Source organism: Canis lupus, chromosome 1 (assembly GCF_011100685.1).
Source record: "Canis lupus familiaris isolate Mischka breed German Shepherd chromosome 1, alternate assembly UU_Cfam_GSD_1.0, whole genome shotgun sequence".
NCBI classification, from domain to species: Eukaryota; Metazoa; Chordata; class Mammalia; order Carnivora; family Canidae; genus Canis; species Canis lupus.
The window spans coordinates 122632620-122733745 of record NC_049222.1 but is presented as its reverse complement, the minus strand read 5'-3'; the positions used below and the strand labels follow the sequence as shown (position 1 = coordinate 122733745).

The 101126-nt window shown below is 61.1% G+C and overlaps 5 protein-coding genes, 1 long non-coding RNA gene and 1 other non-coding gene across 26 annotated transcripts; 4 read left to right on the top strand and 3 right to left on the bottom strand.

Annotated features, from left to right (window-relative positions):
• Positions 1–13267: 13267 nt before the first annotated feature.
• On the bottom strand, positions 13268–13756 carry LOC119869838 (60S ribosomal protein L29-like; the record flags this gene model as incomplete). The annotated part of the gene is made up of 1 exon (XM_038529553.1): positions 13268–13756. A coding segment is annotated over one exon (483 nt), but the record flags the coding sequence as incomplete, so codon positions are not given.
• Positions 13681–29939, bottom strand: LOC119870993 (protein C19orf12 homolog). 4 transcript variants are annotated; one of them, XR_005354828.1, is made up of 4 exons: positions 29850–29939; positions 23589–23737; positions 16378–16616; positions 15713–15881 (listed from the first exon to the last, which is right to left on the bottom strand). XR_005354828.1 is itself a non-coding variant. In XM_038529551.1 (4 exons), exons 1-3 carry the CDS (start codon positions 27841–27843, stop codon positions 16384–16386), a joined length of 810 nt encoding a protein of 269 aa, XP_038385479.1. In that variant the 5' UTR covers positions 27844–28390; the 3' UTR covers positions 15713–15881; positions 16378–16383. The 4 variants fall into 4 exon arrangements, 3 of the variants coding, with proteins under 3 accessions (XP_038385478.1, XP_038385480.1, XP_038385479.1); XM_038529551.1 differs by lacking the exon at positions 29850–29939 and adding an exon at positions 27416–28390; XM_038529550.1 differs by lacking the exons at positions 16378–16616; positions 29850–29939 and adding an exon at positions 27416–28544 and having other exon boundaries at positions 13681–15881.
• LOC119870992 lies at positions 22129–25476 on the top strand. Its single transcript, XR_005354830.1, has 2 exons — positions 22129–24510; positions 24813–25476. It is a non-coding gene; the product is annotated as a collagen alpha-1(III) chain-like (transcript).
• Positions 29940–36734: 6795 nt separating the features above from the next.
• On the top strand, positions 36735–44238 carry POP4 (POP4 homolog, ribonuclease P/MRP subunit). Its single transcript, XM_038525567.1, has 8 exons — positions 36735–37213; positions 37625–37824; positions 38243–38295; positions 39815–40038; positions 41287–41364; positions 41521–41582; positions 43030–43131; positions 43811–44238. The coding sequence occupies exons 1-8, from the start codon at positions 36735–36737 to the stop codon at positions 43945–43947; spliced, it is 1335 nt and encodes a 444-aa protein (XP_038381495.1). The 3' UTR covers positions 43948–44238.
• A 6564-nt stretch (positions 44239–50802) lies between these two features.
• PLEKHF1 (pleckstrin homology and FYVE domain containing 1) lies at positions 50803–79628 on the top strand. 15 transcript variants are annotated; one of them, XR_005354826.1, is made up of 6 exons: positions 65240–65302; positions 69409–69535; positions 74994–75080; positions 77470–77540; positions 77924–78015; positions 79614–79628. XR_005354826.1 is itself a non-coding variant. In XM_038529541.1 (4 exons), exon 4 carries the CDS (start codon positions 71784–71786, stop codon positions 72633–72635), a length of 852 nt encoding a protein of 283 aa, XP_038385469.1. In that variant the 5' UTR covers positions 62732–62947; positions 63297–63367; positions 69409–69535; positions 71771–71783; the 3' UTR covers positions 72636–73200. The 15 variants fall into 15 exon arrangements, 11 of the variants coding, with proteins under 11 accessions (XP_038385472.1, XP_038385473.1, XP_038385469.1 ...); XR_005354825.1 differs by lacking the exon at positions 79614–79628 and adding an exon at positions 78757–78827; XR_005354824.1 differs by lacking the exon at positions 79614–79628 and having other exon boundaries at positions 77924–78137.
• A 3681-nt stretch (positions 79629–83309) lies between these two features.
• Positions 83310–85389, top strand: LOC119870990. Its single transcript, XR_005354823.1, has 2 exons — positions 83310–84598; positions 85081–85389. It is a non-coding gene; the product is annotated as an uncharacterized LOC119870990 (long non-coding RNA).
• A 1121-nt stretch (positions 85390–86510) lies between these two features.
• On the bottom strand, positions 86511–95092 carry C1H19orf12 (chromosome 1 C19orf12 homolog). 3 transcript variants are annotated; one of them, XM_038529536.1, is made up of 3 exons: positions 94944–95092; positions 89392–89577; positions 86511–87316 (listed from the first exon to the last, which is right to left on the bottom strand). In XM_038529536.1, the coding sequence occupies exons 2-3, from the start codon at positions 89573–89575 to the stop codon at positions 87051–87053; spliced, it is 450 nt and encodes a 149-aa protein (XP_038385464.1). In that variant the 5' UTR covers positions 89576–89577; positions 94944–95092; the 3' UTR covers positions 86511–87050. The 3 variants fall into 3 exon arrangements, with proteins under 3 accessions (XP_038385464.1, XP_038385465.1, XP_038385466.1); XM_038529537.1 differs by lacking the exon at positions 94944–95092 and adding an exon at positions 93067–93124; XM_038529538.1 differs by lacking the exon at positions 94944–95092 and adding an exon at positions 93042–93096.
• Positions 95093–101126: the final 6034 nt, after the last annotated feature.

Here is a 101126-nt window from a genome sequence, read left to right as displayed (position 1 = left end):
CTCAAGCCAGACGAGGCTGACGGGGACGTTCCCGGGATGAGGGTACCTCACGGAACCCCAGGGTGGAAGAGGAGCTTGTGCTTCAGGATGGGGCTGCAACAGAACCCTAAAGGCCGGCGCTATCCATTGCCTAACACATCCACCTGCTCAGGGCCCTGCAGCTGGTTAAAGATGACCCACTCTCAGGTGTGTAAGTTCTACATCTGGTGCCCCAAGGAGAAGGTGTGCACCTCACACACACACACACACACACGCACACACACACACACACACACAGTCCTATCCAAATTCCTAGAGAAGGGCAGTGATTGGCCCAGCTTGGGTCAGATGATTAGCCCCAGTCCCATCAAATGTGACAAGGAGATGGGGTTCAGTTATCCCAGGTAGTTTCCTGCTCCACCTCCTTCTGCTGCTGAGCGAACGGGGAGCCGTTGTGATCCGGGAAGATCCTATAACGTGTCCATTACGTCAGGGCTGCTCACACCAATCACTGGAGGGTCTGGTTAAAGTGCAGGTGCAGAGAGGGGCCTGAGCGTCTGCATTTCTAACAGTGGCGCTGCTGTTGCCGGGCACGCTCCGTACTTTGAGGCCTAGGTACTACGGTATCCGCCAAGGAGGACCCTCTCCAGCCTCACCCAGTAAGCATCCCTCCCTCCCCAAAACCAACCAGAGAGACCACTGGACTACCCAGCAAAGATTATAAGGAGGACTTCTCGATGGCGGAGGGATGATAGGGACGGAGATGTCAGTGACATTTTCAGGGCGCTTTTTTCCCCATAAGGACTTTAACACGGCCTACGAGCCGCACCATTAAACTGTCAGTCCAGTAATTACTTTCACCAAGTGATGATCAAATCAGATGAAATCAGACCCCAGCCCTGCGCCTCACCCTCCCATCATCGGCCAGGGATTGTGACAGGAACATCATTGATTCACTAAAAACAGTGACTCTGCATCTCGTTGCAGCACAGTGGCCTCAACTGGACAAGTGAAACTGTCAGTGGCCTCACTTGCCCACATGGCCCGGCCCCTGGAGTGTCCTCGCCTGTCCTTCCCCTTGTAAATCTCATTGCTCTACAGCTCCCACATCTTCGGGCTTGAACAGTGAGGGCTCCCAGCCGGCAGAGACCAACTCGTGTGCCTTCCACTGTCCCTCCCAAGCCCTGGTCTCCACCTGTGTCACGCCAGTCCAGTCCACAGCCTCAGCAGCTACTTCAGCTACTCCGCATGGCGGTGGTCACGTGGTCCTACACGGGCCCATCTTCCTCCCGGCCAGTCAGGAGATGATCAAGGTCTCAGGCCCCGACACCCATGTGCTGTGGGGCAGTGTCCTATTGGGGGAGCCACCCAATCCCAGTGGAGACCCTCCGAACTGATGCGGCAGAGTCTGTGTATGAGGCTTCAAAGGGACCAGGGGGAGCCACGTGGCACGAAGGTCCAAGGCTGGGCCTGCAGGACGGTGCAACCTTAGTGTCTCATCTCGCCGTGGTGGCCCGCGCTTCTATGCACCTCCACACCTCTCTTCTGGAAAGGGTCACCCAGGGCAGGTTTCCCAATACAGCTGCACCTCCAGTTGGGATCCACAGTGAGATCACAGACCTGATGGAGTTCACACCGACTCATGGGTGTGGCACTGGAGCCAGGAGTTCTCTTCTCAGTAGCCACACTCATGGAAAGCCCACAGCCCCCATTAAGAAGGCAACTGATGGCAAGGGAACTCTGTCCTCTCCAGTTCAGCACTGTGGTCACACTTAACAGGTAATAGGAGGAATAGATCATGTGAGGGGAAGTGCAACAGCTGGACCAAGGGCGCACACCTCATTGCCAGTCCCGATTCTCCCTCCATCACTCAGCTCTGCCCTCCTGGGGGCTGACATAGGGTCCTAGGTAGGCCCCGGTCCGTGTGGTGGCTCCCATGGCTATCGGTTTACCTCCTCTAGTTTAGCACCCAGTGGAAAAGACTCTGTCACTCCCTGGAGCTCCTGGGGTTCCCTCTCAGTGGTCTGCCTTGGGTCATATGCCAAACTGCAAACCCGTCCCAGTGGCCACAGAGGTGTGACGCTCTCATGGGCTGGGGATGTCATAACCTCTCAGTTCCAGAGCTAGGAACTGAGGCAGGACAACTGTGTTCCCCGCCAGGAAGTTGAATGCTGCTAACAGAAGGAACAAATTGCAATTGTCCCAAAACATCTAAATTCTGGGGACAATACATAACTTCTCATAATTTCAGTCACTAACTATAATATAATAACACTAAGCTGTTATCCAACATAAACCTATCTTTCAGATTAATAGGACGGGATCACACAAAGACCATCCCCAGCTCACGGAATGTCGTGCGTTGCCCCAGGTGCAGATCCTGAGAGGAGACAGCAGCAGTCTGTTGGGAGGTCATGAGATCACTGTCGGGGAGGCAGAGAGTGAGACAGACAAACAGGGGGTGTTATCAGGCTCACTGCCACTATGGGGAACAATAGTGGGGGAAATCAATCCCACCAGGAGATGCTGGGACATGGCAAGACACTCCAGAGCATCCCACATGGGGCCGAGGGAGCTGGGGTATTTACGCACCCCCTCCTGCTCGATCCCACAGCTTCTGGCTGGCTGTGCCCCCTGACAATGCAGCCCTGAGGCAGAGATTTGCAGGTGCTGGTTGTGGGATTGGGGCTGGCATACCCGAGGTGGGAAGGGAGAGGAGGGGGGCCGGCACCCAACAGACTCCAAAGACACTAGACCGAGCTATGTGCTCGGGGAGGCCCTAGAGCCATTTGAGACTCTCGTGATTCCTCCGTCTCTATCGCAGCAGAACCACGTACCAGTGTATCGAGCCCTTTACAAGCTACAGTTAATAGAGATTTTTGTAGGTGGAATGTTAAGTCACTTAATGAGGTTCAAAAGTTAGAAATGTCTTCTCGAAGAACGATCCTTTTCCTCTTTGATATAACTCTTACTCGGAATGTCAACACATCTTATAAATACCATGGTCTCTAAGCCACCCTGAGAAAAGAAAACTGAATTCCAAGGTTTTTTTTTTCCTTAAAGTCAATTTCTTTCTTTACAAGATCCAAACGGGGTTGCAAACCGTCCTGGAAACTAACTGATGGATTTCTGCACTTTTAACCCAACTGTTGTGACTGTTGCTGAGATGCCACTAGAGCACACACACGGTGTAGCTTCCCACAAACTGCCTCGTCGCATCCCCAGAGCTGATGCCCAGAAGGGACACGTTGTTCTCAGAGAGCCTAAGGCAAAGGTTTGATGGTCACACACAAGAATCATCCCAACTGCAGACCAGTAACCCCACGTGCACCCGGCTCCTTACCCCTCTAAGAGGTGACTCAATGCCCATCAGCTCATGGGACCCTGGGAGACCTGAAGGACACAGACCACAGGTTCCCCTCCACACATGGCCTGAACTTCATCCAGGTGAGAGGTGCTTCCAAGGTTGATGGAGAAGGTGGAAAGCAAGCTTGACTCTAAACCGCAGCATGAAGACTTCCCACCACACCACTGGGCCCGGATGGCTGGCTTCCCTCGCACCTTGAAACTTAGTTCATGCCACCTGAGATGCCGTTTTCATTGGTCAAAGAGATCAAATTACAGCAAATTTGCCACTTTCGTGTATCAAAGAGGTCAAACCCGAGTATTATCAATTTCACACGGTTCAACCTAACACAAAGCCCTTTGGAGCCTGATTCTAGTGAGCGAGAATATCAGAAATCTGTTGGAACCACCATCTCAAGTAGGAAGACTATTTTAATCAAAAAGGGGGGAGGGTCACAATCTCACAACGGAGACGTAGTGCTTTTGTGAAGCACATGCCCTGCTGTCTGTGCTGTGTCCCCTGGACCCACCCTGGGAGCCAGGGAGTGTGTCAGTCCGCTGTCCCTGTCTGACAGAGAAATGCCAGGGAAGCCCGTCTGGGGCCACTGCCACCGCAATCCTCTGCTCCAAGGATAGAGCTCTGCTCTGAGGGGCCCTCCTACGCTGCGCTGCCTCCCCACCCACACGCGACCCGGGAGGGGGAAGTGAGGAGGGTACGAGGCCGCTGTCACCAGGTCCCCGGGAACCAGCTTGGGAAAGCATCCGAGCGGCTGCCCAAGGTGCGAGGACGTGATCTGCCTGCAGAGCCTGCCCAGCTGCACGGCAGACACGGATCCCAGGGGAAGGCTCCTCTGATGCGTCTCGGCCCGAAAGCGACAGGCTGAGCAGACGTGAGGACTCCTAAAACCCACAACTGCTTTGAGACCAACTCCCTTTTTATGTAAAACAGAAGAAAAGGGGAAAAAAGAAATAGGTCTGTTTACTCTTTCTCCACATTGAGCTTAATGTTGTAGAAGCAGTTTTATGAACAGGCCCCGCAGACCATCATCTCTGCAGGCATTAGTTCCAATCGCATTATTGCCTAATCGCAGAGCACCTGAGTGTGTAACGTGGGAGCTGCCATCAGGCGGGACACGGGGGAAGGAAGGTTTTCTCCAAAGCCCAGGGTTCAGGAAACTGGACCAAGTGTGGGACCCAGGAAATTTAACAACAATCCCCTACCCCTGGGCAAGCAGAGCAGGACTGATTCCATTTTGTGCTACCCCCGGCCACCTCCCCTATGACCCCCACATGACCTGCTTATTGCTTAAGGCGCTGCCCCACCCTAGGCGAGCCTCTGGGCACACCCTAATCGGAAATTGGCTCATAACAATGTAACCCTGCTTTGTGCCCCCCAAAACTGCGCGCCCGATTCTGACCAAAGTAATAGGCCAGCTCAAGTGGATCCTATAGGGGAAGGGGTAATTCAGTCGGCCGCCTGCGTGTGGACCGACACGACCGTGCAACTTTCTGCGTATCCCATGGGCCACTGGCCCCGATAAAGCTGCTACGCCTCTTAGTCTCGGGGTCCAAGTCCCGCTCCGCAATGTGTCGGGTGCACTTGGACCTAAGCCCGAGCTTGTAAATAAACCCTCGGGTGTTTGCATCGGTGTCGGCTCCTCGGTGGTTTCTCGGATTCGCAATCTTGGGCACAACATTTGGGGGCTCGTCCGGGATCCAAGAAACCTCCAGGACCCCATCGGGAGGGTTTCACGCGTGGTAAGTGCACTCAGCTTTTTCCACCTTTTGCACGCATATTTTCTGAGAGCTCTGAACTGTACCGTACCTGTAGGAATTCCGATCTGTATTGGGTCGGCATTGGCTTAGGTGGACGCGCTGGCGGGCCGTCGACCGGGGGTCTTGAGGAGACGTCCCTTGCCCCTGCCTGGAGGACTGAGGCCCTCATCTGTAGGTGACGGAGGTCCTCATCTGTAAGGAGGTCGGCTGCCAGCCCTTCGGGTTGCTTTCTGTTTTGTCTCTGCAGCCGCACTGGAACGTTGGTCTGTGTTACTATGTCCTTGTTAACTTTTTTTGCATTTGTCTGTGTTGTTGTGTCCTTGTTAATCGTCTTTACTGTCTGTGTCTTGGTGTGGATTGGGGACATAATGGGGGAGACAGAAACCACTCCCCTGTCTCTTATGCTCTCCCACCTCTCGGATGTTAGGGAAAGAGCTCGTATTCTGAGCATAGACATACGGAGAGAGAGATTCCAAATTTACTGCATGTCAGAATGGCCAACCTTTGGCGTGGGATGGCCCCGAGAAGGAACTTCCCACCTGCCTATTATCTTACAGGTTAAGACCGTGATCTTCAGGGACAAACCGGACGGCCACTCTGACCAGGTGCCCTACATCCTGATCTGGCAGGACATGATCGAGAATCCCCCTCCTTGGCTAAAACCATTTTTACCCCCCAAAGCAGGACCCACCGAGATTCTAGCCCTGCGGAAAGCGGAGAAGGAGACTGACTCTACGCCCCAAGCGCCCCTTTATCCGGTCTGCCAGGATTCCTCCCCGGAGGACCTGATTCTCCCGCCGCCCTACCGGGCACCCCCTCCCCCTTCCGCCCCTCCATTGGAGACACCGGGGGCTGCAGAAGGGGCGTCCCCCCTCCCTGACGAGGGAGGCCCTGTGCGCGGGCCAGCAGCGGGGACACGCGGTCGGACCCAGCGGAGGGCCCCACCTCTGAATGCGGGGCCAGCTGACTCCACCACCCTTCCTCTCCACGCCATGGGGCCCCCCCGACGAGACTGGCGAGCAGCTAATGTTATATTGGCCATTCTCCACCAGTGATTTATATACTTGGAAAACCCAAAATGCAAAGTTCTCTGATAATCTGAGAGATCTAATCGGGCTTTTAGATACTGTTCTCCTTACCCACCAGCCTACTTGGGATGATGCCGACAGCTCTTGCAGGTTCTCTTCACCACCGAGGAGAGAGAACGAATTCAGGTGGAAGCCCGGAAGTCTGTCCTGGGAGAGGACAGACAGCCGACTCAAAACCCAGACCTCATAAATGCTGCCTTCCCTTTATCCCGCCCCACCTGGGACTACAACTCAGCTGAAGGTAAGGAGAGACTCCGGGTCCACCGCCAGACTCTAGTGGCAGGTCCCAAGGCTGCCGCGCGCAAGCCCACCAATCTGGCCAAGGTCTATGATGTGAGACAGGGCAAGGATGAGAGTCCAGCAGCCTTCTTAGAGGGAGTCATAGAGGCTTTTAGGCAGTGCACCCCTATGAACCCAGAAGCCCCGGAAACAAAGGCCGCAATTATCATGGCTTTTGTTAACCAGGCCGCTCCGGACATTAAAAAGAAATTGCAGGGATCCCTGGGTGGCGCAGCGGTTTGGCGCCTGCCTTTGGCCCAGGGCGCGATCCTGGAGACCCGGGATCGAATCCCACGTCGGGCTCCCGGTGCATGGAGCCTGCTTCTCCTTCTGCCTATGTCTCTGCCTCTCTCTCTCTCTCTCTGTGTGTGACTATCATAAATAAATAAAAATTAAAAAAAAAAAAAAAAAGAAATTGCAAAGGGTAGAGAGACTGGGAGAGAAGAGCTTGCGGGACTTAGTGATAGTGGCAGAACGAGTCTATAATAATAGAGAAAGTCCGGAAGAACAATAAACCAAACTAAGTGACCGGCAGACCCGAAATCTGGCCAAGATCCTGCTGGCCACAACCATGGACGACCCACAGGAAAGACGGAGGCACCTCAAGAAGCTGGCTTCAGGGACCGGTAAGGAGGATGGCCCTGGTCCCCCTTGGGAGTGCCCTAAGATGAACAAAAACCTATTGCAAAGAGGAGGGCCACTGGGTAAAAAGCTGCCCTAACAAAAGATCTAAGGCCCCTGCCAAGATCTTGGAAATGGAGGACCTGGACAATTAGGGGAGTCAGGGTTCGGCACCCCTCCCCGAGCCCAGGGTAACTCTTAAAGTGGAGGGGCAACCTGTTGAATTCCTAGTGGACACTGGGGTACAACATTTGGTTTTATTACAACCCCAAGGGAAATTGGCAAACAAAACTTCATGGGTGCAAGGGGCCACCAGGCACCAGCAAAAGTTTGAAGGGACAGAGGCCATGAACAGAGCCTTTAATGACCTTAAACAGGCCTTACTGTCTGCCCCGGCTCTTGGGTTGCCCGATCTAGCCAAGCCCTTCTACCTGTATGTGGACGAGAAAGACAGGGTGGCAAAAGGGGTCCTTGCCCAGTACTCAGGTCCCTGGAAGAGACCCATAGCCGATCTCTCCAAAAAGCTGGACACAGTGGCTGCTGGATGGCCCCCAGGCTTAAAAATTATTGCTGCGGTGGCCACTATGGTCAAGGATGCAGACAAACTGGCCATGGGGCAAGAACTGCATGTTACCACCCCACACGCTATTAAAGGGGAACTCAAACAGCCCCCAGCCCGCTGGATCAGCAATGCCCGTCTGACCCACTATCAGAGCCTACTGCTAAACCCCACCAGAATCTTATTTAAGCCACCGACAACCCTGAATCCGGCAACGCTACTCCCTAACCCAGACTGGGACCCCCCTCTGCATGACTGTCAAGAAATTTGGGCACAGGTGCACAGAGTCAGAGCTGATCTCCAGGACCAGCCACTGCCAGATGCTGATGCCACCTGGTACACGGATGGCAGCAGTTTTGTCCGAGAAGGAGTCAGGTATGCGGGGGCAGCCGTAACCACAGAAATGGAGACCGTCTGGGTGGGGCCACTGGCAGCCGGACGTCGGCTCAACGGGCAGAACTGATCCCCCTGGCCAAGGCGCTGACCATGGGGGAAGGTAAACGAATCAACATCTACACCGACAGCAGGTACGCCTTTGCCACCACTCGCATCCACGGAGCCCTTTACAGAGAGAGAGAGGGCTCCTGACAGCAGAGGGAAAGACTGTTCCAAACCAAATGGAGATTCCTTGAACTCCTGAGGACCCTCTGGCTGCCCAAGGGCCCTAGCCATCATCCACTGTCCGGGGCACCTAAAGGCAGACACGCCAGTAGCCAGGGGAAACCGGCTAGCCGATTGAAAAGCAAAGGAGGCGGCCCTTTTGGTGACCCAGGTCTTAGCAACCACGCTACCTGATCCGGGGGAGCGGACCCTGCCGGACACCCCCAACTATAGTGATGCTGACTTACACTGGATCAAACGCTTGCCTATGACCCAGTGATTGTGTGGCTGGGGGAGGGCCACAGACTCCAGCATCATCTTGCCAGAGGAACTGGGACGGCGAGTCCTATCCAAAACGCATCCGAATATTCATATGGGAACAAGGAAGATGGAAGACCTCCTACGACATGCAAAGATCACTATTAAAGACTCTCGAGCAGAGATCGAGCAGATCGTGGCAAGCTGCCACTCATGCCAGTTAACTAATGCCTCCGCCATGGATCTAACCCGGGCACCTGGCTCCGGGGGGACCGCCCAGGAGCCTACTGGGAAGTGGACTTCACTGAGGTAAAACCTGGAAAATACAGATACAGGTATTTATTAGTGTTTGTAGATACTTTTTTCAGGATGCACAGAGGCATTTCCCACCAAACCTGAAACGGCACAGACCGTGACCAAGAGACTGCTGGAAGACATCGTACCGAGGTATGGTTTTCCTGTTAAGATTGGGTCAGACAAGGGCCCAGGATTCTTCTCTAAGGTAACACAGGGAGTGGCACTAGTACTTGGGGCAGATTGGAAATTAGATTGTGCATATAGGCCCCAGAGCTCAGGACAGGTAGAGAGGATGGACAGAACATTAAAGGAGACCTGAACTAAATCAGCCCTGGAGACTGGCGGGGACTGGGTGACTCTCCTCCCCTTCGCCCTATATAGGGTGAGGAACTCCCCATGTAAGATGGGACTGACTCCCTACGAGATCATGTTCTGTCTTCCTCCACCTGTCATCCCCATTTTAAAACTTGAGGTGCTTGTGAATTTGATGATCACCAACTTCTTTTCTCCCTCCAAATGTCATGAACCCATGAGCAGGTGTGGCCTAAGCCGAGGGCCCTCTACGAGACTGGGCCACCCCCGGATCCCCATCGATATCGGCCGGGTGACTGGGTGTACGTGTGGAGATACCAACACCGGACACTTCCACCTCGCTGCAAGGGACCTACACCGTGATCCTGACCACTCCCACCGCTCTCAAGGCCGACGGGAGTACTCCCTGGTCCACTGCACCCGTGTCCGGCCAGCTGACCCACACGCCGTTCTCAAGGACTTTGTTCCAGAATGGAAAGGCCACCCGGACAAGGACAATCCCCTGAAGCTTAGACTGCGCCGTTGTCACTAATTTCCCACTCCAAGGCTCCCTAGTCTGAGGTTGTCCTTCAAAATAGAAGGGATTAGACTTAGTCTTCCTACAACAAAGGGTGGGGGGGGGGGGGGGGTATGTGCTGCCTTAACGTAGGATGTTGCTTCTTCGCTGGAATATAAAGGGGAGCGAGACCAGCAGCAAGGTTGGTGAGAATCCTGGTTTAATCATCCCCCGGCTCACTCTGAGAGCAACCTGGACCCTTGATCTGGATCCTGCATAGGAGCCTCTGAAACCGGGGGGAATGTGGGACCCAGGAAACGTAACAAAATCCCCAACCCCTGGACAAGCAGAGCAGGACTGATTCCATTTTGTGCTGCACCTGCCACCGCCCCCATGACCCCCACAGGACCTGCTCAGGGCTTAAGGCGCCCCACGCCCCGCCCCCCGGAGCCCCCCCCGCCAACGCCCCGCCCACCCAGGCCCCGCCCCCTGAGCCCAACGCCCCGCCCCCCGCCCAGGCCCCGCCCCCGGAGCCCCCGCCAACGCCCCGCCCACCAAGGCCCCGCCCCCCAGGCCCCGCCCCCCCGGAGCCCCGCCCACGCCCCGCCTCGACCCGCCCCCCGAGCCCCCGCGCGCAGACCCCGCCTCCGACGCCCTGACCCGCGGGGCCCCTCGGGGGCGGGGCCGGCCTCCTGCGCAGGCGCGGCCGCGGGGTCGCGCGTCAGTGACGTCACAGGCGGCGCGTCAGAGCCCCGCGCCCCGAGCCCGGCTGCCGGCTGGAGCCTGCGGGTGCGGCGTCCGAGGGGCGCGGCGACGGGGACGGGGACGGGGACGGGGACGGGGACGGGGAGGCCCGCGGAGCCCCCGGCGGTCGGAGGGACGCGGAGGCCGAGACGCGGGGCCGCCCCGGCCCGGCCCGGGAGGACCCGAGGATGAAGGGTAAGGGACGTGCTGGCGCGGCGCTGCGGGGGGAGGGGAGGGGCGGGGGAGGGGCGGGGCTGCGCGGGGGGAGGGGCGGGGCTGCGCGGGGGGAGGGGCGGGGGCTGCGCGGGGGGAGGGGCGGGGCTGCGCGGGGCTGCGGCCCCTCCTCCACCCGGCCCCGCCCAGGCGCTGGCGTCAGCATCTCGGACGGGGTCTCGGGGGCGCGCTGGGGTAACGGCGACCCTCGAGGGTTGCTCGGAAGCAGAACGACGTGAAACGCGTAGATGTGGGGGCGCGGGGGGGGAGGGGCGTGACCCCGGGGTCCCGGGATCGAGGCCCGCGTCGGGTCCCCGCGGGGAGCCTCCTACTCCCCCGGCCCGAGTCTGACTGTCAGGGATAAAGCGTCTAAAGCAATGACGCACGTGGAGGCTGGGCCGGGGCGTGGGCCGGGGCAAGTGCTCAAGGACCGTGGGTGCTGACGTTGCGGCACCACTTCCCGGCCTTTGCTCCGCGCCTGGGACCCTCGCAGCGCGTCCTCGCTGGGGTAGCTCTTGAACACAGGCCTCCTTGCCTCCGTCCCGTGGAGGGAGAACCAGGCCCTGCGACCCCTCCAGTACAGCAGCCTCCGTGTGCTGCACCGCAGGAGCTCGGCCTGCTCAGCTCACCGGGGAGCTCGGGGCTAGCGGAGCTCCCGCGGGCCACGTCAGCCGCGTGGGCCAGTGTTGGGCCCTGAAACCGGGCCTCTCCCTTATACGCACTACACTGACACCCACGCTCGTCCCCCGAGCCGTGTTGCTCTTCTTCAGACAAATTACGTAAGACACGGGAGCGTGCAAGCTTTAGGCGTGGAAACCACATTGAGACTAGGTTTTGAGCGTGAACAAAGACCTTCCGTGCTTTATCAGACCGTCTGCTGTATGACATCCCCGAGGTCACTGACCCTGCGCTGTGAAAAGTCCCTTTGTTTCCGAACATCTTACTGTTAACAAAACGTAATACTTCCAGCCCTCCGCGTCCCAGGAAGCTCTAGCACGTGACTTATTTTTTTTTAAGTTTTACGAGTTTATTTCAGAGAGAGAGAAAACGCAAGACCTGGGGGGAGGGAGAAGCAGACCCTCCTCCTCCCCCTCCTCCTATCAGGGAGCCTGATGCAGCGCTCAATCTAAGACACTGGGATCGCGACCTGAGCTGAAAGCAGACGCTGCACCAAGTGGGCCTCCCAGCGACCCCTATCCTACAAGTTTCAACTGAGTTACTTAGATTTCTAGAGCAACCGTTCAAGCTCCTGACTTGCCGTATTCTGCACCAGTCACCTCCTGGTGTCGTCTACTGACCCGAGGTAGCATCTGAACTTGTTGCACGTGCAGGACCCGGGAGTGAGGCCCAAGTATCTACATGTCAGCAGGAACCAGCGATGGTTCCCACGTGAATTAGCGTTTGCGAAACACCATTTTATTTTTATTTCTTCTACCGAATGTCTGCTGGAAAGCACCCAGAAGCCAAACTGGCAAAGTCATTTGAGGAATTGCACTGCACAGGGACAGAGAAATGGAGCAGTGGCTAGAGAGGTAAAAGTTGCTTTTTAAACAGCTGTATTGGGATAAATCTCACATGGCAGGAAATCCATCCATCTGTTAAAGTTTGCCGTTCAGAGATTCCTGGTGTATTCACAGAATCGTGTACCCGTTCCCACTACTTGATTCCAGGGGATTGTTAACACCCCAAAAGAAACCCTACACCCGTGGGCACCCAAGCACATTCTCCCCTGCCCCAGCCCCTGACCCCTATCCATTGGTCTTCAATCTCTGCAGATTGCCTATTCGGACATTGGCTACGCGTGGAATTGTGCTCTGTGTGGTCCTTTATGACGGGCTCACACTTGTGGCTTGTGTCACATCCTGTTGCAGAGACACCAGAGAGAAGACCCCACATCCCAAAGGGCCCCCGGCTCGACAGGCCCTCCTGCCTGGTAGCCTAGGTGCCTGTGCCACCCGCCTGGGGATGAGCGGGACCCGTTCCCGTGCCAGCGGGGCCAGGCCTCCGAGAGGGAGGGCCTCTAGGCCAGTCGGGGCGGCGGTGGATGGTCCCTGGAGGCAGCCCCGGGAGCTGGGGGCCAGGCTAGTTCTTGTTTGGTTTTGGGACAGGTGCATAATCCACGTGTTTACACTCTGGAATCCCCCGGGGCTCGAGGTGCCACACCCGGAGATCCTGGTCCACCTGTGCGGCTTCCTTCAGAGGAACCCGAGCCATCCCCGGCACCAGTTCCCGTTTGTCTTTCTCTTTATTCCCCCCAAGCCTGTAAGTGTGAAGTTGCTGTGGGGCAGATGCGGTGTAGGCGGCCGATCTGAATCCCAGAGGCCGATCCCCATCTCCTCCGCGTTAAAATCAGTGATGAGGCTGCCCAGGAGGCACCTTGACTCCCTCCCTGGTGCTCGGCCCTGGGGCGGCTCCCTCCTCTCCCACAGCCCCAAACAGCAGGGCCCTGGGCATCTTGATCTGTTTCCATTGAGATTCTTGTCTCGTCCTGTCTCCCTGAAGTGCAGTGTGTTGGCTGGAAAGTGTGCAGCTTCCTGGTTCCTGAGCCTTTTCTTCTTCAAGTCGCTCTCCCAGAGGACGGTGTCCCCGCGTGTGGTCGCTCCGTGTGCGTCGTCATCCTACGGCCCTGCCAGTTTGGGTTGGGTCTTTTTTTTTTTTTCTTTTTTCTTTTTTTTTTTTTTTTTTTTGACAGATCCTGCCGCAGGTTTATTTGTACAAACAGCACAGGAGGACACCAGGCCCGTGTACACGGAAGCCCAGCACTGGAGCCTCGGTGGGGGCCTGGGCACCTTTGGGAGCCTGCACTGCTGAGGTAGGAGCAGTAGCCAGAGCTGGGGTCACAGCTGCAGTCTGGGCCTTGGTTTGAGCCTTGGCCTTAGCCTTTGGCCAGCAGAGCCTGAGACCTTTGGCAATGCGGGCATGAACACATTCCCCAAGCTTGGGGTGAGCGGTGTAGGCTATTCGATTGAGCTTGGGGCTGCTGCCCTTTGGGATCTTGGGCTTAATCTCCTTGGACTTCACAAGGGCCTTAGCCTCGGCACGTGCAGTCATGGCTTTGGCACTGTGGGCCTGCATCTTCTCCAGGCCCTTCTTGTTGTTCTTCTTGGCAAAGCGCATGTTCCTCAGGAACTTGGGGTCTACTCCCTTAAGAGATTCGTATCTTTGTGATTGAGGTTTCTTTCCATTCTTTTTTTTTTTTTTTTTTTTTTAATGATTTTATTTATTTACTCACGAAAGACAGAGAGAGAGGCACAGACACAGGCAGAGGGAGAAGCAGGCTCCATGCCGGGAGCCCGAGGCGGGACTCAATCTCAGAACTTCAGGATCACGCCCTGGGCTGAAGGCGGCGCTAAACCGCTGAGCCACCCAGGGATCCCCCGTGACTGGGGTTTCTTGATGCCATTTCTGTGCCATTTTCATGACTGCTTGTGCGTGGTATGGTTCTTGGGGTTGGCCACGTCTGCACCAAAGCCCACGGCTCCCCAAGCACCTCGGACCAGAAGAGAAAAAGAAAGGCGGGTTTGGTCATTTGTATGGACGTTCACTCATTAATTGTTCAGGCTTTTGCTTCGTTGCAAAGGAGAACGGGGAAAGGCCGTCCCTGAGACGCACACGAATGAAAGAAACAGCCACCACGTCAGTACTGGAGAGAAACCCCTTGCGGCTCCCTGTGCCTGCCAGCATCTGGGGTCCCCACAGCTGCCCTGAAGCTGCGAGTCAGGCGGCTGGGCCCCAGCTTCGCCTCCTGACCCGCTGTTAGCAAGTCTTCCGAGAAGCCTCCTCTGGCCAGTAAAGCCATTTACCTCCCCACAGCCCCCTTCCCGGGGTGGTTTAGGCCAGTCCTGGCGGATCTTCACTGCCATATGTTGATTGTTTGGGATCGAGACTCGTTCTGGTTTCTCTGCAGACACGTTGCAGGACATATGGTGACGCTGTGTTCGTGGCTTATTCAAACCTCAGGAAGACCCCAGCCCCCTGCCCAGGGGAAGTCCTAACAGGGCATCCTTGAGGAGCCACCTCCTGGCCTGGCAGGTGACCCAGGGAGGCGGGAGGGAAGAGAGAGGATGCGCCGCCTTGCCCACTGGATGGTTCCTCTCAATAGGTAATGGGGAGAGGACCGTCCAACCCAGACATCTCAGAAGATGGAAAAATAAGACCGTTCATTCCAGCTAAAAATACAACTATCTGCCTCTGAAGAGCCTTGCTCTGCGCTGTCATGTCCACACCCAAAGCAGGTTAATAACTGGCCTGAACAGATGGTTTCTTTCTATAATTACCGGGTCCCCCCCCACCACCAAGGCTCCTCCTCGGCTGCCTCTTTGCCCTGCTGGCAGCCCCCTGCTGTTTCCGGCCACCCCGTTGTCACTGCCCACCTGGCCACCACCCTGCCAGCGTAGGGGCCAGCCCACAGCCAGCCCTCTGCTCAGGCTGGGACCCCCTCACCCCCTGCTGGGAGTCAGCCACTGGGCCTGGGGGGCGTGCGTCAACACCACCTGGGGAGAGGGCCAGCAGGAGGCCACCCCGGCCTTGTCACCCCCACTAGCAAAGAAAACCGAATCCCACCAGGATGTCCATAATCACCCATCTAATGAGGAATTTTGATGCACCATCCTCCTGTGTCTTGGTGCAGATGCAGTGAGATGTGTACCCCAGACCCTGATGGCGGGGAGGGCACCTTATGGACACTCCCTGTCTTGAAAGAACTTTGATTGAACATAAGACCTTCAGAAACACCGCAGACTTTTGGCTCCGGCAGTCTTACTCTGGGGAACGTGTCTGTGCGAGTCCAAGATGTGAAGGAAGGAGGTTAACACAAAATGTTCGCTGCAGCAGGGAAAACCACACCGGGGACCCGGCTCAGTGCCGGGATGCTCCACAGCCATGACGCATATTTACAAAACATTTTAAAGGACGACGTCACATATGTTAGTGTTAATTGGTAACAATGTTCAAAGAAGTCTGAACGGGAAGAATGTGAGTATGTTGGAGATGCCGACACGTGGTATTAGAAGGTGTGCTGAAGCTGGAGGAATGTTTAACACATTCCTTTAAGGATGATTTTCTGGGTGGTAACACTGATAGTGGTCTCCTGATTCTTTTCTGGATTTTTCTAAGCTTTCATCAATAAACACAAACGCAAGGAAATGAATGGTTTCCAAAGACCATTTCAAGGGGAGTAAGGGAATACCCAAGACCGGGGCACAGTGGCTGCCCCTGGGGAGGGGGCTGGGGTAGGCCTGCATGCTGGGGTAAGCCTCGCCTTTCCATCGGTCCTCTCTGGAGTCTTCCGAGTTTTGCACCAGGCTCTTATTACCTGTTAAAAGAATAAATAAAGGAAGATTTTGCAAAGGAGACACAGAAGGAAACACTAAAGCACAGGAAGCGAGGGGAGAGCCGGAGGGAGAGCCAGGAAAGTGTTTTCTCCTCCCGAGTTAGACAGGACTGGAGGTCTGCTCTGCCCTTTTGGGCCCAAAGCCCATCCCAGGGCACCCCAGGACCCCGCTGGTCCCAGGTGACTTCACTCAGGAAGGGCTGCTCCATCTGCTTCAACTCTGGTCAGGAGTTGGGTCAGTGTCTTTCCCAGGAATAAAGGCAGGCAGGCCAGGGGGTGGGAGAGGCTCCCGGGGACATCAGTGTGGGACCTCTGAACCAGGACTCTCATATCTCATGGGTTCAGAGAGTTGAGCCCAACACATGAATAATGAATGGGTGAGGCTTACCCCAACTTCCCAATCACCTTCTATGAATTAGGAGAACCATCTGATTGGCCTACTGTGCTATAGGTCAGGAGAATCATCTAGTCAACGTACTGAAGTTTATTCGTTGAGGTACTTTTTCAGCTTCCACATCAGCTGCTGCTTCAGGTCCTCACTACCCATGACCAGTCTGTTCAGCATCTTGTCATCTGTGTACTTCAGATCCCTGATGATGCCCTTACATTCATTCAAGAGCTTTTGCTTCTTATCAGCTGGCAGCTCCATTAGGGCCTGAGGAACTGACTTCGAGAGTCTGCTAATCCATGCATCTAAAGGACTCCAAGCCTTCTCCTCTAAAAACAAGGAAGGTTGAATAAATTGGGCCTTATCCATACACAAAGGCCTAGGTTCCTCCTGGGAGCACGCCCGCGCCATGACGAGTGGGCACATTCCCGAGCAGGCCAGCACAGCCTCAGCCTTATGTCCCCTCCACCCACAGTCGGCAGAGGTTTATGGGGACTTCGGCCCATTTGGCTCAGACAATTGACAGCCAGCATGCCCATCATTAAGCTCTGCCCTCACAGGTGCAGCACAAGGTGGCTCCTCGCAGCTGCGCCAAATAAAATCTTCTCCAGGGCCTGGAGGTTTCCTGCTTCCCACAGAACCCTCTCATCTGAAAGCAGAGAGCTGAGAAGCAAGTGCATTTTCAAGGAGAATCATCTCAGTGTTGGGGCTGGGTCTTCCCCATCATACGCTCTTTGTCCCTGAACTTTGGAAATGTCTATTGAAATCACGTGGTTAAGGGACTGGGGACAGAGGAGACCTGTATACTGGAGGCAGTGGTTGTCTACGCCAGCCCTCCCGAGTTGTATGGTGATAATCATCCAATGTAGGTTACCCAACTCCTACTCTTCCCGTGACCCCAAAGGGGCATAATCGACATTTTTAAAGGAAAATTTAGGATCCAGTTTCAGGTGCACGACTTTGGGACTCGAGGGCTTGTGTCGAGGGACGGTTGTATCTGGTCGGGTGGGCCGCAGGTTTGCTACAGGAAGGGGCCCTGGAGCAGGGGAATCACACTCGGGTGCCCTCTGGGGCCAGGCAGGAATGAGGGTGGCTCAGGGAGCCTGTGAGTGACCGGGAGCTGGGTCCCTGCCTAAAGGATGGTGGCTACCCCTTGCTGGCCCATGGCTACCACACGGATGCCAGTTTTCTTCATTAAAAAGTGCGGTGAGAGGCCTTTCAAGATGGTAGAGGAATTGGAGACTCATTTTAGACTCAAAGACCAGACCCCTCCAGGTTGAGTGTAAGGTAGTGGAGGACCATCTATCATGGTAATGGACGTCAAAAGAAAGCTCAAGTAGGAACCCTTCTATAGACAAATTAGAATTTAAAGACTCAAGAAATGAAGAAAGACACTATGTCATAATTAAAGTGTTTATGCAGCAAAAGGGTCTAAAAATTGTAAATGATGCCTGTAACATGGGAGCAGACAATTATAGAAACCAATTAATATCAAAATTAAAGAGACATTGATAATACAATAACGGTAGGGTACTCTTAACACCCCACTCACAGCAATGGAGAGATCATCTAAGCAGAATCACCAAAGAAACAACAGCTTTGAATGACACACTGGACCCGGTGGACATTACAGATATACTCAAAGCATGTCATCCTAAAGCAACAGCATACACATTTCTCAACTGCACATGGAAAATTCTCCAGAACAGATCACATACTGGGTCACAATGCAGGTCTCAACTGGTACCACAAGACTGGGAATATTCCCAATCCCAATTTCAGACCATAATGCTCTGAAAACAAATCAATCACCATAGGACATTTGGAAGGAACTCAAATACTTGGAGATTAAAGAGCATCCTACTAAAGAATGAATGAGTCAACCAGAAAAATAAAGAGTTTAAAAAGTTAATGGAAACAAATGAAAATGAAAACACAACTGTTCTACATATCTAGGATAGAGCAAAGATGGTCTGAAGAGGAAGTACACAACAATATAAGCCTTTCTCAAGAAACAAGAAAAGTCTCAAATACACAATCTAACCTTACATCTAAAGGAGCTGGAGAAAGAACAGGAAATACATCAGGAGAAGAGAAATAATAAAGATAAGACCAGAAATCAATGACAGAAACCAAAAGAACAGTGAAACAGATCAGCGCGATTAGAAGCTGGTTCTTGAAGGATTGATAACATGGATGAATCCCTAGGCCTGCTTTCTGAAAATGAAAAAAAGGACCCAAATAGATAAAATCACAAATGAAAGGGATCACTACCAACACCGAGGAAATAGAATTATAAGAACATATCATGAGTAAGTATATGCCAACAAATTATGCAATCTGGAAGAAATGGATGCATTCCTGAAAACTTATAAAGTAATGAAACCGAAACAGGAAGAGCTAGAAAACCTGAACAGACCCATAACCAGCAAGGAAACTGAAGCAGTAATACAAAATCTCCCAACAAACAAGAATCCAGTGCTGGATGGCTTCCTAGGGGAATTGTGCCAAACATTTAAAGAATTAATATGTATTCCTCTAAAGTTTTTCAAAGAGTAAAAATGAAAGGAAAACTTCCAAACTTGTTCTGTGAGGCCAGCAAAACCTGATACCAAACCAAAGACCCCACCAGAAGGGAGACCAATAGACCAATATCCCTGATGAACAATGATGCAAAAATTCTCACCAGGATACTAACCAGTGGGATCCAACAGTACATTGAAAGGATTATTCACCACAACCAAGTGGGATTTATTCCTGAGCTGCAAGGGTGGTTCAACATCTGCCAATCAATCAATGTGCATCACAACATTAATAAAAGAAAGATTCAGAACAATAGGATCCTCTCAATAGATGCAGAAAATTAATTTGACAAAGTACAGCATCCTTTCTTGAAAACTTTCCGTGGTGTGGGGATAGAACATACCTCAATATCATAAATTCCATTTATGAAAACCCCACAGCAGTTGTCATTCGCCTTGGGGGAAAACATAGCTTTACCCCCAAGGTCAGGAACATGACAGGGATGTTCATTCTTATCTATGTTGTTCAACACCGTATTAGAAGTCCTAGCCTCAGCAATGAGACCACAAAGAAATAAAATAAGATAAGATAAATAAAATAAAATAAATAAAATAAAATAAAATAAAATAAAATAAAATAAAAGGCATCCAGCTAGTAATGAAGAAGTCAAGCTCTTATCTCTGCAAACTGACATGATAGTTTGTGAAAAAACGAAAAGACCACCCCAAAATTGCTAGAACTCCTACAGGAATAGCAATGTGGCATTTTACAAAATCAATGCACAGAAATCCTTTGCATTTCTGTACAATCACAATGAGACAGAAGAAAGAGAATTTAGGAAGCTGATCCCTCAAAGAATTGCACCAAAACCATAATATACCTAGGAATAAACCTAACCGAGGAGGCAAAGGATCTGTACTTAGAAAACTATAGAACACTCATGAGGATATTTCCAAATGACCTATTAGATAAAGAGCTAGTATCCAAGATCTATAAAGAACTTACTAAACTCAACACCCAAGAAAGAAAAAATCCAATCATGAAATGGGCAGAAGACATGGACAGAAATTTCACCAAAGAAGACGTAGCCAACAAGCACACGAGAAAATGCTCCGCATCACTGGCCATCAGGGAAATACACATCAAAACCACAATGAGATTCCCACCTCACACCAGTGAGAATGGGGAACATTAACAAGACAGGAAACCACAAATGTTGGAGAGGATGTGGAGAAAAGGGAACCCTCTTACACTGTTGCTGGGAATGTGAACTGGTGCAGTCACCCTGGAAAACTGTGTGGAGGTTCCTCAAAGAGTTAAAAATAGGGCTACATCACCACCCAGCAATTGCACTTCTGGGGATTTACCCCAAAGATACAGATGGAGTGAAACGGCAGGACACCTGCACCCCGAGGTTTCTAGCAGCAATGTCCACAATACCCAGACTGTGGAAGGAGCCTCGGTGTCCATCGACAGATGATGGATAGAGAAGCTGTGGTCTATGGATACAGTGGAATATCACCCAGCCATTAGAAGGGATGAATACTCACCATTTGCTTCAACGTGGATGGAACTGGAGGGTATCATGCTGAGTGAAGTAAGTCACTCAGAGAAGGACCATATCATATGCTTTCACTCATACAGGGATATAAGAAATAGTGAAAGGGATTATAGGGTAAAGGAGGGGAACTAAGTGGGAAAAATTAGAGGGAAGACAAACCATGAGAGACTCCTCTAACTCTGGGAAACAAAAAAGAGGTAACGGAATGGGAGGTGGGCAGGGGGATGGGGTGACTGGGTGATGGTCACTGAGGGGGGCACTTGATGGGATGAGCACTGGGTGTTATATGTTGGCGAACTTCAATTAAAAAAAAAAACACTCATGAAGGATACTGAGGAAGACATGCAGAAGTGGAAAAACATTTCATGCTCATAGATTGGAAGAACAAATACTGTTAACATATCTATGCTGCCCTGAGCAATCGACACATTTAATACAATCCCTATCAAAATACCATCAACTTTTTTCATACACCCGGACAAATAATCCTAAAATTATCATGGAACCAGAAAAGACCCCAGATTACCACAGGAATTTTGAAAAAGAAAAACAAAGGTGGAGACAAGTTTTATTGTCTTGTTTCAAGACTTCAAGCTTTATTACAAAGCCGTCAGTCATCGTGAAGACAGTATGTTCCTGGCATAAGGGCAGACACATGTTGGATCAGAATACAGAACCCAAAAGTGGACGCGCAACTCTATGGTCAACTCATCTTTAACAAAGAATATTAAATGGAAAAAGAACAGTCTCTTCAATAAGTGGTTTTGGAACAATTGGACAGCCACGTGCAGTATAATTAAACTGAACCATTTTCTTACATACAAAAACAAAACAAAACAAAAACTTAAAAATGGATGAAAGATCCAATGTGTGACAGGAACCCATCAAAACCCTAGAGGAGACCACAGGCAGCAACCTCTAACCTCAACCACAGCAAATTCTTCCTTGCCACGTCTCCAAAGACAAGGGAAACAAAAGCAAAAATGAGCTATTGGGACTTCATCAAGATAAAAAGCTTCTGCACAGCAAAGGAAACAGTCAACAAAACCAAAAGAAAGCTTACAGAATGGGAGAAGATATTTGAAAATGTTTATTGATAAAGGGCTAGTATCCAAAATCTATCAAGAACTTACCAAGCTCAACACCCAAGAAAAACAATTCAGTCATGATATGGGCAGAAGAGATGAACAGACATTTCTCCAAAGAAGACCTACACATGAAAAACAGACACATGAAAAAATGCTCCTCATTTCCACATGAGGGAAATACAAATCAAAACTGCAGTGAGATAACACCTCACACCAGTGAGAATAGCAAGCATTAGCAAGTCAGGAAACAGGAAATGTTGGTGAAGATGTGGAGAAAGGGGGTACCCTCAACAATGTTGGTGACAATGCAAGCTGGTGCAGCCACCGTGGAAAACTGTGGAGGTTCCTCAAAATCTTGAAAACAGAGCTATCTTCCAACCCAGGTATTCCACTTACTGGGTATTTACCCCAAAGATACAAATGTAGTGATTGGCAGTGGCACCTGCACCCCAATGTTTATAGCAGCAATGTTCACAATAGCCAAATTATGGAAAAAGCCCAGATGTCCATCCACAGGTGAATGGATAAAGAAGAGGTGCTGTGTATATACAATGGACTACTGCTGGCCCCTCAAAAAGAATGAGATCTCACCATTTGCAGCAACATGGATGGAAGTAGAAGGTATTATGCTAAGTGAAGTGAGTAACTCAGAGAAAGAATTATCATATGATCTCACTGATATGTAGAATTTAAGAAGCAAAACGAAGGGTCATAGAGAAGAAAGAAAAAAATGATATCAGATGGAATCAAAGAGGGAGATAAACCATAAAAGACTCTTAATCATAGGAAACAAGCTGAGAGTTGCAGACGATGAGGGTTGAGGGGAGAGAGTACTCAGTGATAGACAGTGAGGAGGCCTGCGATTTAATGAGCAGTGGGTATTATATAAGCTGCTGGATCCCCAACTAACAATATGCTATATGGAAGTTATTCAGTTTAAATCGAACATAATAAAAATGCTTAAGATGAAAAAATATACATGAGGAAGCCCAGCATTCTTTGAAAAATCTCTAAATATATTTTAATTAAAAATAAGAAGTCCCATGATTCTTAAGCATCATGATGAGATGTTAATGGATGCAGCTCAGCTACTTAGTGACCCTGAAAGGGCAGAGCCTGGACAAGGGAGACGCTGGGGTCACAGTGGACAAACCTGGCAAGGACCCCCTTAAGCAGAGATCGCGGCAGGCATCCCCAGGGAGGCCCCATGGAAGTCACGTGTCCCTGAAAAGGTGCCATGAGCCGGGCACCCCTCTCCTCCGAAGGTCTGGGACACAAGATGGGAACGTGGGGGGAACGGAAGCGGCTGAGGGGTTTGGGGGGTTCCCCACACGGTCCGCCAACCGCTCTGTGCTTCCACGGCCCGGTCCAAGTGAAGGTTTCTCTGAAAGGAGACGCCGGGGCCAGAGGGGCCCGGGCCTGGGTGGACCCCACTAGGAGGCAGGAGCCTGCAGCCTCCCAGGAGGCCCGGCGTGGACGCAGCTGGAAACCCGCTCCTCCCCGGGACGCAGCCAGGCAGGCCTCGGGCCCGGAGGCAGAACGCGGCCCCGGCCAGGCTGCCCCTCGGCTGCAGAGGAAAGAGGACCCGGGAGGGGAAAGCAGTCGTTCCCAAGGTCTGCTGAACGTCCCCCACGACGCCCGAGAGATGCTTCGAGCCGGCGGCAGGTGCGCTCCTCTGCACCTGGACGGCTGTTGCTGCTCCGGCCTGGGACCGTCTGCTCCCGGACCCGGCGGTCTCTCCCCACGAGCAAGTGGAGAAGGGCCCCCTCGGCCGTGCCAGCCTCCCCTCAGCTCCCTCTGCAGGGACACGTGATGGTGCCAGGGCAAGGAGGCTGGCGGGGACCCAGCACAGCCCCACTGTCGGACGCTGGGACACGTCCCTGCGGGGAGAGGCGCCCCGGGTCTGCGTGGACACGTGCCATTTGCAAGGATGCCCGGATTCCTGAGACATTCACACTCAAGCCCGTGTTTCCCATAGGATGAGTTAGGTACACGGAGACCGTGTCACAGAAGCAACCTCAGCTCAAAGCATCGCACACGGGTCACCCTTCCGTGGGGTCTCTGTGGTGTCAAGGGCTGTTTGTACGATGCCCTGGAGGCTGGCCGCCCCCCGCGGAGCTTGCACTTACCAACAGTTTCTTTGGATTGGGCTCTGAACAGACCTACAAAGAAAGCCCAAAAACTTGCGCCCTTCTCATTAGCTCTCTTCTTCCTCTCCTCAGCGATGGAGCAGAGCACCATCATGATGGCTTCTTCTTGGACGGGTTCCTTGACGAACCTCAAAGGAAGCATTTCAAAGGGAGAGTGTTAATGAGCATCGGACTATTTCCACCCAAACGCTACTCCTCCTAGTGTCGAGGCCGAGTCTCGCGTGGACGGCAGCAGCTCGGCCGTATGCATACAGAGGGCACCCAGCCCTGAGGGCCGTTTCTTGGCTCGGATGAAGCAGGTGGCACTTAGTTAACAAGCAGATGGAATCGGACCGGACAGGTCTTCCTTGCCCTCTGCTTAACCTCTGCTGTATGACAGGAAGGAGCAAAGCCAGGACGCGCTCCCCCCAGCCACCCGCGGAGGCCTCCTGGCGTCTGCGGCCTTCTGCTGGCTCCCGCATCCCCGGGGCCTGGAGCCTGGCGGGGGGCAACACAGCCTGGCCTCGATCCCGGCCCTGGGATGGGGCAGAGGAAGGCACTGGATGCGGGGACTGCTCGTTGCCGCCCTGGGCCCCTGAGCACACTCGCCCAGTCCCGCGTGTGAAGTGTAGACACACCAGCTATAGGCTGGGCTCCCGAGGGTCCGAGGGGATCGGAGGCGGGCACCTGGCGGGGGTCAGGGTGGCCCTGGAGGATGTTCTCTCAGCCATACACGCCTCTGGCTTTTGTAGGAGCAGCTCCTACTGACGCCAGTGGGGCTCTGCATGTGGGCTGCGAAGGCAGTTCCAAGTGACCCGGGAAGGGCTGCGACCTGAGAGGCGACACAGCCGCGGAAATGCAGGGGGTTGCACGTCGGGACAGACGGACCTTCGCAACGATGAGCTTTGAGGAGCTCCCTGAGGTCAGGAAGTTGTTGGCCACAGGGGTGGGAAGCAGGCAGGCAAGCGGGGCACGGGCAGCGTGGGCTCTGCCCAGGTGGGGCGCGTGGGGAGCACAGCGCTGATGGGCCACCCGACGGGCCCCGGGAGTAAAGCCCAAGAGGCCGGGAGCTGCTGCTTCTTCCCCGGCTTCAGCTGGACCCCAGGCGGGAAGGGCCCCTCCCTTCCATGACGCCCGAGTCCTCAAGCATCCCTGAGGGACCTCGACTCAGCGGGGGGCAGACCCTGTTGCTCAGTAACGTCTGCTGACATCTTTCCCCCCAAGGGTCCTCCAGCACCAGGCTCTAAGGCGACGGTACCCTCCCGGTCCTGGGAGAGAACCCGGAGCCCTTACCACAAGTCTGCAGGTCTGCAGTGTGGCCACGGGCAGGCTCCAGGGCTTCTGTGCAGTCCTAGGAGCGGTCAGAGTGTCCCGCGCTCTGGCCCCCGCAGTTCCTGAGGTCCCGGGGTCCCCACCGTGCACGGACTCCCTGCCCGCCTTGCCACGTATAGCCACGATGCGGGCTGAGCTGCTGCATTTGCCCTGGAGCTCACCAAGCGCCACCCACATCCCCCCAACGTGTCTGCTTGACCGGTGGGGTGTGGAGGCCGCGCAGGGTGCTCCAGGGCCTGGAGGAGGTCGGGTGCGCCTGCCCCGCCCTGGCTCCCTGCGTCCCGGACCTGCCAGGACACCCGTGGCGCCCCGGCTCCTTTCCCCCCACTGCAGCCCTGGCGCAGAGTCCAGGCCCATCCGCCACCCTGGAAGCGAGCCGCCGGGACGGGCGAGCCCCGTGCACACACAGGTCACAGTAATGCACTAGCGTCCTAACAGCAACCGGACTGCACCTGGCGCGAGTCACCGAGAGAGGAGGGGGCGCGGGGTGTGACTTGGTTTACCCAGTCCCAGGTGCTGCGCAGCTGTGCCAATAAAATGAGTTTTGTGTCAAACACTACTGCATTTCGAGTATTGAGAACCCACGGGTCTCATTTCACGGTAGGTCCCTTGGTAGAGCGAGCGGTCCTCCCGGGTCCCCGCTGTGTCGTTCACACCCGGCTCATGCCGGCTTTCTGGCCGTCCGCTGTGCTGGGGAGCAGGGAGACCACGGGCAGTCCTGGCAGGCCCTCTGGAGGCTGCGGGGCTGGCTGCCCGGGGCTGCCCTCACCGGTGGGGAGGAAATGCGCTAAAGGGGCAGGAGAGGCCCCGTCCCCCCCAGTGTCCCTCAGGGAACCTAGCTCCCCAGCTGCTCTGAATGACTTCCCAGAAGCGCCAGGGGCTAGGGAGGCCTCGTGGTGCAAATGGCACCCCCGGGCCCCCGGAGCCCAGCAGGGCCGCGCAGGGCACAGGCCAGGGCTGCGCAGAGCTGGGGAGCCAGCCGGTGTTGGGCGGTGGACGCGGCCCACCTCTGGCTGGGTGCAGGGGCTCCCCACCGAGGCCTCAGTGCGAGACACCCCTGGGTGAAGCTCCTTGGGGCCTCATTAGCAGGTAGAGCATCAGCCGACCCCGCAGAAGGGCTGGGACCCGGGGCCTCGCTGAAAGCCCAGCTCCTGACTCGTGACTTCACGCGGGGCGGGAAGCCGGTGCTGCGTCTCCCCACTCCTCGCCTGCCGTCTGTACCGCAGGGACGCGGGGGGACAGGCCCAGGGTGGGCGGCGCCTCCCCACGGCGCACCTGTGTCGCCAGCAGGTTCACGCACAAACGGGCTCTGGGCCCAGAGAGCCCCTCTGCTGCCCGGGGGGTGGGGGGGGCAGCGCCAACTGGTGGCCCCGATGTCACCAGCACCAGGCTGGGGTGCTGCCCGGCTGGTTCCGGGGAGGAGGGAGGTGAGCCCACCCGGGAGCGCAGCGCGGCTTCTGAGCTGGACCATGTGGTGCAAGGAGGGGGAGGCTCCCGGGAGGGAGAGCCTTGGAGGAGGGGGAGGCTCCAGAGTGCCTGGCCTGGCCTGTGTAAACAAAGGCAGGCAGGACCTTGGAGCCTGGATGCGCTCGCCCGTGGCCTCAGGCCCGCCTCTTCTCTGTTGGGCTCTATAGGGTCCTGCCCTGTGGCCCCGGCTCCCGGCAGGCCTGTCTTCCTCCTTGGCAGGCCGGGGCACATGTCCCTGCGGCCCCCGCGGCCCTGTGGCAGCAGCCGCGACTCCTGACAGATGGGGGGTGGCCGGTGCTGAAACCCCAGCGTCCACGGCCATCTGCGCTGACTTGTCCTGACCAAGCGCAGGGCCGCCCTGACCCCTCGCCTGAGGGGAGCAGGTGCCGCCTCCCTGTGCCCCAGGCCCGGGCCGGGCGGCTGTCCCTGCCCTCCCAGGGTAGGGAGGTCACCCTGGGACCTCTCAGCGTCTCCCCGTGTCTTCTCATAAAGGCTAATTTCCAGCCCCCGGGGAATCTTTACCATCCTCCCATCCCTGGGACTTTCTGGCGGGCGGGGCGGGGTGCTGGCACCCACATCCTCCTAGGACGCCGCTCTGCACACACAGGAGGGGCGCACGGCTGGTGACCCGGAGCTCACGCACACCCGGCACTGCGGACGCCCCGCTCGGCGCCAGCGCCCTGAGTCCCACCCCCAGGGTCGCAGCCCACTAGGCCGCCTGTGCTGCCTGGGCCGTGACTCGGCCTCTCCGTGCCTCATTGGTTCATAGGGGCCCTGGACACCTGGCGCCGGGGGCGGGCCCCGCAGCCCGTAGGTCTCCTGGCACTGCGCCCCTGGCACTGGCCTCTCCCGTGGGTGCCCAGACCCTGCACCTGCCGGGCTGCGACCCGGGGAGACCCAGGCCCTGCACCTGCTGGGCCACAGCTGCAGGCAACGGAGGCCCGCACTCCCCTCGCCTCAGGTAACCCTCCCAGCATGTCCCCCCTCTCGCACCCCCCTCCAGCCCCTGCCTTCTGATCTCCAATCACCTTAGTGCCATGGCCACCACCGCTGCCACCACCGGCAGCACTGCCGATGCCACAGTTATCTGCTCCACTATCATCTCCCCCAGCACTGCTGTCACTTTCTGCACCAACCTTTTGATTGTCTTCTGCATCACCATCTCCAGGCACATCTCCATAACCCCTGTCACCCACGATTTCCCTACTGTCATCGTCCTTTCTGCATCAGCAGCCGTCATCCTCTCTTCCTTGGTAGCTGCCATACTGTCCACCAAAGCCTCCACCAACTTGTGCGCCACCGCCTTTGCCACCATCACAAACCCCTCCTGGGCCATCCCCACATCCGCTATCACCGTCCTCTTCGCCAACACCACTGCCACCACCACTGTGACCACTATGGTCACAACAGTCAACACCAAGGCGGTCGTCCTGTGCTGCTCTGGAGCCTTCTTCATGCTGTGCTGCTCTGGAGCCTCCTCCTTCACCCTCGGCTGCTCTGGAGCCTTTTCCTTAATACTCTGCTCCTCTGGAGTCTTCGGCCTCACTCCTGGCGGCCTTAGCCTCTGCTGCCTGGCCGGGGCTGGCCTAGAGCCTAGAGCCTGAAGGCTCTCCTCCTCCACATAGGCCCACCCGGGAAGGCAGCAGGGCTTCTGAGCTGGACCAGGTCGTGCGAGAAGGGGGAGGCTCGGAGAAGGGGAGGCTCCAGCACACTTGGCCTCACCCTGTCTAAACAAAGAACCCGGGGCCTTGGCAGAACCCGGATGCGCTCGCTCGCAGCCTCAGGCCCGCCTCTTCTCTGTTGGGCTCTATAGGGTCCTGCCCTGTGGCCCCGGCTCCCGGCAGGCCTGTCTTCCTTGGCAGGCCGGGGCACATGTCCCTGCGGCCCCCGCGGCCCTGTGGCAGCAGCCGCGACTCCTGACAGATGGGGGGTGGCCGGTGCTGAAACCCCGGTGTCCACGGCCATCTGCGCTGACTTGTCCTGACCAAGCGCAGGGCCGCCCTGACCCCTCGCCCTAGGGGAGCAGGTGCCGCCTCCCTGTGCCCCAGGCCCGGGCCGGGCGGCCGTCCCTGCCCTCCCAGCAGTAGGGAGGTCACCCTGCGACCTCGGCGTCTCCCAGTGTCTTCTCGTAAAGGCTAAGGAAACTTCCAGCCCCTGGGGAATCTTTACCATCCTCCCATCCCAGGGACCTTCCGGCGGGCAGGGCGGGGCGGGGTGCTGGCACCTGCATCCTCCTAGGACGCGCCCTGCGCACACAGGAGGGGCGCACAGCCCGTGACCCGGAGCTCACGCACACCCCGGCCACTGCGGACGCCCCGCTCGGCGCCAGCGCCCTGAGTCCCGCCCCCGGGGTCGCAGCCCGCTAGGCCGCCTGTGCTGCCTGGGCCGTGACTCAGCCTCTCTGTGCCTCAGTGGTTCATAGGGGCCCTGGACACCTGGCGCCGGGGGCGGGCCCCGCAGCCCGTAGGTCTCCTGGCACTGCGCCCCTGGCACTGGCCTCTCCCGTGGGTGCCCAGACCCTGCACCTGCCGGCCGCGACCCGGAGAGACCCAGACCCTGCACCTGCCGGGCTGCGACCCGGGGAGACCCAGGCCCTGCACCTGCTGGGCCACAGCTGCAGGCAACGGAGGCCCGCACTCCCCTCGCCTCAGGTAACCCTCCCAGCATGTCCCCCCTCTCGCACCCCCCTCCAGCCCCTGCCTTCTGATCTCCAATCACCTTAGTGCCATGGCCACCACCGCTGCCACCACCGGCAGCACTGCCGATGCCACAGTTATCTGCTCCACTATCATCTCCCCCAGCACTGCTGTCACTTTCTGCACCAACCTTTTGATTGTCTTCCACATCACCATCTCCAGGTACATCTCCATAACCCCTGTCACCCACGATTTCCCTACTGTCATCGTCCTTTCTGCATCAGCAGCCGTCATCCTCTCTTCCTTGGTAGCTGCCATACTGTCCACCAAAGTCTTCACCAACTTGTGCGCCACCGCCTTTGCCACCATCACAAACCCCTCCTGGGCCATCCCCACATCCGCTATCACCGTCCTCTTCGCCAACACCACTGCCACCACCACTGTGACCACTACGGTCACAACAGTCAACACCGAGGCGGTCGTCCTGTGCTGCTCTGGAGCCTTCTTCATCCTGTGCTGCTCTGGAGCCTTCTTCATCCTGTGCTGCTCTGGAGCCTTCATCCTGTGCTGCTCTGGAGCCTCCTCCTTCACCCTCGGCTGCTCTGGAGCCTTTTCCTTAATACTCTGCTCCTCTGGAGTCTTTGGCCTCACTCTAGGTGGCCTTAGCCTCTGCCTCCGGACCGGGGCTGGCCTAGAGCCTGAGGGCTCTCCTCCTCCCCATGCTCTCCCTGAGGGCAGTCCACCACACCCACCGCCTGCCAGCCTCCGTCTGCACCTGCAACCCCAGCCCTCTACCGCAGCCCCCGCTCACTTAAGATGAGCTTACTTTGGACTTTCCTGAAAGGCCAAGAGGCCTCTCTCCTTGGCCTTTGATGCGGGATCTCTGAGCCTTGGGCCCACAGAAGCCCCTCCCTCCATTCATTGGACTGGGGAGAGCTCAAGGTGCTGAGTTAATATTTGCTAAATGTTTGGCCAAAGTCCAACATCAGGGGCTTTCCACGAGCTCCCCACTTCCGTCCTGGCAGCATTTGTCTCTGGGTTTGAGAGCTTCAAAGGCTAAGGGTGGGCTTTACTCCTAGGGTTTCAAGGGAAGGGGTGTCCAGCTTCCAGGACTAAGCTGGGGTTGGGGAACCTCTAGGGAGGGTGCAGAGGTGTGTGTGGAGGGATGCAGGGAATACACTACGGGGAGTATGGAGAACACCCCCTTTCCCCAGCCACACACGCACGCATCCCCCCCCCGCCCCCCATGAACCGAGCCATCGGCGGGAGAACGACCCTGGAATTCTCCAGCACGGAGACGCCCCCACGGTGGGAGCTCCTGGGAGAGGGGCGCCCCGCAGTGGCCGGAGCTCTGTTGGGGCGCCGCAGCCTTGGGAGCTGCCTGGGGTCTCCCCTTGCCCCCACGCCCCTTCCCGCCGGCAGCTGGCTGTCCCTGCTCCCCTGGGGGGCACCCACCGGACCTGAGGCTGGAAGGCGGCGGGGAAAGGGGGTGCCGTGGGCGCACATCCCTTCTCGGGCCCCCTTTCTGCCGGGACAGCAGAGACTCCGTCCGTGTTCCCCCAGGGCTTCCCGGCTGGGGCCTCAGGTGCACGAGGCTCCGTCACCCCCACGCGCGGCCCTGAGCAGGAGGACTCCAGGGGGGAGGCCTGGGCGGATAAACAGGCGGCGTCTGTGCGGCTTCCGTGGGTCAGGTCGTCAGCGATGCGAGGGGCGCCGTGTCCCCCAGGCCCTGCTCCGGCCACGGCTGCTCCCCCGTCCCCCTGCCTACGCCGGACCCGCCACCGGGGTTCCCTTGGCAGCTGCCCTCAGGCTTGGCCGCGGAGCCCACGGAGGAGCCAGCCCGGGGCGAGGCCCGCAGGCCCGGGGGCACCTGCCTGGGGGGCGGGGCGGGGTGGCTCGCGGGAGCCAGGCATTTCCGTCGCGCGAGCTCCTCAGAACATCTCCAGGAACCTCGCAGACGACAGGCCACGCGGTGGGAGCAAAGCCACTTCCAGTGACGCCGGGGAGCCCCAGGCAAGGCCGAGGCGCAGGGAGCTCGGACGCGGCGGGCACCCCGTGCCCCACTCCCAGCGCCGGGCGGGGACCCGCTGCTTCCCCCGGGGCCTCTGCTGCGCGCAGGGGAGGGCGCTGCTCTGCCCCCCCCACCCCAGCAAGCACGGAGCCCCGGGGCGCAGCCTGGCCAGAGTGCGCCGGGCCTGCAGGAAGCCCCCGCGGACCCTCGTGTGTGTGGATCTGCGCAGATGGGGTGGGGGGCAAAGGGAAGGTGTCCTCCGGGCCAGAGCCCTTCAGTCCTCTGAGCCAGATCACGCATTGATGTCATATCCTGCCACATTGCTGAATTCCTGTATGACTTCTAGCAATTCTGGGGTGGAGTCTTTTGGGTTTTCCACCTAGAGAATCATGTCATCTGGGAGGAGTGAGAGTGAGCTCTTCTTTGACAATTTGGATGCCTTTTCTTTCTTTTCTGTTGGCCGATTGCAGAGGCTGGGACTTCTACTGTGTTGAACAACAGAGGTGAGAATCAACATCCCTCGTGTTCCTGATCTTAGGGGAGGGACTCTCAGTTCTTGCCCATTGAGAACGATGTTCACTGTGGGGTTTTTATAAATGGTTTGGGTGATATTGAGATATGTTCCCTCTAACCCCACACTGTGGAGTGTTTTCATCAAGAAAGGTTGCCTTATTTTATAAAATGCTTTTTCTGCATCAATTGGGAAGATCCTATGGTTCTTGTCTTTTCCTTTATTAATGTGATCTGTCGCGTTGATCGATTGAACCACCTTTGCAGCCCAGGAATACATCCCACTTGGTTGTGATGAATAATCCATCCAAGGTATTGTTAGTTCCTTGGTTAGTGTCTTGCTGAGAATTTTGACATCCTTGTTCATCAGGGATACTGGTGTGTAATTCTCCATTTTGGTGGGGCCTTTGGTTTGGGGATCGAGGTCATGCTGGCCTCATAAAACAAGTTTGGAAGTTTTCCTTCCATTTTTATTCTTTGAAACAGCTTCAGAAGAATATGCACTTGTTTTTCTTTAAATGTTTGGTACAATTCCCCTGGGAAGCCGTCTCTTCTCTGAACGGTGGAACGCTTGATCTGTTCCACCTTCCTTCACTGTCTATATCATTGTTTCTGCGCTAATCTTTATTAATTCTCTTCTCCTGTTGTGTTTGCTGTTCCTTCTCCAGCTCCCTTTAGATGTAAGGTTAGGATGTATATGTGAGACTTTCCTCATTCCTAAGAAAGCCTTATATTGCTATGTAATTGCCTCTTAGGAATACCTTTGCGGTCCAGATTTTCAAATGATTCCATGAATTTTTTGAATACTTTAATTTCCTGGGAGATGCAATCCAGACTTTTTATACCCATTTAGGATTTGATCCTGCCTCTGCCCTCCACAGCCTCTGACAGCTGTGTGAAAGCTCTAGGCCTTGCAGGCCGAAAAGGGATGGCCGCCCTCAGAACTCTCGTAAAGGGGCTGAAGCAAAGAAGTTTGAGAGCTAAGCTGCTCTGAGGGGCCCTCCTACGCTGCGCTGCCTCCCCACCCACACGCGACCCAGGAGGGGGAAGGGAGGAGGGTACGAGGCCGCTGTCACCAGGTCCCCGGGAACCAGCTTGGCAAAGCATCCGAGGGGCTGCCCAAGGTGCGAGGACGTGATCTGCCTGCAGAGCCTGCCCAGCTGCACGGCAGACACGGATCCCAGGGGAAGGCTCCTCTGATGCGTCTCGGCCCGAAAGCGACAGGCTGAGCAGACGTGAGGACTCCTAAAACCCACAACTGCTTTGAGACCAACTCCCTTTTTATGTAAAACAGAAGAAAAGGGGGAAAAAAGAAATAGGTCTGTTTACTCTTTCTCCACATTGAGCTTAATGTTGTAGAAGCAGTTTTATGAACAGGCCCCGCAGACCATCATCTCTGCGGCATTAGTTCCAATCGCATTATTGCCTAATCGCAGAGCACCGGAGTGTGTAACGTGGGAGCTGCCATCAGGCGGGACACGGGGGAAGGAAGGTTTTCACGCAAAGCCCAGGGTTCAGGAAACTGGACCAAGAACAGCAGCAAGGATCCAGCTTCCCCCCAGCTGCCCTCTGGGATATCCCAACCGTCCACGTCAGGGAGGCAGCAGAGAACACAACGTCCTCAGGTGGCGCCTTATGCTCCCTTAGAGCAGAACCTCACGAGGAGATGCAAGTCCAGGAATGCTGGGTCATCCAGCAGCTACCGTGTCTGTCGCCAGGTGCATGAGCGGCAGGGACACACAGGTGAACGAGGCTCCTTTCTGAACACAAGGCAGCTGGTCTCCTGAAGGAGGCCCGCGTGTCAGCAGAACTCGTTGATGGAGACACCTGGAGGAGGTTTCTTCCAAAACAGGAAGCCTAGCCCCGAATCCCTAAAGGACGGGGCGGGAGGAAAGGAAAGGGGCAGCGAGGCCACTAGGTCCCCGCCAGCACTTGCTTCCCTTGGGTGTGACCGACTTGTTGAGAACGAGCTTCTGAAGAAGCCAGTGAGGGGTGGCAGGGAAGCAGGAGGAGAAGGGAGAAGACGGCAAGGGCGTGATTCCCAGTGAGCGGCACATTGGGGCGGACCCTTGGGAGGCTCCGAAGGATCCCTTACACCCCAGAGTTTGACCTGCCTCAAGGCAGAGATGGAAAGGGTTTCTTCCCCTACAGCGGGCACTCCTGTCTATGGGCTGCTCCAAGTGAGAAGATACTCTCCCCTCACAAGGAGGAGGCTCTGGGGCTCCAGCACATCCCACAGAAGGCTTGTGGGTGTGGTCTGTGAGCCAAATCCCAGATGGTTGGGGAGAGGGGGGTGTGGTAGAAGAAAGGGACCCCAGGAGATCAGCTGGCCAACACCCAGTGTGTGCACAGACGGACTCACCTTGGCAATGAGATATGGGTGGACGACTGGCTCCACACCTGGCCATAAAGCTCCAGGCCATAAAGCTCCAAGCGCAACTGGCAACGCACCTGCTCCCTTTCTACTTAGTGCAGGTTTTCCAACTGGATTCTTCCTTTCCAAATCATGTAGGCGACCCTAGGACCTTCGCACTTACGTATACATTTTTAATTAACGTGTCCGTTTCTACAAAACACATCTAGGATTTTCATGGACATAACGTGAAATCCATAGATCAAGTTGAAGAGAATTGACAGCTTAACAACATTGAGTCTTCTGACCCATGAACGTGGCGTACGTCCCCTCGTTTCTGCGAGTCCCCGATTTCTCTCAGCAGTGTCTTCTAGGTGTCAGTCTACAGGACTTGCACATCTTTCACCAAATTTATCTGTCGGTGGTTAGAACTTCTGATGCTATCATAAAGTGAGTGGTTTTAACTTTAAATTTCTCACTATTGCTAGTTTAAGGAAATGCAGTGTGCTCGTTCACGTTGATCTTTTTCTTGCAACCCTATTAACCCCCTGTATAAGTTCAATAGCTGTTTTCTTGTAGATTCCTTATAATTTTTACTTAGGTGGATACTGTCAGCAAATTCATACAGTTTAGCTTTTCCCTTTATGAAATATACGCTGGCTTATTGTTTTTTCTTTTCATGTCTTATTGCACCAACTACCACCTCCAGCATAGAAGTGAATGAAAGTGGTAAGAATGAATGTACTTGTCTTGTTCCTGATCTTATGGGAAAAGTGCTTCCTCTTTCACCATTAAGGATGATGTTAGCAGGTTTTTCACAGAAACTCTCTATCACCATGACAAAATTGTATTCTATTCCTAGATCACCATGGATTTTTACTATGAATACTATTTTTTTTTTACAAGTTTGCCATGTTTGGATGTTGGGTTTTGTCAAATTAGTTTCTACATCTACTGAGATTATAGGATTTTCCTTTTTCTTAAAAATGACTACATTGATTTATTTTCAAATGTTAAACTGTGCTTGTGTTCCTTCCTACAATAAATGCCACTTGGCTGTGATATATTCTTTATGTTTTGTTGGATACAAGTTGCTAAAATCTTAAGAACGTTCACATCTGGGCAGCCCGGGTAGCTCAGTGGTTTAGCGCCTGCCTTCGGCCCAGGGTGTGATCCTGGAGACCCGGGATCGAGTCCTGCATCGGGCTCCCGGTGCATGGAGCCTGCTTCTCCCTCTGCCTATGTCTCTGCCTCTCTCTCTCTCTCTCTCTCTCTCTCTCTACTGTGCCTCTCATTAATAAATAAAATCTTTTTTAAAGAAGAATGTTCACATCTAATGTGCATGAGAAATTTTAATGTGCCTTCCTCCATTCTTTTGTCTTTTCTGGTTTCAAATTAAAGGTAATGCTGGCCTCAGAATAAATTAGGAACTCTTCCCTCATCTTCATGTTTCTAGCAGAGTTTGGATTGAATTGACTCTATTTCTTCTTCAGTGATCGGTAGACTTCTGTACTAAAGACACCAGGGCATAGAATATTTTTAATGAGAAGTAGTTGTTGGGGGGGTGGGGGTTGTCTGTTCATTGTGTTTCATTTTGAGTAGGCTCCACACCCAGCATACGGCTTGACCTCATGCCCCCAGGATCAAGAGTCACACACTTTACTGACTGAACCAGGCAGGTACCCTGGGCAAGGTTTTAAATTATACATTTATCTTCTTTAATAGATACTGGGACATTTGGGTTATCTACTTTTTTTCATGACTAGGCATTAGTAGTTTGTGTCTTTCAGGAAATCAGTCCATTTCATGTAAATTGTGGAGTCCTGAGTATTTTAGTACACAGGGCATTACAAGGTTTTTCCGTGTTTGCTGTTGGGAGCAAGACTTATTCCAGCCCATAGGAGTCCAGAGATTTTTTTTCTACCTGCTTCTTTTCAGAAGTACTTTCAGATGCCTCAAGAATTTTCCTCCCATGCGTGACTGACTTGAGTGGAACGTGAGGACTCTGGGTGCTCCCTCTCCCTCCTTCCCTTCCTAGCTCTCTCGCTTCACCCCCCCACCCCCGCCTCTCCTCTGGTAGGTTGCCTGAAAATGCCAGTCACTTTGGCCTCCCTGATTTTCCAACTCCGTCTCCTCATGTTGAGGAGAACCCTGGGCTCTGTATGGACCTCGCTCTTCCTGGAAACTCACTTACCTCATGGGGGAGGTTGGGACCAGAAATAAATATTTGGGAGCAAGTACACAGAGCTAGTAAATAAAACCGCAAGGGCAACTGGAAAGAGCTTGTGGTGGAGGCAGGACGGTGTCCTTCAATATAAAACCCACAACGACAAAGTACACACAAAAGAGACTGTGATGTAGGAGGAGAAGAAAGACACCAGTAGAAGGAAGCTCGTCGGAGAATGAAGTTCTGGAAACCAGGGCAGGGAGAGTCTTAAGAAACTAAAGGGCTCCGAGTGTCCTTGCCCCAGAGGCCCTGGGTTCAGCGCCAGAGGGGCTTACGGGCACAATGCCACCCGTGCCATGGGCACATCCTGGGCTGTGACCTTCTATATGCCCTACATGCTTGTTTCACTGGTTTTGCCAACATGGAAAACTGGTCCCCTTCACCAGAGAAGACTCGAGGGGGGCGAGTGAATGAGTCGGGCAGAAGTGGCACAGGCCAGACTTTGAGAAGCTTGGCAGAGAAGGGGAGGAACGGGGAGCCAGGGCAGGCAGGACCAAGAGGCTGGGTGGGGAAGGGACGCCTTCTGCTCAGTATGCAAGTCTTCCGTCCGTGCGCGGTCTGAGCAAGGAAAGGCCCGGACGGGGCGAGCCTGACCTATGGCAGAAGGCGGATGACCTGGAGCCGGTCCCGGAGGTGGGGGCTTGGCCCTGGGCGGGAGGGAGGAAGGAGCGCCCGGGAGGAAGGCTGCAGATTGGAGCACGAGCAGGTCTGCAGCCCCCGCGCTGCTCGGTTCACCGCGACCGCCCGGAAGCAGGCCGCGCAGGTGTGTGCAGCGCGCAGGTGTGTGCAGCGCGCAGGACCGCACCTCCGAGCCCTGCCCTGCAGCCGCGCAGGACGCCCCATCACGCAGGAGCCGCGGGCGTCTGTGCTGGGGCCCAAGGCCGCGGTCCGACCCCCTGGGCTCCCCACGCGGCGCGGCACAGACGAGACCCCAAGGACGTGCTTCTCCGGCCGCACGGAGGCAGGAGGCTCCACGGGGAGGTGCACCCCGAGGTCCACGACGCGGCGGCGGGCCCTGGGGGCAGGAGGCGGCCCCCCGAGGCGGCGGAAGCCGAAGACGGCCGATGGCGCTGGCCTGGCGCGGCTCAGGCCGGGGCACCCCGGGTCCCCGACGCACGGGCAGGGGCGGGCGGCGCTGAGCCGGGGACGCGGGCACCGGACCCCACGCGCTGCGGCGGCGCCTGCTTCGGCCTGGCCTGGCCGCGGGGTCGCTCCTCGGAACCAGTCGCCAGGGCCAGGGCCAGGGGCAAGGAGCCCACGCGCGCCCCACGCCGCCCCCGGAGCCCCGCCCCCCGTGGCCCCGCCCACGCCCCGCCCTCGACCCGCCCCCCAGGCCCCACGCCGCCCCCGGAGCCCCGCCCACGCCCCGCCCTCGACCCGCCCCCCGAGCCCCCGCGCGCAGACCCCGCCTCCCACGCCCTGACCCGCGGGGCCCCTCGGGGGCGGGGCCGGCCTCCTGCGCAGGCGCGGCCGCGGGGTCGCGCGTCAGTGACGTCACAGGCGGCGCGTCAGAGCCCCGCGCCCCGAGCCCGGCTGCCGGCTGGAGCCTGCGGGTGCGGCGTCCGAGGGGCGCGGCGACGGGACGGGGACGGGACGGGACGGGGACGGGGAGGCCCGCGGAGCCCCCGGCGGTCGGAGGGACGCGGAGGCCGAGACGCGGGGCCGCCCCGGCCCGGCCCGGGAGGACCCGAGGATGAAGGGTAAGGGACGTGCTGGCGCGGCGCTGCGGGGGGAGGGGAGGGGCGGGGCTGCGCGGGGGGAGGGGCGGGGCTGCGCGGGGCTGCGGCCCCTCCTCCACCCGGCCCCGCCCAGGCGCTGGCGTCAGCATCTCGGACGGGGTCTCGGGGGCGCGCTGGGGTAACGGCGACCCTCGAGGGTTGCTCGGAAGCAGAACGACGTGAAACGCGTAGATGTGGGGGCGCGGGGGGGGAGGGGCGTGACCCCGGGGTCCCGGGATCCAGGCCCGCGTCGGGTCCCCGCGGGGAGGCCTCTCTCGGTGTCTCTCGTGAATAAACAAGCTCTTTAAAAAAAAGAAAGAAAGAAAGAAAAGCCGCGGGTCTCGGCCCTGCCAGCCAGAACTGATCACTTCTCGTTCTCTCGTCTGCTTGGATCCCGCAGGTGCCACCTACCGTGCGTTTTCCCAGAAAGAGGCGAAGGAGCTGGAGGTTCAGGTAGGGCGCGGCCGGGCTCGGCGCCGCGGGGCTGGTGTCCTTCGGAGCCTTCCTCCTCGTCTCCAGCGCGCGTGTCGGGCCCAGTCGAGGCCTGCTGTTCCCATGGCCCTGCCCGCGCTGGCCTCTTTGCCCCCCTGTCGGGTGAACTGGGACGCCCGGACCCGGTGTCGTCTCCCGCCGTGTAGGGACACTGGGCTGTGCCCCCCTAATCCTGCTGCTGAGCGCTGGCCCCTCGCGAGTGCAGTTTACGGGGACACCTGGATCCCGCACACCTTCTTTGTCAGTTTGGCCGAAGCTCCACTGGTGACTCGTAATGAGGGACCCAACGTGACCACAAGGTCCTACGGGACCGATAGACCTTCACTTGGTTTCTTCATGAAGGAAGGCAGCTTGAGTACCTAAAGGAAGCAAATCATTGTCCTGTCGCTGTGATAATAACGGTGATAGTGAACCTAGGTAGAGTCTAAAGCCGGCTGCCATGCTTGAGCTGTGAGCACCCTGAGGGTTAAGTGGATCCCATCTTCATAGCCCCGTCACCCCTGCTTCTCCATTACGGAGAGCTTGATGCCCGACACATCGGCCTCATGTGTGTACAGCCTGGTTAGCACGTCAGGGCTTCAGGGAATGGCTCGGCCAAGAGGCAGGACTCGGGAAGACGGTGCTCCCCGGGGCTGGGGCCGACCCAGGACACACGCGCCTGAAGGACGGGCGACCAGTGGAACTCCCACCCCGAGAGGCGGTGATGTTAGGAGTTCTCTCGGGGGTCGCGCACAGCTGTGGCAGTTCTGTTGCCCACAAGTCCGAAGAGCCTGTGCTAGGTCAAGACCAGATGACGCTGTGCCCTCTGTGGGGAGAGTGAGCATGGGAGGCTGGGATGCCCTGGCACCCCCTTTTTGCCGGTGATGTGCGAGCCGACTGAGCGAGCAGCCGTGATGCGTCCGTCCACAGGGACCCGCGCAGGCGGACAGGAGGATTGCGACAGGGACGCAGCGTCCCGATTCCTACCCCCCGAGGCCCGGCCCACTCCGGGGCACCACGTGGTGCCCTGTTCCCAAGTGTTGGGATCATCTCACCCTCCAGGGCGTAGCTGGGTTCTACTCTGAGCTTGCGTTTGTCGCGCTGTGAGTGAATGAATACCGTTGTCGTACGTTTCTCAGCCTTTCCTCCCTGCCAAGAGTCAGAGAAGCGTTTTATTCCAAGTATAAAGGGTCGGTTGTTATCGGGGTGTTTTTTTGTTTTGTTTTTCAATCCATACCAAAGTATGCCTCAGAGAAATAGGGTAGGAAGTTGAATTTTGACGAGGCTGTTTTGTGGGGCAGTCACGAGTCTGTACCTGAACGTGACTTTTGCATCTGGACAGCTGTGGGTAGCTGACCTGGAGCAGATGAGAGGCTGTGTGAGGCCCGGCGGGGAGGCGGGTGGTCAGGAAGGCACCCCGTCTGCGGGGTGTAGTGGGGCCCGGGATCTGGGGCTGCCCCAACCAGAGCGGTGGACAGCGAGCCGCCTTGTCCCCGTGCAGCTTCCGGGAGCGCAGCAGGCCGAGGCCTTCGTGAGAGCCTTCCTGAAGCGCAGCATGCCCCGCATGAGCCAGCAGGCTTGCGAGGACCAGCTGCAACGCAAGGCTGTGGTCCTGGAGTACTTCACCCGCCGCAAACGGAAGGAGAAGAGAAAAAGATCCAAAGGCCTGTCCGCCCGGCAGAGGAGGGAGCTGCACCTCTTTGACATCACGGCAGAGCAGCAGAGGTATGCCCGCCTTCCGGGTCCTGCTGGGCCTGGGGCGCTCCTCCTGCGTCGGCCACGAGGGGGCAGCCGGCCTTCACTTGGCTTTGAAAGCCTGTCTGGCGTCTGTCCGTCTGTCCGCGCCGTAGCTGAGGCCCCGACCATACGTGAGCCTGGCACCCCTGGCAGCAGGCCGTCTGTCTGTCAGCTTTCCTAGAGAAAGAGGACCTGATGCATCTGCACGTTACTCTTACAGCTTTCAGTGGCCCTAGACGGAGCCCTTCACTGGGGTTCTGCTGCCGGAGAACGTGCTGCCCACGCGAGCCAGAACTTTCTGGGCAGGATGCGTCCCTCTGCGGGGGGGGGTTCCTCCCTCCAGCCCACGCTACATCCCTCCTTGGCCGTGGTTCTGCGTGCGCGTGTCTTCAGACTGTGTAGACTTGGCTCCAAGTCAGTAGCCAGAAAGCCGCCCACGTCCCTCGGGACCAAGTCAGTCACTTTGTCCGTGGCCCTTCTTGCAGAAAGAGCTGGGCTTCGGGTGGAGAAGGAGGAAGGGGCCGCTGCTGCCCACGTTTTCCTGGCTGGTGTCTGCACCAGTAGAGCCCACTTGGAGTTAGAGCCTGAGGTTCCCGTTTGTCTGACCACAGTTTCCTGAAACAGGTTCCCCGTGAGGTGCCGGGACCGTCATCATGACCCCAGACAAAGCCTTTGAGGTGCCCTCACCTGGTCCCTCCCCTCGGGCCTGCCCCTTGCTCACTCACCTTCCAGACGGACCCGTTACCTTATGTGGGGACGTGCACGACAGCCAGCAACTCCTGTGTACCCCCCGCCTCCCCCCGGGGTCAGCTCTTAGCACACGACCTCACAGCAGCGCTTAAGTGAGACAACCCTCATGAACGGAAGTGTGGGTGAGCACCCCCGCGGGCTGGTGTGTCGCCCTGGGTGCATCCTGGCTGCTCCGCGTCTGCGTGTTGCCTCGTGGTCTGCGGGATCCACTTGGGCGCCAGCTGTCCAGGCTGCAGCCGGCCGGCAGGAAGGACGGCGGGGCCAAGGAGGCCAGCAGCTTCCTCCCGCCGTGGCCTCGAGAGGGCTCTGGCAGTGGGACCGCTAGAGGTTCAGGGCCCGAAGTCCTGATTGTAGTCAGGTTCCCCACGGTACCACCGGGATCCGACCCAGCTCGCAGTCCTTGGCCTCAGGCTACGCGCTGGCTCTTCCGATGTTCCGTCCCAAGCTCACGTCGCCTGACTCTGCTTCTCTGTAACTTTGCCGCAGGTACAATCTTTTTCTCCCTCTGCATGAGCTCTGGAAGCAGTACATCCGGGACTTGTGCGGCGGTCTCAAGCCGGACACGTGAGTTGCTCTTCCGAAGCCTTGCCCTCTGCACAGCCCCAGTCCTACGACCACAGTGAATGGCCTCGGGGCCAGCTGGCCGCACAAGTTTGCGGACTGTGTGCTCCCTTCGGGACTCCTGATGGTCGTATACTGAGGCCTCTGTTTACCTCCCAGGCAGCCACAGATGATTCAGGCCAAGCTGTTAAAGGCAGACCTTCACGGGGCTCTCATTTCAGGTAACTGGCCTGAGAGCGCGTGGTCCCCCGCACGCCCGTGCCGTCACTCGGGGGCCGCGCGGCTCTGCTCGGAGTCAGGCACGCCCCTTGTCGCGTGATCACCCGCATTGAGGGTGGGAGGTGAGCAGTTCTGGCCACTCTGTAGATCCTCTAATGGTCTTTGTGCGCCCTTCCGCACGGGACCCTCCTGCCCCCCGAGGGCACAGCAGCTGCCGGCACTGCCCCCAGCCCTGAACAGAACACAACGTCCCTTTGGTCCGTTGACCTGCAGTTTCGAGGATCCGCTCACAGTCCCCTCCGCAGGGCAGCCCTTCCCTCGCCTCTTCACTCCTCCAGCTGCCCCCTCCCCCCACAGCCACCCACAGGTCCAGAGGGCGCCACAACCTCCAATCCCACAACAACTCCGCCCCTCCTCACGTCAGCCCCTGGCGTTCCCATGTCCGCTCTCGGTACCGGTGCGTACCCTGGCTGTTCAGGCCCAAACCCCAGGCGGGATTGCGTTTTCTCTTTCCTGAGCCTCAGCACCAAGCCCTCCCGTGTCCTCACCGAAGCTGAGCCCGCACCATCTCCTCTGCATGCCTCGAGCCTAACCCCTCCCTGCGGGCACGCCGCTTCACCCCCAACCGGCAGCCAGAGGGAAGGTCTTGTCCCAAAGCTCAGGCTGTGTTTCTCTCCTTGCTGCGTCTGAAAGGCACCCGGTCTAAGCACAGCCGCCTGCTTTCTGCTGCTCACACACCAGGGTTGGCCCCGCCTCGGGGCCTTTGCACTTGTCCTCTCCCTGTGCCAGGGTTGTGCGTTCACAGACTGACCGCTTCTCGGTGTTCAGGTCCCCGAGGGCCTGCCATCGCTAAAGCTGACCTTCGTCTCCATTACCGTGGCAGTTATGTGATCAGAAAAAATCGGTTGTCTGATTTGGTCCACATTCCCCTCCTGCTCCTTGAAAGCAGAGCCCAGAACAGCCTTGGTCCCTGCTGCGCAGGCGCCGTCCTCCCGCAGTGCCAGGCCCATAGCTGCTGCTCCGTGAACATCCGCCGGCTACGGGGGCGCGGGTCAGGAGAGGCGAGGGGCCGGCTGCCTGTTCACCTCGCTGCTGCACAGCCTGTGGCAGGATTCCGTTGTGGCCAGAGCTCGGGAGGTGGTGGGAAGGCCACGACGGACGGGTGCGCCTTCAGGTCCCGCCAGGCTGCCTCTGGGTCTCGGTGCTGCTGGACCCCGTGACCTCTTGGCTCCACGGCCCTCCCAGGCCCCGTGGCCGCAGGCCCTCCAGGGGACGCCGCGTCAGGGCAGCCCAGAGGCTGCGGAGCCACAGGCGGGGGGGTTGGGACCTTGCTTCTCATCGTTTGGGCCCTGTCCTGCTGACGACCCTTCCCCAGCCGCCCCCACCCCGCTGGTTGTGGCTCCCCCAGCACCAGCGACGCTCAGGCCTTGAATGTGCTTCCCTCCGCAGTCACAAAATCCAAATGCCCCTCCTATGTGGGTGTCACGGGAATCCTCCTACAGGAAACGAAGCACGTTTTCAAAATCATCACCAAAGAAGACCGCCTGAAAGGTAAGTGCGTGTGTCTCGGTGACGTGGCCCGCGGCCACCCGGCTCCGTCAGCCCTGTCCTCGTGGCCCCTCGGGGCAGTTTGGCCTCCCACGTCAGCACAGATTGCAGGTCGCTGCTGACTGCGTGCCCGGCTGCGGAGGGCACCCCTGACCCTGCCCTGTGCCTCTCCCTCAGGCGTCCGGGAGCGCGGCCAGCAGCCTCGGCCAGATGGGATCGCAGGAGGGGCCGCCTGGTGTGCTTGCAGCCACGGGGGTCTGTGTCCATGGCTGGGGCGTCCCTGCCCAGAGGCTGCTGCCCCGGAGGGTGGAGCTTAGCTAGCGCCTGCCCCTGGAGTTGCAAGACCTGGGCCCGCTGGCGACCCTGGGGCTCCGGAAGCAAGTGCAGGCTCTCGCTCCAGTGTGTTGGCACGTCCACGCCCCTTGCCCACGGGCCTGAGACCAGCACCACCCCGGGAGCTGTTCCTTCTGGAGCTTGGGCCTTTGACCCTAGAAGCTGGGTATCGAATTGTGTTTAAATCTGAATAACGGCCAAGAGCGCCTGTCGTCCCGGTGCTGCCAAGCTCTGTGGGTCCCCACTTCTCGAGCTTGCCTTCTCACGAGATGTTTTAGGGATGACGTTATGCACCAACAGGACCTTCACTGTCGGGATTTTTTTGTCCTTTTTCCTCCTTTTCTTCCAGTTATCCCCAAGCTGAACTGCGTGTTCACAGTGGAAATCGATGGCTTCATTTCCTACATTTATGGAAGCAAATTCCAGCTTCGGTCAAGTGAACGATCAGCAAAGAAATTCAAAGCAAAGGGAACAGTGGACCTGTGAGGTCTTTGCTGCGGAGGCGACTGTGTGTGCCCCGGGGACTGGGACCGCCTGCGTGCCCTCCTTGCACGAAGAGGTGGCCGGGCCGGCTGTGGTTCTCGACCAGTGCGGCGCGTCACCACCAGAGTTAGGAACCATTCATCGGGGGGTCCCTGGGTGGCACAGCGGTTTGGCGCCTGCCTTTGGTCCAGGCGTGATCCTGGAGTCCCGGGATCGAGTCCCACATCGGGCTCCCGGCATGGAGCCTGCTGCTCCCTCTGCCTCTCTCTGTGTGTGTCTATCATGAATAAATAAATAAAATCTTTAAAAAACAGAAAAGAACCATTCATCATCTGGAAAGAAACCCTGCCCTGAGCTGCGGAGCAGGGAACGCGGGGCTGCGTGTGTCTGGATGGCGTCGAGTCGGTCCCGCCCCCGGGGGAGAAGAGCCTGGCAGGACCCGCACACCGTGACCTGCCTGGTGGCAGTAGTTGGGTTTTACTTCTTTTTCATCCTTTTCTGTGTCTCGTGAATGCTCTGCGATGAACCCGTCATTGACGTCACAGTAAAACATCCACGTAGGCGCTGAGAGGCTGTTGGTGAAAGGTGGTGCCTGCTGGCGGCGCCGCTTCAGGTGCAGACAGCTGCCCTCAGGCGCCCGTTCCCGAGGACAGTGGCTGCTTTAGCTCACGCCCGCCCTCGACCTCTGGCCGACTGCGGTTTCCTTTGCTATTCCGGGAAAGCAGATGAGCGACCGCGACGTTGCCGAGGGGCTGGGGCTCGTGGGCTCTGGGCGGGAGAGCTGGGACGGCCCGGGGGCAGGGAGCCAGGTCGGCGGTGCTCCTGGTGGCCCTTCACCGGGAGCCCGGGAGCTCGGTCCACAGGGATCCGCCTTCCCGTGGCTCTTGGGCTCCTGGATTCCGGGGCAGGGGTAGGCGGACGGGGGCGGGACCGCAGCGCCCCCGAGGCTGACCCCAGGGGCGTCCCCAGCACTCCCCGCTCAGTGGAGCCCTCGCCTTCTGCGGCCGGAGGCCCGGGCTCTGGGGTCAGGCTAGGCCCATGTGGCGGGCGCCTATAGCCCACGAGCATGGCCCCGCGGGGCAGGCCCGGGTGGGGACGGGGTTGGGCCGGCTTCCGTGTGCCGTGCTCGGAGCGCCGCGCGCTCAGGACCGACGGCCCCTTTCGGGGAGAAGTTGTGCCCCCGACCGGGCGAGGCCAGAAACATTCCTGGCCGCAAACCCGCAGCGGAGCACGGGCTGCTGCTCCCTTGGCTCCAGGAGCAGCAGCAGGGCCGGACGCGTGGTCCCTGGGTCCCGCGGGGCCTCCGCCCGGGAGGACAAACCCCCTGGGACGGGAAACGTGAACTGGGACTGGCCGGGCAGGAAGGCCTGCCTCGGCGCCTCCCAGGGCTCGGGGTCGCCGCGTCCGTGCCCACGGGGCCTTGCCCCAGGGGTGGTCGCTGCCCGGGCCGCAGCTCTCGGCCCCCGGCACCGCCTGAGCCCTGTGCGCCCACAGCCTTGCGGCACCGCGGACTGGCTGCCGAGCCGGGGTCTGTGCGCAGGGATGAGGAGGCTGCTCTGCGGCGTCACGCGGGCCTTTAGCACCTGCGCTCCCGCTGGGGCCGGGGGCGTTTGCGACGCCTGCCTGTGCCCGGTGCCCACGGCCGGGGCGCCGTGACTCCCTAACCGCACTGCGCGTGCCAGCCCTCAGCTGGGGAGGGCGCCCCTGGGTGCACATGCGGCTGCTTTCCAGAAACGTGGTGGTGCCACTTGCCTCGTGAAACCCGCTCTTGTTTGGTGCAGACTCACGTCTGCGGTGAACGGCTGTTTCCTCTGTGGGCTTCCGTCCCCTTCCCCCAAGGACGCTTGCGGAGAAGGCGCCTGCCTCTTTCTAGGATGCCCTGGGGTCCTGTGCCCTGAGGACCGGCCATCCTCCAAGGGCCCAGCCCAGGCGGACACTGGCTCTCAGGGAGCGCCCCGGGAGGCCGAGGCCTGGGGAGGTGGACGGGGCCGCTCGTGGAGGGCGTGTGGTCGTTTGCAGCCCAGGCCCCTCCTCCACGGCTGGAGCAGGACCGAGCAGGGCCGAGGCCGTGTCGGCCTCCTTCGCCCACCGTCGGGCACCGGAGACCCCGGAGGGCCGCACGGCAGCAGAGTGGTCACCTCAGGGCGAGACTCGGGAGCTGTGGGCCGGGGGGCATCAGCCCGGGACCCTCTGTTCTCCCAAACGCGAGTGGGCCGAGCGGCCAACTGCGGGGCCCACAGGACAGGCCGGAGCCTCTCCAGGGATGGTGCAGGACGGTGGGGCCGGCACGGTCGTCGCCGCGGCGCTGCCTCGGGCCGCCTAACTGCTCTGCCGTCGGCTGCGTGGACACCAGAAAATTCTTCACCTGCTGCCCCACGGCTGGACGCCCAGGACTCGGGTGGGCCGCAGGCTGGGCCCGCTGAGCGCCGTCTCCCTGGCCGCCTTGTTGCCGTGTCCCCACCTGGCCTCTGCAGCTGCGGGGAGCGCCGTCTGGCGTCTCTAACTCTTGTTAGGACAGCGGCCCTGCGGGTTACGGCGCCACCTTTAGGGCCTCCCTCCACCTCCGGCACCCGGGGCAGGAGGCCTGCAGGGAACTCGTGGGACGTCGTCGAGTGCACGTGCCGGGGCCCCTGCTGGAGCCCCTCCGCCGCCTGCAGGACGCCGTCCCACGAGCCCGGCCGGCTCCCCCCAGCGCTGGGTCAGCACCGCTCAGGAGCCCAGCTGCTGCCGCCCGCCGTCGCCAGCCCCGCTCCCGCGTCCCCAGACCACCGAGCCCCTCCGTGCCCCCGCCAGCGGGCCGGGCTCGGTCCCCTCCTGCCGCGGGAGCCTGGGCCTTCCTGCGGCCCGCGCTGCTCTGCTCCGTCACGCGGGTGAGGCCCGTGGACTCCAGATGGGGTCCGGCCGCGACGCCTGCCTGTGACGGAAGATTGGGGCTCGGGGTGACGGGTTCCAGATGCTGGGAAAGATGGTCAGAAGGGCTCATCTCAGGTTCTGAGGAGGAAACAGTCACATTCCCCAAAAAAGCCATAAATTACGGTAAAGAGCTTTCTTTCTGGACAATGGCTTTTGTTTTAATTTAGTTTGCATTTCTTCGCCATAATGCCTAATTAGGACATCTGTTAAATGTCTATAATATTAATTTAATGGGGGGGGGTTCCTAATAGAACTGTTCTGGAATTGTCCGTTTAATTAACCTCACGGGCCCCTAATGGATGTCTTAAATAGGCGTCATTAACACGAGTGCTAGACAAATTAGAATTAGAGTCAATAACATTCTTGGTAATTTTTCCTGAGCCGTGAAGGACGCGCGGTGCTAAGTAGACCCGCAGAGGCGGGCGCACAGGGCGGTGTGGGGCCGGGTCCCCAGCAGGGTCCGGAACCGACCAGGCCCCCCCGAGGGGCCCAACCCCCGTGGCCTGGCCTCCCCTTGGTGCACCTGCCACCGCGGAGCCGGAGGGCTGGGGGGGGCGGGGGGCCGGCGGACGTGCCTTAGTGGGGGCGCACCGCGTTGCCCCCACCCTGCACGGAGCAGGTGCGTTGCTGTCCCAGAGCCAGCGCTCGCTCCCCGTGGGCACATCTCCTGTGGCCTCTCGGGGCACCTGCCGCGGCTAAGCCTTCGCTCCGTCCTGAGGTGTCTGTGTCCCCCGCCCCCCACCCCACGGCCACAGCACAGCCCGGGGCCTTTGTCACCGTCCTGCTCCAAGCCCACACGTGGGTCTGACCCGGGTCATGGCCCCCCCAGGGTCCCGCCCCCCAGACCCACCCTCCTGAGTTACAGCGACCACAGCGGCCTGCCCTCCCTGTCCCCTCCATCCCCTCCAGCTTCACCCGTGGGCCCGGTGCGGGCGACCTGCCTGGGAGGTTGACCTGCCTCAGGAAACCCGAGCTCAAGGCCCCCCTGACCCCTGACCTCCATTTTCAGCCCCGAATGACGTGATTCGGGGAGTGTGGTGGTGGTGACCCATGCATTTGATGCATTTGATGCATTTAACCTGCAGGAGCTGAGCCCTGCAGGGGGTGCAGCCCCCCTTCCCCCCTCCCCCCCTCCCCATTCCCCAGTGTGAGCTGAGATGGAAAGCACCCTCCTGGCTCTTTGTCTCCCCAGGACGTCTGACCCTAACGCTGTTCCGGTCACGCTGCCGGCCCAGGAGCGCAGGGTCACACCTCCTCCTGCCTCTGGGAGGGTCGGCGTGCTGGGCGTGGGCTCGTCCCCAGGGACCCGCCAGCCCCGGGTGCAGGAGGCAGGGACCGGGTTCCAGCCCGGGGAGCCCACCTCCGCGGCCTCCCGCAGGGCACGGAAGGGTCCCCTGGCTCGTCGGGGAAGCCCAGGTTCCCGCTGTTTCTCTGCGTGTCTTATTCCTACTGGAAACGTGGGTGAGCAGAGGAGCCCGAGTCCGCAACGTGGGCACCTGCCCAGCATCCCGACGGGAGCGTCTCCCACCCGTCGTCTTGCTCCCGCCGCGGCCTGCCTCTGCCTCAGGTCACCCTCTGGGCCCCCTCTGCACAGGGAAGCCCCCTTTCCTGGAGAGGCCCCAGGTCTCCGCTCCGGTTGCAGTCGGCCCAGGGCGGACTCTGGCCACGGGGCTCCTGCGTCCGTGGTGTAGGGGGACGTGGGGGGAGGAGAGTGAGAAGGGCCACCTGGGGCTCAGCTCCCTGCGGAGCCCTGAGTCCAGGGCCAGAGCTGCGGATCCAGTCGCAACAGGCAACAGACGGGGGAGCTCTATGTTCTCGTCGCTTCTGAGCGCGGTGCACCGGGGTCGGTGCCGAGCATAAGCCACGCTGACCTGCACACGGCCTGACTCGCCACGGAGAGCTTGGCCCCCATTTCTCGGTGATTTGGGTTTATCACGGCGACAAAATTACTTCTGGACGTCTCATCCCTCATTTTCGAAATTAAAGTCTCCGGGAAAATGTGAATTGAGTTGGTGAAGTTCGTATATACGTAATTTTTAACAAGTGGAGCGCACAAGCTCCTTGGCGCGTGAACACTTAGGAAGCACCTGCCAGGCGCTATTCTGAGCGTTTGGCACGCTTTGTCCTCCCAGCTACCTGATGAGGTCAGTGCTGTCTTGTTCCCATTTTGCAGATGAGGACATGGAGGCCCAGAGGAGTGAAGTCAGGGGCCGGAGCGAGCTGGGAGCTGAAGCCCTGCAGCTTGGCCCCAGAGTATGGGACAAATACGCCGGCACAGGAGCCTCCGGGCCGCTGGCCCTCCCCGAGGCTCTGCACCCGCCGACAGTCTCCCTTGTCGCAGCCTCTCGGAGCTGAGGCTCTAGGCTCCACGTGTAAAACCCCAACGGCGCCAGAACGGCCCTCCTCGTCCTGGCGAGCGGGAGGAAGCGCCAGCTTCTCCGGCTCCGCGTCCAGTCCGGGGCCCTGGTGACCTTGAGATGCAGCTGGGATCTGTCCCTCAGGTCCAGGCGAGGGCGCCGAGGCCAGGGTCCCCTCGGGAGACGTCGGCGGGGGTGCCTGGGGCGCAGACTGTACCTTCGCAGGGAGCAGCAGCGCGGGGCAGGGGCCCAGGGACCCCGGTCCCACCCTCGGGCCGCCTGCTGTGCCCCCTCACCCTCGGGACCCCGCAGGGCCCGGCCCCACCGCAAGGATTCCCCGAATGTCAACCCCGGGCGGGAGCACGAGCCTCAGCTGCCTCCCCGCTCCTGGGCTTCCCCCTCGCCTTCCTGCGGTTTTATGGGGGGACAAAAAACAGTAACAATAAAATTATAAAAAACACACAGGGATCCCTGGGTGGCGCAGCGGTTTAGCGCCTGCCTTTGGCCCAGGGCGCGATCCTGGAGACCCGGGATCGAATCCCACGTCGGGCTCCCGGTGCATGGAGCCTGCTTCTCCCTCTGCCTGTGTCTCTGCCTCTCTCCTCTCTCTCTCTGTGACTATCATAAATAAATAAAAATCAAAAACACACACACACACACACACACACACACAGAAAAATAAATTACTCAGGAATTTGTTTTTCATTAAGCAAGAAGGCTGGACGGGGCCTGGCCGCGGCCTCAGGAAGCCGCTCCCGGGTGCGGAGGCCTTGGGTCCAGGCGCGAGCCCCACATCAGCCCGGAGCGCTCAGGTGCTGCCCCCCAGGTCCCGCGAGACGCGTCCCCAGGGGTCCTGTTGCCGCCACACAGTCCGCAGGCCGGAGGGAAGCGGCCACGAGTCAGGGCAGCCCGGCCGAGCGCCCACGCCGCCGCACCTGCTCACGCGGGTCTGTGGGTGGCCCCGGGCGGCGCCTGCCGCATCGCTCAGAACCCACGGCCCGAGCCGGGACTAGGCCACTCGGCGGTCGAGCGAGGGCAGAGGTGCAGGGCTCGGACTCCGCCACGCTTGCCTCTCCTGTGTGACAGCGGCCTCGCTCCCAGGACCCAGGAGGGAAAAGCCTCTTCCCAAATCCCTCTTCCCCTCCCCACCCCACCCTGTCTCTCCCCCTCGCCCCTTCTCTTCCCCTCCTCCCATCTCTCCCCCTCCCCCGACTCTTCCCTCCCCTCCCCCGCTCCCCCTCCCCCATCTCTCCCCCTCCCTGTCTCTCCCCCTCCCCATCTCTCCCCCTCCCCCCCAGGCTCTCCCCCTCCCCCGACTCTTCCCTCCCCTCCCCCGCTCCCCCTCCCCCATCTCTCCCCCTCCCCCCAGGCTCTCCCCCCCACCCCGTCTCTCCCTCCCTCTCCCCACAGCTCCCGGGGGAAGGCTTCTCTGTCTGAGTCACGCAGTGACCCGTCACCACGTGTGCTGGATCTGGACGGTCGGAAAACAGAAACCTGGACACACAGAGGTGGGAGGGGGAGGAGGGAGGAGCCCAGCGCCGGGAGACAGGGGTGGGGAGAAGGTCCGCCCCCACCCCCCACCCCTGCTAAGGCCCCGGACAGACGGACAGACGGGAGTGTGGAAGCCTGGCTCCACCGCTCCGCGTGCCTCCCGGGCGTTTCCTCGGAGCCTCGCCCCCCCCAGGCCCGGAGCCGTCCTCTCAGGTATCCCGACTGCGGTTCCCCGTGGGCCCCGGTACCTCGGGTCCCCCAACAGGGATGAAGGCGGCCCCAGGAGCCTGAGGGTGGCGGCTGGGACTTGCACCCCGGCAGGGACAGACTCGGAGGGGAACCGAGGAAGCCGCCGCAGGTAAGGCGGGGCTCAGGGCTCGTGGGGCAGGTGGCCGGCCGAGGTTTGCATGCAGGTGGCCTGCGTCAGCCTCCGTCTAGCAGGACGAGCCCCCCTCCCCGTGTCACGGTGCCACCTCCACGGGGACGCCGGCCGCCTGCACCTCCTGCCGGGGCCCGGGGCACCCCCCCTGGCCAACTGTCCCGACCAAGGCCCCAGGCTCCGGCCGCTCGTCAGTCACGCGTGTGCGGCTCGGATGCCGTGGGGTCTGTTCGGGTCGCCCCCGAGACGGGTGCTTTCGGGAGACTTTTCTCCCGGGCTCTGGGTTCTGTGGAGCCCCAGGGGGAGAGCGGCAGGAAGGCGGTGCTTTTAGGTGAGAAAGGCACCTACGCGCACGCCGCAGACGACACGCAATTTCACGTCATGGAACAGACTGTTTGGGCCACATTCGTGTGCCCGAGGATTGTTTAGCAAACACTGACACTGTGTGTGTGTGTGGGGGGGGGGAGGGTAATGATATTAGCATCAAGGAATAGAACTCAAGGTAACAGACGTTTTAAAAAATGTCTCATTTTGGGGATCCCTGGGTGGCGCAGCGGTTTGGTGCCTGCCTTTGGCCCAGGGGCACGATCCTGGAGACCCAGGATCGAATCCCACGTCGGGCTCCCGGTGCATGGAGCCTGCTTCTCCCTCTGCCTGTGTCTCTGCCTCTCTCTCTTTCTCTCTCTGTGACTATCATGAATAAATGAAAAAATTTAAAAATAGTCTCATTTTGGATCCCGGGGTGGCTCAGTGGTTAAGCATCTGCCTTCAGCCCAGGGCGTGGTTCTAGAGTCCCAGGATCGAGTCCCGCGTCGGGCTCCCTGCAGGGTCCTGCTTCTCCCCCTGCCTGCGTCTCTGCCTCTCTCTCTGTGCATCTCTGATGAATAAATAAGTAAAATCTTTAATAATAAATAAATGGTGTCTCTTTTTGATAAAATGAACAAATCATCAAGAAAACCTGTGACAGACCAGACAACAGTCGAAGAACATCAACCAGGATAACGACACGCCAGGCGCTTCGGGAGAGAACGACTTGAATTTCAGTGGGTTCAGAAAATTGATAACACAGTTGCATATTTTTGCAAAGCAGACTCTTGCGACCCAGAAACAAGAGGCGCCCGTTACGCAGAGGGTGTCCCACCGCGCGACCACACGGTGCTTGACCAGGGACGCGGCCGCCCGACCGCCGTGACCCGCGCTGCGTCGGCCCAGAGAACATGCGTCGGCTTCGATGGGACACGAGCGCTCACGGAGCTTGACCCGACTCCTGCAGGACACGTCACTTTCCCCTTTTTAAAATTTCTCTCTGATGAAGAGTGACTCCCGTTACGGGATCCACCCCCCCGCCCCCCGCCCCAGATCAGAAGGCCCTGCACGCGCCACAGACCCGGGTGGGGCCGTGGGGCTCCCTCCTGCGGCACGAGACTCGCAGGGAAACGGCCCCGTAAGTGGCAGCCCCACGCCAGGCTCTGGAGTCCCGGGGCTCCTCCCGCAGAAACCAGCTCCCGTGTGCGTGGCTGCACGGGAGGCGGCTGCCTCGAGCTCCCCGCGCTTCGGGACACACCCACGGCGACCACACGTGTGAGCACACACGAGGTCCTCGGGGCCTTCGTCCCAGGTCAGGAGGCTGAGCCGCACAGCAGCGACCCGGGCCGCCCGGGCATCAGGGGCGCCTCGTGCTGGGCGGCCAGTCCCCCGAGGCCGGAGGCTGCCTCTCCCAGGTGGAACTCCCACGGAAGAGAGTTCCAGAAAGCAGCGAGAATCCAGACGTGCGAGGAGGCCGCCGGCCAGGCGTGGACACGGGACCCAGAGGTGCTGTGAGGCCCCGGGGGCCCCGGAAGGAGCTGCGGGCAGGGCCACCCCCACCCAGGAAGGAGGCCGCAGGGGGGACACCCGCCCCACAGAGGCCGCTGGGCCCGCCGCCCAGAGAGGACACGGGGGCTCCGACCCTGGGGGAGGCCTTCCTGAGGGCCGGGCAGGAGGATGCGGCCTCCCAGCTGCAGCCCACGCGTGGGCCGGCCGCATCCCGTCGGGGGGGCCTGTGCTGCCGGCACTCTGCGGCCCGGCTGTCCCTCGCCTCTGCTGTGCTACTCGGGCGGTGAGCAGGCCGCTCGGCGTGTGCTGCGATGTTGGAGGGACGCCCCGGCTCGGGGGCACACCTGCCGCGGGGGTCAGCGGCGGCGCTGCGGGGTCACAGGCCATGGTGAAGTCGGGGAGCGGGTGACACAGCCGGACGCTTGGGCTCTAGATGGTCCGACACCCTCTGGCCGGGGGAGCCCGGCCCTAGTGGACGCGGACTGCAGCGGGGCCGTGCGACCTGTGCGACCCTTGCTGGCGCCAGGGAGGGGTGCGGAGGGGAGGGCTCAGGGCTCTGCAGCTTCCGCACCGCAGGAGGGAAACCGAGCCCCCAGGTTCTCCACGGGGCATACGTGTTCCCCAGTCCTCGTGCTCAGGACGCAGCGCGGCTGCCTTTGTGCTCTGAGCTCCGCTGCCCCCTGACCCTCCCCTGCCCCCTGAGGCTCCCCTGCCCCCCTGAACCTCCCCTGCCCCCCTGACCCTCCGCTGCCCCCATGACGCTCAGCAGGCCCCCTAGGCTCAGCTGCACTAACGCCCACAGCCTGAGGGGGCAGATCCCTTCCTCCAGGAAGCTGCAAGTTCAGTCTGTAAGGTCGCACTCAGTCCCCTGAGCTCCAGGCGCTCAGGACGCCCAGCTCCGGCTGAGGCTACAGGCTTTCGGGCTGCATGGTGTTTGGGGGGGTTGCATGAGTGCCGAAGCTGCTCTGGGTAGGGGAGACATCGCACAATGAGACCCCGCCTCACACCGGTGAGAAGGGCGACACTTAACAGGACAGGAAACCACAGATGTTGGAGAGGATGCGGGGAAAGGGGAACCCTCTGCACTGTCGGTGGGAATGTGACCTGGGGCAGCCACTCTGGAGGACTGTGTGGAGGTTCCTCAAAGAGTTAAAAATAGACCTGCCCTACGACCCAGCAATTGCACTGCTGGGGACTTACCCCAAAGATACAGATGCAGGGAGACGCCGGGACACCCGCACCCCGATGTTCACAGCAGCAATGTCCACAATAGCCAAACTGTGGAAGGGGCCTCGGTGTCCATCGACAGGTGATGGATAGAGAAGCTGTGGTCTGTGTAGACAGTGGGATATTCCTCAGCCATTAGGAACGACAAATACCCACCATTTGCTTCGACGTGGATGGACCTGGAGGGTATGATGCTGAGTGAAGTGAGTCAGTCAGAGAAGGACAAACATTATATGGTCTCACTCATCTGGGGAATATAAGAAAGAGTGAAAGGGATTATAGGGGAAAAGAGGGGAACTGAGTGGGAAAAATTAGAGAGGGAGACAGACTGACTCTGGGAAACAAAGGGCTGCAGAAGGGGAGGTGGGTGGGGGGTTGGGGTGATCGGGGACGGGCACCGAGGAGGGCACTTGATGGGATGAGCACTGGGTGTTACATGTTGGCAAATCGAATTTAAATATAAATAAGTAAATAAATATTTTTTAAAATAAAATTAAAAATCAAAAAATTTTAAGACTTAAAAGCCTGCACGGCGGAGGCCAATCAGGGAAGAGCTGCAGGTGTCTGGCTGGGGGAAGGAGAGGGGATGAGGGAGGCACTTCAAGGTAGGCCTCTGGGGGCTGCTCTGCTTGGTTTTTTTAAACCTTGAGATTTAATTTGATGAAGCGTTTGGGACGTTTTGTTGCCATTATTTTTGGTCTGTTGGTTTTACGGTCAGTATTTTCCAGTTCTGTTCCCGCACACACTCGCCCACAGGCTCCTCACAACCCTGACCTCGGTGGTGGGAAGCTCTCCGGCCGCCTGAGCTGCCCCAGCCTGGTGAGGGGGCTCGGGGGGGGTGGGGGGGGCAGTGTCCGCCGTTTGGTGGACATCGGTCGCCCCGCCGTCCCCGCAGGGGCCTGGCCACAGACTCCAGGCAAGAGCCCTGGGTTCCAAAGAGGCGCTGCCCTCCCAGGATGGGGAGCAGGGGTGCTGGGAGGCCCAGGCAGGCGGGGGCACCCAGTCCCGGGCGCAGCGGGGTGCTCACCTTCTGGGGTCAGCACAGTTTCTGCCTCTGGGGCCTAGACATGTATTTCGTTGCAAGCAAAGGAAATCCGGGAGCTAGCCGGGCAGATGTGGCAGGTGTCAGGGGACCCGGGGCAGGAAGTGGGAGCGCTGTGACGTGATTGTCCCGTACCTCCAGGGGACCGTGGGGGCGTGAGGGCCCATCTCTCCCCCAAGCCGCTCAGGACCCGGCCTGTCCGCCTGGGATGCAGGGGTTACGTCCCGCGGTCCCCGACCCCGGCCCCCCTTACAGGCTGGGGCTTGGGGCGGGGGCTCCGCAGCCTCAGGCACTGCTCCTTTCCCCCAGGATTCCGGAGCGTGGGAGCGAAGGTCTCCGGGCCTAGCTGGGGTTTGAATTGTTCTGTTCTGGATCTTTCTAGTTGTACTTGATTGCACTTGGCGCGGCGGAGCTGTGCGTTGCTGCTGCTGTGGTTGATGGCACGTGTCTTTCATTCTTGCTGACTCGTTTTTATTTATTCCGAGTCCTGCTTGCTGGGGTTGGGGACGGAGGCCGCGGCTCTGTACCTGGGAAATGCCCCCCGGTGGCTTCCCCAGGGGAAGGGAAGTTCCTACCCCGCTTCCCAGTCAGGAAATGACTGAAGAATTCCTAGCAGAATGGAAGGGGGCCCTTTCCCTAAGGCCTCTGGCCACAACGGAAGACTGAGCCCGCTTTTTTTTTTCCCCTCCTCACTAACAATAGGTAACTTGGAAGTTTTCCAGCATGATTTTCTTTTCTTTTCTTTTTTTAAAGATTTTATTTATTTATTCATGAGAGACACACAGAGAGGCAGAGACACAGGCAGAGGGAGAAGCAGGCTCCCCGTGGGGAACTGATGCGAGACTCGATCCCGGGACCCGGGGTCACGCCCTGAGCCGAAGTTAGACACTCAACGGCTGAGCCCCCAGGTGTTGCACCAGCGTGATTTTCTTTAGTACCTAGATGGCCACTAATCCACAACTCCCAGACTTTACCTTTTTTTTTAAAATCTAATACATTAAACTCTTGAAACACACACACACACAAATTCGAAAATAATTGGCAATCGTGCAAAGAACAAATGTGGGAAGTGCTCTGTGTGCTCGGAGATCCTAAATCACAGATGACATAGCTGTGTATTTTACTAAGACTCGTGGTTATTTTTTAATTGACTTCTAGTTTCACAAAAGCACACCCATCACCCCTAAGTCGGCCTCATGTTGCTCCCGTGCAGTCAACCCCACACCTGACCAGCTACAGGGCCGGTCGGGCCTTCCTCTGTGTGGTCCTGTTAACAGGTCTGGTGTGGAAGAAAGTCTCTATTTCTCCGAGGACGCGCCCGTGAGCTTGCCGGGCCGTACGGTGGGAGCACGCTTAACTTCCCCAGACACTGTGGACCTGTCTGTCCCACGGTTGGGCCATTTTGCACTCCTCGGAGCCAAGTGTGAACGCTTCAGTCATGACAACCTCGCCAGCACCCGGTATTGCCGTCTGTTGGGTCTGGTCCCCAAAGCCATTCAGAGGGGGGCCTAGTGGCTTCTCAGGATGGTTTCCATTTGCTTTCCCTACTGCCTAACGGCATGGAGCATTTCTCACTGCTTACTTGCCGTCCCTAAACCTCCTTTGGTAAAGCATCTACTGAACTATTTTGACCTTTTAAAAATCGGACAGTTCTCTTTCGGTCCAGTTTTGGGAGTTCTTTATATACACTGAATATTTATCCCTTTGTCAGATGTGTGATTTGCAACTACACACCCCTGGCCTGTGGCTTTTCTCTTTTTTTTTTATTTTTTATTTTTTTTTTTTTTGCTTTTCTCTTTATTTAAAAGTGTATCTCACAGAACAAGAACTTGATTTTGGTAAAGTCCAATTTTTCATTTTTTTTTTCCTTTCTGGATCATGCTTCTGTTATCTATCTGAGGACTCCTTGCTTCACCCAAGCTCAGAGATATTCCCCAATGTTTTCTCCTAACAGTTTGATGAGTTTGATGGCTTATGTTTAAATCACCAATCCACTGTTAGTAAATGTCTACATAAGATATGAGATATAGCTGGAAGTGGCTGGAAGTTCTTTTTTTTTTTATTTTTTATTTTGCATTCGGACATCTAATTATTCCAGCACCCCATTTGTTAGGAACACTGTCCTTCTTCATCCTCTTTTTTTTTTTTTTCCTTCCACATCCTCTTTATGGAGTCTAAGCAGAGAAGTTCGATGAGATGGCTTTTGAAGATGCTGCCAGAGTTTGTCTCAAGAAACAGGAATAGAGCACATCATGAAGGAGGTGACGATTTTTGTTTTCAAGAAAACTTCCAATAGCCAAAGCAATCTCGGGAAGGAGGAACAGAGCTGGGGCATCATACTCCCTGATTTCAAACTACATTACGGAACCACAGTCACCAAAAGAGTATGGTGCCGGCCTAAAAAGAGACACGCAGCTGGGTGGAACGGAATCGAGAGCGCAGAAATGAACCCACACGTACATGATCAGTTATTTTACAACAAAGAAGCCGAGAAATACGACGGGGAAAAGACAGCCTCTTTAATAAATGGGGTTGGAAACCGGACGGGCACGTGCGAGAGAAGGAAACTGGACCATGACCTCACACTATCAACAGCAATTAACTCAAAATGGATTAAGGACTTGACTGTAAATCCTGAAACCATGAGAGTCCTGAAGGAAACATGGGTGCTGAGCTCCTTGATATCAGTTTTGTTGATTTTTTTTTTTTTTTTTTGTATCTGATGCCAAAAACGAAGGCAACAAAAGCAAAAATAAACCAGGGCGGCTTAGTGCGGGGATCACGACATATATAAATATCGAATCATTATGTTGGACACCTGAAGCTAACAATGTTATATGTCAATGATAATTAAACAATAAAATGAAAAATTTGGGGATCCCTGGGTGGCTCAGCGGTTTAGCGCCGCCTTTGGCCCAGGGCGTGATCCTGGAGTCCCGGGATCGAGTCCCACGTCGGGCTCCCTGCATGGAGCCTGCTTCTCCCTCTGCCTGTGTCTCTGCCTCTCTGTGTCTTTCATGAATAAGTAAATAAAATCTTTTTTAAAAAATTAAAAAATAAAATGGAAAACTAAAAAAGAAAATTAAATTTTTAATCAAAAAAGGAAAAAGAAAATTTCGCTAGGTGAATTAGAGCTCTTCCATTTCTTCAGTTGGAGAGGAGGAGAGAGATGAGGGTTTGGGAAAGTGCACAGGCAGGGAGTCTGGAGACATTAAAGGTGTCTGGAGGTTGCGGCCTTGGGTGGCGGGAGTACTACCGGCATATCCGTGTCTACTTGGGGTCTTCCAAGAAGCAGACACCAAGGCGGGGGGCGCCTGAGTTGGAGGGAAGACCCGTGAAGGATAAAGAAGAGGTTTCCAGGAAAGGTGGGGGAGAGCCTGCAGACGGCTCTGTGGTGGGACACCCAGAAAGAGGGGGAGACGGAAGATTGGGGGAGAAAGAGTCTCAAGCTGCAGAGCAGCTCCAGGAACGCTTCGGCCGGGCCAACGGGGAATCCCTGAGCCCGCGGAGCCCGACATGAACTGAGTGTGTCCCCTCCAAAATGCGTGCATGGAGGCCTAATCCCAAGATGATAAGGTTTGGTCCTTCGGGAGGGACAAGGTCCTGAGGGTGGGGCCCTCATAGGAACGGGATTAGGGCCCTCATGAGAACAGGCCAGAGAGCCAGCCTGCGCCTCTCCCTCATGGGAGGGTTCAAGGAACCGATGACGGTCTAGAACCCAGAAGAGGGCTCTCGCCGGAACCCCACCACGCTAGCACCCTGATCTCAGACTTCCAGCCTCCAGGGGGGTCACAAGTCACTGCTTCCTTTCTAACCTCCCCGTCTATCACTTGTGAAAACAGCCCAAAGTAAGACCTGGCCCGAGAGGCCCACTTCTCACGGGATTAGACCCGTACCAGCACCCTGGATGCTCAGCCGTTGGCGGGAGCACGTGGACGCAGCAGGGTGTCGACACGGAGGGAGGGAGCCGAGCCATCCGCCTGGGCCACCCACCCCCGTGCAGCCGGTGGGGGGGGGTCGGGGGGCATCAGGTGTGTGCGTCAGGTTGCAATGGATGGGGCTTCCCCCCACATCCAAGCGGTTCTCGGCCACCAGCTGGGCGTCCTACGATCCTACTCTATTCTGCCACGACCTACCTGGAGACGGCATCAGATCCCACGGGTCAGGGACTCAGTCCCACAAGACGGACTCCCTCCCTGTCACCTGTTTCAACGCATCCCTCTTTGGCTTGGATTAATTACTGTTATGAATGACAAGCGTGTAGCATTCTTGCACACTTACCTTGGTGGGCCCGTGCTCTCATTCCTCTCGGAGATAAACACTGAGGAGTAGAACGTCTGGGCCACAGGGTCGCAGAGGTTGAGCCCAGGAGACTCTGCCAAATGGTTTTCTGAAATAGTTGCATCCGTTTACGCTCCCTCCAGCCACATATGCAACACTTGACATCGTCAACATTTGTGATTTTGGCAATTCTGGTGGGTGTCGAGTTCATTTTATTATTTTATTTTTTATTTTTTTCAAGTTCAGATTTTAAAATTCAGCGTGCTGGCCAAACAGAGAGGGTCTGTGAGCCTGCAGGCAGCTAGTGTGAAACTTCTGCACCCAAGCGCTGCTCAAGCTCTGCACGTGGGCCGCCCTCCCCACCCCCCCCAGCACCCCTGGAAGTCACTCGAGTCCTCCTCCCCTTCGCTGAGCACTCACGTGGAGCCCCCTTGGGCCAGGTCTCATTGCCCTGCACTGGCTCCCACCTCTGCAACCCGCTTCGACCCGCCGGAGATTATCCCTGAATGCACAGTCCATGGTGTGCACTGGATTACGACCAAGATTACGACCACAAGCATCACCACCACCACCACCATTTGGACGTGCACAGACGCACAGGCACAAAGGCTAAAGGAAATAAAAGGATGGGAAGTTATCTGTTCACATAAGAAATTATCTCAAAATTTGGTGGCTTGAGATAATAGGCAGGTCATGGGGCATCTGCGGGTCGGGAGCTGGGGGGGCTCAGCTGGATCCTTCTGCCCCAAGGCCGCCCAGGGGGCTGCAGGCAAGACCCCATGTGGTGGGGCCCCGCGGCCTCCCTGGGCCCGGACAAGCCCCCGCGTGGTGCTGGCACCAGCGGGAGGCCTCGCGTCCTCCATGGGGCTGCTGGGCAGCCTCGGCACCAAGGGGTGTCTCCCCCTCGCGCCAGTGATCACGAGAGCAAGGCAGGCGCCTGGGAAGTCACGCACGGGCGTTTCCACGGTCTCCGCTGATCACGTAGGCTCAGCCGCGAGGGTGCAGGGGAGGCAGACAAGGGTACGAGTGTGGGTCCCCCCAGCGTCGGTCCGCACCTCCCTTTGCCCTTCCGGAGGCCACCGCTGGGACCAGTTGCCCGTGAGCTGTGCCTGCAATAGTTTTCACACCCGCACAGGAGGTCACACGTGCGTGCACGCTTTTGCATCTTAAACTTCTCCTGCTCCGTAGGTCTTGGAAATCCTTCCACCTCAGCCCGTGGAGACCTGCCTCCTTCCCTGTCGCCGGGGCAGCCCGGCCACCGTGTGCACGTGCCCTGACCTAGGTAGCCGCCTGCGCTGGGGATTGGGGTTGGGCCATGACTTCCCTGTTGTAAGCGGAGCCATGACGAATCAGTGTGAGCGTATATCCCTTTGCACAAACACAATAATGTCCAAGGATAAGTTTCTCGGAGGCTCCTGGTCCCTAAACTTCCTGTTCTTGACGTAAATGCAGCAGAGCAAGAGTTCCCTGCCTGCCAGGCCCCAAAGGCTGACTTTCTGGCGCCAAAACTCTGCTCCCAGACGTGTCATCCAACACAGACAGTTGTCACCCGGGACGCCCTGTGCCCTGTGCTCTGGGCGAGCGGCCCCGCTCCTGGGGAATCGCGAGGCTTGCCCAGGTCTGCCCTGCTCCGGGGAGCCTCCCGACGCGGGCGCCTCTGCACACCCCGCTCGGCCGCGGCGCCCGGGAGCTGCCGAAGGAATGAACGCCCGAGAGGGAGCCTTGTCACCCGGGGCTGCCGGGGCCGCGCGGCCTCACGTCTCCGAGGGCGTCGGTGAGCCTCGGCCATCCTGAAGATTCTCTTCAGGGGCGACATTCATTTCCTGCATCTGAAGCATTTGTCGAAGGGCAGCCTTTCTCACGGTTCTCGTTTTCCCCTTTGGCCTGGTCAGAGCCTCACGGGGACACCCGGGATGGGAAACAGGCAGGACGGCGCCCGCAAACACGACAAGGATGTGCAGACTCGGAAGGACAAACACGGGCAAGCGCACACCCAGCAAATATTGACACTGCGGGGCCGGGCCGGGGCGTGGAGGAGGGGGCCACGGCTGTCCTGCCCACGGGAGACCGGAGGTTCCCTCTCGGTTTCAATCCGATCCTGCAGCAACCCAAACTCCAACAATCCTTCCCATTAAAAAAAAAAATTGCAATCTTGAGAGATCTTCCTGTGACATCAGTTTCCAAACCTCTCAGGGGCTCCTCCTGCAAAGCCAATCTCAGAGCCATTCCAGGAGGAATCGTCCCCGGCGTCCCCCGCCTCCACGGCTTGCACACTCAGCCTCAGGCGCGTCCTTGATAAAGCAAGCCGCGTGCAGAGTGGTGGCCAGTGACCCAATTTGAGGTCGAGTCCACGACCTGCCCGTGATAAGTAGGACAACCGCTGTTTCGCTTTTTTTCTTTATTTGTTCCCCCAACCTTCCGTTTTGAACACTCTCAGGAGAGCACAAGGGTCGGAAGAACCGTCCGAGGGACATGTCAAGTCGGGGGTGGGCCAACCCCAGCCGGTGGCCTGTTTTCGCGTGACCCGTCAGCGAACAATGGCTTTTATATTTTTAAGCGGCTGGAAAAAAAGGAAAATAATGTTTCACAACACACGGGCGGTCACGTCGGCGGCGCTGAGGGAAGCTTGCCCACGGGCCGCCGCCCCAGCCAGGCTGCTCTGTGCACCGCAGCGCCGCTTGCTTGCCAGGTCTGGGCTATTTGACCCTGTTCAGGACAAAATCTGCCGACCCCTGACCTGGAGTCGTCACCTGTCACTACTCTGCCCCATTTGCCTCCCCGCCCTCCTGCTGCCACATTTCCCTTGGTCTTGATCCTTTGCCCCAAATGCTTCGAGTCCGAGTCCGCCTCCCTTTCCCAAGCTCAATGCGGGGAACGACGGGCCTAGTCCGGCCTAGTCCGAGCAGAGATCAGCTACTACGGACGACGCAGCCACAGCGCTTGGCGCTTAGACCAAACTTAAGAGGAAGATCCAACACGCATTTCTGGCATTTTCCACCGGGGTGATTGCCCGAACTCCCAACCTAACATCCCGAGCCTCGGCAGCCCCCCGAAGAAAACCTGCTCCCTGAAGTCTGGAAGGCAGCTTCCCTCCGAAAGTTCTTCTTACCCGAAGTGCAAATTTAAAAAAACAAAACAAAACCAAACCCTCGGGGAGAGCTCATTTTTTCCACAGCTTGTGGCTTGGCTGAGTCACCCTCTGCCTTTCCCGGAGTCACGAGTTTTTCCTCGTACTTGCAGGAGCGCGGGCCTCCGCCCAGGTCTGTCCGCCCACAGCTGGTCCCTGCTGGGAAGGGGCGGATGGACTGACAGACAGGACAGGCGGACCAGCAGCCTCCCCACAGCCGCAGGGCACTTCCCAGAGCTCCAGCCGGAGGCGGCAGGGATGGCGGCGCTGGAACCAGGGACCAGGAGGACACTGAGGCCCCGGAGGGTCCTGGGCCAGCGGGGAGACCAGCCCCTGGGGGGGCTGACCCCTCTCAGCTCCAGGGCCGACGGGTACGCGTCCTCCCTCTGGCCACCTGCTCCGTGCCAGGCGCAGGGCTCGGTGGCGGGGTGCAGTCGCACACGGGACGGCCCTCCTCCCGAAGGCCACTGCACTGCAGCCAGGGCCTTCCTTCCCCCGAATTCCCTCTTGCCAGGGAAGTGGGGGACCTGGCATGGAGGCGGTCGCAGGAACACTGTCCCCCTCCAGTGCCACCCCCTGGCCCCTGGCCCCTAGCCCCTGGCCCCTGGCAACAGGCAGTGTGTACCCTCGGGGCGACGTTTCCCGGGGTGTCAGGGTCCCCACCGGCCTCCCTGGGTCTGAGTCGGCCCCTGGTCCTTGGGCCTGGTCTCCCCTCTGCAGGTACAGAGGCCCGGCTGCCCCATCGGGACTCAGCACTGCGGATGCTTATTCATCCGGAAGCACCTAAGAGGGTAAAGTGGGGCAGGAGGGACCCACGGACAGGGTGGGGACCGTCGCGGATGGGGTCACGTGCCCAGTCTGAAGGGGACAGTTCCACCCGGAGACCGGGGACCGTGTTTTCTGATCCTCTGATTTACCAGAAGGTGAAAATCCTGATCCGAACGTGAAAGCTCTCCCTGCGAGTCGGGGGGCTCTGTGAGGCCGCGGCCTGTCCCCGTGCGGAGCTAACCGCAGGGAGGGTGGGAGCAGGCCCTCCCCGCCGGCCACCTCCACCCCTTCCCTCTCTGGCCTCTCCCGCCCGGCCCTTCTCCTCCCCTGCCTCATCCCCTTCCCTCCTTAGTCCGCCTGCCGGCCGCACCCCTGGCTGTACCCCAGGCCTGGAGGGGCACATCCCCTCCATCCCCTCCTCACGGGCTGTGCCCGCCGGCCGCACCCCCACCGCTGCCGGGCTCAGGCCCCCTGGCTCCAGCCTCCAGCCTCCAGCCCAGAGCATCTCTGGCTCCTGTCCTCCCCGCCCGTGGACACCGCGTGGCCCAGCCGGCTCCTCTCCGAAGCGCCCGGGGCCTGCCCTTCTGCGCGCGTCTAGGGAGCCTGGCCTCGCTCTAGCGCTGGACGCACGGAGGGAGAGGAGTACAGGGCGGCCGGGGGCTCCCTGCCCAGCTGGGGGGACAAGCCCTGGGCACTAAGCAAGTGAGCGGGTAAGATGTACACACTGTACACCTGGGTGAGGTCGTGCGGGGTGGGGGTCGGGGTGCAGGAGCTGCCCGAGTGCCGGGGAGCGAGGGCTGGGACCCCAGAGCCAAAGGTGTAGCCATCCCAGGAAGGTGTAGGGGGGAGGGACGTGCAAAGGCCCAGAGGTAGGACCACCTTGGGGTTTTGAGGAAGAGGAAGAGGACGTGGGAGATGAAGTGCGGGGAGTGGGGTGACCAGAGGGAGGCTGGGCAGGCCTCCTGGAGGGGCGAGGACTTGAACTTCCTTCCCTGTCCCAGGAGGCGGGAGGGCCTGGGTGGGGACGCAGCACATGAGGAGCCTCGTCCACCAAACCCGATTCTCCTTCAGGCTCCGCTCAGGTTTCAAAGGTCCCGTGATAAGGTTAAAATGTAAAAAGGATTAAACGCTGCCGGTTTGTCGGTTTGTCACACGCGGAAACCTACAGTAGTTGCTGAGGGAAGACTGGCAGCCGGCAGCAGGGAGCCCCCCAGGCAGTCGCGCCCGCGGTGACACCCCCGCTGCCCTCGGGGTCCCGTGAGCACCCTCTCCAGCGCAGGGCGAGCAGCCTGGGTGTGGGGTGCGTACAGCAGGGGACCAGGGGGCAGGGGGGACCCGGGGGAGTCACCCTGGAGCAGCAGCCCTGGGAGCAGCCGGGGTGCGGGGGACGCAGTGGGGGGGCCTCTCGGGGTCTCCCTGGAGCAGCAGCCCTGGGAGCAGCCGGGGTGCGGGGGACGCAGTGGAGGGGCCTCTCGGGGTCACCCTGGAGCAGCAGCCCTGGGAGCAGCCGGGGTGCGGGGGACGCAGTGGGGGGGCCTCTCGGGGTCACCCTGGAGCAGCAGCCCGGGGAGCAGCCAGGGTGAGGGGGTGCAGGGGGGGGCACCCGGGGGAGTCACCCTGGAGCAGCAGCCCCTGGGAGCAGCCGGGGTGCGGGGGGCGCAGCGGGGGGGCCTCTCGGGGTCGCCCTGGGGCAGCCCGGGGTCTCCCGCAGGGTCAGTGCGTCCGGGTCCGGGTCCGGGGGGCCCGGCCTGGGGCGCTGGGGCTGCGCGCACGTCCCGCCGCGGGCTCGAGGTCGCGCCCAGGCCCCCCTCCGCGGTCCGGGAGCCCGATTGGCTGGGCCGGCGGGGGCGAGTCCGGGGCGTGTCCGGGGCGTGTCCGCGGGGAGGCGGCCGGGGCGGGCGGGGCGCAGACCCGGAGCGGAGCGCGGCTGGCTCGGCGCGCAGGGCCCCGCGGCGGAGGTAGGGCCGGGCGGCGGGAGGGGCGGGGGCGGGGGGTCCCGGGCTGACGCGGCCCCGGGGCCTGGGTCCTCGGCCCGGCTCTGGGCTCCGCCCCGGGGCGCGGGGGCGCGGGACCGTGTGGGGCTTGGGGGGAGCATCCTGGCCCCGCGGCCTCGGGCTTGTGCCAACCGGGGGGGGGCGTGGGGGCCGGCGGGACCCCTCTCCGGGCCCGAGGCCGCAGGTGCCCCCGAACCCCGACGGGTTACGCAGGGCAGCGGTGCTGGTGGGAAGAGGAGGGCTCCGAGACCCCAAAGTTGGGAGGCGCCCGGACCCGACCTCCGCGGGGCCAGGGGGACGCTGGTGCCTCCGAGCAAGGCTGTCAGCCCCGCGGGGGGGAGCCGGGGGCGGGGGAGGCCGGGCCCTGCCGGGGTCACTGCGGCGCCGCTTCCCCTTAGCCCGGGCTGCTCCGCGCATAGTTTCCACTGGGGTCTGTGCAGGCGGGAGGTGACTGCCCTCGGCCTGTGTCCTGCACACGTCAGCCCTGGGGCTGCCAAGGGCCTGAGGCGCCCGGCTGGGCTAGGGGCCTGCCCGGACCCCCGAGGGACCCCTGGGTCGGGTGCAGCAGGGGTCGGGCGTTCAGAGGGCGGGAGCTGCCCTCTGGACTAGAGGATTTCCGATTCTTTTTTCTTTTTTTAAGATTTTATTTATTCATGAGACACACAGAGAGAGGAGCAGAGACAGGCAGAGGGAGGAGCAGGCTCCATGCGGGGAGCCCGAGGCGGGACTCGGTCCTGGGACCCGGGGGTCACGCCCTGGGCCGAAGGCAGACGCTCCACCACGGAGCCCCCGGGTGTCCTGAGGATTCCGGATTCTGTCTTGGGTCGGGAGCAGCCCTCCTGGAGCTGGGCCCTCGGGCAGCAATTTTGATGAGGGAGGTGGAACCTCCCCTGGGGGGCTTCTGCCGGGCGCAGCCTCGCCTCCTTCCCGCTCCGGGCCAAGAGCACCTGTGGCTCACTTTCCTCACTCCCAGCTTCTTCGTGGAGAAGGGCCTCCGGGAAGCGCGGCGGGGAGGGGGGGACACGGGGTCGATGCCTCTGGAAGGAGGGGCCCTTGGGTCGTGGCGCCCTCCGACTGCCCTTGGACAGAAACCCAGATCCCCGCCTGGGCCCAAGGCCCCTCAAGCGTGGCCTCTGCTGGCCCCTTCCGTGTTACCTCCTGCACCTCGCTCCTTCCTCTGTGGCCGCGCCACGGCTCTGGAGCTGTTCCCAAGGCCCAAAACATTCTCCCCCCCTCTCCGGGCTTTGCAGGACTGGCTCTTCCCGTTCCGCCAGGTTGGTGTAAGGTTACTTCCTGGCGGCCTTGCCTGACCCCCCCCTCCCCGCCGGCCAGCTGACCCGCCCTCGGCCTCCCGCACTCGCTCAGAAGTGGCCTGTCCTGCGGGGAAGTCTGCAGGACGGCTGGGGGCTGGGCTCTGCTGCTTTGCCCTAAGCTGGTGCCAGCCCGGTAGGACCGTGGGGGGCGCACGACGGGGCTTCCAGGCCATATTAGGAAGGCGAAACCCGGCAGGTGTGGGAGCTCGGTGGGGCCTGGGGCTGCAGGGAAGGGGGGAGGCCGTGCGTCAGCCTGGCCCCAAGCAGAGAGGCCAAAGGACGGTACAGGGGCCGCGTCCTGACTCCAGGCTTCTGACCCCGGCTGGGGAGCCCCCTCTCGATAAGCAGTGTCCCCAGCTGTAGGTCTAACAGAGGGTGGCCCTGGGTGCCCCGCCGAGGTCCTGCTCTCCAGGGTTCCCGGGGGCGGGGGCGGGGGCGGGGGCGGGGCAGACATCGCTCTGAACCACACAGGCTGCTTCTGAGCGGAGGACAGGAGAGAACAGGGTCCCCCGGGGCGCATCCCCGGGCCCTCTCCCATTTGCCGCCTCGGGGGTGTAGACCGGGGATCTGCAAACCTTTCCTGTAAGGGGCCCAGTGGTAAATATTTTAGGCTTTGCCAGCCAGTCTCTGTTGCCGTGTCCCAGGGAACTGGATTTAGAAAAGTGGGCAGGGGTCAGACTGGACGCGCACCTGCCGGCCCCGCTGTAGCTGGCGTGCGAAGCCTCCGCCGCGAGGCCCAGGACCGAAGCCACCCCGCAGTGCTTGGGGCACGGCTCCGAGACCCAGTGTTCGCGGGGCACCGTCAGCCCCCTCGGGGGGATCCCCTGTGTCTGGGGTCCACCCAGGAGCCTGGCAGCCTCCCAAGCCCTCCCCCAGAAAGCAGGTGTATTCATTTCCCTGCGCCACACACCGACCCTTCCGCAAAGTCCGCCCCCCGCCAGCCCCGGGCGGGGCACCGCACCGCAGGCACCCGAGGCAGGCCGCCCCAGGGACAGTGGGATCAGCCTGTGTCCCCAAGGAGGGAGGCTCACCTCTTTGGGGAGAGCAACAAAAGCAGGACTCCCCATCTGCTTGGGCGCGGGGCTGCTGCATTTACAAGACGAATCACCAGGCCGCATCAACCAGGGTGAAGTGACGGGCGTGGGAAGGGTGGGCACACGGGGGCGGGGGCAGCTCTCCCCCCAGTGGGGACCCGCCCGAGGCTCCTGGGGGGGAGAGGGGCAGCAGAGCCTCTGGGTACCCCAATCCGCATATGCGATCGGCTCAGAGCCCAGCTCCCCTGCACAGATCCCGGCCTTCCCGGGCCAGCAGCTGGCCTGGGACCCTTGGGGCCTGCAGAGGGTCTCAACGTTGCCACTGGGGCCAGGTAGCAGGGCCCCTGGCGCGGGGGTCCCGGCCCCCCACAAGGGACAAGGAGGCGGTGTTGTGGGCCCTCTCTTGCCTAAACCTCTCCGCTCCCCGGGTGCTGCTGTGCGCGTCCTCCGTGCCGCCCACCTGGGCCCCTCGGGTCCGAGCGGGGACCTGGGCGGGCTGGCCTCTCTTGCTCACCGGACCCCGCAGGCCGGATGGGGGGCCGTCTCCCTCGGCGCAGAGCCCGCCCGCCTCCGTGCCAGATGTGTCAAGCCTCGGCCTGTAGCCCCAAGATTGGGTTTCCGGCCGGTTCCGCCAGGCAGCTGGCCCCGCAGGTGCGCCCGGAGGGAACAAGCGGCATCCGTCCTCGGGGCCCCCTCCCGGCATCTCCTGTGTCCCTGTGCCCGGACACCGCGGTCCGGGGGGCCCCGCCGAGCGACCCAGTGCAAGTCTCACGGGTGGAGCCCCAGCCGGCGGCGGACACCTTCCTCCTACGAGGAGAGGGAGTCGCCCAAGCCCGCGTTCCCGCCTCCTGGAGTTGCCGTCCTGGGAATCTGTCCCTTTGCTGCTGCTTGTTTTAAAGAAAAGCAACAGAACGTGGTAGATGAAGGTGGAGTCGCATGCGCCCCTGCCCGTGGCTGGTGCCCTCCAGGTGCCCTCCCCGGCCAGCCTCTCCCGACTGTGCTGGGTCCATCATTGGGGTCCAGTGGCCTTCACCGTTCGTAGGGGGTGAAGTGTGTGTCACCCAGTGAGACATCCCGCGAGTCCTCGGCCTGGGCGTAGGACGCCTCTGCCCTATGACGTCACAGCCCTTCTTCCCCATCCCCCCGAGGCCTGCAGCCACCTTTCTACCTGTGCCCCTGCCTTTGGCTGCGTGTGATGCCGCAGGGGAGGGGACCCAACCTGTCCCACTGCGGCCGGCTTATCCCACTGAGCGTCAGCGTCTTCGGGGTTCCTCCGTGTGGTGACAGGAGGGGTCAGAGCCGCCTTCCTTTTAGGGCTGATTACTCCTCCGTTTGCACATTTTGCTCAGCCTTCCGTCCGCCGATGGACGTGTGGGTTCCTGGTACGGCTCGGCTGCTGCGGCGATTGCCCCGTGAACACAATGTGCCCCCCGGCCTGGAGGCCCTGCTTTTGGTCCTGTGGGGAGACCCCCAGGATTGGAATCCCGGGGCCGCATGGTTTCTGTGCTCATCCCCTCCCGCGGAGCCTCTGCACCCTGCACCGCACCCCTTGTAGTTCCCACCGGGAGCCCACGGGGCTTCGACTTCTCCGCATCCTCCCCAACACCTGTTATTACTGCCTGGGGTTTTTGTTATTTGGGGTTTTTGGGTGTTTTTTTTCTTTTTTTTGATGGTCGCCACCCTCATGAGTGTGAAGTTCCATCCTTTCCGTCTTCACTCGTAGGTCGAGTTCTTGAACACTTGAGACGTGTGATGTCGACACGGACGCTGTCACATACCGTTTGGCAGGTTGCTTTTTCCGCTCGGCCTGTGACGTCTGTGCTCACTCCGTCTTGAGCCGCGTGGACTGGGTGAGTGGTCGTAGGTGCCGACGGCCGCCCCGGGTGCGAGCCGCCCGGCCGGGTGCCCCGTCCCATCCCCCGCCCCGTGCTAGGCGTCTCTCAGCTGGGCTGCAGGTCGGCAATCCCCTGCTCTTGGCTGTGTCCCTGTGCTGCGCCCTGAGCCCCCCTCTCCCCCGGGGAGCCCTCAGCCGGCCCGTCCCAGCCCCCAGCCCCCAGCCCAGGGGCCAATAATCAGCTAGGTTTGCAACACACGGCCAAGATCAGCAACCTAAAAGTAGTGGTTCTTACATAAGGCAGCAGGGGCAGCACTCCTCAGGATGCCTGTGGTCTGAAGGGGGCAAGTGGCATGTGACTCGGGGGGCCCCCAGCACCCCTCTTGTGCAATGAATGCATGCAACCTGCACCCTGGGCCCCGCTCTGGCTTCCCACAAGCCGTCTGACTTAGAGAACTGCAGCGTGGTGACCCAGAAATGTGTGATCTGCGTGGCCGGGCGCACGGAGGCGGCGGTGAGCTCAGCTCTCACCTGCTTCCTCTTCAGGAGTCCGAGCTGACTCATGCACAGCGCGCCCTCGGGCAGCTTTGCAAAGGCTCCTCCGCTCACTAGCGACTCCCGACTCCCGGGACGCCTGTGCTCGCCCCGTCCCAGCACCGGGGCTGCTCTAGTGACCGAGAAAGGGCCCCTGGTCTCCCGGAGCTTGGAACCCGGGGCGGGAGATAGGAACCCCAGAGAGACAAGAAGACGCTCGGCCCTCCGAAGTCCCGTGGAGAGAAACACAAAGTAGGGTAACGTCTTGGAGAACGACGCCGGCAAGTGTTTTCCGTAGAGGCCAGGGGGCATCCTAGGCTTCGCGGCCGGGGCTGTGTCCGCCGCGGCAGCACGAACGCCGCCAGGGACCCGGGTAGCTGAAAGGGTACGGCTGTGTTCCAATAAAACTTTATTTACAAAAATAGGCTGTGGGCCAGATGCGGCCCTCGGGCCCCAGTTTGCTGACCCTGTGCAGGGTTAGGGGAGGCTCCCTGAGCTGGGGCTGTCGCAGGGCCTTTCTGGGGGGCGATGAGAACCCAGAGCCCAGTCACAGGAAGGAGCCGGCGAGGGACGACGTGATGGCACCTTGCCGTTGCTTCAGTGTGTAGCTGCCTGGTGAGACGGGGTGTGGGGGATAAAACTGTGGAGCTGGGGCGCCTGGGGGCTCAGCGGGTGAGCGTCTGCCTTCGGCTCAGGGTGCGACCCTGGGGTCCTGGGATCGAGTCCCGCATTGGGCTCCCTGCAGGGAGCCTGAGTCTCTCATGAGCAAATAAATTAAATATTAAAAAAAAAAAATGGTGCAGCTTGCTCATGGGTTGAGTGTTGGGGGTACAGGAAGGAGGAGGTTCAAGGATGTTCCTGGATTTGGGGCTTGAACCAACAGGTGAGCAGTGGTTCTGTTCATGGAAAAGAAGAGCTGGAGGGAAAGGCGGGCTTTGTGTTGGGCTTGTTGAATTTGAGGAGCTTCTCCCATGAGCAGGTGGGAGGTCGTGTGGGCAGGTGGACGTCGGTGCAGAGAGGCCAGGGCTGGAGACCTGGCCTGGGGAGTCAGGGTATTTGGGGGGCGGGTGTGAGTCTGGGGGGTCACCGGGAGGGTGTGTGGCCGGAGCAGAGGGGCCTGGGTGAGATCTGGGCCACCAAGTTTTCGTGCTTGGCAGAGGGGGACGGAGGGGGCCTCACAGTCCATGGAGGAAGGCCCCGAGCCCCCTGCTTACCCACAGAGCCTCAGTTTCCCCCGGCAGCAGGCGGCTCTGCCTCCGAGGGCTGGTGTGAGGATCCATAAGGTAGTCGCTCGGCGCGGGGTGCCTGGGGCGCCAGCAGGGGTGACCCCTGAGCCCCAGGCCGAGGGAGCGGCTTGCAGGCCTGTGAGGGTGGCGCAGTCCGCGGTGGCCGAGGGGTGCAACACCTGTTGCCTGGCCCTCACCGTCCCGCACGCGCGCCCGCAGCCTCCTGCCCGGGGAGGCCCTCCAAACCCCTGCCCTTGGGCGGGCAGCGTGCAGTCGTGTCCTCGCCGGGCTCCCAGGCCCCGCGGGGCGCCAAGCCCCACCCCCCCGGCCTCCAGGGGCTTCCCCGTGGTCCCCCAGGTTGGCCTGTGGCCTCCAGGGCGGCGCGTGTGCGGTTGGGTGGCCGCCGGGGGTGACGCGCGGCGGGTCAGCGCGCGGGGGGCCCGGGCGGGGTGTGGGCCCGAGCCCCCCGCTGACCCCCCGGCCCCCGCCAGGCCGCCGGCGACGATGGTGGATTACCTGGCCAACACGGAGATCAACAGCCAGCGCATCGCCGCGGTGGAGAGCTGCTTCGGGGCGTCGGGGCAGCCGCTGGCGCTGCCGGGCCGCGTGCTGCTGGGCGAGGGCGTGCTCACCAAGGAGTGCCGCAAGAAGGCCAAGCCGCGCATCTTCTTCCTCTTCAACGACATCCTGGTGTACGGCAGCATCGTGCTCAGCAAGCGCAAGTACCGCGGCCAGCACATCATCCCGCTGGAGGAGGTGACGCTCGAGCCGCTGCCCGAGACCCTGCAGGCCAAGAACCGCTGGATGATCAAGACGGCCAAGAAGTCGTTCGTGGTGTCGGCCGCCTCCACCACGGAGCGCCAGGAGTGGATCAGCCACATCGAGGAGTGTGTGCGGCGGCAGCTGCTGGCCACGGGCCGCCCGCCCAGCACGGAGCACGCGGCGCCCTGGATCCCCGACAAGGCCACGGACATCTGCATGCGCTGCACGCAGACGCGCTTCTCCGCCCTCACGCGGCGCCACCACTGCCGCAAGTGCGGCTTCGTGGTCTGCGCCGAGTGCTCCCGGGAGCGCTTCCTGCTGCCGCGCCTGTCGCCCAAGCCCCTGCGGGTGTGCAGCCTCTGCTACCGCGAGCTGGCGGCACGGAAGCGCGAGGAGGAGGAGGAGGGGGGCGGGCCGGGCGGCGGGGGCGCCCCGGGGCAGCCGCGGGCCTACCTGGGGGGGGCCGAGTGCGGGGCCTCCAGTGGGGACGACGAGGACTCCGACGAGGACAAGGAGGGCGGAGGGGACGGCGACTGGCCCAGCCGCGTGGAGTTCTACGCCTCGGGCGTGTCCTGGTCAGCCTTCCATGGCTGAGCGGCCGCCAGGCGGGCCCCCGGGTGCCCCGAGACGGCGGCGGGGCGCTGGGATCAGGCCCCGGGGCCTTCGTGCCGGGCACGGGCACCCTCCTCTGGCGCCTCGGGGGATTCCCTTTCGCCTTGGCCTCCTGGGAACTCGTGCCTTTTCTCACCTGCGGCCCCAGGTGACCCCTGGAGCCAGACAACGCCAGCACCTTCCAGGACCAGAGGGAAGACGGGACGGGAGGGGGCCGCTGAGGCCCTGCAGCCCTGCGCCTGCCTCCCAGACACGCACACCCGCGGGAGGGCCGGGGCCTTGGAGACCGGGTCGGCCCCCGCCCCTCGCGGTGCCCGTGCCCGCCTGGCTGGCCCCTCCCCGGCCCAGAGCCTGCCCTCCAGCCGTGGGGCCCGGCCTCCGGCCGCATCTCGCCCCTGCCCGGGCGTCCAGGGCTCTGGCCCCCCTCAGTCCTGCCCTCATCCGTCCCCGTGCCCGGGAAAGCAGCGTTCTCTGTTAGGACCCCTCCTGGCAAGTGACGGGACCCCTGCCCAGGCTCTGCCGTCACAATAAAAAGAACGTTCATTGACTCGTGTGGTCTCGCCTCAGTCACGGCTCCTCAGGGGCCGAAATCCTGGCAGGTGAGCCGCCCGCCACGCTGGGCGCCCCTGGGAACACTGGCGGCCCAGTGGGTCGGACACGATGCCACACCCGTGGTCCCCGAGCACGTGTCCCGTCCACCTGGGCCCACCTGGGGCTCTGACCACCGCCCGGCCCCCGCAGCCCCGTCCCCTGGCGTGAGTCGTCTAAACAGAAGGGCAGGGAGCAAACGGAGCCCCTCGTCCAGCTCCCCCGGGCCTTCCCGGGTCAACGCTGCCCCTGCGGCCTCCCCCCGGCCTGCCCCGGGGACGGCACGTGGAGTGGGCGGCGACTGGCCTCGCTCAGAGCGAAGCGTGTCGGGGCTGGGCCTTGAATGCCAGCCTCCCGGGGCCCGTCCCGCAGCTGGCTACGGGCCGTGGGTCCTTGGATGGCCGCCTGGCGGGCCTGGGCCAGAGCCCGCCGGGGCAGAGGGGACGAGGGCAAGGTCGCCGTCTGCTCAAGTAGCGACTCGGGCCAGGAGAGCGTCCCCAGGCCACGTGGCAGGTGCCGAAACCCAGCCCGGCCGCTGGGCCCCGGGTCACAGCCGCTCTCCTGGAGCCTCCGGTGCCTGGGAGAGGGGGAGGCGCCGGGCAGCCTGAGGACGGGGAGGGAAGGAGGCCGGCCCGAGGCTGCTGGGGGGCCCCTCCGGCTCCTCGACAGGGACCTGCCACACAGGGACGTGCGCGGGGCCCAGAGCACAAGACCCTCCGTGCAGGGCAGGTGGCCCGAGCCATGCCCTCCCCACCGGACCCCTGGAGCTGCTCCCCTTGTCCCCCCGCCCAGGACTGCAGGACGGGCGCTGCCTCCTGGGGCCACGGTATCGGGGGCTGCGAGGACTCCAGGGCTCGTGGCCAGCGACCCTCGGGGGCCCTCAATCATGCGGGCTCGCTGCTCTGTGCCTGCCTGGGGGGACACGGTGCGGGTGAGACGCGCACGGTCCCCCCTCTTAGGGTGTCTCGCCTGGCGGAGGAGTCAGGCAGGCCCAGGAGCAGGTGGGGCCACGCCAGGGACAGGGACGGGGCGTGACGCCGAGGGCAGGCGGGGGGCGCACTCCACAGGCCAGTGCCCCGCAGGGGTGAGGACGAGGGGAGGCGGCGCTCCTGACCAGGGAACGGCAGTGCAAAGGCCCTGGGGAGAGGAGTCCATGTGTCCCGGAGCAGTGGGGCTGGGCTGCGGCCAGACGGGTGGTGGGGCCAGTTCAGACATCCCAGAAGCCTCTAGAACCTTCCGCAGGCAGCAAGTGTGCTCTTTGGTTTCAAGCCCCGGCCCTGATGGCTGTGTGCAGAGGGAGCAGCTGACGGCCACCCCAGACCCCAAGGATCCCCGGGAGGGGAACCGGGCCCCGGAGGCCACGGAGGCCCGCGGTGGAGGGTGATGGACGGCAGCCGTGGCTGTCCCCACTCCTCCGGCAGGCCTGGCCGCTCCCCTGTCCTGGACGGCGGCCGACGCTGCACCCTGGCCGGGGGCTGGCAGGACCCGAGGAACCTGATCCCCTTGGGATGGTGGGGCGGGGGGTCCCCGTGGTGACTCTGGCTGCCACTGACTGGGACCCATCTGGCGCTGGGACGGGGAGGTGGGGCCAGGGTACACGAGGCCATCCTGAGTCCTGACAGGGACAGGCAAAGCCAGTGGCCACAGGTCCCAGAACAGTCATGCGATCCGGGAGGGCTTCCTGGAGGAGGGGAGGTGTGGTCGAGCTCCAGGAGGGCAGGACTTTGCCAGAGAGGACAGTGCTCTCCACAGGACTGCGGCTCGGGCTCTCCCTGTTTCCTGTCCCGCCTGTCGCTGCCCCTGGAGGTTTGTGGATTGACCGAGTGAATCAAGTAGGAGGTGAGGTCGGGCCCTTGGGGCAGAGGTCGGGGTAAGGAAATGGCCCTTGCGCCTCCCCCTGGGAGGGTGGGGAGCAGCCCCTCCCCCAGACCCTGGCCGCAGGGGCAGGAAGTGCCCCCCCAGCTCTCTGGGCGCCGCCGGGCCTGCTCTTGGGGACTCAGCCAGGAAGAGGCTGCGGGGGGGGGGGGGGGCAGCCCCCGCCCGGCGTGAGGGCAGGGCTGACCCCATTCTCAGCCGGGATCCGGCACCAGGCACCCACTTCCGCGGGCCCGCGACGCCCCCAGGGCTGCAGGAAGGGGCCTCCCGAGGCCTGCGGGCGGGGAGGCCGCCTCCGGGTCCCGGGGCTTCACACCGGGCGCCCCCGGCCCTCTCCGCGCCCAGGCTGCCCTCCACGGGTCGGCCCCCTGCACACTGCAGGACCCCCGTGCCCGGGGCGGCACTCGGGGTGCAGGCTGCGGCTGCAGGAGGGACTCCGGCCCCGGGCTTGTCCCAGTGACTTGCTGACGCTGAACCCGCCTCAGCCTTTGCCTGCCGCCTCTGGCCCGGCCTGTGCACCCCAGCGCCGCCGCCACCTGCACCCCGCAGCCTCCCTGCTGCCCGGGCCGGCGTGGCCGCCCCATCTGCCCCCCAGGGCACCTGCTGCCCTGCTCCGGCTCCCACCCTCCGTGTTTCATGAGGGGCCTGGGTGGGCCTTCGAGGCCGGGCTGCTTGAGGGCTGGGGGCCCCTCGCTCATCATTCGCCGGCAGCCCCGCAACTCAGTGGGTTCCACAGACGCCCCTCCTGCAGGGTGGCCTTGGAACTTCCCCGAGTTGTGGGGGGTCGGCTGGGGTCACGGCGCCCTCAAAGGCCCTGGGTCCCGAGCTGACCCCGCCGGCTTCCCCTAACCAGCTGGTCCTGCCTCCGTTGGCACCTGCACCTGCACCTTTGAGCCAGACGCTGGGGGGCCCTGACCCTCCCCTTGCCTGTCCCCACCCTCCTGTGCCCTCCTCCGCAACCCAGGCCCAAGTGGGGAGCCTTGGAGCACTGGGGCCCCAGAGCCGGGCCTGGCCACGCCCCTGGAGGTAGAGGCCTTCCTGCCCGACAGCGACAGTGAGCACACACGCACACCCCTCCCACCCCTCCCAGCCTGCCCCCCGCCTTCCTGCTACCCCCCCCCCCCTCGGTCCCCCTGGCTCTGGAGCAGCCGGGAAGGGAGGAATAGAGGGTGACGGTGGGGCTCAAGTCCGGAATTGAGATGAAAATCCAGGAGGCACCACTGGGAGGCCGAGGCCCCTGGGGCAGGTGCACCTGACACTCACGGGGCAGGGTCGGTGCCAGGGAGAGGCTGTGGCCCGAGTCCTGTCCCGTGTCCCTCCCGGCGTCCCCGCTCCTGCTGGCTCCCGTCACCACCACAGAGCCCGGCTCTGACTGGAATGTTCCGATGCTGAAAGCAGGCGGGCTGGTGGGCAGGGAGGGAGAGACGAGGGCTGGGGGGAGACCAAGCCAGACATTTCTGGGCAAAAACAAGGGGAAATTTCAATCCCTGGAGTGTCTCTGTAGGGGGTCCTGCCAGATGTTCTGAGCCCAAGCCCCAGGAGCAGCTCCCAAGCTGGGAGGGAGGCGCGGTGGGGGGGGGGTGCCCGTGGCCAGACTCGGCGCTGGTGCTGCCCGATGTCTCCACACAGTGGGGCTCCACGGGACCCCCACACCCCGCCCACAGCCACAGCCAGGGGTGGGGCCTAGGCTTCCAGGGTTTGGGAACCCCACACACACCGGTGGGCACATGGTCACACACACGCTCTCCTTTGTGTTACACAAGGAAGCTTTATGCAGTTTGCAAACTGCCAACATTCTTCAAATGCCAAAATGCTTTCCTTTGCATCCCACCCAAGCCTCCTGGAGCCCCCCCCCCCCCCAGAACTAGAGGAACCCTCTCGGCCTGGGGCCCAGCTAGCCACAGGCTGGAGCTGGAGCTGGTCTAAGAGAGGAGTCAGGCAGAGGCGCTGGGTGAGAGGAAGCCCGGCAGGGCCGGATGCAGTCATCCCCCCCCCCCTCCCCCGGGACCTGCCCCGGCTCCCCACGCCCTTCTGTTCTGCACTCACGTCCTCACCCTGGTACCCGGTGGGCTCCCACCTCCTTGCCCCCCTGCTGGAGGGGGTTCACGGGCTGGGGGGCGCCTGGGGCTTTCCTGTGCACTCGTTCCTCCTTCAGGCGCTCACCCCCTGCTGTTTCCTGCCTGAAATAATAAAAAAAAAAAGCGGGGGAGACTGGTCTCTACTCCCAATTCCTAGCACAGAGCTCCCAGATGCCTTGGAATGTCCTGGATGACAGGGGGCCTGTGCCCTAATGAGGCAGAGCTTAGTGGGCACCAGAAAGACCAGGCCGTGCTCAGAAGCTTGGAACTTGTAGGGGGAGGGCACCAGAAACTCATTTAATGACCAGTCCTGATGAAGGTGCCATGAGGACCCCAGAAGCACGAGGTTTGGAGAGCTTCTGGGTTGGGGAACCTGTGAAGGTGCTGGGAGCAGGGAGGTGCTGGAGGGAGGAGGTGCTGCAGGGGGGGTCGCTCTGGGAGGGGGGAGGTGCTGGAGGGAGGGGGGAGGCACTGCAGGGGGAGGCCCTGTGGGGGGGGCTGGAGGGAGGAGGTGGTGCAGGGGGGAGGTGCTAGGAGGGAGGAGGTGCTGTAGGGGGGAGGCCCTAGAAGGGGGAGGCTCTGGGAGGGGAAGGCACTGGGAGGGGGGAGGCGCTGCAGGGGGAGGCACTGGAGGGGGCAGCCCTGGAGAGGTGAGGAAGCCCGGCCCCGCCCACGTCTTCCCCGGGGCGGGGTTCATGTGTGTCGTCTGCTCTGTCCTTTATCATAAAGCAGTGAACTAACATTTTCCCCTGAGTTCTGGGGGCTCTGCCGGCAGATTCAGCCCCCGGAGGGGATCGTGGAAGCCTGATTGCTCTGCGCAGGTGAGGAGGCCGGGTGACCCCCGGGGCTGCCGCTGGGGGACGTGGGAGCAGCCCGGTGTGGCCCGCACTGACCTGGGGGACCTGGGGCACCGCAAGCCGGCGTTGGGTGCTGGGGAGGGCGGGCGCGGGGTGCGGGCCGGGCCGGCCGGGAGCGCCGGGAGCCTGCAGGGGCCCCGCAGATGAGGCCGGCGCGGGGGTGTTCGTGGCGGGGGTGCGCCTCCGGCTGTGGCCACTGGCCTGGGCGAGCCGACCGTGCACACCTGGGCACCGCCGGTGGGGCTGGGGCCGCCTGCACCTGCCCCTGGTGCAGACAGGGTGGCCCTGGGTCCTGCAGCGGGGGCGCCCGGCCTGGCCCTCTGGAGAGTCAGGGGCCCAGGTTGGGCTCAGGACGAGGCTGTCGCAGGCTCCGGGCGGATGTCACTTGAATTAGGGAAAACAGCTCGTGGAACAGAGCCTCGGGCGTGGGGCAGCGGGGCTGCTCCCTTCACGCAAGGCGGAGACACGGCGACACCTCACCAGGCGCTCGCGGGTGGTCGCGGGGCTCGGGGCTCTGGCCAACACACCCAGTTCAGGTGCAGCCCCGGTTTGGGGAAACCAAGCGCGGCCAGCGCCGTCCAGTTAGGACACCGGAGAGGCAGAGGCGCCCAGAGCGCCCAGAGCACCCAGGGCCCCCCAGGGTCCTGCCTCCAAGGGTAACTGTTCCCCGTAAGTCGTCCTTTGGCTTTAAGATTTTTTTTCTAGCTTCATAGGCACAGGACCCCGCTGTGTGCATGGTCTGTGCCTTCGGATGAAGCGCAGGGCACCCCCCCCCCCCCCCGCCACGTCGGCGCCTGCGGCTGGTGCTTCTCGGGGCGGAACAGTCCGTGGGGCCAAGCCTGCGCAGCTGTGCCCACCCCGCTGTGCACGGGCACCGCGTTGTTCCCAGGAGGCCGCGGCCACCGAGGAAACGCCGCGACCCTTCCCGACCGACCGTGGGGCCCAGGACAGGCGTCCAGGTGGCGCCAGCAGAGGCCGCCGGCCAGGTCCCCGCAGGGTTCAAGCGGTTGGCGGCCCGCTTGGCAGAGGCGGCTGCAGATGCTCCCGCTCCTCAGCGCCGCCCGGTACCGAAGGGCTCTGTCCCTGCGGTGACCCTGGAAGGTCACTTGGAACCCGGGCCTCAGACGCCAGCCTGACTTCAGGGCTCCCCTCGGGGGTGAGTGGGAGGCAGCCTCTGCCCGAGTGGGTGTGGGGGGAGGGCGTCCGGAGGAGGGGGTGCGGGAGGAGCAGGGGTGGGAGGCGCGGGTGCAGCGCTGGGCCTGTGGGCTCACAGGGGAGATGGGAAATGAAGCCCGAGGAGCCCCGCGCAGCCTCTACTCTGCTTCCTGGGTCCCCAGGGCGCTGAGGCCACGGCTGGGAGGCAGGCAGGCAAAATCGCCCTTCGTGGAGCTCCCGCGAGTGAAGACGAGTGAGGGCGTCGCACCCTCTCCTCTCCGTGGGGGCTCCTCCAGCACCGAAGGGCCCAGCCCTGGGGGGAGCTGTGGAAGCACCCCACCGGGCCCTCCCCAGCTCAGCTCCAGGGGTGCGCCTTTATCCACTTGTTTCCTTCTTTTTTTTTTTAGATTGATTGATTGATTGATGATAGACACAGAGAAACAGACCCAGGCAGAGGGAGAAGCAGGCTCCATGCCGGGAGCCCGACGCGGGACTCGATCCGGGGACTCCAGGATCACGCCCTGGGCCGAAGGCAGGCGCCAAACCGCGGAGCCACCCAGGGATCCCCTTGTTTCCTTCTTTTAAAAATTTAATTTAAATTCAGTTAATTACCATATGATGCATCATTGGTTTCAGAGGTAGAACTTAGGGGTCCGTCAGTTGCACACGCACCTGTGCTCACCCCATCGTGGGCCCTCCCGGAGCCCCTCCCGCAGTCCGCCCGCACCCCTCCCCTCCAGGGACCCTCAGTGTTTCCTAGGCCCAGCGTCTCTTGTGGTTTGTCTCCGTCTCTGTTTTTCTTAGTTTTCCTTCCCTTCCCCTGTGCTCGTCTGTTTTGTTTCTTAAATTCCACGTATGGGCGAGATCACATGAGAACTGTCTCTGACTTACCTCCCTCAACACGATAGCCTGCAGCTCGCCCACATGGCCCACGCGGTGCCATCCCCCCTCCGATGGCGGAGTCCTGCTCCGGGCTCTGCACCCTCGGCTGCTGTATCTACTCTCCCACCGGTTTGTGTTCTGCAAGGGTGATCTGGGCGCTCGTGCCCTGGATGGAGATGCTCTCCGCGGGGTGGGGGGCGGCCGAGGACCGAGTGCTACACGGGGGCCACGAGGCCCGGGTACAGTTCCAGGCCGAGCGGCCAGCCAGGCGTCACTGAGGTGCGCCCAAGTGAAGGCCTGAAGGACGTGGGCCGGCCTTTGGGAGAAGAGCATCCAGGGCAGGGGAAGCAGGCGAGTGCAAGGGCCCTGGGGTGGGTGGGGGGATGTCCCCAGCCTGGTGAAGGAGCAGGGAGGAGGCCGGTGAGGCTGGCAGAGCTGGGGGGGTGGCGGGCGGTGAGGACCCCGCGGAGATGAAGTAGGGCCCGGAGGCGTCCTAAGGACTCGGCTGTGCTTGGAGTGAGAAACAGAAGCCGTGGGAGCTGTTTCGGTGGAGAAGTGGCACCGACTCTCCTTTGAGGGCGTCACCAGCTGCCCTGAGCCGGGTCGGGGTGGGGGGTGCGGAGGGGGCGGGAGGGGAGGCCGGGAGCCGGGGAGGAGATGGGTCGCCAGGGCGGGGCAGTAGGAGCAGCAGAATGTGCTGGTGGCCGGGGTGCGGCTGTGAGCGGGTCCGGGGCTGGGGCCTCCGCTCCTGGGGCCCAGCTGCTTGGTGGCGGCGGGTGTGCTCGGGGCGGCTGTTACGAAATAAAGCTGCCACTTCACATTCGAGGTTTCGTGTGGACATGTCTTGGGTTCCCCGGGGGGCATTCCTGGGCCGGGAGTTGTTGGGTCATAGGGCAACTCTGTGCTTAATATTATCTTGAGGAACTGCCCAGAGGTTTCCCAAAGTGGCTGCAGCATTTTAGGTCCCACCCGCATCGTACAGAGGGTCCGGTCTCCTCCCCTCATCGACACTTGTCATTTCCTTTCTAATTTCAGCCACCAGAGGTGAGAAGCGGCGTCTCGCTGTGGTCTTGACGACGGAAGGCATGCAGCACCCTCTCATGCACCTGCGGGCCGTCTGAATGCCATTTTTGGAGAAATGTCTGCTCAAATCCTTTGCCCATTTTTGAACCGTTTTTGCCCATTTTTGTCTCTTTATTGCTGGGCTGGGAGTTCTTCGTATATGCTCCATACTAGTCCCTTACCAGATACATGATTTGTGATTCTTTTGTCCCATCTTGTGCTTTCTGCCCCCTGCCCCCCCCCCCCCACTTTCTTGACGGTGTCCTTCGAAGCACAAAAGTTTTTAACCTTCATGAAATCCCACTGGTCTTTTTTGTCCCCTGTGGCTTTGCGTCATATCGACAAACCACTACCTCATACAAGGTCGTAAAGACTGGTTCTCATGTTTTCATCCAAGAAATGCCCTATTTTGAGTTCATTTGTCATCATATGGTGCAAGACAGGGGGTTGTCCGGCTTCCTTTTTCTGCATGTTGACGAGACAATTACCCCACCCCCCCTTGGAATCGTCCCCACACCTCGTTGAAATGTTCTTGTGCTTTGCTCCGGGAGGAACGGAGGCGGGTGTGGATGGTGGTGAGCGGGAAGGAGGGAATGACGGGAGCAGCGGCGTCCGGAGGGAGAGGGGTGTCCCAGCGGAGGGGCTGGCGCCCGCCAAGGTCAAGGCCAGTGAGTAGGACCAGGAGGGGACATGGGCACAGTGTCCACAGGGACCTGTCTCTCGTGTCCGCACGGAAACGGGCACCAAGGTAGCACCACCGGGGCCGAGGCCGAGGCCGAGGGCCGGGAGCCGGGGACGGGGTGAGCGGCAGTGGAGGTGGCTGGGGAACCCAGGGTGCTCGCCGGCAATACAGCTGCGCCCGATGAACCGAGTGACCCCGATCCGTGGGGTCACGTGCTGTTCTTTGGCCGCATCAGGGAGGCAGGTGCAGGGGGAGAGAGTGCAGGGACCCGAGGCCTCTGAGGCTCTCTGTGGGGGCAGGAGGACAAGGCCGGGTCCAGTGGCTGCAGCAAGCAGCCCTCTGCTGACGAATGGTCAGGGTCAGCCAGGGAGGAGGTCTTTAGCCTGCAGCCGCCAGCCGGTCCCCTCGAGACCGGGGGACAGTGCCACTGCCCCTCCATCTAGTGAGAGAGGGCGGGCAGGGAGTCACCAGTAGGTCCTCGCTGTCCCAGGGCCCCTCGTCCGTCTCAGGGGGCTTGGGCTGCCACAAGGAAGCCCCGGAGACCAGGTACTTAGCCTCTCGGTGGACGTTCGTGGCTCACGGTGTGGAGGCTGGGAGCCCAGGAGAGGTGGCCAGCCCGGCCGGACCCTGGGGGGGCTCTGGCCTGCAGCAGCCCTCTTCCCACCTTGGCCTCCCCCTGCTTCTCCCCCCTTCCCCTCCGAGAGGCCCCTCCTCTAAATGCCATCACACTGGGGGTTAGGGCTTCAGAATTTGGCTTCGGGGGACACAGTTCAGTCCACAGCATCATCCCAGCTGCTCTTGACCTCGAGGGAGCCCAGCTGCTGGGCTTGAGACTAGGGACGGGGGGAGGAGGCTCCTACCCTCACAGGGAGAGTCTGTGTCCCCGGCAGCCCAAGTGGAAAAGGACCATCTTCCAGCTTTATATTTTCCCTCCTGTATCTTGCAGAGCGGTGAGGCCCGAGGTGGCGGCCACTGGCCATACGCGGGTGGCACGTGGCTTCAGAATGGAGATGTGCAGGTGTAAAAGCTACACAGCAGGTTCCAAAGCCTCAATATTTTTAAAAAAGGAAAATATCCCAAGAGCCATTCATCTCAATTACACGTTGAGGCGATAATCGCTTGGGGCGCTGGGCGAGACTCTATTATTAAGTGAATTTCACCTGTTTCTTCTTACTCTTTAAAAATGTGGCAAGTAGGAAATCTGAAGTTATGGTTGTGGCTCGTACTTGTGGCTTGTGTCACGTCCTGTTGCAGAGACACCAGAGAGAAGAACCCACATCCCAAAGGGCCCCCGGCTCGACAGGCCCTCCTGCCCGGAAGCCTAGGTGCCTGTGCCACCCGCCTGGGGATGAGCGGGACCCGTTCCCGTGCCAGCAGGGCCAGGCCTCCGAGAGGGAGGGCCTCTAGGCCAGTCGGGGCGGCGGTGGATGGTTCCCTGGAGGCAGCCCCGGGAGCTGGGGGCCAGGCTAGTTCTTGTTTGGTTTCGGGACAGGTGCATAATCCACGTGTTTACACTCTGGAATCCCCCGGGGCTGGAGGTGCCACACCCGGAGATCCTGGTCCACCTGTGCGGCTTCCTCTGAGCCAGGCTCTCACTGCCCGGGAACCCCGAGCGGTCCCCGGCACCAGTTCCCGTTTGTCTTTCTCTTTATTCCCCCCAAGCCTGTAAGTGTGAAGTTGCTGTGGGGCAGACACGGTGTAGGCGGCCGATCTGAATCCCAGAGGCCGATCCCCATCTCCTCCGCGTTAAAATCAGTGATGAGGCTGCCCAGGAGGCACCTTGACTCCCTCCCTGGTGCTCGGCCCTGGGGTGGCTCCCTCCTCTCCCGCGGCCCCAAACAGCAGGGCCCTGGGCATCTTGATCTGGTTTCCGTTGAGATTCTTGTCTCGTCTTGTCTCCCTGAAGTGCAGTGTGTTGGCTGGAAAGTGTGTGCAGCTTCCTGGTTCCTGAGCCTTTTCTTCTTCAAGTCGCTCTCCCAGAGGACGGTGTCCCCACGTGTGGTCGCTGCCGCTCCGTGTGCGTCGTCATCCTACGGCCCTGCCAGTTTGGGTTGGGTCTTTTGTATGGACGTTCACCCATTAATCGTTCAGGCCTTTGCTTCGTTGCACAGGAGAACGGGGAAAGGCCGTCCCTGAGACGCACACGAATGAAAGAAACAGCCACCACGTCAGTACTGGAGAGAAACCCCTTGCGGCTCCCTGTGCCTGCCAGCATCTGGGGTCCCCACGGCCGCCCCGAGGCTGCCAGTCAGGCGGCCGGGCCCCAGCTTCGCCTCCTGACCCGCTGTTAGCAAGTCTTCCGAGAAGCCTCCTCTGGCCAGTAAAGCCATTTACCTCCCCACAGCCCCCTTCCCGGGGTGGTTTAGGCCAGTCCTGGCGGATCTTCACTGCCATATGTTGATTGTTCGGGATCGAGACTCGTTCTGGTTTCTCTGCAGACACGTTGCAGGACATATGGTGACGCTGTGTTCGTGGCTTATTCAAACCTCAGGAAGACCCCAGCCCCCTGCCCAGGGGAAGTCCTAACAGGGCATCCTTGAGGAGCCACCTCCTGGCCCGGCAGGTGACCCAGGGAGGCGGGAGGGAAGAGAGAGGATGCGCCGCCTTGCCCACTGGATGGCTCCTCTCAATGGGTAACAGGGAGAGGACCGTCCAGCCCAGACATCTCAGAAGATGGAAAAATAAGAGAGTTCATTCCAGCTAAAAATACAACCATCTGCCTGTGAAGAGCCTTGCTCGGTGCTGTCATGTCCACACCCAAAGCAGGTTAATAACTGGCCTGAACAGATGGTTTCTTTCTATAATTACCAGGTCCCCCACCACCACCAAGGCTCCTCCTCGGCTGCCTCTTTGCCCTGCTGGCAGCCCCCTGCTGTTTCCGGCCACCCCGTTGTCACTGCCCACCTGGCCACCACCCTGCCAGCGTAGGGGCCAGCCCACAGCCAGCCCTCTGCTCAGGCTGGGACCCCCTCACCCCCTGCTGGGAGTCAGCCACTGGGCCTGGGGGGCGTGCGTCAACACCACCTGGGGAGAGGGCCAGCAGGAGGCCACCCCGGCCTTGTCACCCCCACTAGCAAAGAAAACCGAATCCCACCAGGATGTCCATAATCACCCATCTAATGAGGAATTTTGATGCACCATCCTCCTGTGTCTTGGTGCAGATGCAGTGAGATGTGTACCCCAGACCCTGAGGCGGGGAGGGCACCAAGATGTGAAGGAAGGAGGTTAACACAAAATGTTCGCTGCAGCAGGGAAAACCACACCGGGGACCGGGCTCAGTGCCGGGATGCTCCACGGCCATGACGCATATTTACGAGACATTTTAAAGGACGTCACAGATGTCAGTGTTAATTGGTAACAATGTTCAGAGGAGTCTGAGCGGGAAGAATGTGAGTATGTTGGAGATGCCAGATGCCGACACGAGGTGTTAGAGGGTGGGCTGAGCTGGGGGCATGTGTTAAGGGTGATTTTCTGGGTGGTGACACTGATAGTGGTCTCCTGATCCTTTTCTGCATTTTTCTAAGCTTTCATCAATAAACACAAGCGCAAGGAAATGATTATGGTTTCCAAAGACCATTTCAAGGGGAGTAAGGGAATACCCAAGACCGGGCACGGTGGCTGCCCCTGGGGAGGGGGCTGGGGTAGGCCTGCATGCTGGGGGAAGCCTCGCCTTTCCATCGGTCCTCTCTGGAGTCTTCCGAGTTTTGCACCAGGCTCTTATTACCTGTTAAAAGAATAAATAAAGGAAGATTTTGCAAAGGAGACACAGAAGGAAACACTAAAGCACAGGAGGCGAGGGGAGAGCCGGAGGGAGAGCCAGGAAAGTGCTTTCTCCTCCCAGGTTAGGACTGGAGGTCTGCTCTGCCCTCTTGGGCCCAAAGCCCATCCCAGGGCACCCCAGGACCCCGCTGGTCCCGGGTGACTTCACTCAGGAAGGGCTGCTCCATCTGCTTCAACTCTGGTCAGGAGTTGGGTCAGTGTCTTTCCCAGGAATAAAGGCAGGCGGGCCAGGGGGTGGGAGGGGCTCCCGGGGACATCATTGTGGGCGTCTGAACCAGGACCCCGGGGCCATGAGTTGTCACACAAGGTGCCTGAGGGGTCGAGGGAAGCCTCCCCGGTTGGTTGCTCACGCTGGGCCCAGCTCTCCCAGACCCAGGGGTCGTGGGGTCCTAGTTCAGAGGCCCTGGTCTGGCCTTACTCCGCGTGGGCTCTAGTTCAGCCTGACACGGTCCTTACCCCCCTGGAGGTGCCAGGATGCCATCTCCTCGGCAGCGGTGCCCCTCCTCACCCCAGGGCGGCCTGGGCCGGGTGCCCTGCCCAGGCCTGGGGACCCGAGGGACACTGTGCACGGGCTCGGGGAGGCCTGGGGATGCTTGTGGCCGTGTGGGCACAGGGCAGCAAGGGCGCCAAAGCGGGCAGCCTGCGGGGTCAGGCCTTGGGCACCGGACTTGGGAGGCTTGTGTCGTTCCTTAAAGCCACAAATCCAGCACCTTCCCTTGTGCTCCGTGCGAGCGACCCTGGATGTTGGCGACGCTTTATGGAAAAGGCCCGTCCGGAGACATTTATTGCAATTTGATGACACCGAGTCCAGCTACGGTTCTGAGAGCAAAGGGAACCCAGAATAAGAACCGTGTAGGGTGGACGCATTTCCTAGATCCTATCACTGCAGAAAGACCAATACTCTCGACTGGAGGCATTTAATTTACAGAGCAAAACTCAACAACTACCACAGCCTGCTGGATGGGGAGACTGAGGCCCTGGGGACGGGACGGGTGCCTGGGCGCTTGTGGCTGCAGTCGCCGGGCCACCGTCCGTCGGCGGGGCGGCTCGAGGCAGAGACAGCAAGGGGCACACGACGGTAAGCAGGATTCCCGCGGGGGCCAGCTCCCAGGTCCCGAGACGCGGTGCCGCCGGGGAGGGACGGGTCCCGTAGCAGGTGCTGAGGACGGGGCCCCCACGGGAGCAGAGGTGGCTTCAGGAAGCGCCCCCCACGTCTGCGGCAGGCACAGATTTGCTCCTGGCCAGGCTCCCGGCGAACGGGGTGTCAGGACCCCAAAACAGCGTCTTCATAAATAATTTCCAGTACACGATGCGGCACAGTAGTAGCGTCTCCAGCGCGTTTCACTCCATCTACGGCACTACAGGGGCGATGTGGGGTTTCCCAGTACGCGTCCCCTCCTGTGCGTCCGGGGGACCTGAGCCGCCCCAGGAGGAGCCTCTAGTCCCCGTACTGGACTTCGGCCCGCAGCTCCTTGGTGATGTAGTTCACCAGCATGGCCACCAGCTGCTGCTTCAGGGCCTCACTGCCCATGACCAGCATGGTCAGCTGCACGACGTCCGTCCACTCCAGGTGCCTGACGATGGCGGTCACTTCATTAAAGAGCTTCTGCTGCTCAGAGGGCGGCAGCTGCATCAGGATCTGAGGAATCGGCTGAAACTGTCCGCTTGTCATCCACGCGCCCAACAGGCCCCCAACGGCCCCCCCTGCAAAACAAGGACGGCTTCGATGAGCTGGGCCTTATGCGTGCACGAAGGCCTGGGTTCCTGCTGGGAGCACGCCCGCGGCCGTGACGAGTGGGCACATTCCCGAGAAGGCCAGCACAGCCTCGGCCTCGTGTCCCTCCACCCACAGTCGGGGGGCAGAGGTTTATGGGGACTGCGGTCCATTAGGCTCGGATAATTGACACCCAGCATGCCCTTCCCTAAGCTCTGCCCTCCCAGGTGCAGCAGGAGGAGTCTCCTCGCAGCTGCGCCAACTGAAGTCTTCCCCAGGGCCTGGAGGTTTCCTGCCTCCCGCAGAACCCTCTCGTCTGAAAGCAGAGCTGAGAAGCAAGTGCATTTTCAAGGAGAATCATCTCCGTGGTGGGGCTGGGTCTTCCCCATCATCGCTCTTTGTCCCTGAACTTTGGAAATGTCAACTGAAAGCACGTGCTTAAGGGACCCTGGGCACAGAGGAGACCTGTACTCTGGAGGCCCTGGTTGTCCACGCCAGCCCCCCAGAGTTGTATGGTGATAATCATCCAATGTAGGTTACCTGCTCCTACTCTTCCCGTGACCCCAAAGGGGCATAATCGACATTTTTAAAGGAAAATTTAGGACCCAGTTTCAGGTGCACGACTTGGGGACTCGAGGGCTTGTGTCGAGGGACGGTTGTATCTGGTCGGGTGGGCCTCAGGTTTGCTACAGGAAGGGGCCCTGGGGCGAGGGAATCACACTCGGGTGCCCTCTGGGGCCAGGCAGGAATGAGGGCGGCTCAGGGAGCCCGTGGGTGACCGGGAGCTGGGTCCCTGCCTAAAGGACGTGGCTACCCCTCGCCGGCCCACGGCTACCCCTCGGATGCGAGGTTTCTTCATTAAAAATCCCATGATTCTTGAACATCATGACGAGATGTTAATGGATGCAGCTCAGCTACTTAGTGACGCTGAAAGGGCAGAGCCTGGACAGGGGAGACGCTGGAGTCACAGTGGACAAACCTGGCAAGGACCCCCTGAACCAGAGGTCGCGGCGGGCGTCCCCAGGGAGGCCCCGTGGAGGTCACGTGTCCCTGAAAAGGGGCCATGAGCCGGGCGCCCCCCCTCCTCCGAAGGTCTGGGACAGGAAGGGACCATTGACGGGAGAACTAGCAAAGTCTCGATCGAGCCCGGGAACGGAGAATAGTGACGCATCGGGGTTGGTTGCTGACTTGTGACAAATGCACCGCAAGGACCCAAGATGGGAATTTGGGGGAACAGAAGTGGCTGAGGGGTTTGGGGGGTTCCCCACACGGTCTGCCAACCGCTCTGTGCTTCCACGGCCCGGTCCAAGTGAAGGTTTCTCTGAAAGGAGACGCCGGGGCCAGAGGGGCCCGGGCCTGGGTGGACCCCACCAGGAGGCGGGAGCCTGCAGCCTCCCAGGAGGCCCGGCGTGGACGCAGCTGGAAACCCGCTCCTCCCCGGGACGCAGCCAGGCCGGCCTCGGGCCCGGAGGCAGAACGCGGCCCCGGCCAGGCTGCCCCTCGGCTGCAGAGGAAGGAGGACCGGGAGGGGAGAGCAGTCGTTCCCAAGGTCTGCTGAACGTCCCCCACGACGCCGGAGAGACGCTTCGAGCCGGCGGCAGGTGCGCTCCTCTGCACCTGGACGGCTGTTGCTGCTCCGGCCTGGGACCGTCTGCTCCCGGACCCGGCGGTCTCTCCCCACGAGCAAGTGGAGAAGGGCCCCCTCGGCCGTGCCAGCCTCCCCCCGGCTCCCTCTGCAGGGACACGTGATGGTGCCAGGGCAAGGAGGCTGGCGGGGACCCAGCACAGCCCCACTGTCGGACGCTGGGACACGTCCCTGCGGGGAGAGGCGCCCCGGGTCTGCGTGGACACGTGCCATTTGCAAGGATGCCCGGATTCCTGAGACATTCACACTCAAGCCCGTGTTTCCCATAGGATGAGTTAGGTACACGGAGACCGTGTCACAGAAGCAACCTCAGCTCAAAGCATCGCACACGGGTCACCCTTCCGTGGGGTCTCTGTGGTGTCAGGGGCTGTTTGTACGACGCCCTGGAGGCTGGCCGCCCCCCGCGGAGCTTGCACTTACCAACAGCTAGTCCGGGTGGGCCTCCGACCAGACCACCAAGGAAGGCCACAGCCCCAGTGACCAGGGCGCCCTTCCCAGAGTGCTTGACGGCTGCCTGCATTTTCCTCTCCTCAGCGATGGAGCAGAGCAGCCTCATGACGTCTTCCACCACGAGGGGCATCTTGGCGAGCCTTGAAGGAAGCATTTCTAAGGGAGAGTGTTAATGAGCATCGGACTATTTCCGCCCAAACGCTAGTCCTCCTAGAGTCGAGGCCGAGTCTCGCGTGGACGGCAGCAGCTCGGCTGGAGCAAGGCCAGGACGCGTGTCCCCCGGTCACCCGCGGAGGCCAGTGTGCCCTCCTGGCATCCACGGCCTTCTGCTGGCTCCCGCATCCCCGGGGCCTGGAGCCTGGCGGGGGGCACGACGGCCCGGCCTCGATCCCGGCCCTGGGACAGGGCAGGGGAAGGCGCTGGACGCGGGGACCGCGTGTGCCCGCCCTGGGCCCCTGAGCACACTCGCCCAGTCCTGCGTGTGAAGTGCAGACACACCAGCTACAGGCTGGGCTCCCGAGGGTCCGAGGGGATCGGAGGCGGGCACCCGGCGGGGGTCAGGGTGGCCCTGGAGGATGTTCTCTCACCCATACACGCCTCTGACACGCCACTGACGCCAGTGGGGCTCCGCATGTGGGCTGTGAAGGCAGGGCCAGGTGATCTGGGAAGGGCTGCGACCCGAGAGGCAACACAGCCGTGGTGCAGGCTGAGCTGCTGCCTTTGCCACAAGCCTCCAGCTGGCGTCCTGACTGCACTGTGGACAGCAAGAGCCTAGGAGAGCACGACCCAGGACTCCTGCCACCTGCCACGTTGCCCTGGAGCTCAGAAAGTGCCACCCACATCCCCCCAACGTGTCTGCTTGACCAGGTGGGGTGTGGAGGCCGCGCAGGGTGCTCCAGGGCCTGGAGGAGGTCGGGTGCGCCTGCCCCGCCCTGGCTCCCTGCGTCCCGGACCTGCCAGGACACCCGTGGCGCCCCGGCTCCTTTCTCCCCACTGCAGCCCTGGCGCAGAGTCCAGGCCCATCCGCCACCCTGGAAGCGAGCCGCCGGGACGGGCGAGCCCCGTGCACACACAGGTCACAGTAATGCACTAGCGTCCTAACAGTCACCGGACTGCACCTGGCGCGAGTCACCGAGAGAGGAGGGGGCGCGGGGTGTGACTTGGTTTACCCAGTCCCAGGTGCTGCGCAGCTATGCCAATAAAATGAGTTTCGCGTCAAATACTACCGCATTTCGAGTATTGAGAACCCACGGGTCTCATTTCACGGTAGGTCCCTTGGTAGAGCGAGCGGTCCTCCCGGGTCCCCGCTGTGTCGTTCACACCCGGCTCATGCCGGCTTTCTGGCCGTCCGCTGTGCTGGGGAGCAGGGAGACCGTGGGCCGTCCTGGCAGGCCCTCTGGAGGCTGCGGTGAGCTGCCCGCTGCAGGCTCCCAAGGAGCCCACCACGGGCTGCGGGGCTGGCTGCCCGGGCGCTGCCCTCACCGGTGGGGAGGATGCACCCGCACTCACACTGCGTGGCGGGCAAGGAAATGTGCTAAAGGGGCAGGAGAGGCCCCGTCCCCCCAGTGTCCCTCAGGGAACCTAGCTCCCCAGCTGCTCTGAATGACTTCCCAGAAGCGCCAGGGGCTAGGGAGGCCTCGTGGTGCAAATGGCACCCCCGGGCCCCCGGAGCCCAGCAGGGCCGCGCAGGGCACAGGCCAGGGCTGCGCAGAGCTGGGGAGCCAGCCGGTGTCGGGCGGTGGACGCGGCCCACCTCTGGCTGGGTGCACGGGCTCCCCACCGAGGCCTCAGTGCGAGACACCCCTGGGTGAAGCTCCTTGGGGCCTCATTAGCAGGTAGAGCATCAGCCGACCCTGCGGAAGGGCTGGGACCCGGGGCCCGGGGCCTCGCTGAAAGCCCGGCTCCTGACTCGTGACTTCACCACGCGGGGCGGGAAGCCGGTGCTGCGTCTCCCCACTCCTCCCCTGCCGTCTGTACCGCAGGGACGCGGGGGGACAGGCCCAGGGTGGGCGGCGCCTCCCCACGGCGCACCTGTGTCGCCAGCAGGTTCACGCACAAACGGGCTCTGGGTCCAGAGAGCCCCTCTGCTGCCCGGGGGGCGGGGGGGGCAGCGCCAACTGGCGGCCCCGATGTCACCAGCACCAGGCTGGGGTGCTGCCCGGCTGGTTCCGGGGAGGAGGGAGGTGAGCCCACCCGGGAGCGCAGCGCGGCTTCTGAGCTGGACCAGGTGGTGCGAGGAGGGGGAGGCTCCGGGGAGGGAGAGCCTTGGAGGAGGGGGAGGCTCGGAGGGCACCTGGTGGCCTCACAGAGCCCGGATGCAGCCTCAGTGGCCACAGTCCTGCCTCTTCTCTGTTGGGCTCTATAGGGTCTTGCCGTGTAGCCCCAGCTCCCACGGGCCTGTCTTCCTCCTCGACAGGCCGGGGCACATGTCCCTGCGGCCCCCGCGGCCCTGTGGCAGCAGCCCCGACTCCTGACAGACTGGGGGTGGCCGGTGCTGAAACCCCAGCGTCCACGGCCATCTGCGCTGACCTGTCCTGACCAAGCGCAGGGCCGCCCTGACCCCTCGCCCGAGGGGAGCAGGTGCCGCCTCCCTGTGCCCCAGGCCCGGGCCGGGCAGCTGTCCCTGCCCTCCCAGCGTAGGGAGGTCACCCTGACCTTTTGGCATCTTGGCATCTCCTCATGTCTTTTTGTACAGGCTAAGGAAACTTCCAGCCCTTCGGATATCTTTTATTATTATTATTATTATTATTATTATTATTATTATTATTCATGAGAAACAGAGACAGAGAGAGAGGCAGAGACCCAGGCCGAGGGGGAAGCAGGCTCCACGCGGGGAACCCACGCAGGACTCGATCCGGGATCCCGGGTCACGCCCTGGGCTGAGGGCGGCGCTAACCTTGAGCCTCCGGCTGCCCTCCCTGCCCTCCCCCGGGATCTTCCCCATCCTCCCATCCCCGGGACTTCCGGCGGGCGGGGCGGGCGGGGCGGGCGGGTGCTGGCACCTGCATCCTCCTAGGACGCGCCCTGCTCCCCCGGAGGGGCGCACAGCCCGTGACCCGGAGCTCACGCACACCCCGGCCACTGCGGACGCCCCGCTCGGCGCCAGCGCCCTGAGTCCCGCCCCCGGGGTCGCAGCCCGCTAGGCCGCCTGTGCTGCCTGGGCCGTGACTCGGCCTCTCCGTGCCTCAGTGGTTCATACGGGCCCTGGACACCTGGCGCCGGGGGCGGGCCCCGCAGCCCGTGGGTCTCCTGCACCGCGCCCCGGGCGCTGGCCTCTCCCGTGGGTGCCCAGGCCCTGCACCTGCCGGCCGCGACCCGGGGAGACCCGGGGAGACCCAGGCCCTGCACCTGCCGGCCGCGACCCGGGGAGACCCAGGCCCTGCACCTGCCGGGCCGTGACCCGGGGGCGCGCAGGCTCCGGCTCCTCAGGCCCCGCGTCCCCCCAGGCCCTGCTGCCCGCAGCCCCGCCCCGGCGCGCCCCGCCCCCAGCGCCGCCCGCACCCGGGTCCCCGCACCCCTCCCCGCCCCCGCGCACCCCTCCCCCTCCCCCTCCCCACTCCCCGTCTCCGTCCGCGTCCCCGTCCCCGCCTCCTCCCCGGTCCCCGCGCACCCGCCCGCACCCCAGCGCCGCCGCCTTCCGCTCACCCGCCCGGGCCCTTCCGGCGTCCGCTCCGCCGCCGCGGCTCCCTCCTCCTCCTCCTCCTCCTCCTCCCCCTCCCCCTCCCCGCCCCTCCCGCCCGCCGGGCCCGGCCGCGCCCCTCCCCCTGGGGGCCTGGCCTGGGCGGCAGCACCCACGAGCCCGACCTCGCAGCGCCCCCCCGGCTGGGCTCCCGCCCCTCCCCCTGGCGCGGCCTGGACCGCAGGCGGCTGACCCGGGCGCCCCTCGGTGCCACGAGCCCCCCGCGACCCCCAGGCCCGGATGCGGATGCCGCAGCGACCCGGACCGCGCGGGACCTCGCCCGGTGTCGCCCGGTGCTGCCCGGGGCCGCGGGTCTGGGCCTTTGAAAGACTGAGGCCTGGGTTTACTCCTAGGCTTGCGGGGCATAGGTCACGGGGGTATGGACAACACCCCCACCCCCACCCACCCCCCACCCACAGACTCAGGCTGGCCTGGAAGCCTCTCAAATCTGAAAAAGGCTCCAGGGTCCCTCGGTGCCGACTCCACTTGATCAGCCCCCCATGCAGTGAGGTGCAGGGAGTGTCCCCCCGGGCACCCAGGAAGGGGGTGGAGGGCCCTGACTGCAGCCTGGGCCCCCCCAGCTCAGAGCCCTGCTCTCGGGGCGCCTGGCACCCCGGGCCGAGGGCCGCCGTCACCCTGCCTGGCTCCTTTCATTTCTTTTTCTTCTCTGGAATGGAAAGTAGTTTGGGAGTGAGTGTGTCCTCGCAGGCAGCCACACCGCATGTACGCGGCCCAGGTGCCCGCACACACAGCACGCACTCGCACGCACATATGCTATAGCATATACCGGCCCCGTAAGGTGGTTCTTTCAAAAAGGTACACATGTGGCGACTCTAAAGAGCTGTGCCTCTTCACCGCATGCAGCTCAGTGAGCTGGGGGCCAGGTAGACGCCCGTGAGACCATGTCACCAGCCATCCCCTAAGCCCGTCCTTCCCTCCAGAGGTCTCCTCCCACCCTCCTTATTACTGTCACTTGTGCGCGCGGGGTAAGCCCACCTGACGGCCGGCGCGGCCCTTACTATACATTTGTCTACCGCACGGTCTTGGTCTTACCAGGGGCAGGACAGATACTCCCCGCCCACCCTGACATACCCCACCGTCTCCCAGTAGGAGCCCCCCCTGAGTTGGGGGGACGGCCCTCCGCACACTCGGCCCGCCCCGGAGAGCCTCCCATTCCCCTGCGGGCGGCTCCCTCTGGCGGCTCCTCAAGGAATCGGGCTGCCGACTCCCCGGAGGTGGGAAGGCGAAGGCAGGAGAGATGCTGGAAGGAAAAGCCACAGGCAGGGTCCTCCAGGGCAGGCGAGCTGCGGGCAGCCCCGCCACCTCTGCACCTGGGACCTGCACCCTGATATGAATGAAGTCGTGGGGTCGCACGCGCACGAGCCCGCCGGGGTAGCGCGGGACGCCGCGGTCTCCTCGTGGCAGCCAGGCCTCCTGCAGAGCGGGGCCTGAGAATGACAGGCGCGGTGCCCTGGCCCGGCATCCAGACAGCGGCCCCGTGACGCCCACCGTGCTGAGGTCTGGCTCGGGGACCTTGCGGAGGTCATTCAGCTGCTCTATGCCTCAGTTTCCTCCTTTGGGAAATGGCAACGATAATAGTGCCTTCTCGTAGGGTCGTTCTGGAGACTCGGGGAGGTGATGCCTGGGCATCTAGGTCATTCTTGTTGATGTCATAGACTCTGAAAACGAAGCCCATCTCCAGAGTCGCAGTGGGAGCCTCGCACCCAGGGAGGCAGGAGACTGACTCCACCCCCCTACCCCCCCCCCACCACGCAGGGTCCACCATGCTGGAGGCCCAGGCTGCGTTCACAGAGCCCGTGTCGGACGTCGGCCCATCACTCACCGCACGTTAACTGAGCACCTTGGGCTTCCCGAGGTCCCTGGACTCTGTCCTGTGCCTGCTGAGGACGGGGAGGGGCATCCCTGGGCCCGAGGCTCAGAGAGCCTGGATCAAAGGCCGAAGGGAGGCTCGGGCCCCGGAGGCTCTCCAGGCTTGCGGAAGCTCTGCAGGGTGCAAGGTCCATCTCAACCGTGTGCGGGCTGGGGTACAGGACAGGGGCTGATGGGACGGGGTGCGGCCTAGGACACCCTTCCTTCCGTGGCCCCGTCTTTCCGGGGACGCACGCCATTCCCTTCGTACGTGGAATGTTCGGCGCACTGCTGGCCACGTAGCAGGGAGATGGATGGGCTGGCTAGAGCCCTGTGACGAGGGACCACAAACAAGGTCCTCGCACAAGTACCAGCGTCAGGGCTGCAGATGCCTCTCCAGGGTGACGCAATTCAAGGCCAAACGCAGGTATTCCACAAATGCCAGGTAAGCGTGTGAGGATGCACATGGCACCTGGGGCACAAGGTACTTTCAGGCTCAGCCCATGCGTCAAAGTCGTGGAGGGACCACGGGGCCGCCCGCCTTTGGTCTCAGGGAGCTTAGTTCAGCAAGGGCTGTTGTGGGACGAGCTGGCTGGGACTGGTTACGAGCCCATCCCGGGCTTCATCGTCCTTCTAAATACTTAAGTCGTCCTCTTCCTTGGTATTTACGTCCTTGCGATATTTGCAGATGGCGATCCTGTCCCTTTGTCTTCACTTAGCACCTCTCCACCTATTTGCCGCGTGCTGAGTGTGTGTCATCCTCATTCATATTATTATTCACTATTATGTCCCCCGTGCACACTCCCTGGGTCCCTGAGCCACCATCACTGCCGTGTGAGTTTCCTCCAGGTCCCCCCTACACGCTCCAAGTCACCGGGATGAACCGTCAGAAGTCAGTAGTCAGGTGACAGGGGACGGCTCACAGGCCCTCTGGCCTCCTGCTCCTCTGTCATTTTTGTCACTTTCCCCAAAGCCACATCAAATAAATAGACGAGCCGAGTAAAAACGGTGCAAATGCAGTTTCCAGACAACTCCCCTGCCCCTGCTTCCACCCAGACGGCCCCCAACGCCCGCAGCTACGAGATGAGGCTAAGAATCCGCGCCCTCGGCGCCCTCGGAGGAGGGCCAGAGTGGAAAGCGCTTCCTAAACTGCAAAGCGGGGAGCGTGGCGGTACCCGCGACGCATTCCACGCACGACTGCATCCCCGCGGAACGTTCCAGAGGTCCCCTGCGCTACAACCAGGAATTCTCAGTTAGGGTTTACGCAGCGAGCCTGGTAGAGCCGAGATGCTCCCTAAAATCTGTTTGTTGAGAGAATAGAGAGGTGCCCTCCTCCAAACTCTACCAGGTAAAGTGTGGGACCCGGAGCGGCCGGGCCCTTGGGGTCAAGCTGCGGACGGCCCCGAGGGGGCTCTGGGAGGCGCAGCTGCTGCGGAAGAGCTGGGAGGAAAATCCACGTCGTCTTCCGTGTGGAGCTCGCTGAGGAGGCCTGAGCCCCCGGAACACTGACCCTCAGCCCGAGATGCATGATTTCCCATGGTTCTGTTGAACAGGCCAGGCTCACGCCAGTGTTTCTAGAATTATCCCGTTGCCGTCAGAACAGTTTCTGGAACAACAGGACTTTTATCACCCGGCCGTGTCCGTCGGAATGACCTTCTAGCACAGAAGGGGTGCCAGGGTCGCTGCGGGGTGCTGAGGCCTGTGTTTCCAGGTGCTCGGAGGGCGGAGGTTCTTTCTCCCAAGTAGCTCTTCCCTCAGCGCGCCCCGCGCGGTTTCTCTTTCTTGTTTTAAACTTTGGCACGTTCGTGATTTTGTTCTGTGATGAAATGTGGGGCTTTTTTTTGTTGTTGTTCTGGGGGGTTAGCCAACACCGATTCCCCCAAGTTCTGGAGCCTGGAAGCCTGGACGCCGCCGGGGCGAGGGTTGCAGTCTGCGGTGCGTCCCGGGTGTCCTGGGACGGAGGGTGCGAGTCTCTGCCGTCTCCCTTCCGAGACCATCCGTCCTGTCACACCAGGGCCCCGCCCTTAGGGCCTTGCGGACCCTAGGTGCCTCCTGATGGGCTCCATCCCCGAACACGGTCACGCTGAATTTGCCTCCACGTGAATTTGGGGGCACACAGGGCATCGCGCTGAAGTTCTGTTATTATTGCTGAGGAAAACCCAGAGCCCTGGTGTCAGGGAGCCTGATACGCAACACTTCCGAAGGAGTAAATGATGAGAGGATGCTTGAGACCTTGAAACGTCCAGCGCAGCTCAGGTATGTAACCTCCTCCTTCAGGCGGGAGCCCACGGTGGGGAGAAGGGCGACGGGCAGGAGGCCCCCCTTAGTTCACTGCCCTCTGACCCCCTGTTGGAAGCGCGGCCTGGATCCCGAAGCACGTCCCTGACTCCAGCACGAAGGTCTTAGCAGCCAGGACGTCACCGCCTCTGGGGAAAGGGTGGTCCCCCGATCCTGGACATCAGCTCTTGGTTTAGGGCCCCCCCGCAGTGACAGGTGGGAGGACCCCGAGGAGTCCCCGAACACCTGCCCACACACTCCAGCGCCGGCAGCAGCACCTCTGCCACCGCCGCCACGTCCGCGCGTCCCTGGAGAACCGCGCTGTCAGCTCAGAGCCAGAGCTACCTACGGGGACACGTCCTGGCCCCGGGGAAGGGCCGAGGCTCCCAGCCACAGCCCCCCACTAGACGGAGCTCCCGTCCTCTCGGCGTCCTGGTTTCCAGATGGTTCCTCAGGCTCCCCAAGATGCAGGGAGAGGAATGGCCTCTCCCGGGTTACACGGCTCGCGACAGAGTGAGGTCACACCTCCAGACCCCTGGGCGCCCGTTCTCCCCGCAGCAGGGACAGGATGGAGGGCCCTGCGGGGGGGCTGGGGGCCGTGGAAGGCAGGGGGGCTGCGGGGTCGCACGCACACCCCCCCCATGAACCGAGCCATCGGCGGGAAAACGACCCTGGAATTCTCCAGCACGGAGACGCCCCCACGGTGGGAGCTCCTGGGAGAGGGGCGCCCCGCAGTGGCCGGAGCTCTGTTGGGGCGCCGCAGCCTTGGGAGCTGCCTGGGGTCTCCCCTTGCCCCCACGCCCCTTCCCGCCGGCAGCTGGCTGTCCCTGCTCCCCTGAGGGGCACCCACCGGACCTGAGGCTGGAAGGCGGCGGGGAAAGGGGTGCCGTGGGCGCACATCCCTTCTCGGGCCCCCTTTCTGCCGGGACAGCAGAGACTCCGTCCGTGTTCCCCCAGGGCTTCCCGGCTGGGGCCTCAGGTGCACGAGGCTCCGTCACCCCCACGCGCGGCCCTGAGCAGGAGGACTCCTGGGGGAGGCCTGGGCGGATAAACAGGCGGCAACTGTGCGGCTTCCGTGGGTCGGGTCATCAGCGATGCGAGGGGCGCCGTGTCCCCCAGGCCCTGCTCCGGCCACGGCCGCTCCCCCATCCCCCTGCCTACGCCGGACCCGCCACGGGGGTTCCCTTGGCAGCTGCCCTCAGGCTTGGCCGCGGAGCCCATGGAGGAGCCAGCCTGGGGCGAGGCCCGCAGGCCTGGGGGCACCTGCCTGGGGGGCGGGGCGGGGTGGCCCGCGGGAGCCAGGCATTTCCCTCGCGAGCTCCTCAGAACATCTCCAGGAACCTCGCAGACGACAGGCCACGTGGTGGGAGCAAAGCCGCTTCCAGTGACGCCGGGGAGCCCCGGGCAAGGCCGCGGCGCAGGGAGCTCGGACGCGGCGGGCACCCTGTGCCCCACTCCCAGCGCCGGGCGGGGACCCCACTGCTTCCCCAGGACAAAGGCCCCGGGGCCTCTGCTGCGGGCAGGGGAGGGCGCCGCTCTGCACCCCCCCCCCCCAGCAAGCACGGAGCCCCGGGGCGCAGCCTGGCCAGAGTGCGCCGGGCCTGCAGGAAGCCCCCGCGGACCCTCCTGTGTGTGGATCTGTGGATGCGGCCGCGCGCCCCGGGCCCTTGCCTTCCCCCGCTGCTTGCTGCTGCCCTCCGGCAGGCGGTCTGCGGGCCGTCCTACACGAATGCGTCGTGGCCCTGCCTGTGCTGTGGTCTCAGGGCACAGTCCTCCTCCGGTGCTATGGAGATCATCAGGGCTGCGGCAGGATGCGGGGGTGGCAGGGGCGGGGGGGGCAGAGGGAAGGTGTCCTCTGGGCCAGAGCCCAGCTTCAGTCCTCTGAGCCAGATCGCCAACTCTCGCGGAGGGAGTCCGCCTCGGCCGGGGGAGTCAACGCTCCCACTCTGTCCAGCCTGCTTTTCTGGCCAGGAAAGCTCCAGAATCTACGTAGGAGGGGCTCAGGGGCAGCCGCGTCCTGGCAGGAGCAGGAGGCTCAGGGGCTTCTCTCAAGTTGTGTCTGCAAAGGGAGCACACCCCTGAGGTCCACGTTGCAATGTTTAATAATGTGAGACGTCCTCAAAGTGCTTTTCTAAGCCGCGTCAGGCTGAGGAGACGCCCATCGTTGGCTCACGGAGCTGCACCAACCTCACCTTACCTGAGATTATTGCTGCATGAGAGGTCGCGTCAAGACTTAGTGGCTTAGGGCAACAGTAAGGGCGTCCCACATCTCCTCCCAGCTCTTTGTGCGGGTCAAGAACTTGGAAAGGCTTTTCCCTGGGCTGGGGTCCCGTCATCTGAAGGCTCGACTGGGGCTGGAGGATGGGCCTCCGCCACGGCAGGCGTCTATGGCCGCGGAAGCTTCAGCTCCTCACCCGCGGGCCGCGCCGGAGGGCCTCCTGAGCACCCTCACGACGGAGCGGCGGGATCCTCAGAGCCAGCGATCCCGGCACAGAGCAGAGGCCACATTTCCGCCCGCTCTAGCTTTGAGAGTTACACATCCTCACGTCCTCGCATCCCAGGGCTCGTGCGGCCCAGCATCCGTCAGTCTGGCCGGGGCTGCACAGGATGTGAACACAGTAGGTGAGGGTCACGGACAGCGCTCGTGGACACTGGTCACCACTAGCGATGACCATCAGTTCTACTTTCCAGGGGTTTTCTGAGGGTCTGGAGGGCGGTTCGACATGGCTGACGCCGCCATCTCTCGCTTGTCTTTGTCGTCGACGGAAGCGACGTGGTCGCTTACTGTTAATGGTGTCCCGTGTCGCAGCCAAGCCGCCATCTGTCCAACAGACGTGGACTCGGGGCTCCTTCCGGATTGGGGGATAGAACAGTAGTCAAGAGGGACAAGATTCCTCATCGTGCGTCCCTTAGGGAGGACACGAGGAGACAAACGGACGGCAATTAGTGCTACAGTGCAGTAGAGGGGCTGTAGGTGTCGCCGGCAGTGGGGCCTCAGGGAGGACACCAGGCCGAGCGCCGTACTTGGGGGTCCGCGCACCTCGTTGGAAATCCGCGATGACTGTGCACGCAGTGGGGTGGCTGCAGGCCAGCGTGTCAGCACAACCACAGCCTGGATTAGGTGGACTTCAATAGCATCCCCCTCTCCTGGGGCGCCCGCGTTGGCACGACACTCCCCCTCCCGAACGTGAGACCCACGGGAGAGGGACTGGCTGTGTCTTCCCTCCCCCCGTGTCCTTGGCACCCACCGAATGACCAGACGGAACTGGAGTCCACCAGCGCTGGTCGTTACCTATCATGGTCTAGCAGGCGTCAGCCTCGTGGGCGTCTCCTAGTCGCTCAGGTTCCATGCAAGTCACTTCACGTTCATGACGAAAAGCGGCTGAGGCTCCCAGCCCACGTGGCGTGGAACGTGGGCGCAGCACCCCACGGACCGCCAGAGAGGAGCGCGGCAGCAGGGCGGGAGCCCCCGGTCGTCCGCTTGCCCTCAGCCTCCTGCGTCAGCTGCTTGCCCGGAGGCCCTTCCCGCTCCGCTTGCCTGGCCCGGGGGACTGGGGCACCCAGGGCCTCCCGGCTCCTGCCCGAGGCGTCTCTAACCCCGCGCGCTTGCTGTCGGGGACGTGGAGGGTTTACGGCGGCCAGAGCGGGGAGATGCTGTTGAGACACCTGCCCTCCCGGGGCCAGCCCCTCGCCCTGTCACCCTGGACACCCCCGCCCAAGGCCCGCGCCGGGTGGATGCTCCTCCCCGGTTGGGGGTCGAAGGCTGCAACTAACTCCTTACCCTCGGGTTAGCAGGTCACATTGTTGGGCGTGCGTCCACTCGAGGACAGCCGTGGTCGAGACGGCTGCCTGGAGTCCCACGGCGGGTTATGTAACGGCC

Coding starts and splice junctions, on each gene's coding strand:
- LOC119870993 (XM_038529550.1), bottom strand. CDS start 27,843: ATGAAGAAGGCTCCAGAGCAGCACAGGACGACCGCCTTGGTGTTGACT. Junction 23,738..27,415: donor GTGGTGGCCATGGCACTAAG/GTGATTGGAGAT, acceptor GCTTCCTTTGAG/GTTCGTCAAGGAACCCGTCC. Junction 15,882..23,588: donor CCAATCCAAAGAAACTGTTG/GTAAGTGCAAGC, acceptor TTCTTTTAACAG/GTAATAAGAGCCTGGTGCAA.
- POP4 (XM_038525567.1), top strand. CDS start 36,735: ATGACCTGGAGCCGGTCCCGGAGGTGGGGGCTTGGCCCTGGGCGGGAG. Junction 38,296..39,814: donor CGAAGGAGCTGGAGGTTCAG/GTAGGGCGCGGC, acceptor GTCCCCGTGCAG/CTTCCGGGAGCGCAGCAGGC. Junction 41,583..43,029: donor TCACGGGGCTCTCATTTCAG/GTAACTGGCCTG, acceptor TTCCCTCCGCAG/TCACAAAATCCAAATGCCCC.
- PLEKHF1 (XM_038529544.1), top strand. CDS start 71,784: ATGGTGGATTACCTGGCCAACACGGAGATCAACAGCCAGCGCATCGCC.
- C1H19orf12 (XM_038529536.1), bottom strand. CDS start 89,575: ATGCTTCCTTCAAGGCTCGCCAAGATGCCCCTCGTGGTGGAAGACGTC. Junction 87,317..89,391: donor CCCACCCGGACTAGCTGTTG/GTAAGTGCAAGC, acceptor CTTGTTTTGCAG/GGGGGGCCGTTGGGGGCCTG.